General features: G+C 47.7%; 2 protein-coding genes and 2 long non-coding RNA genes across 6 annotated transcripts in view; 2 read left to right on the top strand and 2 right to left on the bottom strand.

Moving 5' to 3' along the window:
* The window catches only part of INTS6 (integrator complex subunit 6), a 76,116-nt gene extending 74,908 nt beyond the window's left edge, over positions 1-1,208 (top strand). For all 3 annotated transcript variants that reach the window (XM_037057580.1, XM_037057581.1, XM_037057583.1), the window contains one exon: positions 1-1,208. This exon is cut by the window's left edge and continues 1,959 nt beyond it. The gene's annotated coding sequence lies outside the window, so the exon portion shown is untranslated.
* Positions 1,209-9,375: 8,167 nt separating this feature from the next.
* LOC118994810 (uncharacterized) lies at positions 9,376-15,007 on the top strand. The gene is made up of 2 exons (XR_005068140.1): positions 9,376-9,717; positions 14,580-15,007. It is a non-coding gene; the product is annotated as an uncharacterized LOC118994810 (long non-coding RNA).
* LOC118994809 (uncharacterized) lies at positions 11,953-21,129 on the bottom strand. Its single transcript, XR_005068139.1, has 2 exons — positions 20,598-21,129; positions 11,953-13,626 (listed from the first exon to the last, which is right to left on the bottom strand). It is a non-coding gene; the product is annotated as an uncharacterized LOC118994809 (long non-coding RNA).
* Positions 21,130-52,236: 31,107 nt separating this feature from the next.
* On the bottom strand, positions 52,237-99,779 carry FAM124A (family with sequence similarity 124 member A). The gene is made up of 4 exons (XM_037057579.1): positions 99,610-99,779; positions 83,656-83,687; positions 73,467-74,200; positions 52,237-55,601 (listed from the first exon to the last, which is right to left on the bottom strand). The coding sequence occupies exons 1-4, from the start codon at positions 99,675-99,677 to the stop codon at positions 54,792-54,794; spliced, it is 1,644 nt and encodes a 547-aa protein (XP_036913474.1). The 5' UTR covers positions 99,678-99,779; the 3' UTR covers positions 52,237-54,791.
* Between the last annotated feature and the right edge of the window lie 43,586 nt (positions 99,780-143,365).

Here is a 143,365-nt window from a genome sequence, read left to right as displayed (position 1 = left end):
GACCTTTAATCCATTTTGGGGACAAGCCCTAGAGGGGCTTGGGAAGAAGCAGTTTGTTCAGTCTCCTCTTGTCCCCAATCTCTGCCACCATGCTCTGCACCCTCATCCTGAAACCTAGTCGCAAGGTTGGAAACCCATTGAAACTCAAGCTTAATATTCCATCTCTGTTGAGAAGCTGAGCATAGTAGTTCAATTAGTACAATACTGTAGAATTCTTGTAAGCAAAGGAGAAGGGAAGGGTATTTGAGGAAAATGACCAGGTCTTTCAGGCCCTTTCGATCACTGGGTGACTAGGCTGGACAAATGGTGTTTTCCAACAGTTAAGCCTTGAGATTAAGATAGTTTTCTTTAACGGCTTCATGGGTCCCATTTGTCAATTGATTGAGTCATTATTTGCCTTTATTAGTAAGATTGATTGACTCAGTGTACTGAAGGCTGAGACGCATTCTTATCTCTTCAATACCGGTCACCAGAAGAGTGCCCACTTCACTCTGTGTGATGTGCCCTGGGAGGGCAAGCACCTCCCAGAAACGTAAACCAACTCACAGGGGCTCTGTTTAGGTGGGCGGCGGGTGGTGGCACTGGCTTTGGGTTAGCCTTGACTTTCATTCTCTGTTTACTGAGGCAGCTCTGCAAATGCCTGTCATTGAAATAGTGGTGTCTCCTTCACTGCTGAAGAGATTGTATAGTCATTTTTATGCAGTTGGGTTCCAAAAAAGAAATTGTTCTCTCTTAACTACCATCGACCTTCATTGGCTATCAGCTTTTGACAATGACCTTGCTGTTCTAATGTAGTGCTGTCTCTGCAGGGAGTAGAAGCTGTCATTTTTTCATCTTTTGTTTTTGACATGTATTCTTTCTAAGGGCTCTCTGACTGTTCTGAGTGATATGTGACATTTTCATCGAATATATATGGGGTTGGGACAATTACTAGCAGGACATTCTGTTGATGGACCTTTTCTCCCCAAATAATCCCAAAATAGATTATTTCTTAGTGAATGGTCATTTTCATCCTTTTTTGTCACAAAAGTGTTCCTTTGATTTCTAGCACAAGTTACAGATACTGCAAATGATTCTCAGATAAAATGATGTTGACAGTATTTCCGTAAAAATTTGTGTAAAGCCTATGCGTAATTTTCATTATTCTAACTTTGGACTTTTTTTCTCTCCATAAATAAAAATAATGCCTGATGTTTAGTTAAAGTAGATCCACTTTTGCTTGATTTTATTAGTCTTGTTCCATCCTATTTCTTTTTTAACACATTGTTGAAACTTGCCAACAACTCTTTACTGAGAATCTCTTTTCCTTCCTGGGCTGATGAATAATTATCAGAGGGGGAGGGGGAACATTAAGAGGAATATTTGAAATACTTTGTTCAATGTTGATGCTAAAGGACTTCTGCTTCTCCTTTTGGTGTGCTAAGGATTTGCTGGTACCATACCATTGGGGGGGAATTAAGATGAGGTGGTAGAGTGGGAATTCAAATGAACAAGCGCTTGATTTTTGTGTAATTTCAGCAAGTTTGAGAGAGATCAGCAGAAAGACTATAGAAATGCAGGTGCGTTCACCAGACAGGGTTGCTGAGAGTTGGAGAACTTCTCCGATACTCTGTTGGCCCAAAGGAGCTATCTTTTACCCTACCGTGACATAGCTCGGCAGCAACTGGCAAAAGTCAAGATTTATCACTTATGTTACTTTTCATGACTTTTCTAAGTTTCCCCAGAAGTAGAAACCTGAATTCCAAAAGTGCACATCAACTGCAAATGAGCCAACGGAGAAGGGGAAACCCCACTGAGGATATTAGTGTCCCTTTTAGTTTTCAAATGTTCCCCTTCCCTGGGATGCACGGCCGGCCCCTGGGAGCTTCGGACGCCGCCTAGGGACCAGCCGGGGCAGTGCTGGTGTTGGGCCGCAGTGGGCGGGGAGCCTTTGTTGCGAGAGAGACCCTGAGAAATAACTTCATGTATCTGAGTTCTATTAAAAAACACCCCAGCAAAAAACAACAACAACAAAAAAATAACACCCCAGCAATACCTGTGTTATGTTCTCAGGGAAAGAAGGGACGGTCAATCTGCTTTAAAAACAAGAATCCGAGACCTTTTTAGCAACAACAGAGCTGCGGGAAAGGCAGATAGAAGAATCTAGACTCACTATTAAAATTGGACATGAAGTCTGTTGTACCCCCTCACTTTTGGTGAATAGAATCCTAATATTGCATTTAGTGTTAATGGAGTGAAATGGGGAATTAAAAAGGTACACTTAGTAAAACTTGTGTCTTATTTTTTGAGTGTTCCATGGAATATTTTACTGAAGGTAGTTTTCAGAATCCCCCTACTCCTTGCTTAGGGGGTTGGCAGTATAAGCCCTTTCCAAAATGGATGTCTCTTTTCTCCCATCATTTTTTCAGAAACTTGGCTCTCTGTTAACATTCGTCTGTTACTGCTCTACCAAGCCTGGACTTGGGGTTTGCAGGGGAAGTTTTAGAAGTGGGAAGGTCGAATTGGCTAAATCTAACAAAGGTAGACACGGCAGCGGTGGACTGCGCGTGCTCCCCTTAGGAGCACACCTGTGGCTGCAGATGCCCTGTGCCTTCCTCAGACACCTGGTCTTGACTTTGCACATGGCTCCAGAAACAGAGAAGCCATCTGGGCCCTAGGAAATAAACACGTGAATTGCTTACTGCATGTTTGATGCATTAGGTTTAGGGATTTGAGTACGTTTTTAAAGAACGTGCTGTACTTTGTCACATTCTTACGTTGCTTGCTGTATCACTAGAGAGAGCTTATTGGAAAATTCTCAAGGTGCAATATTGTAGTTAAACTTCCCAAACCTCCAATTTAATAAATTATCTAAAAACCCCAAATTAATGTTCAGAGCTGTGCTCCATTTTCCAATAGTTATTTTCAAAAGTAATTTCTAGCCCAGATTGACATCTTTTCATTAGGTCACATTTCTAAACCGTGGTAGTGGAAGAATGCATTGAAAGTGCAGATTCTGGGGCCCAGGAATGTGCATTTTCAGTGAGCTTCTGAAATGCTTTCCCTTGAGTGCTGCTTGCGACTGCACTTCAAGGGCCACTTGTAAAGGGCTGGGTGTCAGGTTTGTGCCATAGGCTTTCGAAGGCATAGCTCAGTGTGTCAAAGACGTGTCTGACACTGCAGCACTGCATTCTGTGTGCCGAGGTACATCTGGCTGTGCAAGGGGCTTGCTTCCTGGGCTAGAAGTCTGCAAAGAAAATGAGAGGTCAGGGCTCTGGCAGTTGTGTGCTCACGGTTTCAAAGGTAAGCCCAGCAAATAGGAATGTGGTTGGTGAGTGAGGGGAGTTACCGGATTGTTGTAATTTTACCATGAATCATCTTGAAACAACTCCGCAACTCCATCAATTCCTTGACACAATAGAGAGTGAAAGCTAAGAATCTTTAGAACTAGGGAAACCTTGAGAAATTACTCAGTCCAGTCCTTTCGTTCTAGAGTGAGTTGTCATCCTCTGTGGTCACACACTCATTAAGAGTTGGGCACACACCTTCACACAAACAGTCGTCTTCCAGGAGGTGTTCTAGTCTACTCCAACAGGCTGCTGGAGAGGCCCCTGTGGTGAGAGTCTTACTCATGCTGATATAGGTGTATTTTAAGACGTTTCTTTGTTCATCTGAGGCTCGACTGAAGTCATTTTGCATTTCTGTGCACGTACCAGGAGATGGCATATGAATGGCATGAGAATGAAACCAGCCCACAGTACAGAATCTGCAGCCTTTCATCCACCATATAAACCAGGTGCACACAGGGAATGTGAGTTGGCTGAACTCTGTAAGGAGTGGTTATTTTCTAGCATCGGTGAAGGGGACCAGAGATGGGGCCAGAGAAAGGAAAAATCAGCGGAAACATTCACCAGGCCTCACTTGCGCTAAAACCAGTGGAGAATCTGATCATTTGAGCAGCTGGTCTCTTTCTGCAGTATCTTTTGTACCTCTGGGTAAAAAAGGGTTCTTTGGTGGTCATGAGGTTTTACTAGTAATCTGTGGCTTCGTTGCTGTCTAGTACAGTGTCTGAACATTTTAAATAAATGTTAATTAAATGAGTGGAGATTTATTAGGAAACCCTGGTAAAGGGTTTCATAATAAAATTATAATTACTATAGTAAATAATTTAGTAAACACAGTAAACAGTGAACTATAGGAAAAGTATTGTGTTAGAATCCAGGCGCCTTGGCACAATGCGAGAAATGGGACCGACTGGTATGAGTGAGTCTTCGGTTAGGTGGGCCCAGCTATTCCCATTCATTGAGACTAGCTCTTCTCCGCCACACTGTAGGGGGCGGTCCAGTCGTCGACAGTGAATACTTACTTACACAGCTGTAAGCCCAGACTCAGGCTCCAGTGTCTGCATCTCTTAAATTCTATCTCCGGTAAGAGTTAACATTTCAGAAGAAGAACATTTATGCTCTGAGGAAGAATTCAGGAGTCATCTGTAGGTGTGTGTTTTCCTTCTTCCTCGACCTTGTGTGACGGATGTCTCTGTGCTTTTGTTCAGCAGCTGTTGAAATGGCACGCAGCTAAGGAAAGCAGCCCAGTGGAGGTCAAGCACAGAGGGATTCTCCCGGCTTTGGGCGCCTCCTCTCCTGCAGTGGTAGCAGCTTCTTGGTACCACTGAGGTCATGCAACCTACTTTCCCCAAATTTGCCCCCAAGATTTTTTACAGGTGCTACTCTGTAAAAGGGTTCCCTGGTTTATTAAAAATGGGAAGTGCGAGTTAGGTCCTTTTGTGCGTTTGCTTTCAGTGGTGGACTTCTCCAAGCTGCTAATTCCCTAATGTTCGTAGTGAATCCCAACAGGACTAGGATAGGTAGTGTTTAATCATGGGCCCATCCCCCCATCTCCCTTCTCCAAGTTTACCAGATGGGTGCCCTGGGGAATGCACTTTGGGAAACTGTAGCTCACCGTAAACCCGCTGTCTCCTGTATTACATTTCCTTACCCAAAGCAAAGGGGTAAGTGCCTTCCTCACCCTCCCTCCCGGCATAATCTTCACTCTTCCTCCATAACGTCATCTAGCACGTTTACATGCAGACCCCACTTTTTAGACTGGTAGCTCTCAGGAGTCAGAAGCTGTCTTAGTACTCCTTCCAGGTGCTTCGTACTTTGCTCACCTAGTGTAATGCTGCTCGTGTACAGTAACCGTTGGATGGATGACTGTCGGGCACTTCACATGGCACGACTGTTTCACGTCCCCATACAAACAGCTGCCTCTGTGGTCTTTGGTCTGATTTCACTTGTAAGAAAGCGCCGGCCGTGTCTGTAGACTCAGGGCTCCGGACAGGGTGGGCCTTAGCCAAGTCTCACCCAAGCGATGGTGCCAGTGGCCCTTCTCCTCTGTCAGTGGAGACCACCATTGTTTGTGTGTGGCTGGTCGCACTCCCAAAAGGTGTAAGAGTCTTGCCCTGACGGGTGGCTCAGTGGGCTGGGCGGCCTCCCACTAGCTGAGAAAGGTCGCTGGGTGTGATCCCTCGTCAGGGTGCACGCCTGGGTCGCTGGCCGGGGCTGGGGCTGGGGGCCTGCAAGAGGCAGCCAATCAGTGTTTTCCTCCTCCCTGTCTCTAACAATGAATGAATGAATGAATAAATAAATAAATAAATAAAATATTTAAAAATTTTTATTAAAAGGTTTAAGAGTCTTTATAGCATGACATTATGCAAACACAAGATGGCAAAACATAAATGACGGTGTCTCCACTGGACCTGCAGCTTCTCCTAAAGTAGCGTGAACATGCCCTTCCCTGTGTCTTCTGTGTTTAAATGGCTACCACTTACTGTTGGCGGATTCAGTGGCCTTTTAGGAAGTTATCACCAGAATGTGTGTCTAGTTATTTTTCTCATCTTTTTAACTGTAAGAAGTTGTGAAGATAGAAAGCGCTCGGTGCATAGCATCTGGCCCAGGCTATAGAGTGTCCCGAAAGGAAGCCGACCTGGCCTCTGGGTCCAGGCTGTCCTTAGTCGCTCCGTTCTCCTCCACGCCACTCCTCACACCTTCCTTTCTCAGGGTTTATTGAGATGTAGTTGATGTAACTTGGTGTAAGTTTAAGGTGTGCAATATAATGATGTGATATATGTATATATTATAAAATGATTACCCCAATAAGATTAGTTAAGACATCCATCACCTCACATAGTTAAATTTTCTTGTGTATTAATTTCCTTTAATCCTCACCCAAGGACCTGGGTTTTTAAATTGCTTTTAGAGAGAGAGAGTGGGGAAGGGGAAGAGACACATGGGTGTGAGAGAGACACATTGATTGGTTGTCTCCCGCAGGCATCCCCACTGGGGATCAGACCCACAGCCTTTTGAAGTATGGACAGTGCGCCAACCACCTGAGCCACACCGGCTGGGGCTCTTATGTTGAACTGTTAAGATCTACTCTTTTAGCAGCTTCCAGATATACAGTGTATGGCCACCATGCTGTACATCACATCCCAGAACTCATAACTGGAAATGTGTGCCCTCTGAGCACCTTCCCCCGTTTCCGACCCCCTCCCCCTCCCCCTCCCCCTGGCAAATACCAATCTATTTTCTGTTTCTATGACTTGAGTTTCTTTTCTTTAGATTCCATATGTACATGACGTACAGTATTTGTCTTTTTCTTTCTGACTTACAGCACTCGGTTTTTCCATGTCGCCGTCAATGGCAGCCTTTTGTTCTTTCTTACGGCCAAAGAATATTTCACTGAAATTCAAAGAATATTCAAAGAATATTGAATATTCAATATTCAAATATTCTTTGAATATTTCAAAGAATATACCACAGCGTCTCTATCTGTTCATCTGTCAGTGGGCACTTAGGTGTTTCTCCTGGTCTTGGCTACATGTAAATAATGCTGCTATGAAGATAGGGGATAGACACGTCAAGGTGGTGATTTCATTTCCTCTGGGTAGGTACCCAGAAGTGGAATTGCAGGATCATATGGTAGTTCTATTTTTAATTCTGAAAGACACCTCCACACTGTTTTCCATAGTGGCTGTACCGATTTACGTTCTCATCAACAGGGCACAGGGGTTCCCTTTTCTCCACACCCTCGCCAGCACTTACGCTCTCTCGTCTTTTTGGTAATAAGACATCCTAACAGATGTGAGGTGATGTCTCACTGTTGTTCGGGTTTGCATTTCATTGATGATGAGTGACTTTTTCATATACCTGTTGGCCATTTGAATATCTTTTTTGGAAAAATGTTTATTCAGACTCATTGCTCATTTTGAATTGGGTGATCGTTGTCATTTGCTATTGAGTTGTATAAGATCCTTTGATATATTTTGGATATTAGCCCCTTAACAGATATGCGGGTTGCAAATATTTTCTTCCATTTCATAGGTTGCCTTTTCTTTTTATCAATTACTTCTTTTGCTGTGAAGAAACTTTTAGTTTGATGTAGTCCCACTTACTGATTTTTGCATTTGTTGCTTGTGCTTCTGGTATCATATCCAAAAAAGTCGTTGTCGGTAACATTTTCAAGGGACTTTTTCCTGATATTTTCTTCTGGAATTTTATGGCTTCAGACATTTACATCTTTAATCCACTTTTGAGTTAGCTTTTATGAATAGTGTAGGATAAGGGTCCAGTTTCATTTTATTTGCGTGTAATGTCTAGTTTTCCCAACACCATTTATTGGAGACTATCTTCCCCATTGAGAAGTCTTGGCTCTCTTGTCAAATATTTGTTGACTGTGCATGGATTTATTACAGGGGTCTTTTTTTTTTTTTAAGAAAGATTTTATTTATTTATTTTTAAAGACTTTATTTATTTATTCATTTATTTTTTAGAGAGGGAGAGGGAGCGAAGAAGAAAGAGAGAGAAACATCCATGTGTGTTTGCCTCTCATGCACCCCTGTTGGGGACCTGGCTTGCAACCTAGGCATGTGCCCTGACTGGGAATCAAATTAGCAACTTCTTGGTTCACAGGCCAGTGCTCAGTGCACTGAGCCACACCAGCCAGGGCAATGGGGGTCTTGGTTCTGTACCATTTATCTATATGTCTGTTTTTGTAACAGTACCATACTGTTTTGATTACCATAGCTTTGTAATATAGTTTGAGATCAGGACGTGTAATGCCTTCATCTTTGTTCTTTCTTAGGGTTGCGTTGGTTATTCAGTCTTTTGTGGTTTCATACAAATTTTAGGATTTTTTTTACTATTGTGAAAAATGCTGTTGGAATTTTGATAGGACTTGTATTGAATCTGAGGATTGATTTGGTATAGACAGGTAGTAAGAGTAATTCTTCCAATTCATGAACAGGGTATCCTTTTATTTATTTGTGTCTTCTTTAATTTCTTTTATCAATGTGTTATAGTTGTCAGTGTAGAAATTTTTTACCTTCTTGGTTAAATCTATTCCTAAGAGTGTTTTTTGATGCAATTTTTAAAAAGATTTTATTTATTTATTTTTAGAGAGAGGGGAAGGGAGGGAGAGAGAGAAACATCAGTGTGTGGTTGCCTCCCATGTGACCCCCAATGGGGACCTGGCCCGAAACCCAGGCATGTGCCCTGACTGGGAATCAAACTGGAGACCCTTTGGTTCGCAGCCCATGCTCAATCCACTGAGCTACATCAGCCAGGGCTGATGCAATTTTTAAATGGGATTGTTTTCTACTTTCTTCCCAGATAGTTCATTGTTATTGTATAGAGGCACATGTATGTAGACATTGTGCCCTGCAGCTTTACTGGATTTGTTGATTAGTTCTAACTAATGATGCATCACCATTACCATATTAGAGAATTAGATTTCAACCACACATTTACCATGAACATTGGTTTTTAGCACGCTCACATGTTTTTATAATGTTAATTCGTGTTTTCAAATTTCAGCTGGAAGAATGTTCTTTAGCATGACTTGTGAGGCCCTTCTCCTGGTGATGAAGTCCCACAGCTCTTATTGGTTCATGAATAGCTTTACCTCTCCTTTCGTTTGGGACAGACAGTTTTGCTGGCTATAGTAGTCTTGGTTGACATTTTTTCCTTTCAAAACTTTGGGTATAACACCTCACTCTCCTATTGTGTTGAAAAACTCACCTATCTCAGGGGGGGTTCTCTATTATGTAATTTGTTTCTTCTCTTCTGCTGCTTTCAAAGTTCTTAAATTCGTCTTTGTCTTTTGACAATTGAGTTATAACGTGTCTTGGCGTGGCCCTTTGTTTGTTCAGCCTGTTTGGGATCCTTGTAGCCTCAGTCGCCCGGAAACCCACTTCTCGTCCCAAACTCGAGAGGTTTTCAGCCGCGATTGCTCTAAATGGACTTTCATTCTCTTTCCCCTTCTCTTCCCCTTCGGGGATTCCCATCGGCGTATAGCGTTTGTTTTTCTGGATGCCCCAACTCCCGTAGAGTCCCTCCACTCTCATGTTCTTTTTGTTCCTTGGGGTAAAAAATTTCAAAGAATTTCTCTGCTACACTAGTGATTCTCTCCTCTGCTTGGTTGGCTCTGCTGTTTACACTCTTTTGAGTTCTTCAGTGGCGGTATTGTATTCTTCAGCTTTAGAATTTCTGGGTTTTTTAAAAAAAAATTTTAAATCTTCACCTGAGGACGTTTTTTCATTGCTTTTAGAGAGAGAAGAAGGGAGAGAGGAAGGGAAAGCGAGACACTTCGATGCGAGACAGAAGCATCGATTGGTTGCCTCCCGTACACACCCGGACTGGGGATCGTATGCACCCGGACCGGGAGATCGAATCTGCAACCTAGGTATGTGCCCTGACTGGGAATCGAACCCACAACCTTTAGGTTACGGGATGATGGTCCAGCCAACTGAGCCATACAGGCCAGGGCTGTTTTTCTTTTTTTCAGATGGTTTCTATTTCTTTCAATGATTCATCTTCTTATTTTGTTTATGTATTTTCCTAGTTTTGTTTAGTTTCTTTGTGTATTCTTATTGTTTATTAATCTACTTCAGGAGAATTATTCTGAATTCTTTGTTAGTCTCTATTTAGTTAGGGTAGTTATTAGAGCTTTATTGCTTTCTTTTGGTGGTATCATTTTCCCGATTCCTCATGATTCTTGGATTCCTTACATTGGTATCTGCATTTAAGTAAGCAGTTTCCCAGGGCTGTGGTTATGCAGGGCCAGGCACTGTGGTCAGTGGTTGTAAGGGCTGCTGGCTTGACTCCGCCCAAATGGGGCTGTCGGTGGGTTTCTTGGCTATCTGGGCTCCCTGGCCAAGTGTCCTGGCTGGCTGGGACTTGAAGCTATGCTCAGTGGTGTGTGTGGCCATGACTCTGCTTCCCTGCCTCAGTGGGGCAGTAGTATGGCTCACTGACGGGGGATCCGAATCAGGCAGATCTGCCAACCGGCCTCTCTGGCTGGACCAGACCCCCGGCTCCACTCTGCAGATGAGCATTGCTGCTGGGTGGAGCCTCTGCTGAGGTTCCCTGCAATCAGGAACATGCTCTGCCAAGATTCGAACCCCCACCCCCTCCATCTCTGTCTGATCCCCAGTGGTCCCTGTGGGGCAAGATCTGAGTGAGCTTGTCAGGAAGCATCCTGCAACTTTGGGTGAGCTGGCTGTCACCCTGGGGCTCACTTCTTTCCTGGAGAGTCCATAGGCCCTGGGGTCCCTGTGGATGTCGGGCTGTGTCATCCTGGAGGAGGGGTGATGTACTCAGAGGTGGCTATTCCTTTTCTCCTTCTAATGGAGTCTTCGATCTCTGCGTTTCAGAGAAGCGCTTTAGCCTCACCCCTGGGTGCTGGGATTTCTGCAGTGGGGACTTGTCTGTGGATAGTTGCTAGTCAGTTTTCTTGGAATGGGGACTGGAGTTGGAAGGGACCTACGTCAGCACGCCGACGACCTGTTGCAGTTCTGAGCAGTCATCAGGGGTGACGTGAATTAACTTCACAGCGCAGCCAGCACCTAGTGCCAATTGGCTCCTTTACGTCATAGTAACAGGAAGCTTGTGCTTCTGATTGAGCAGAGATTGGAAACAAATTACTCCCTTATAAAAGTCATGAATCAAACATTTTTTTAAAGTTTCAAGTTTGTGCACAAAGAGTATTTCTTGGATTAGGGAGTGTGGGTTTGAATCAAGCCTGTGGATTCTATAGGAAGTGGAATTCCTCAAAAAGTGTATCTCTGGATGGTGTCTCTAGTGTAAATAACACTGGAATTACTCTTTAAAGCTTATGAAGTATAGCGTCAAGGATGTTTGGGAAGAAAAACTACCTTCTGGCCTCACTTGGGCCTTGACATGACATTGAGCAAGTTCTTCAGGCAGCAACAAAGGCTTTAATGACATGAAGGAAGGGATAAGGGACTCTTAAATGAGGAGGGAGAACTTGAGTAAAATGACCGGGGGCTTTGGAGCCAAACGGAAAGAAAAAGACCGACGTTCCCCCGTGGCCGCGGAGCTTCCATCAAGAGCACACAACCGGGTGATGACCTCTTGTTCCCTGTAGGGGAGAGGGCAGCGCTTTCTGAGCACCTGCTCTCTGGGGCGCTCTCTGCCGATGTTCTGCTTACGTTGCAGAACTTCACCTGCACGAGTGGCGAGGTGGGTGGTAGCTAGCCCCGCTTGGAATGCTGGAGTGTTTTGCTAGAGAGATTCAGTGGCCATGTCTCCAGAGTTAAGTCAGTAGCCCACTTGGGCACAGAAGCATCTAGTCTCTCAATTACAGTTAAAGAAGGGCCATTGGAAAGCAATATTTTAGTTGGTGAACTTTATCTCTAAAGGGCCAGCTAGTAAGTATTTGAGCCATGCGGTGTCCGTGGCAACTGCTTGATTCTGTCCTTGTAGTAAGAAAGCTGTCATAGATAATCTAGAAAGAAGTGGGAGTAGCTGTGTGTCAGTGAAGCCTTATCTATAACAACAGGTGTCGGGCTCTCATTTGGTGACCTCTACATTAGAGGAACAAAACTGTATGAGAGAAGATGACAAGGCTGGTGTGTTGTATTAGCAAGAAACATACATGCAAACTTCTCATTTGGCATATGGGAACTGATCAATAATTATGTAATAAGCCAGATCCATAAGCCTATATTTCTGCTGATTTAAACGAACACCAGTAGACTTTAACTGCATTATAATAGAAGAGGTCAGGTATCAAAACAGTTCTTTTTAAACTAGGTTGATTATTAGATCCCGCCAGAAGAGCTTAAAAACTTTGAAAAGTCTTTATCAGGAGTGGAGCCGCGTGGTGTGAGTGAGGCTCAGTCCTGCTGAGGACACGAATGGATGGCATTTAAGATGTACTTCTAGAGCATGAAGGCAGAGATGTTTAAGAATTATGAAGAAACAATCACTAAGTCATAGTGAGTAACTGCATAGTTGTGCTGTGGAAGAGAGGGTCGAGAATGGCCCCAAAGATCTGAACTGCAAAAATCTGGAGTCAAACAGTGTTGCCATGCACAGCAGGGACACCGTGGCTGAGCTCCAGGGTCGCAAGAAGATGTTGGGATTGGATTTTGCCCAATATCAAAGATAGAGTACACCAGTTCTTCCTTCGTTCCTCTTTCCTCGCCCTCTGGTCTTCTTCTGCAGGGTCAAATTATGCCCGTGTCACCAGGGAAAACTTCTGGCGTGGTCATTCCACCAAATCCATATTTATCGGACATCCACTGTGTGCCAAGCCTTGTGAGAGGCACTGTGCCCATGCACGTGACTGTCACTCTGCTTATCTCTGCCCATGCAGAGGAAATGAATACAGAGTTGGTGGATTTCAAACCCACCCTAGAATGGAGTCCCCCTCCTGTGTTATATTTGGTAAGTAAGTTGGCCAGTTAGTCTGTCTGGTCACATCGACAGCCCAAGAGTTCTCTTGTAGACCAAATTCCCATAATTCCCGTGACTGCGTAAGAAGGAAGATGCTGAGCAAAGAATCAGAAAACTTCTCTGTGCCACGAGGCTCTGATGTTCAAGAGACTCGCAAGCTCATCAGGGAAGGAGCACGTCAAGGCCAATGGAAACGCTGCTGCGTGTCATTTTCGTACAGATCATTTACTACTTACTATCTAGAGCGGAAGTGAATGGGGCCTTTGGCGTTGGCAACAGTTTCGCTAATGGTCTCCCGAGGGAATTCTGGAACATAAGGCTCTGGCGTTCCACTCTCTCTCAGTAGTTGTTTTAAGTCCCTTCTCAGATATAAGCAAACACAGCTCCTCTTGGTTAGTAACAGCATGTGTGCTATGGGCAAAGGGATTTAATAGGGACTCTGAGAAGGCGAAAACTTTAGGGCAAAGTCACAGCCAAGTGTGTAATTAGAAGACAGGAAGTTGAATGGAGGTGGAAAAGTGTCAAGGTTAGCTCAGTAGAAGAGGACGGAAAAGGTACAGGGAGGGAGGGAGGAGAAACAAAGGGTGACTGTGAAGCTGGTGGGCCAGTGGGAGGTCACAGTGTAGAGCTGTGTCGGGGCTCCCATGTCTCCGGCTGCCTCCTGGTCTGGACGGGCAGAGTCAGGGTACACTGTGCTGTTCTGTGGTTGCTGACCTTGCTCGGAATGTGGTTTCTGACCACAGCACCCAGAGGGTGCGTCAAGAAACGCTGCTCCTCCACAAAGTCTGACCCAAATTGTACCGTTCTAAGGCGCACGCCATCCTAGGGAATGCAGAGCACTTTCTGGATCCTTCTAAATAACGTTGGCTCTGGCTGATCGCCCCCGAAGGCTCTGTAGAAACAAGGAGAACCCCTTAATCAACATATGGTAAAGCTTCCTATGACTTGTAACACAACATCAAAAATCACGGAAGACCTCTTGTTCCCTGAAGTTGCTTTCAAGTTAGCTTTGAGTGGATCCAGAAGATCAGTGACTCCCCGAGAGTTTAAAATATTGTTAAAGTTGAAATGATTTTGGATCCTAAATCTAAAAAACAAAAACAAACCATCAGCTTTCATTTAAAAGTCTCGTTCAGCAAACTTTGCAATGCACCATCTCACCTGCAAACTCCCAGCTGGGACGGCAGGGCCCTTTAGGCACGTTGCAGGCCGTCTCTTTCCCGGCTCCTCCCCACACACCCTGCTCACTGAACAGCCCGGCCCCCAGGACTGCGCCTCGGCGCCTCGGCACCTGCTGTTCCTTCCAGGTGTCCTCCAGCTTCCTTGATTGCTCTTGAATTACTCCCCTTTCCTCCGCCAGGGGTGTCCAACCTTTTGGCATCTCTGGGCCACAGTGGAAGAAGAAGAGTTGTCTTGGGCCACACGTTAAATACATTGTGACATGTAATCACAAAGAAATCTCATAATGTTTTATGTAAATTTACGATTTTGTGTTGGGCTGCATTCACAGCCGCCCTGGGCTGCACTCGGCCCACAGGCTGCGGATTGGGCACCCTTGATGTTACCCTCTCCTCTCCAGCTGTTCTGTGACCTTTGGTTATTAAAGCCCCACTTACACTTTGTTTGTCCTACTCTTTTGATTTATAGAACATTTTGTTTCTTGTTACTATTACTTATGATATCATAAGCTACTTGAGAAGGGAGGCTATCCCTCTCAATTTTTTATTTCATAATTATTCATATTACAAAGTGTTTACCTTGTGCTAGGCACTGAGAAAAATATTTTACGTGGACTATTCAATTTCATGTTCACATAACTATGTTCTTGTTATCCTCACTTTACAGATGAGAAAACCGAGGCTTAAAGAGTTAAAGAAATTGCCTGAGATGACAATGAGTACACAGCGGAACTCAGCTCGCTTCGAGGCTGTCTGAGGGCGGCGCCTGTCTGCTACACATGCTACCTCCCACCCCGTGTGGCGTCTCGCACGGGGTAGGTGCAGAAAAGCTGTTGGCTGGCAATTAACAGGCCGTCTCATTCAATAAGCTTATGATTGATAAGACGTGTATTTGTGGTTGCTGTGTGCGTCGTGCACCTTCGGTGCACAGCGGGGGAGGAAGGCAAGCTGAGCTCTGGTTTGCCCAGTAAGCCCGGAGAGCAGGAAGACGGGCACACCAACTCTGCAAAGCCAAGGTATTTAAAATCTGACTGTCAAAGCATCTTCCGGATGATTGCTAATGTTATTTTTCTTTGAAAATAAAAATATTTAAAATAGCATTGGATGGTCTTTTTCTCTACACCATGCGGGGGAGTAAAAGTGCTGGGCGAGACCATCTACTCGCAAAGGTCTCCATTGCCGCGCAAGCCAACGTGGCCAATACTTAAATGGAAGAACCATTTGGTCATAAATGGCTGTTTTGTATCTTCAGAATAGTTTCCAAAAAAGGCACATGCTTTTCCTAGTCAGTGCTGACATGCCTAAAAAAAATGGTTAGGTCACCTCTTCTGAAAGTTCTTAAATGCTTAAAACGTCTTCTGAAGATTTTCAATGCTAAAACGTAGTGGGTAAGAACGTGAACTTGGGAATCCAGTGTTAGAATTTGAGTCTTGGCTCAGCCTCTTATTGCTCTGCTCTTAGCTTTGTGAAGTGAAATAATGCTTGTGAAGTGCTCAGAACGATGCCTGGCATAGCTCATGAACTTTATTGTTACCCTTGTGGTTTTATTGTTTCTCAATGATATTGAGAAAGAGCCAAGGGATGTTTGAAACCAAGTACAGTGATTATGGTAGATGATAAAAGTGTAATATCATTTTTACTATCTGAAGATAGTAGTAAAAGTGAGGCACAACTATAAAAGATGTATGAGTTTTGCCCTTGTATGGACAGGAAGGCTAGTCCAGGAGAAATACTACGAAATGTCTGGAGTTAAAGAACACCCCCACCCTTTACCAAACCAGACAAGGAACCACAAGGAAACTACAGACCAGTATCCCGAATGAGGAGATACAAAACCCCTCACAAATACTGGTAAATTGAATCTAGCAACATATAAATCATACCATGACCAAATGGGATTCATCCAACAAAGGCAAGGTGCGTTTAACGTATGAAAATCCATCAGTGAAAAGCACTGTACTAATAGTATAAAGGACAGAGGCCACGTGATCATCTCAATAGATGCAGAAAAAGCACGGGACAAAAGCCAACATCCTTTTATAGACACAACAGAACACATTCAACAGATTTGGAAGAGAAGGGAACTCTTTCAATGGGAAAAGGAGCATTTACAAAAAATCCGCAGCTCGCGTAATACTTAGTGGTGAAGAACTGATTCCCCCTACGATCAGGAACAAGACAAGAATGTTCACCACTTCTATTTAACCCTGTCCTGGAGGGTATGCAGGGCCATTATGAAAAGAAAAAATAAAACAAAATGCATTCAGGTTAGAAAGGAAGAAGCAAATCTATCTCCATTAAAGACGACTTGTTCTAGTATGTAGAAAACCCTAAGGAATCCATACACGCACAGGAAAGGCTATGAGAGCAATAAGTGAGCTCACCAATCAAAGCGCTAGAATATGGACTCAGGATGAAACTCATCTGGGTCTTTATACTAGTAATGAACAATCTGAATTCCCACATATAATAACATCAAGAGGAGTATTATACTTGAAATAAATTTAACAAAAGCAGCGAGAAAGTTGTCCACTGGAAACTGAAAATGTCACCGGAACACACCAAAGGAAACGAAAGGCCCTGTGTTCGTGGGCTGGGCACTTCACGGCCTTAGAAAGCGACGTTGCCAAATCCATGTGCAGGTTCCACACAGTCCTTACCGAGATCCCAGCAGGAAGGGAGTCCATCCTAAAGTTTACACAGAAATGCAGGGACTCAGAACAGTCGAAACGATCTTGAAAAAGACCAGAGGGGAAGGACTCACACTTCCTGATTTCTAAATATGCCAAAAAGGTACAGTAACCAAGGCTGCGTGGTGCTGGCCAAAGTATAAATCTTTATGCCTACAGAATAGAATTTAGAGTCCAAAAATAAACCTGTATATTTATGGTCAGTTGATTTTGACAAGGGTACCCCCAAAAAAAATTCAATGGGATTTATTGATAATGGCCCTGAGACTAATGGATAGCCATAGGCAAAGAATGAACTTGGACCTTTACCTCATACCATATATAAAAATTAACTCAAAATGGATCAAAGGCCTAATAATAAGAGCCAAAACTTTCAGAAAAAAAATACAGATTTTTGTGATCTTGGTTAAGCAATGATTTCTTAAATACTACATTTTAAAAACACAAGAAAAAAGAAAGAATAGGTTAGTCAAACTTCATCAAAATTAAAAACTATTATGCTTTAAAAGACACCGTCAAGCCCTGGCTGGTGTGGCTTGGTTTGTTGGAGAACTGTCCTGTGAACTGAAGGATCGTGGGTTTGATTCTCAATCTGGGCACATGCCTAGGCTGCTGGTTTGGTACCCAGTTGTGGCAAGTTTAAGAAACAGCTGATCAATGTTTCTCTCCCTCTCTCTCTGTCCCTAACCCCCCCCCCCCAAACATCAATGAGCATGTTCTCCGTTGAGGATGAAAAAAAAAGACACCATCAAGAAAGTGAAAAGACAGTCTACAAAGTGGGAGAAAATATTTACAAATTACATATCTGGTAAGGGACTAGTACCCAGGATACATTAAGAACTACTGCAACTCAACAATAAAAAGACAAATGACCCATTTAAAAATGGACAGAGGATTGAAATAAATATTTCTCCGAAAAGGGCACATAAATGGCCAACAAGTACGTGAACGGATCCTTGACATCATCAGTCAGTAGGAAAATGTGAATGACAGTCACAGTGAGATACCAGACCACACCAACTAGGGTGACTACGATAAAAAGGACTGGGGGGGCGGCGCTTTCTCTTCCTCCTGCTGTTGTCACACACAGTTCCGAGGTTGATGGGCTGCAGTGGCCCCCTCCCCCTCACTTCTCCAGGAGGAAGCCCAAGCACAGAGGAATGCATCACTGGAGGGCAGAGTCCGTGAATGCCTCCTAACCAATGTAACTAAAGTAACCATCCAGTTCCTGAGGGTAAGTGTTATGATATCCCTACTTTCTCTTTTTTAAAAATACATTTTATTAATTATGCCATTACAGCTGTCCTATTTCCCCCTTCACTCCCCTGCACCCTGCACACCCCCTCCCCTGACATTCCCCCCCTTTAGTTCATGTCCATGTGTCACAAGTTCTTTAGCTTCTACATTTCCCACACTACTCTTGCCCTCCCCCTGTCTATTTTCTTCCCACCGGCTACACTACTTATTCTCTGATATCCCTGCTTTGTAATTCATAATTAGGGCAGGTAGTCTTTGTCTTCTTCCTACCTGCCTTCTCTCCACAAAGGACTTTAAAACACTGTGGTGAAATAAATACATCATAAATGTTACCTTTTTCACCATTGCAAGAGTGTCATTCAGTGGCTTTACATGCACTTGCCTCATTGCCCAACCCTGTTCACTTCAGAACTTTGTACCAGGGCAAACCAAAACTCTACCGTCGAAGCTGGAGAGGGACTTTTAAAAAAGGCAGTGACAAGTGTTGACATGGATATGGAAAAAGAGGAACTCTCAGAGGCAGAAATCTAAAATAGTGCAGCTCCTTAGAGAACTGCCTAGCAGTTCTTCCAAATGGAAAATGTAGAGTTAACACTTGCCCCTGTAATTCTATTCCTAGGTCTATACCCAAGATGACTGAAAATATATATCCATAAAAAATGTGCACATGGATTCCTGTAGGGACCGAAAAGTGGAAATGAGCCAAAGGTGTCTTGGCACCTAGTTGTCTGTAAACTGATGGAAGAATAAACAAAGTGTAGTTCGTCCACACGATGGAATGCTCTATAAAAGAATGAAGTGCCGATATAAGCTACAGTAAGGATGAACCTGGAAAACGCTGTTAAGTGAAAGAAGCCAGACACAAAAGGCCACGTCATGTATGATCCCATGGACGAGATGACCAGAACAGACAAATCCAGAGAGACAGAAAGTAAATGAGTCGTTGCCTAGGGCTGCGGGGGAGGGGCTGTGAGGGGCCGCTATTGGGCGAGGAGCTTCCTTTCCAGGTGATGAATGTTTCCCGGAGTTAGATAGTGGTGATGGCTGCACAACATTGAGAACACGCTGAAACCCTCTGAATTGTAGATTTTAAAAAGAATAAATTTTATGGCATGTGAGTTATACCTCAATTTTGAAAAAAGAGACCTCCCTTGGTAAAGCACAAACCCTGTACCATAATGACCGGCAGCAACTTGCAGAAAAGCTGAAACTCACTCTGGATCTGAGATCTGGTGGATTTTAAAAACACATATATCACTGCTAATATTAGAAAAAAACGCCCATGCTTAGCTTCCTACTACACTGATAACTAAGTGTTTTCTTTATTCAAGAAACAATGATATATTTAACATTATTAGTCTTTCTTATAGGGCAGTACTTCATTATGGATATAAATGACTCCTGTTAACGCTAGTGTTGGTTTTCTTTATTATTATTTTAGTATGCTGATGTCTCTAATGAAGACTGACAGTCTTTATATATTTTATTTCATTTTTTAAATAAACAAAAGATTACTTAGGAAGCTACACACCGTAATTCATTGCGAATTTACTATTGCCTTGCTTGGTAATGTTTAACCCAGTCACACCTAATTGCCACAGAATTTTTGCATGGCTGCCCACGGTGTGCAGAAGCTCTTGCTTTTGCAAGATGAAAAATTGCAGGCTGACTGTAGATTTTCGAGCAGGTCATACTGAATGGTGAATACATGATTTGTGGAACGAGAGGTGAATTCTTGCCCAGAGCTGACTTGGGTCTATCATGGTCCAAATGTTTGTATCCAAGTCTGGACCTGAAGTAGTTTTAATTGTTCTGTACTTACTTCCTAAAGGATTTAACTTTGATCCTTCTTGGACAGCAGCCATGGTAATCCCAGGGAAATGGGAAAAAAAAAAGTTACCGGAATGCGGCCAAGCGCTAACCCACACTTGTGTGTGTGACTAGGGTCTCTGCCTTCCCCTCCCTTCCCAGACCTCCGGGGCTACTCACCCTCATTCCCGAAGCCTGGAGGGTCTGCGACAGCCCAGAGGCCTCCGCTGCCCCAGGACAAAGTCTGCTAACGGTGCCTTCAGCAAGAAAAGACTGAGGCAAATGTCTGCCCCGGGTTGCATTTTCTCCTACTTTAAAAAAAAATCCAATGCAAAGATTTGTATTTTATTTTTGTGTGTAGCCATTTAATTTTTTAAATTGAATCTTAATGTATTTTTTTCTGTTACCATTTAGTCCCCATATAACATCCCCAGCAATCCTACACTGTTGTCCAGGTCCGTGAGTCCTTTTGCCTTTTTGCTGGATCGCTCCGCCCCCTAGTCCCCTCCCACTAGCTGTCATGCGCTCTCCATCTATAAGTCTGTCTCTTTTTCTCTCACTTTTAACATTGAAAGCTTCCTTCTCCACTGAGCTTTTCTCAAACAGAACAGAAGAATCACCGTGGCTTCTGCTGCACACCAGCGAGACCGGGTGAAATGTCCATCTTCGGGTCGTGATTCGGGGCCCAATTGTTGGGTTTGGAGAGACAGGCTGTAACTTCGACTTAAGTTCTCCTTCTGCCTCGGCTGTGCCAGATGCCACTTTAAGATCCTGACCCTTCCCTTCCCAGGTGTCTCTTGGGGTGTTTTTGTCCCGGTGCCTGGACTAATTTTTACTTCCTCCAGGGACTACCGCCAAGGCCTAGGGCACAGAGGAGAGGGGAGAAGGCTCCCATCCCCACCCTCCCGAACACCCAGCCCGTAGCTTACCGTCAGCCAGAGCCCGCGGGACGGTTGGGGAAAGAACACGCACTTGAGAGAGTGGACAGTTTCCACCTTCGTGGAGGGCAGCTGGATTTCTGTTTATTTACTGCTTCGACAGGAGATTTCTTCCCTCCCGCCCCCCCTAATCAATGGCAGATTCTCCTTCACTGCATCGTCCACAATGCGGTTTCTCTTCTCCCCTGGGCATCTGGAGCGGACGCGAGGCGTCGCCTGCTGCTGAGTCAGAGCACAGGGGAGTAGCCCAGGGATCCTGCTGCTGACGCCAGCGGTCTGGGCTTTGCCCGCAGGCAAGTGTCCTTCCCGGGCAGCTGGCTCCCTGCCTCCTTCGCCCCTCCTGCCTCCTCGGTGCAGCCGTCCACAAAGCTGCCCGGGGCGGTGTGTGACCTGCGCCCTCTTCCTGCACCAGCCTGCCCCGGCCGGTTCTCCCAGGACCCCTGTTGGAATGCGCCTCTGACTTGCCTTGGGATCCACCCACTCTGACACCCTTCAGGTCCCAGAGGCCGGGCCAGGAGGCAGCAGCAGCAGCCTCCCAACTTGCCAGGCTGAAGTTCTCTGTAGGGACCCCCGCCCCCAGGCACAGGGCACAGCTGTGGATTTCACCGGTCTGTAAAACTTTCACTGCCAGAGCGGCTTTGTAGAACCTTCCACTGTAAAAAACAGACTCAAGATATACGATGTAATTATGGCCTGACTCCAGTGCTTGCCTTTTATTTTAGTGAGAAGAGAAATGAATGGGTGAAAAATGGTCATCAGATTGTCCTTTGCTGAGAGGTCCTGTGTACTTACAGAGTCAGGTTTCTGTGAAAGCTTGGCTGTGAGCAGGGTGAATCCAGTCATTTCAGTGACCTTAGCTGTTTTGTTTTGTTTTGTTTTGTTTTTCCCTCAGCAGGACACATTGAAGTAGCAGAATAAGTTGGCTTGAGGCAGTTTTTCGCCACCCGAGCCCAGCCTGTCTGCCCACTGGCTCGCAGGGAGAGTTTTCCCAGGCGCTGGGAAAGCGCATGTCCCCAGAATGAGCAGTAGGGAAGGCGGACGCCTTCCCAGACTCTGCCAAAGGCTCGTGGTCTACGTTTGGGGCCCCACTCAATCCCATCAGCACCCCTGGGGATTAAGTGCTGTTAGGATCCCCACGTATGGGTGAGGGAGCTGGGCTCAGCCAAGTCATTGAACTTGCTCGGTGTCACTGGAATGAAGGAGGTGGCGCTACCCTGCCCCCTGCCTGCCTGCTGGTAAAGGGGGACAGGCGGGCTGACAGCACTCTGCTCTCAGTTTGGAAGAGCCTTTTCCTCCCGGAATGAACGCAGCACAAAGCCCCACGGAGCATGAAGCCTTCCGTGACAGCACTAAGCCTCCCGTGACACCTTATTGCCGTGCATTTCCCAGGCCTTCGTCAGTGACGGGGCACAAGGGACCGATGTGAGTGATGGCCAAGTACTCTTCCCCCACTGCCTTGAAAGAGACCCCTGTCACCACTGGCTTCATTCCTCCTGGCCTCCAGCTCCTAGAAAGCCACCTTCCTTGCTGGGCAGTGGTGAGGTGACAATACTGGAGAGCTGATCAGGGGGAAGGCGGAGGAAGGAAAACTGTGGGCTGCAGGAGACCAAGAACGCCCTGAAGCAGGTGTGGAGGGTTTGAGTGGAGGGTCCCGGGGTGGGCGCGGAACGAGAGGGAAGTGACAGAAGAAGAAACGACGTTTTCCTGGGTCTTGCCGCAGACCGGCCTTGTGCCTGGTTTGCAAGGCCAGCGAGGCGAGCGCCTTCCTCTTCAGTGGGTTTGCTGGACTGAAGCTTTCTGAGTGTAGCCCTGCGTCTGATGGGTCCTGGCTTTGTAAGTTAGTGCGCACACAGTTCTCATGTTTGTGAATGCGGATGTTTTCCCTGCCTGCCAATTAAGGGAGGGCTAAGGTTAGAATGACTTCGAAAGGGTTTGGTTGGTCTGAGAGGGGAAGAAGCTGCCTCTGGGGAAAGCGAGGGGAGGCGAGTGCTTATGTAATTATGCAGCTGTTCAGTGGCTTAGCTCGGGGCTAAGGAACTGTGGAAAGAACACAGGCTTTGGAGTCAGAGCATCTGAAACCTGCCTCGCCGCTTGCCCACTGGGTGAGCGGAGTCTTGCCAAATCACGGACCTCTTGTCCCGTTTGTAAAAGGGGGATTATTAATGGAGGTCTAACAATTGTTCGTGGTTTCCGCGAGGATCGAATGACGTCATGGCTGTGAAAGTGAACTCCACACACATCATCACACACAGAACTCTCTCCCAGGGGCCAGGCCACCCCGCCGCTGCGGGGGCCTCTGTTTCTAGCCACGCTGAAACCCTCTGAATTGTATATTTTAAAAAGAATAAATTTTATGGCATGTGAGTTATACCTCAATTTTGAAAAAAGAGACCTCCCTTGGTAAAGCACAAACCATGTACCATAATGACCGGCAGCAACTTGCAGAAAAGCTGAAACTCACTCTGGATCTGAGATCTGGTGGATTTTAAAAACATATATCACTGCTAATATTAGAAAAAAATACCCATGCTTAGCTTCCTACTACACTGAAAACTAAGTGTAGTAGGAAACTGGAGTGCTTGCTTTATTGATTTATCTGGACAGGCCATGGAAATCCCTAGAAATGAGAGCACCGGGCAATTGTGAGGTTCATGTGGTGAAGACAAAGACACCCTCTGGGGATCTATGCCTGGTGTCTGTTCTGAGTCTCCCGCGGTGCCGGTCTGACCAGCAGGTGGGAATCCTGGCCGAGTCCCTGGTTGTCACATATCAGCTGGATGCACAGTATAGAGACGGTGCACACGCGTCCCACAGCAAACTTGGTAGACCTTGCTGTGGTTCGACGGGAGCAATGCCCCAAGCCCCTGGAATATGCTTTAGTGGTGCTTTTTGTATGTGTCTTATTGGTCAGCACTGACTTTGAAAAGAAAGCTGGGCCTAGGGCAGGTGGTGGGCACAGGCGGGTTGTTTGAGGTGGCACACACAGGACCCCCTGAGCTATCTTGGCGTGAACCAATGATAGGGGAGCCCTATTAACCACAACTCTGTAAGCGGCACATTCCTGTTCATCATAATTAGCTGTGACTCCATACGATAATACAGGTGTTTGAGAGAAAGGGAAAACCAAGTGGGATTATGTTCCGTGGAGTCCGACTGTCAGGCTTGCTTGATGGTGGTAATTCCTGAGTGGGCTCAGTGGGAACCCTGCTCACGTTTGGTGAACCAGGTGCTGCGATTGTACTGGCCCCGGAGCGCTGACTGTGCCGGGTCCCCTTTCTCTGCAGGACAGCGCCACCTGCATTTCTTCCTTTTCTCTTCCATATTTCTTTTTCTTTTTTTTTTTTTTAACTTTTTTTTATCTTTAGAGGGGAAGGAGAGAGGGAGAAAAACATCAATGTATGGTTGCCTTTCGCGCATCCCCTGCTGGGAACTGGCCTGCAGGGAACTGGCCTGCAACCTAGACATGTGCCCTGACTGGGAATCGAACCGCGATCCTATGGTTTGCAGGCCTGTGCTCAATCCACTGAGCTACACCAGCCAGGGCTCCATATTTCTATTTGGTCTTCATAGCCCTGTTCAGGTGCTGTCTTCTGGGGGCCTCCCTGATCTGCTGGTGGAATAAACTGTCCTCCCCCCACCCTCCAGCGCCAACTGGTTCCACATAATCACACAGCATCAGAGTTTATTTCCACCTGCATCGGTCCTGGGAGCCCCGGGAGCCCCGGCTGCCAGTGCTCAGTTTTCCTGGCAGATCTGGGTGCTGGTTCCTGGCACATCACCAGCCACAGGGCACTGGATGAAGTGCACCGCCCGCACCTACCTCGGCGAGGGAGTGACTTCCTGGGCATCCTTTTCCGTAACGTGCTTGCTGAAGAAAATTCAGCTCTCAGTGACTTGCGTTTGCTTTCGGTTACCCCCAGAGAGAAAACACACTGACCTGTGTTCCAGCAGGATGCTGAGAATCGTTTGGGCAGAAGACTGTGTGCGGGTGGAGGGGAAGGGAAGCACAGCTGGTGGCCATGACCTTGACGTCTTGCGTCCTAACCTATACACGGAAGATTCTTGCTCAAAGGAAGTTCTCACCAAGACTGTGTTGGTGTTAGTTCTTGTACTTTCCCGAAACTATTAACTTACGCAGCTGTAACTCCCATCATTTTTTACTGACAACATATTCTAAGATGGAGAAGCGAAAATGATGCGGACTGGTGTCTGCGTTCGCCTGGAGTTGGGGGTTAATACTGAGGCCAGGCGTACCCAGGGGCGCTGAGTGGGGCCAGGTGGGTGCGCCTGCCCCTGCCGGTAGACCTGTTCTAAAACACGTAGTCACAGACATCTGCGGGGAGAGATGCCACTGGCCAGAGGCCGCGGATTTTGGAGAAGAGTCTGGTCCAGAGTGTGGGCTCTGGTCTTGGGGGCAGGCAGCCTGGGTGGGGGCCTCAGCTCCGCACTCACTAGATGTGGGAGCCTGGGCGAGTTGCTTAAACCTGAGTCTGCTTGCTCATCTCTAAATTAGGGATGAGGATTTGATTACCCACCGCAGGAGGGTCGCTGTGATGGTGAACCGAGCTCAGAGTTGTGAGGCACTTCACATAGGGCCTGGCACCGTGGGATGCACCGCGAAAGGGCTTGTGAAATGAGATTGGTGCATTACTGTGGGACCCGAAGTTCAAAGGGAACCTTAAAAATCATCAAGGGTAACCAGGACCCAAAGTGGTTACATCTGCCAGACGGTCACCCTCCTTTGGCGCCCACCGCGGGTAGCTGGAGGCTCCCATTCGTGCGTGGGCGGCCTGAAGGTGAGAGCAGGGAGGACAGGGACCAGGGGCACGCGCCGCCTCTCACCAGGGACGGTGTAACCCAGGGCCTCTGCCGGTCACCGGGCAGTGTGCCCGCGGGCTCTACATTGCAGGATCTCCAGAGGGGCGGACACTCCCACGGGAGAAATGACCACGTTAGTTCAGTGTGTCGGCGGCCACGCTCTGTAAGAGGTGGAGTGTAGACTCAGTCCTCACCTAGTCCGGCCCGCGTGGAGGGCGCTGCGCCCTGAGTGGGGCGGGTGTGCAGCGGGAAGGGCGCACACGGGCGGGCCGTAGGGAGGCAAGGAGGGCTCCTGCCGCTCGGGGGCAGAGAGGCAGGGTGAGGCGGCAGCCTGTCTGTCCCACCAAAAACGGGGATGTCCGGACGCTGGGCTGAGGGTGGCTGGTGGGAGGTGTCCACTGAGCAGCCGCGGTTACCAGCTCCCAGTCCCGTGTCCCCGCCCCCGCTGCCCCAGCTGCGTTACTGCGTTCTGCCAGGTCTGCATCGGGAGCGCTCGCTGCGAAGCACCCCTGTGGGTTGCAAGGCCTGGATTTTCGGCCGGCTTCGTTCCCTTCCTAGATGTGTAACGTGCGCCAGGCCCCGGGTAGACCAGGAGCAAACCAGGATGTTAGAAAAGAAGTACATCCTCCTCATTTCCCTCGGTTCTTAGCCAGCTCATCGCTGTGCCGAGTCTGTCTGTAGTAGTAATAATGACACTCATGATAAACCGTATACTGTGTTAGAGAGCACTTTGCATTCTCTCGGTTCATCATTACGGCTGTCTCACCCGCTGGCCGGTACTATGTTTCAGATACAGAGATGAGGAGGTAAAGGGAGCTTAGTCAATCATTTGAGGGAAGCAGGCGAGGAGTGGAATGGGCTCCTCATTCAAGCCCTGGCGTTCTGTGAGCGATATGTAAAATACTGAGAATGTAAATGCACCTTCAAATGCTGATACACAAGGCAATCATACCTAGAATATAAGAACTGCCATGATGTAAGTGATTTTTATACAAAAAGCCATTTTCACAGAATTATGCAGTCATTACTCTGACTACAGAGCTGTTCCCCCGCCCCCCTTTCCCAGGGAAGAGAGAGCCTAGCTGGAAATTAGCATGAAGAAGAGAAAGGCAAAGTGAAGGGCAGGTTCAATGACTAAGCCACACATGGAGCCTGCCAGTGTTTTCGCCAAGGTGTCTAGCTCTGGTAGGAGGCGGCACAGGTGTGAGTGAGGCCCAGTCCAAACTCACTTTCTATGAGAAATTTGCAACGAAGGCCACTGGGCTCAATGGTGTTTAGTTCACATCAAGTCCCAAGGTGACGAAACACCCTCTTTCTGCCAACTCTTCCTTCCTGCAGCCAAGTGCAAGGGCAGTGCGGTTGGGGTATAGTGTGCGCCCACGCGGGTGTCCTTCTGCGTGTGTGTGTTTGGAAGAAGCACACCCCATCCCAGAGTCGTCTGTGAAATGACCAAGTCCCAGCACTCTACTTGCAGCTCCTATGGGCTCCCTGCGGGACACTCAGCCCTCAGACCCTTCCTGCCCCTGGGCTCCCCCGGACCACACCCCTGCCAAGGTTCACCACGGACAAACAGCTCACTCATGAGTTGCTCATGAATCGGACTCTTGCATTTCCTTGCTTCTGTTCTCGTGGGCCTGCAGCAGTGATGTGCTCCCTTTTCATTTAAAAACTGGAGCAGAATCTGCTTTGAATCACAGGACAGCGCAGAGAGGAAGCTGGCAGGTGACGCCACTTGATCCTAATCCCTGGAGCCTGAGGTCTTGCAGAGAGCCAGGAGAAGGGCCCAGCTGGGCCAGCGAAGCACAGATTTCCCGGGAGAGAGCCAGCCACACCCCAAGAGCCCCCGTAGGGTGTGACCTGGTTGTGCCAGCAAGGAACTCTCCTCTAGCTCTTTGTGACTTTGAGGCATTCCACTGATAACTTTGTCCTTGGGGCTGTTGCTGGGTACCAGGTACCTAATGCTTCTCCACTCCTCCTGTGAAGAAGACAATACATAGGTCTTGGGGCACTTGAAGCTTTGAGCAAATGAAATTCTGCAAAAGAGAAGGAAAACAATGCAACATACAGCACAGTCAGTGTGAGACAAGGCGACTTGCCTTAGTTATTAATAAAAGTGAATGCACTTGTTTATTTACTTGTCATGTGACCACTGGTAACGGTCTTGCTCTTCTCAGATTAACAGTTAATAAACCCAATGACTCAGTTTGAGAAAGAGATCATGCCATCAATGAGTAAATGTACATTTGGGGGAAGTTTGTTCTTGTGACCAACTCAGAATTACGTATATTTCTATTATTTCTATCAAGGTTCCAGGCATTCTATTAAGTTCAAAATACACAATTGACTAGATATTGTTAGAGATCAAAGAAAAGAAGACACCGCTCTGAAGTGCAGGCAATTCTTAGCGATGATCTCTCAGGCACTTGTTGGTGTTACTGTTTGAGAATGAATGAGACTGGTGTTCACCTCACTGCTCCCCATTCCCCTGTGATCGGTGGTGACTCACTGTGAGGCGGAGTTTCACTGCTGACATTCAAGCCTACGCTAGTGTCCAGGTCTTAGGACGGTTACAGCTCTGTAGTTATTTCACATAAAAATCTCGCCAAATCTTTAATTTAGATAGAACTGCGTTATTACATGCCTTGGACTCAGTCTGATGGGGGAATGTATGCATAACTTATTCTATAGCAACCAGAGAGGGCATCCCTCCCACGCATCCATCCATTCCTCCATCCAACCATCCATCCATCCATCCATCCGTCCATCCATCTATCCAATATCTCTTGTGTCTCTCAGGTTCCAAGACACTGTGCTAGGTCCTGGGGATGTGGCCCTAAACCCGCAACCTGGGCTCAGCTCTAATAGGAGTAACAGTCTTGTCCACTGAGTACAGACTTGTGATGGTGAGGCGGATGGTTTGAGAAGGAAGAGCTGACCATGAGGAAGACTGCAGTAACTTGCAAGAACTGTCTCCCAAAGCCATGAATTCCCCGTAGCTGCAAGTATTGAGCAGACCCTGACTCACTGTTTGCCAGGGGGGGGTGGGGGGGCTGGGGAGCTGCTTTGTGAAAAAGGTTTTCCGAATTGGGAAAGAGCTGGCGATGGGACTGCTGTGGACATTCCTCCCTCACTCTAAGAAGGTACTGTTCTCAACTGCTTTTCAAAATCATTATCAGGAAAAAAAATGCTAGGGAAGCTTAATATACGAAAGTTATTTCCTATGTAGATTAAACATTTCAGTGGGTGAACGGATGAAAGCCGAACTGCAGCTGATTCTTGCATGTGTTTGGCTGTGACCCTGAATAAGATGCCCACTTGAACAGATAGATGATCACACTTGTTTCTCCCGTGCGGGGCGATTGGTTATATTGTCAAGAGAAGCTCCCTTCTTGGAGATATTTATTCGTAGTTCTCACCACAAAAAAAATGAACATAATCGTGTATGTGCTATGTTCCAGGTACTCTGTTATGCTCATAAACTCTGGAATTGCAGGACCCACCTGCACCTCCCCACGCCCTGACTTCTTACCAGCACTCAGAACTTCTCAGCTCTCTTATTCTTCCAGCGTAATGGGTGCAAACGTGTACTGCATTGTGCTCCTTTGCACTGGGGCGATGACCCATGGTGACAAGCTGTAGGCTGGCCATTTTCGTGTGTTTTCTCTTCTGAAATTACCTATTCGTAACCTATACCCATTGTTCTGAATTTTGCTTTTTTCTTATTGATCTTCAGCTGCTATGTAGTAACATACATTTTTTGCTGATTTTACATATTGCCAATGTCTTCTCTTTTTCTAGTATCTATGAACTAGCTCCCTGATCTTTTGGTGAAAAGCAGTCCTCAACTTTAGTGTATTTACAAGCAGGGCACTGTGGCGGCCAGCAGGAGTAATGCTTGCCTCTTGACTTGGAGTGGCTGAGAAGGACCGGGGGTTTGTGGTGAGGACACACACACCGGGAAGAGGGGAAGTGACACGTAACCAAGGACATGGACCCATACGGCGCACTTGGCTCTGACTTCCTGTCCCCCGGCCAGCCAGCAGACGGCTACTGGAGTGGCTGCCACAGCCTGGCCAGCTGCGAGGGGCTGGACCCTGGTAGCCAGGTTTAGACCGTGAGACACAGGAACCTGGCTCAGGTGCTCAGCCGGGGGTGAACATGAGGCCGGCACTGGCCTATTGGTTTCCCTCTCTTGGGGTTCAGACCTGGAGACTCGAGGTCTGGGGTGGGTGTGGAGCCAGTTGAGGGCAGTGCACCCCCAGTTATCCAAATCTCCTTAGAATTCCCTGAGATTAGCCCTCCCCCCAAATCCTTTTCCTTCATAAAGTGGGTTTTGGTTATTTATAACCAAAATAATGTTAGCTAATACTCACTGACTAAAGTAACTGTACAAAGCGAGCATCATGTACTTGTCAAAGGTAATTTCAGGTACCTTGGAGATAGACCTGCCTAAAAGTTGAATGAGACACATTTTATCTGAATTCCTGGTCTTCTAAAATTCATAAGATCGCCTGCCTGCTAACCTCAGCTTGGACATGGGGATAGCTTTCCTCAGGGGCTAGGCTGCTACGGGATGGGAGGGGAGGTAAGGCCCCTCTGCTGTCCACCTGCTCTGTCTGCGGTTGGTTGTCCAGGCTTTGCGCACCAGGGGGTTGGGGGGCTGGTTGTTCCCAGGGTGAGACGGGAGCCTGCCCAGCTCCTGGGAGGGTGGGTGGAGGAGATCTGGGGGGAAGAAGCCAGGAGGGGCCTGATCCTCACCAGGGGACCATCCCTCTTTGAGGATAACCCAGGCTCTGCCAGGACCTGAACTTGAACGTGCTGTAAGCTCAGGCCCAGGGCAAAGATCCACACATTTTCTGAATGCATTTTAGAAATACTCACTGGTCAGATGGCACTGGAAACCTCTACCACAGACCTCCACAGGGGCTGGAGCAGTATGCATTCTGGGCACATTATAAATTTAATCAATTTACCCTACGCTATTTCAATTGCTTTCACCCCCATATGAATGAGGTCCACATGATTTCCAATCTGTTTCTATGGTTTCCTTTCTCTGTTCAGATACGTTAATTAGTCTGTCGGTTCATTATAAATGTTGGTGCCTTTCCTCCCTATGAATTTGAGTCCATATTAATTTAGTTTTGATTCAACAGTGTTTAAAAATAGGGCAAAATTATTTTGATTAGCATCCAAGAAGGCCTGTGGGTATTTAAGGAGCTTGTCAGAGGACAAGCTCGTTTCCACTGCTCCCCTCTTTCCTGGGGTGCAGACGTGGCTGTGAACCCTGTTCCGCCCTGCAGCCAGGCGATCCAGCCTCGATTTCCTCTCTGACACTCAGCTTCCTTTAAAATTCTTGGCTCTTAGGCACACCCTGAAATCATCCAGATTCTCCTTAGTGGAGGCCTAGGCAAATGTATCTTCATGAAGACAAAGATTAGTTATGTCTTTTTAATGTAGTTGTTGGAAAACATGAAAACCCTGGACTCTCTCATTCCAAGACACCGGGGACCATCATTGAGTATTGCTCCAAAGAGCTGGTGTCTGCAATCCGAGCGCCCCCGGCACAACAGTGCTGAGCCCGGGCTCCCAATGGTGAGTCTGTTGGGGGTCTCCCTTAGCAGAGGGCCAGAGTGTCTCTGGTCCCCTGCCTGATGTTCCTCCGGGACAGAAGAGCTCAAACACGGCCACACTTTTGCATCAGCTGGAGGAACTTGTACAGGTTCAGATACCCAGGTCCCATTCCGGGCCAGTCAAGTCAGAATCTCTGGGGACAGCTTCCAGATACTGGTATTGTTTAGTGCCTAGGGGGCAGGTGGGTTAGAGGGACACCAACAGCTTGAAGACCTGGCGAAAAGGGGTGTCATGGGTAGAATTGTGTCCGTCCCAAAAAGCATATGTTGCAGTTCTAACCCTTGGCACCTTGTTATTTAGAAATAGAATCTTTGCAAATGTAGTCAAATAGTGTGGCCAAATAGTGTAATCCAATAGGCCGGCATCCTTTAACAGGGAGGAAATTTAGGGACCGCACGCACAGGGAGAAGGCTGCGTGAGGATGAAGGCAGACACTGGGGTGATGTTGCTAGAATCCAGAGAAGGCCAAGCACGGCAGGCAAACCATGGGCAGTGGGGAGGGCGTCGGGGGACGGCATCATCTGAGGGCACAGCTGTGCTGGAGAAGGCCCATCCTGTGCGTCGTGGCCCCTCTGGCCATCGTTTCCGGCACTCCTGGCTCACCCTGCTGCTGATCTTCTGTTTGCCTCTGGAATTAGGGCTTTGCTTACCCTCGGAGGTTATGCTCTGAGTCTGTCTATGCCCCTGCTCTGGCTCTTGACTCCAGAGACCTTTTGGGCCGGCCTGACCTATCCAGGTACCCGTTCTCTGTTCCTGCAGCCCCAGGACTTCTGCCTGGTTCCCCACATGTTAAAGGCTGAATAGGCCCCCCCCCCCCCAAATGCTCTGGGCTCTCCCTCTGGCACCAGAGGCAGAGACTTGGGCCTGGTATTTGGGTATGGGACATCCTCAAATCCTCCTCGTTGCTGTTGCCTGCTGCCCCCTGGCTGAAAGCCCATTTCGGCTGGTTTCATAGAGCTGAACAGAACAACATTCTTCCCTGTGAAACAAGCATTTCTAGAGACTGGTACGCAGGCATGTGCGCCGGCTTGCTTCTTTCAGGTAAGACTCCTCATGAAATCTATGTGGATGATGTGCTGGGTGAAGCATAAGCCATTTCTGTGCAGGGCTATTCGCTAGGAATGGCCAGAATCACATGACAGAAATAAGCTAGTCTGTAATCTGTCAGAGCATCCAGGTAGACAGTAGAAAACTCCTTTTGCCATCTTAATATTTATTTCAGAAATTTAGGATAGAAGACTGATAGGCCCTGAATTTTTCACTTCACTGGGTTTTTTAAATTTTTATTTATTGATTTGAGACTGAGAGAGAGAGAGAGAGAGAGAGACCTCAATTTATTGTTCCACTTACTTATGCATTTATTTGTTGATTCTTGTATGTGCCCTGATCAGGAATCAAACCTGCAACCTTGGCACATGGGGACAATGCTCTAACCAACTGAGCTACGTGCGTGGCCAGGGCCACTTGCCTGTTTGTGCATTTAGCTCTTACCTCCTGCCTCCCCAACACTCCTTCAGCTGCAGAAACTGAGGCCAGGCTCCTGTGACCTCGTTCCTCCCCAGCTCTCCAGCCGATGCTGGCCAGGGCAGTCAACATGGGAAGACTCTCCCTGAGTGGGCGAGGCCTGGAGCCTGCCAGTGTAGCTGGCGTGAGCCCTCATTCCTGAAAGCTCAGGGGCTTTCCCTAGGGGTAATGGGGTGTGGAGTTAAGGGTAGGGACCTTGGACTTGGCCTAGACAAGATTGCTGGTCTCTGCTTCTCGGCCATGGGATCTTGGGTTGTTTCTGAACTCCTCCAGCCTCTGATCCCTCACCTGTAACACAAGGGTAATGCAGAACGACCCCTAAGGTTGTTGCAAGGCTACACAAAGATGCTACACAAAGTACTTGGCAAAGAATGAGTCCTGGACCAACAGCAGCTACTGTCACCCTTCACAGTCTGCCTCTCACTGCTCTGTGAAGTGTGCCTGCGACTACTGGTCCAGGCGCCTCTGAGACAGGCCCCTCCCTGGTCTGTGTGATGACTCCCTCCCTTGTATCTGCCTGGGACCCTCCCTGAACTCAGCCAGAGATGACCATGTTACCTCCACCTTAGGTATGGCCCCTGGCCGGGCTGGACCCACTTTTCTCGTCCAACAGGTCAGCTTCCAGGCCTCAGCAGGCCATGTGAGGCAGCAGCCTGCCTCGGGACAGCGGCACAGAAGGAACGTCAGGACTTCAGAGAGCAGCAGATGACATGTTTGTGGTTACTTTATTCGTGGAGTCATCATAGACGTTCATCTTTTCATTTTCTGTAGAAAATAAAGAGAAGGTATTACATGACAGAAACCTGAAAATGAATGTCAATCTATGAGGGTCTCTTGGTGCTGTTATAGGCAAAACACTGAGTTGCAAAATGAGGTGAGACTTTCAATAAACCCTTTGATGAATGTGTGTGTGTGTGGCAGTGACACCTGGCCCAGTAGACACCTTCCGAGAATGCCCAATGCGTCGGTATTACAGAAGCTCAGCCTGGCTCCCCTCGGGTGCCCTCCCGCACCGGTCTGGTTATGCCGCGTTCACCAACTGCTTCCAGCCAACTGGGAGCACCTTGGGACCTGGTCTTGGATTCCCAAGGTAGAGCTGGGTTTCTGGCACATAGCAGGTGCTCAGTACACACTGGACACATATAAGAACAAAGTCGCACCGTGTTAACTGGCTGTGAGCTCTCCCCTTGCTGCTGCTGCAGGCATGGCCAGGCTTGATCTCCTCTTTTTAAAAAGGCATGTCTGCAAGGTGCTGGGTACTAGTCAGACACTTTTTACGTAGACTGTCCAGTTTCCTTCTCCCGGGACCCCGGTGAGGAAAGTTCTCTTACCCGCCTTTGGCGAAGGAGGCCCCTGAGACTCAAAGATTAAAGTCTTTGCTCAGGTCACCCATTGAGCCAGAGACAATGTTGGGAGTCAGTTCTGGTCTTGGATCAGTTACTTGGCTTTTCTATTTTTATTTAACTCTTGAAGCTTTTAACCACATCCGTCTCAACTATATGATGGTCATTGTTTTGAAGACAGGAAGCGAGTGGAATATTCCTTTGAAATTCACAGTGCCAGGAGTAACTGGTAGATAATTGTTCATTGATCCCCATAAAAGGCCTTGATACCAGACAGCTGACCAGCCTTATGACCAGCCTTCCTCTCTGAGAAACTTCAGATCCCTGGGGTTGGCCCCAGGAAAACAGGGATGAGAACAAGTATTATGTTGGAGGATGGGACGGGGCATCAGGTTCGTAACCCTGGAAACCTGCTGGGCCAGTAGCAGCGAGCCTGAGTCAAGTTTGTGGTTAAGGTTCTTCCATTTTTAACCTCTGTGGCCTGTGTGTGTACACACTGAGAGGCAGTCAGCAGGGATTAAAGGAGCCCCAGGTCACCCCCAACTCTTCCTATTTGGTTGTCGAGCAGAACGGAGCAGCCAGGTACCAGAGATCAGCTGGTCTGGGTTACCTGCCCACGCAGATTCGCTGGCCCAAGGTGGGGGCGGCTGGGTGTCCGTCAGCTGAGTGGGGCTAACTGTAGGTCAAGGCAACAGAAAGCTCTGTGTGAAGTAGGGGTCGAGAGAGAATGTTGTTCTACGCTGTTGCATTGTGTGAGCGAATGAGGGTGCCCAGGCTCCCGTCACAAAGCACACGGGCTGGGTGGTGTCAACAACAGGCATTCCTTTTTCTCCCAGCTCTTGAGGCCAGAAGTTCATGGCCAAGGTAGGGGCAGGTTGACTTCTTCCTAGGCCTCTCTCCTTGTTTTGCAGGTGACTGTCTTCTTCCCGTGTCTTCAAATTGCTCTTCCTCAGCCTGTATCTCTGTCCCACTCCACTCTTCCCATAAGAACACCGGTGAGGTTGGGTCAGGGCCTGCCCTGGTGACCTCATTTCCACTGGGTTGCTGCCTTAAAGACTCTGTCTCCAAATCCAGCCACACTCTGAGGTTCTGGGGGTCAGGGCATGAGCATGTGCGTTGTGGGGAGACACAGCATGGAACAGCGGGATCCTCCACGCAGTTACCAGAAATGGCTGATCACAGATGCTCCTCCCTGCCCCCCTGCAGTCTCCACGATGCCCAGCATTGTCAAAGGAGCTTGTTTCAAGTCAGGGCCATAGGACAGAGGCCCCTCAATAAACTTTGGTGGGGGGCGGGGGAGGGAGTTGAATCAAAGTTATGCCCTTAGACTTAATAAGTGGGACGGTTCTTGCCCTGTGAATCAGAAAGCTTTTGAGAGTGAGCAAGAGAGCTATTCATAATTATATGAGGCCAATGCATACACACTGGGGTTGCCTGGCAAACTTACTAATAAATCATGTTACCACACTTTTCTGCTCCCCAGATCCTACACTGCGTTATGTGGGTGCACCCCTTTCTCTCAGGCGATGGCTTCCTGGCCCCGCCAGGGAGTGAGGCACAGGACCTGGGGAAATGGCCGCGACAGGAGTCTTTCCGTAGAGCAAGTTGTCTTCACAGGCCTTCGGGGCTCGTAAAATCCGTGGGGTTCTGGCCCCGCCCAGGGGGTGTGGCTTGACTGGCCTGGGGCGGGGCCAGGGCGCCCCTGCGAGTGAAAACAATCCCTCTGATGACTCGAAGGTGAGGTTGGTCTTGAGAAGTGGAGGCAGAGCTCAGGCTCCTCAAACCTCGCACTCATGGGGCAGCAGGTCCCCACTCAGCAGTGTGGGCGCTGCTCCCGGGGAGGATGGCCGGCCCCTCTGAGTGCCCGGCCTCCAGCTCTGCCCAGAGCTAGACTCCCGTTTGGCCTTCTACTTCTGGGGGACCCTGCGTTTGCAAGGTATGGGGACTTGCGCAGACGGGAACGAGATTTTCCTTCCAATTTTGCATGGTGTGTGTGTATGTGTTTTCTCTAATGGCCGGAGTCCCCCAGTGAGCAGCTCATTCCCCGCCAAGATGCGGTCCGATGCTAATATATCAAAACCTCATCTCAACCCCCGATGCGCAGCGAGTCAGACCCAGGCCCATTCTGCACAGGCGCGCCCACGCAGGTCTTTTCCTTTCCCACGCTTGTGCCCAGGCCCCCGAGGCCTCGTGTCTTGCGTTCATTACCAAGATGAAGTGATGAGCACCCAGAAGTTCTGAGCACTTCTCCGGGCCCAGTGGGGTCTTTTTCTGCTGCATCTCCGTGGCCTTCTGAGGTTTACAACTTCCAGCCTCTGCCTTCTGGACCCTCACCTGGAAATTCTGTAGCAACTCCGCCAGAAGCTGTAAGTTACACTCCTGCAGAAATTGTGTCCCATCCGTCATTATGTCCCCAGCATCTAATACGTACCTGGTGTAGTCGCCCGCTAGTGAAAAACTGGAGAAACGAATGCTCTTCTCCCCAAGCACAGTTTCCTCTCGCATGGCTGTTTGGAGTAAGAGACAGTTTCTGTTTTACCCGTAATGGCGCTTTGTGGCACCAAACTTCAGTCCAGCGAGGGGCATGTGTGGTTCTCGGAAAACCCCGGCAATGGCAGGTTAGACACCTGTAACCATTACAGTTTTTGGTTGACTTTGCCATTGGTGCTCAACTCTGGCCATAGGAGGCGAGGAGGGTTGGTAACTGTAAATGTTGGGGTTCGCACTCAAGTGAGCGGAGGCGTGGTCTCTGGGGTTCTGCAGCCCGCAGAGGAGGTGGAGTGGGATTGCGGCACCTGGCGCGTTGCTGGATGGTTCGCTCCGGGAGCACCGCGTAGAAAGCCGGGGAGTGGTTGCTTAGCTTCTGGCTGTGTGTATGGGGCCACCTGATGTCTCAGAACCGTGGCTGTTGAAATGGGTTCTAGGGCCAGGTGCCTCGGCATCACCCGGAACCGCATTGGAAACGTAATTCCCAGCTCCATCCAGACCTAGTGATGCGGACACCCTGGGGGTGGCCCCTGGCAATCTGCATTTTAACAACCCCCCCAGGCGATTCTGTAGCAGGCTCCAGTTGCAGGCTGCGGGACACAGGGCACATTCTGGGCACCTGGAGGAAGTCACACTGCAGCTGTCTGCCCCCTCCTCTACCTGTACTGTGTCTCAGCTGGGTTATCATCACACCCCAGTCCATCCATGTGACCCCTGTTTATCGCGCCTCTGCTATGGCTGGGTGTTATTCTGGGCCCCAGAGATGCAAATGTGGGCACATGGGACAAGGTCCCTGTCCTCTTGGAACTCACAGCCTGTTGGGGAGGGCAGGCATTATTTCCAAATGATGGCCTGATACATCATAAACAGTGGAGCCTGCTGTGCAGGAAAAGAATAGCTTGTGGAGGGAGACTTGGCCTAGTTCGAGAGGACCGCCTTCTGCAAGCACAAGTTTGTAGGTGAGGGAAGTCTTGGGAGAAGAGAGAGATTCTTAGGTGGGAAGGGCCTGTATTAAGGCTGCGCAGTGAGTGACAGCATGGTGTAGTGAAGGTGCCGACAGAGGCAGAGTGGTGGGGGCGGGGTGTGGGACACTGGACGGGGCGGGGGGCAGCTGTAGTGGCAGCTGTGGTGTGTGAATGCACGCACACACATGCCCTGCTTACAGTACCTATGCAGTAGTATACAGAGTAGCTACAGCACCAGGTGTATTTAAATGTGTGGAGGTACTGTATATACATATATAAAATATAGATGATACATAACACGTGGTAGTATATATGGTGGCTGTGGTAGTTAGTCCACTGGGTGTCAGTGGCCACCTTCCTCTCAGATCAGCCCCTGTCATCATGTCCTACGCATGATTTCCCATCGCTGCTAATTCCACAGTCTTGGAGCTGCCTTGGAGCTTTTCATTGACCAAGTTCACCTCACTTTGCTGTAATGACAGCCCCCAGGGAAAGCGCAGACTGGGTAAGTGCAGGGTACTGGTGTGTCAGCACCCTGGAGATTCGCGGCTGTGAGCGGCAGCTGCGAGCAGCTGGTTCAGCCTCCCCCTCCTGTTCTTTACACCAGCAAAGACAGAGACCAACCAACCTGCCTTACCCAGGAAAGTTAGCTGGGGTCAGTGCTCCGAAAACCAAAAGGTGCCAGACAAGAATGAAAAGTTTATGGTTCTCAAAAGCTGAAACTGAAAACCAGAACTCATATTTGTCCATGAAGCCCTTCAGAGCTCAAATGTCTCGCAGAAATTGCTATTTACAATGGTCTCCCTAGAGAAGGGCACTTCATCATGAGGTTAAGTGTGTGGATCTATCCCTCATCTAATATTTTCCAGTCAAACTTCAATTTAATGGCAAGCCTTTCTTGAGCTCCTTCCAGGAATAAGGGGCAACGTGAAATTTCTAAGGAGTTCCGTCAGGAAGTCACGGAGTGGCAAAGGGGAAGTCACAGGCCCCCAGCAGCCCCAGAAAGGAGGGGAGGCCCTGGGGCAGCTGCATGAGACAGGCCGAGAGCGTGCAGGAGGGGGGGTTCATTCTGATGAGTGCGGGCAGGGGACGTGCAGGGCGCATCGTTTTCCCAGGAGAGAACAGGGACCTGGGTCTCTGCGGGCCTTATTTCTTCCCTGGCTTTCTTCCAGTTGCCCTTTGGACTGAGAGATCTGGGAGGGGAGGGGAGGTGGGCCCACCCAGAGGAGATCCTTCGCCTCCGTACTGGAGAGAAACTGTAATGTAGGCGAGGAGAACAGAACCGGGTGGGGCGAAGCGGCCTGAAGATGTGGAGAGGGGAAGGAGCTGGGGAAGAGATGCGGCAGGCGCCACCGAGGTTGGGCGGCCCTGAGACAGTCACTGCGCAGTGCAAGGCACGTGGGTGGAGCTCTGTTCGAAACCTGTGGTTTAGACATTGTTTAAAGTAACCCATTGATCAACATGGTGACTGGAGTGAGTTATCACCTCTTTTTTCTTCTTCACACATTGGTAATTTTATTTTGCTGGAGGAACAAGCAGTTCAGCGGTATTTTTATAGGTGTACTCGTGAAGCATTTTGGCTTATTTTCTAAATATTGGAGATTTTTAATGGCTTTGGATTTCGTTGTCTTCATCCTTTTTTTCATGTTACTTTTAGGCATACCGACACTTTTCAGAGCCAGCAGGTGGAAGAAGGCAGCACAGTAGTCTGGGAATTCGGGGTGCTGGGCACCTGCCGGGCTCACACCCTTCCTGCAGACGAGACTGCAAAGGGTGGCTCCACGCAAAGATTCTGTCACTGGGGGAGTTAAGTCTTCTGAGTAATTCTCGCTTTTAGGGTATGAAGTGAGCGGCGCACTGGAGCCCAGGGCCTGTGGGGAGAGCGGCAGCCTTTGAGGGTAATGGGGGTGGGATGGGAGAAGATTTGGGTGAAGAGCCTGTTTTTGTCTTCCACGCCCCGAAGAGACGAAGGGTAGCAAGGCAGGGGTGGGGTGTTTAGAGACCCAGGCTTCATTCCCAACGCTTTCACCGGTTCAATCTCCTCCCCTGGTGTGGATGGCGGGGGGTCCTTAGTACCAAAATAGGAGTCACTCCGAGCTGCTGCTTCTAACCTTCCCACGAGGCACTGGCAGATTCAAATTTTAAGTTGATCATGCATTCAAGTTTTCTGGGGTCTGAAGCTTACATAATTTGGGGGTTTTCTTTATAAAAGGGACAGAAAACATTGAGAGCATTAGGTACTGAGAACGAGAAAAGAAATCACAACAGGCTACAGATCGCCCAATAGCACAAATATCTGAGAAATCGAACGCGTCACGTCTACGGCAACCCAGGGAACAGCTGCCTCTGAAAGAGCTAGACCTGGCTGGGTGTGTCCCTGGGAGGGGGTGGGTGTAGGTGCCTCCTGTGCTGCCACCTTGGACTTGAACCTCTGACTTCTTTTTGTTTAGAATAGTATTGGTTGTCTTAGTCTTCTTCATGGGAACAACCTTATAATCTGAAAATAATTATAATTTTATCTTCTCCAATTACTATACCTCCAATATTTCCCACTAGTTGATCACATTAGCTGGTACCCCTGAACCATAATTAAATAATGGAGGTGGTAGCTCTTGTGGTCTTGTTTCTGACCTTCATAAGAGTGCACCTAGTATTTCCTCATTAAGCTGGCTCTTGGACTGAGAGATAGTGAGTGAATTGTTTTATCAACTTAAAGAAGTACCCGTCTCTTTCTTTAATTAAGATTTTATATCAGGACAGAGCATTGGTGAATTGCACAGACTGCTTGTGTATCAGATTGAGTGAGCATTTGATTAAGGTGCGTTTCAAAGTGAATGTCTATTCACCAGTTCTGGCATGTCAAATCTTCCAAGTGTGTAAAACTTACGATGCATGCACTTCGTGTAACTAGAGAACCAAAAGAATCCCTTCGAGCATGACTTGCTGTGCCCCGCCTGCCTCTCTCACCACGCCTGTGGCAAGAACTACGCACGTCGCTCCAAGGATTGTCATCACAGGAGAGGACGGGGAAGAAATGGCAGAATAATGGCGTGTGGGTTCCCTGTTGCCACTGTGATAAATAACCACAAATTTAGCGGCTTGATAAAGGCACCTACTTATTATCGTTACAGTTCTGTAATTCAGAAGTCTGAAAGGGGTGTCCCCGGGCTAAACCCGAGGTGCTGGCTGGGCTTCGTTCCTTTCTGGGATCTCTAGGGGGAAAGCTGTTCTCTTGCCTTTTATAGCTTCTAGATACATCCCCATTTTTGGACGTATAGCCCCTTCATCTTCCAAGTCAGCAAGATGGCCTATCTATGAGCCTCTTTTGTCATCAAATCTCTTTTTCTGCCTTTTTTGGTTCACTTGTAAGGACTATTGTGACTGCATCGGGCCCACCCCAGTGAGATCAGTGGATGTATAGCCTTCATTCCATCTGTGACCTCGGTTCCATGATACATGTGACATAAGGTAGTCAGCGGGTTGGGGGATTAGGGCACAATTGGGGGCCAACCTCCTGCCTACCACAGGTGTCACACATTTAGGGGAGTCTGTGGGATCTGCGTGGAGGGGACCAACCCCGAGGGAACTGTGGGAGGAGCAGCGGAGGTGGTCCGCACCAGGTGGCGGTGGATCCTGGTGCGCTGTGGACACCAGGGGGCCATGGGGTCATGAGGCCTGCGCTGGCCCCAAGATGCAAACCTATCTGGCCTTCCATACATGGCTACTCCTTTTCTAATGGCCAGGACACCGGTCAGGGCTCCTAAACAGAGGACAGGATCCTTAACAGCTAGGGCGGACCCAGGCGGAGGTGCTGGAGAAAAATCCCCAGCATTGATATTGGTGACGGTCATTCCTACGGCCCTAACAGCAACATCAGGCTAAATCCTGACTTCCCGGTAATTCGTCTCAGATGGAGGCAGAACACAACAGCGCGTCCAACCATTGCACTAGGGCGAGGCTTGGAACTGCTGGCACAAGCTCTACCTATGATTTGAAGGCCAAATCAGGCTGGGAAAGGGGTTTAGAAATCTCTGGGTATGGTGTGAGAAGGTCTGAGTTGGACAAAATTCAAACCTGTAAAAGTCGAGGGCCTGGCAGGGGATCAGCAACCCCAGTTGGAAGACCAAGGAAGCCAGACGCTCTGGTCGGCAATCTGGCCGCGTGTAGTTAGGCCCCATAAAGGGGCAAGCTGGCTTCCGTTGGCCCCCCAGGGCAGCCATCTTTGTGGAGTCCTTGCAAACAGAGTGTGCCACGGTGAACTTGAGTTTGGAGGCCAAGTGCTGTCACAGCAAACTCTAAGGGATGGCTTGGAGTCTTGGTTACACCTGCACTCAATTGCATTCTGCATTACTTGTCGTGAATGGACGACTGGCTGGCGTGATCTGTTTTGCTACTGGAGATATTTATTGCAATTGTTTTTGTGCAAAAGACTGTCTGTAATAGTGCTTGGAACCTACACTATTTTTCATCTAAATATCTCTGTCACTTCTGAGACAGCCTGGTGACAGTGTGCTTTACATGATTTATCATGAGTTTTCTAGACCTTTTTTTTTCTCTTCTCTTTTCTTTTGTTTCCAGCTTTGGTGGTGGCAGAGGTGGCCCCTGCGCTGTACAGGGAAAGAAACAATAATAGCAGTTGTCAAACCTGATTATCTTGGATCATTCAGTTTGTCCGTTCCATCTTCAAGAGTTGACACGATGCTGGACGCTTTGTTCATTGTTCTTGTAAACTTTGGGGTAAATGTAACACCTTATTAAACAAAGAAGCAAGGAAAGCCTTACATTTTCTTTCATTTGTCAGGCACAGAAATGAACACATCATAGCTCCTTCGGGTAGTTTTAAGAGTCTTATTTCTCAAAATGGCAAAAGATTGTGGTTTTCATCAGGGTCTCAGAATCCTCGCTGTGTGGGTGTGGCTTCTGCTGCTGCGTCTGTCTGTCCCTTCTTTGCATGGAGCCTCTGATGGGCAGGTCTGAGTGCCGAGGCCCTGTGCTGGGCACACTACCTTTCTTATAATATCTCACAGAGGCCTTTCCGGGGGAGGAACTTCCTCGGTGCGCAGGGGAGCCTTGATGTGCATCAACATGGAGGTGATGTGTGTGCCTGCACGCTGCAGCATTTGCGTGATGACGTGTCACGTAGAAAACACTGGTGCAAATGCATCCTCGCAAGGAGAGGAAGCCACTGAATGCTCCTGCTCCGTTGGGTATAAATATGTATCAGAGTGGAGCGCAGCAGCTCCGGGGTTGCTTCCTCTGTTAAATCAGATTCTTTTAGGGGCGTCCAACCTGTAGTCCACGGGCCTCCTGCAGCCCAGGATGGCTGTGAATGTGGCCCGACACAAAACTGTAAATTTACTTAAAATGTTATGAGATTTTTTTGTGTGTAATTACGCGCTGCAATGTATCTAATGTGTGGCCCAAGACAACTCTTCTTCTTCCAGTGTGGCCTGGAAACACCAAAGTTTGGACGCCCCTGCTGCTTAAAACTTGGACTTGGCACTTCACGGAGGCCCACTGACGTGGGCTGGGAAGGAGGCATCATTCTGCTGTTACAAGTAACTCATAAGCTCTTTCGAAGTTTTTCCTTGATGTGTTCTGATTTTGTTTGCTAGTTGTTTTTAAAGTCACCGAGGTAGAAGAAGTGAGCCGTGGAAGACATGGGCTCAGGACACAAGTTACAGAGGCAAAATAAGGGCCCTTGGAGCTCAGGGGAGCGAGAAGCAAGGGAAGCGTGCCTGGGGGTGGGGCGCTGGGGGCGGGGGGCACATTGTGCCCCCCAGAGAAGGCTGCTGTTTGTGATTTCTTGCAGCTGGGAAAAGAGCCCTTAACGTGCTAGCTCTTCAGCAAGTTGTCATTGCCCTGCCTGGATTTCCTGCCCAAATTTCTCATCCTTTAAATGTCTTTTAAAGCTTCAGGGGGATGGCCACTGACCTCGATGCCAGTGAGGGCTGGGTGAGTCAGACCCCCGTGGGGGGATGTGTCTGCTGCCATAGTGCCTCGGACCCCGCAGCCCCCACTTCTGAATTCAGTTACGTTTGCGGAATTTGGCTTTGCTGAATTTAAGTTGTGCCTGCTGCTGGCATTTTTTTAAAAAATGTCATCATGGTATGAGAGAGATTCAGGTGGCATCAGATGTTAGGTGGGACTGATCACAGTGTCCCTCCCTCCTGTTGCTGTCTGTGGGCTCTGACCCCTCCTCCACATTCAGGGGCTGATTCAGTCTGAATGCTGTTCCATTTGTGATGATAGTGATGACTCAGTGACACAAGAATTATTTCGAATATATACCTTTCAGAGTCTTACATCGCTTGTTCATACTTTTAAAAGAATTGGCTAATTTTAAGGAACTTGATGCCCAATCTCAAGAAACACCTTAACTATACGCCTTTGGATAGTCTGAAGATGAGATGTTCGCTGGCACAGATTTTGTTGTGTTCCTTTGAGTAAAAGAGCGACGAGTGTTAGCCCAGCTCCTTGTGGAGAGCACACTGTGCATCAGTGAAAGCTCTGTATGCGGGGGTAGGGCTTAAGGTGGCTAGTCACTGTCACCCGTCCCTGCTTTCATTCTCTCCTTCTCCACTCCAGGCTCCATGTGGCTGTGAGAGAGAAAGGCCAGTCTGATGCTCAGTCTCTTAAATTAAATCTTCTTTTGGCTCCCCAGACCCCTAAAATCCCATAATGTTAGTGTATTAGGATTTTTTTTTTTTGCCTGAAAACAATAGAATTCCTAGCTAAAAAAAAATGTCAAGTTTCAGGTTTTGGTCTTCTGTCATAATCAGGAATCTGGAGGGAGGTGCTTAGCATCTCAGAGGTGTCAGGACTCTGGCTTTGCTTCAGTTCGCTTGGCTCTTCCTCATAGTTATAAAATGGCTGCTGTGGCTCCGAGTTTCACATCCTCTCACCTACCCAAGGGCAGGAAGGGAAAAGGATCTCTCCTTTTTCTCTTTAGCAGGAGGAAAATCTTTCTCAGAACCTCCCAGTGGACTTCCCTCAGGTCACTCTGGCCAGACCACATCACGTGCCCTAGCGCAAGTTGGCTGGGAAAGTTAGTCTGTGGGAGAAAAGCTACTTGCGATCTGCAAGGGGAGCGGGTGGGCAGGTAGGTGTGTGCCCCAAGAGCCTCATATACTTCCCTTGAGCAAAAAACACCCATGAGTGCAAAACGAAACAAATTTCTTGTAACCATAACCCCTACTCCAAACATTTCTTCTGAATGTTATTGTTTGATTTATTGGTCAGAACACAGCTGACCAAAACAACATATAGTACAACTTTTGATAAATTATGAAATAAAGCAAAGTTGATTTTTATTGGCAATGTGCTTCTTAATGCTATTAAAACATATACAGCGGCCCTGGCTGGTATGCTCAGTGGATTGAGTGCGGGCCTGCGAACCACATGATCGCGGTTCAATTCCCAGTCAGGGCACATGCCTGGGTTGCAGGCCAGTTCCTGGTTCCCGGCAGGGGACACATGAGAGGCAACCATGCATTGATATTTCTCTCCCTCTCTCCTTCCCTTCCCCTCTAAAGATAAATAAATAAAATCTAAAAAAAATAATAAATAAAAAAAACACATACAGGGAAAAACAGTATTTATTGCTGGAACGGAATAGGCTTTAGCTCCAGCTGCATGCTAATTATTTGCTTGTAAATTTAGGGGCTGATTGACCTTGCTCCCATCAAACAAGTTGGTGGAAGTGAAAGACATTTTATAGCTGCAAGATCAATCAGTTTTTTGGACCCGTCTGAGTTGTGTGGTCAACTACACATGGTGATCTACACTGAAAATCAGTGAGGGTTGGCGTGGGTGAGGGGCACGCCGTTCGTTCTCTTGTAAAATCCGGAGAAGGGCAGAAGGGAAAGGGGTCCTCGTCACACCTTGTCAACGAGCATGCTCAGCAGATCACTGGTAGGAAGAAGGTGAGGAAGGCTGAGAGCTGAAAACGCATTCCCTCTGTGCTTGGGTGCTTCTTAGAAAGCTTTTGGAGACCCCTCCCCCTCAGCGATACCTGTTTCCCAATTCAAACACTACAGAAGGACCCCTGAAAACCTTTTGTTCTCCATAAAGAATGTTACAGATGTCATTCACACTGTGCATGTCCCCTGTTGCGTGCTTTGTCTTTTCAAAGTTGTGACTATGGCCGACCAAGAAAAAGAAGCTCCAAGTACTTAATGTTCTGGGTTCTGCGAGCTGCTCACTCCCTGGCAAGCCAGCTGCCACTGGGCTTGCTGAGAACATGCAGTAAAGGAGGCCGAAGGAAGGGAGCGAGAGGCCACCCGTCCAGGAAGATTGGAGTGGGGTTGGGGCGGGTGCATGGAGAGGGCGACGTCTGCTCTTCCATGTGTTTGCTCCCCAGCTCCAGCCTGTGTAGAAGGTGGGAAGCATCCTGGCGGGGGCTGCTGGTACCTCCTTCAGGTCCCCGCTCAAGGACATCTAGAAATGTTGTCTGCCCCGGCGCTTGGGCCCAGGAGGCTGAACTAAAGGGGCTTGTCAGTTTGCCGGGCTGCAGAGTGGGGCAAAGGGCTCGCCTGACGGCGTGAAGTCACCAGCTTGGGACATCCAGGCCATGGGGTCATGGACTGGTGGGGGAGCTGCCTGGGGACTTGTTCTCTGCTGGCAGGGCTTGGGGACTGTGAGTTAGATGGGTGATGATGACCAGTGAGAAGGGGAGAGTGACCTCATTGCTGCCACCTTGTAATTGCCAAGCTTGTGATGGTTCCTCGGTCCTCTTACCTTCCTCCCTGACCCAACTCCCAAAGAGCAAGCCCAGGAAAGGGGAGAGGAGTACGGGCCACAGCCCACTCGGAGCAGTGCTGCTGTGGTGTGACTCCGTGACATCACTGTAGTAGCTTGAAATACACCTGGTGGGAGGTTTTACACTCCATGCATCAGCAAAAGTTACATGTCAGTGCTTCCCCCTTCCCTTCTAAGTCGAGATGGGTGTTTGGGTGTCTGACCCCACCAGCGCACCCCAACTCCGAGTCCCCGGGGCCAGGAGCCTCGTGTGTGGGGCGGGGAACAGTGTGAGTCAAACAGGAGACTGAGCTCAAAGAGTGGACAACACTTAGGCTGAGTAACCACAATGAGACCAGGTTAGTGGCAGACAGTGACCGAAAAGCTATGAAATGGCACGAAGAGACCCTCAGGGGAGCCCACCCCCAGTGGAGGAGTGGAATTTGACAAAGCATAATGGCGTATTAGAAGAATAATCTGTCTCCTATCTATATTTCATAAACTGAATCTCTTTGATCAAACTGCATACTCCACCGGACTGACAGAGATGGAAAAGGGCCCATTTCAATCAAGAGCCGCTGAACACACTGCAGGGTTGGGGTCCTACAGCGTTGTTCCCCCATGATCCCGTTGGCCTCGAGCCCTTTTCTCCCCTTGGATTTAGCCACTGTGGTCTCTCGACCACAGAGCAGAGCTGACGGGGTTCGAGGCCTTGCCTGGTCTTCAGAAGTGACAGGAGCCCTCCGCCCTGCCTGGCCTGGAGAGGAGGCTCAGCTCCTGGTGCAGACCGAGCTCAGCCCTCTGGGGTGGGGGTGGGCAGGTAGGGGAGGTTGGATCCCTGCCTCGGCCGAACTGGTGCTGGTTCTGGTTCTGGTTCTGGGAGCAGATTCTGCAGAAGTGACCAGTTCACCCTCCCTCTATCGCTTAGGCCATTTCCAAGATGAGCAGCTGTGTGGAGAATTAGTTCTCCTTCGGAACAGAATCCTTCAAAGAGACCAATTGTTTTGATAATAGGACTTCCACAGGAACATGGAGAAAAAACCTCCCATAAAGGCAAGTGGGTTCTCTGCTCAGAATGTGCGTCTTTTGCCCAGCAGGTACCGAATTGCAGACGGTGTTTTCGCATCCACAACTGGTAGTTTAGTGAGGAAGGTGAAACTCCAGTTCTCTCCCCACCATGAAAACTGGCAACACACTTCTCTGCTCTTTGAGATTCGCTGAGGTGGGAAACGTATTTTAAGCAAAGTAAAAGATTCAAGATTTGGATGGAAATTAAATCAAGAAAAAAAAAACCCACTACATTGTTTCTAGGCTAAAAATATTTTAAGAACAAAGCCTTGCCCATAAACTGCCAATTCCAGTGATTTCAGAAACATGGAGAAGCTGGCTCTCTTCTTTGTGGACTGGTTGGGTGGGGCTGAGCTGGGCTGAAACAGTAGTGTAACCGAAATGGGATATCCTTTCTCACGTAACAAAATGTCTGATGTGGGCAGTCCAGTGCTGGTACAGTGACTCTATGCAGCCACTCTGCACCCCAGTGCTTTTGCAAGGAGCACCTCTGCTTGGAGCTGAAGGATGGCTACTCTCCTCCAGGCACTGCCCCCGAGTTGCAGGCAGGAAGAAGGGCAACAGGCAAAGTAGAAAAGTGATGGGTCACAGTCCAGGATTCCTGCTTCATGCTATTTGTCCAACAAGTCAAAAACAGGTGTCCACCCACACAAAGACCTCAACACCGATTTTGGTGGCAGGTTTGTGCATAATTGCCAACTGGAAACAACCGAGATGTCCCTCAGGAGGTGGGGCACCCAACTGAAAGCTCGGTGCTTAGTAAACCTGAGGCAAAGGCTGGGTTGGACCCAGAACAGAAATGTGACCAGGTGGAGAGACCCCGGGGAGTGGTCACTTGTGGTGGGTCACAACCACGACCCTGCTGCCAGGTGTCCAGGAGCGCCCGTCTGCACAGGTGCAGCCAGTTCACTGCATCCAGCAAGGACAAAGCGGACAGGGGATCAAGCACTCCTGGAAAGCCCGGGGCTGGGCTGGGGAGTGGGAAAGCCTGGGGCAGGGCAGAGGACACTGACCAGAGGAGCACAGGGGTCACTACAGTTCTGCAGAGCCAGCTCAGGTGATGAACACAGGCCTGGGCTGCCACCGAGCTGGCTGTACGGCCAAGGAGAACACAAAGCCCCTGGCGTGGGGTGATTCACACTGGCATTGGGCCCAGGAGGCTCATTCTGCAGGAAGTGGAACAAAACTCTTGGAGGGGAGATAGGACGGCCTGTCTCCTGGCTGCACCAATCAGTGTCCTCTGTTGTGTGCCAGGTTGCATTTTCAGTTGTTGGAGCAGTTCCAAGGGCAGAGGACTGGCAGTAAATCCACTGTACTTGTTCGTCTCTTGTAGCCTCTTACCTCAGTGGAGTGAGACATGAGCTCTGTGATGAGCAGGGAGCCTGAAGGGATAACAAGGAGGCTGGCCCCGGCTGAACAGCGGGCAAGGTTCGCTGCTGAGAGTAGTGCCAACCACGGCAGTGTAGGGGGCATTTGCAAAGCTGAGACAGGTCGGGACAGCTGAAACTTTTAAGGGTGGACGAACGTTGTCCAATGGCTATGGAGGGTGATGCGAACGGGGGTTACTCGGCTCAGTGTGTGTCTGACAGCTGAGCAACTCCACCTGGTGAGGGGCAACAGAAGAGGGGAAGAGGTACAGCTGCTACAGAGACAGCCTGGGCTCCAGGTGCGGCAGGCGGATCAGGAAGCCAGAGGAGAGGGTGCAGGGCAGAGCGAAGGTGGAGCAGGTAGCCTAGGTTTGAGAGGTGTAGGAGGGGGAGTGGTTAGGGAAGGGCCGCTCAGAGCTGGAGAGTTGGGAGGAGCAGCACTGAGTGGTCAGAGGCACCCAGGTCTGGCTTTGCTGCTGGTACCTTGATGCGGAGGAAGGAGAAAGGTTGGGGAGACCAAGGGTGGGATGATGGAAAGAGGATGTCCTGTTGGGTGGGATTCTGTCCAGACAGAGGGCTGAGAGGTGGTGGGAGAACAGCTCATTGAGAAGAGCACTGTGAAGCCAAACCGCGTCTGGGCTCCCCTGCCCACCGAGCACTGGGCGGAGCACAGGGCCACGCCTGAGCCAGAGGCCAGAATGAGAGCCAGCAGCCTTGATGACCCACCGGCTCCGGCGCAGGCAGTAGGGGAACGTTTGCACAGATTATAGATAATTTAACTTTTGTAATGACCCTTGAATGTTGTCCACATTTTACACATGATAAAACGGAGCTCAGAGAAGCGAAATAACTTACCCTAACTTCACATAGCAAGTGGTGGAGTCAGAATTGGAAGCCAGGTCTGTTAGCTGCCAAAATCTGAGACGCCACCTGTAACTGGAGCCGAGGTTAGTTCCAGCGGGTCCATCCGGGAGATTATAAAATCTACACGTGAGTGGTAAACAGCAGGGATGGTTATAGGTTAGTTCCATGAGGGAGAGATTGTGTCTCTCCCATTGGATCCTAGGCCCTCTGCCCACTGCCTGACACATAGTGGGACTCAGAATGTGCTTGTTGAATGAATGATAAAAAGCAAGTCTACTTAGAACAGGTGTGGGGGCCCAGATTCCTAGCAATTATTCCAGAATGTCAGTGAAAAGTGGGAGGAGCTTCACAGTGTCTAAGCCTCTGAACTGGGGGCTGTTGGAGAGCTGGAGTGGTCACCTGCAACTGCGGATGCAGAGGGCGGCGCCAGCAGGAGTGGCCTCTCTGTAGGAGCCTCTAGTTTCCTGGGGGGATGACGGCCTCCCCACCTGTATTCCAGGTGCCAGACTCTGCAGATCTGGCCTCCTACCGAGACCGGAGGAGCCCTCTCTGCAGGCTTTCTGATGAGGGCCAATTTCCCTCCCCCAACAGTGCTGCAGGGCACATCTAGGGAGGCTCCGCTGAAGCACGAGGCTGTGTCCACCCCTCCAGGTCTTGTACATTATCTTCCCATCGAGAAAGCTACCAACGTGGACTAAAGTAGGAAAAATCCTTAAGGAAAACCCCCTACTACGAAAGTGATTGTAGAAACCTGTGCTAAGAAAAACTTGGTTTCCAAGGAGGAAGGGCATGGAGCCAACCTCAATGAGCTGTCGCTAGATTCTCTACTCACAAATGTAAAGGACCGAGCTTTGGCTCCTAGGAAATTCATCCATAGCAGTTACCTTTTCCCTTTGCGCTTGGCATGTTTATAACCTTTTTTCTTAGCCCCGATTTTCTATTTCAACTTGCATTTTTCTCTTGTCATTGCAATTTTAGTTGCCTCAAAACCTTGCAGAAATAATTAGCGGCAGAATAATAAAGGGAAGTCTTCCGTTTCATCCAGGTGGAGTCTTCTTCAATGAAAAAGGGCAGCCGCAGGCCCTTCAGAGCGTGGCGGCCACCAGGTGGCGCCAAAGCTTTCCCATCGCCATCCCACATTCTGAGCGGCTGCCGTCCAAAACGCACTGGGGACTGGGCCAAGCCGAACTAAGGGGTAGGTCTAGCCACGTCGTTCAGAAGACCAGTGTTTCAACTGGGGTGGGGAGGTTATGGAGGGTGTCCCAGGGGTCTGGGGAAGGGGCCTCTTCAGCTTCACCAAGTGTTCTTTCTGCTGACTTCTGTCTGAAATGAGTATGTTGCTCCTAACAGACGCCACATAACCCAGCAATATTATCACCCTTTTGAAATAGAAAACTGTTAGAAAGACCCAACTGTGCTGACATCCCCATTCATTTTTGCCTCCGTTCTTCCCTCGGATAAGTTATGTCATTTAAAGTCGTTTGTATTTAGGCCTCTGTGCCCAAGGTTAGAAAAAGCTGTCAGCAGAAGCCGTCAGTAATGATATGAACTCTTTCCACTCAGGTTCTTGACCTCCTGTGAATCCATTTGTCATAATCGTGACAAAAGGTGTTTCCTTGCGGGATCCATCTTTATTCAGACTGATTTCTCTTGTTATTTTCTCAAGCCTCGGCAGTGTCTGTCAACTGGATGAACAGAGGATTAGAAAAAGATCCCTACAGACCAGAAGGAGGCATTTATGTCCCAGTCAGGCCCCCGGAGCAATGGTCTTGGGCAGAGAGGCCCTAGCGGCCTATTCAGCTATTCTTCTCCACCCCCCTCGGGCCACTACGGCCCCGAAATTCAGTCCTGGGATCTCTGCCAGAACCGGTCATTGATACTGTCCTGTGGGCTTGGGAGGAAGAGACTCTTAAGTTAATTTGCCTTTAAGAATCTCTTCCAGGCACTGGTTCGATTCCCAGTCAGGGCACATGCCTGGGTTTCGGGCCAGGTGCCCGGTTGGGGGCCTGTGAGAAGTAACTGATCCAAGTATCTCTTGCACACTGATGTTTCTCTCCCTCTCTTCCCCTCACTCTAAAAACAAATAAATAAAACCTTAAAAAACCAAAAGGAATCTCTTCCAGGAATTGCCAGTCTACTCAGGCACCTCTTAGCTGAGGAATGGGAGAATCCCGTCATGTACAGAAAGCCCGGCAGGGTGATGGAGAGATACCTGCATTTCTCCCGATTTCATTGTGGCTGGGACATCAGCTCCGAACTCAGATGTCTTCCTGCCACCAGTAAACATTTTTTCCCACTTGGAATGTCCTAGACAGTCCAGTCCAACAGGGTCCCGTGTGGCTGTCCTCTGTCACTGGGCCCCTGGGCTCAAGAAGCATGCAGCGCCACAGCCCATTGGTGCAGCCACACACCAGCCCTCCCAGCATCACAAAAGCCTCTTTGGTGGCCCCAGTGTACTGCCATGGGTGACCCAGGATTTGCAGGTCAGCTAAGGACTGCCCTGAAAAATGTTTGATCTTTAAAGAAGATACTAGGTGGTGTTCAGGCCACCTAGTATTTAGCCGTGGTGAAGCTGTGGGCAGTGATGTTTCGGGACCTTTTGTGGAAAAGAAGCAAATAAGGGGTGAGCTGTGAACTAGGCAAAGGCTCTTGCTAGCAGGGCCCTCTGGGGCATGTGCAAGGCCACGGAGAGGAGACTGGGTTCCAATAAATGATAAAAAATCAGGGCTCAAATCTAGATGTCCTGTGTTGAAGAGCCTAATCCAGGAGAGAGATAATTTGAGTCAACCTCCATGTTTTTAAATTGAACAAATTTATTGAGCACCTACACTATGCCAGCATCAGGCCCACCCAACACTGATGACTCAAGAGTCAGACCCACCCATGGGTGTCAGGAACCTCCCTGGACGAGGGAGAGGCTGGTGCATGACCAGAAATGGAAGGAATGTCTCCGTCCCGCGGTTCCTTCTCTGCACAGTGGCTGCAGTTTCCGACCGTGGCACCGGAGGGCAGGGCAGGGGCCCAGCTGTGGTCTGTGCTGGGCTTCCCTTCCCTTCTCTCGTTTGGGGCACCTTGCATTTTCTGCTTTTGCTGGGTGCTGCTGAAGTCCGTCGGGGTCAGCTGAGGATGGGGCACTGAAAAGGGGTGGGACCAGGGAGCAATTCTAGGTGGGCTCTGGGGCGGACTGTACGGCAATTCTAGGGGTCCATGCCAGGACACTGAACTAAGCGTGCTGATTAGGAATGAGGATGGGAGGGGCCACCCCTTGGTGGCTGGTCCATTCATTTCTGCCTCATGGATTTCTGCTGCTCCCATGCTTGCTCCCCACTCCTGTGCCCTGGAGGCAGAGTCAACACCTTCACCCTATTTCTCCCCTCCTCTCTAATGTGAGCCCGTTGCTTTTTCTCATCAGTCACTGATGGTGAGTCCCGTTTCTGGGCAGCAGGTGGGCAGCTAGTGGCCCTCTAGGAGTCCTCTAGGCAGAAGGAAGCCCCTCCCTGAGGGTCTGGAGTCACTGGCATGACCTGAGGGGCCCATCTCCGTCTTGGCCTTACGCACCATGGGGGCAGGGGCTGCAGACCTGTATTTTCTGGCGAGGACTGTGGCTGGAGCTTAAACCAGCCTCGGTCTAGCACGAGCATTGGCACACTGCAAGTCTTGAGCGAAATCGGGCCCTCCTCCTGCTCTTGTGAATAAAGTTTTATTGGAACTCAGCCCCTCCCGCTCTTTCACGTATTGTCTGCGGCTGCTTTCACCCGATCACAGCAGTGTTGAGCAGTCAGGAAAGAGACCATTGGGGTGGCAAAGCTTATGTTATAATTATAATCTAGCCCTTTCCAGGAAAAGTTTGCTCACCCCTGGTCTAGAATTACAAGAGACCATGCTTCTATTTACTTAAACTGGAGTGGAATACCGTAATTCGGAATAGGGTGTTTGGGGCAAGATCTAAGGCTTTCATTGACAGGACTGGCGGAGACTGAGGCTTCTGTGCGAGTCCAAGGCTTGGAAACAGCTGCCTGGAGGGCCCTGTGGGGAGGGTTCCGAGGCTGTGCCTGGGCTGGGTGGGCACTTCCTGAGGGGCGCAGATGGGCTCTGAATGATACGGCCAAGGAGCACCAAGGAGCGCCAAGGAGCGCCAAGGAGCACAGGGTCTGAAATGAGCAAAGCAAATAGATGCTCTTCCCCAGAGGTAACAGCCACCGGGACGGCTCAGTATCACCCCCCAAAGGCTGCCCTTGGCGTTGCTGAGGGTGGGACTGTAACCACACCCTGCTGGAGTGGGAGGGGAGAGGCGAGGCTGGACCATCACTCACACTGTGACTGAGGCAGATAATGGGCAGGAAGGCCAGCACCCAGGTGGTGTGCGTGCAGGGAGCACCTCGTGTGCGTCGTCCCGTTCACAGAAGGGACATTTATTGCAACCAAAAATGCTGGTTAAAATGTTACACAGTCTTGAAAAGTGAAATAGGCAGGGTGGCGAGGCCTGTTTACCGGCGAAAGCAGTAGCTTCTGTCACTTACGTAGATGAAACGTACACGGCCCTTAGATCGCAGATTTTAAAATTGAAGAACCCGAAGACCACCTGCCCACACTGTCTAAATCCCGCACCATTCTGGAATTTCAGTGAATGACGACTCCTCAGCGAGCTCGGTAAATGCAGGTGGTGGAAGGATCTTCTGTGGCCCCGCACTCGTTATTGTGCTTGTGTTGCGGGAAGGTGAACGCACATCCAGTTTCGGGGACTCACGACGTCATTTAAAGGCACCAAGAGTGCTTGGTACTCACGCTAAATGCTCATACAGTACACGAGCCACGTCACTGTAAGTCCCGATTGGCAGATGTTGCCAGGCATCCAAGTGAGGGATGACCGGAGACTGATGGGTGTTCCCGGCTGCCTTAGCAAGCTGCCCCCTTTCGCTGAAACACGCTACCTGGAAATTCTCAGGGGTCGCTGTGTGCTGCTCATGCGAGTCTGTCTGGAAACTCCATTGCGCGCTGTACAATAGGGTACCGCGCGTTCATTCCTCATACAGTCAGTATCTTTCCCACATTCGACATTTTGGCCTCACGACATGAAAAACTGCGGAATCCGCTCTGGCTGACTAGGTTTTCTTTTCATTGCAAATAATTGTGTGAAGCACGTGAATTGGATAAACGCACCAAACCATCTCTCAAATGGCACTGCGTATTCTAAAAATACATTTTACGACTTAAGCTCGAGAATTTATTTGCATAAAAGTGCCAGCAGCTTCCCACCCAGTGCCCAGAATGTGGGGCACGGCAAAGGTGCTAAGGATCCGATGAACCGGGTGATTAGGCTCCAGACAGACCCGGGGAAGCCGAGCTGTGTGTCTGAGAAAGAACCAGAGTAGAGGGTGTTCAGATGTAGAATTCCTCTGTGTCGCTGTCCCCGGGTCCAGCCAGTGCTGGAGGCGGAACGACGTCCCTGCCAGTCCGCTGGGTGTCGGGAGGGCCTCCAGGGAGCTCGGAGGCTGACTCTGTGAGTGAGGCCGCACCAGAAGCTGGGGGAGCAGCGACCCCTGTCGCCAGGGAGCGCGAAGGCCCTTTGGCGAAGAGAGGGAGGGAAGCCCAGGGCGTCTCCGTGGTCACCCCACTCCCAGTGGGTGGCGGTCCTGCTCGGGCATCTTTGTGCCCGGAGCAGTGGCCGCCTCCCTCGGAGGGGAGGGGCGTTTCCCGGGCTCCGCAGAACCTACTGGGCGCAGAGTAGGCAGAGACCACGGACAGGTCCGAGGAGGAAAGCTGCAGGCCTGTGTCCACATCCGTCTCCTGGGACCCCTCTAAGTCGTCGATGGAGAGGAGGTGGCCGTGTCTCCACTCTGGCACCCAGGGCCCTGAGGCACCTGTGCCTGCCCGACACCGCGGGACATCTGAGAGGGCTGGGGAGGGGTCCTCTGTGGGCAAACAGAACAAGGACTTGCTCCTGGGGAACAGGGACTTTTCGGGCGCGCTGGGGGCGCTGCAGGCTCGACGGGCCAATTCCTGCTGGTGTGGCGCGGGCAGAACCGGCTGGAGGGGCCCCAGGCCGGGGCTGTCCGGGAGGGGCTGCCGGCCGCTGCCAGGCGGGTGGCTCGGTGTGGAGGGGCTCGGGGCGGGCGCGCAGGGCGGCTTCAGCTCGGAGGAGAGGCGGGCTCCGCTGGGCGTAGGGCACCTCCTGTGCGTCCTCGGCGCCTGTAGGGGCAAGAGGGCACATCCCGCTCGTCACCTGGGAACCTGGAAACTTCCAGCAATGGTGTGGCAATACATTCACTCTCCAAACTCTAAAGCAAAGACAGAGGCAGCAGAGCCTCGGGTGATACCAGGGAGGGCCTAGGGGGAGACGCAGCGCCGTGTCACAATGGTGAATGACTCTCCAAGTCCACACAGGAGAGTGGCTCGACTGAGAGCCACAGGAGTGAGGGCCCGCTGAGAGGAGGTAAGAATTACCCTTAAATGCAAAGAAAAAAAAAAAACACCTTGGAAGTTCTTTCCCTCCAACCACAGCCCCACTGTTGGGAAAGTTACAGGGAGAGGGTGGGGGAGCACCGCGGACGGACGGCACGTGACAGTCTCGATGGGACTGACGGGGCCTGGACTCCAGTGCCCTGTGATCCATCACAGGCCCCCCACAGCGCTGCCCCAGGGCTCGGGCTCAGGGTGGTAAATCTTCAGTGAGTGAGGGGCCCTCAGGAGATCAGCGTTTATTTACTTGCTCCTAGGAAGCCTTTCAGAGGCCGTGTCCCTGAAAGCAAAATGTGACTTGGGACTGACCCCTGGGATGCCCCAGCGGGCGCGGACTGGCAGCTGCACCCGGAACGCCTCACCCCTGTCTCATCCCTCCCCACCCTCCCCGCCGCTCAGCAGGGGCCTCTTTCTGTTGCTTGAAGCTGGGGCCCTCGGTTGCGCGGGCGTCTGCTTCTCTCAGATTCTTCCTCTGGTCTGGCTAGAAGTCCAAGCCCGAAGGGCAACCTGACATTGCAAAGCTTGGGTTCAGTACCGTTTGGGGAGAGTGGGTCTGGCTGTCTTTGGAATAGGATCACTGGTTTGATTTATGGATCCCGGGTACAAGAGAAGCGTTCTGACTGCGGTCTCCCACAAGCAAGCTGCAGACACGCCATGTTCCCATAGCCACTTGGGACATTTTGTTCAATGCCATGCACATGTATGGAGTTCAATGCCATGCACCTGTTACAGAGAAAGGTGAGGAAACCTCAGTCTGTGAGCACATGAAACTTAGGTTTCATGGAAAGGAGAGAAGAAAAAAGACATCACTCAGACCTTAGAACGTGATGAAGGCACAATGACAGGGTTACACAGGCAGGGACCACTGGCACCCAGAGGGAGTGGACAGGACCCTCCAGTGGAGGGCCCCCCGGGTGAGCCTTCCAGATGGGCAGCTGTCCTCCCTGGTGGCATGGTGGAGAGAGAGGCCATCGCGGAGGCTAAGGGGTGAGCAGGGGACTTGCAGGGGCAGCAAGCAGTGGGGCTGCACTGGAGAGGTCAGGCGTGCAAAGCTGGGATGAAAAGGCAGGTTGGGAATGGGGTCCAGTGCTGGAGAGATCCACGTCCTCCTTCTCCTTCTGCCTGGGGCCCTAGCCAGTCTTAGTTAGCTTTCTTCTACATGACCCTTCCTTTCATTGGTTTCTAAGATCTTTATTTGCCTAATTCTAGGTATCTCTTAATCCTGTAAACAGACTGGCTCATTCTTTCAGCCAACATTAACGGCTGGTCTTTTTCACAGAGCTTCTCAAACTGGCCTGTTTAAGCTTTGAATGGGCTATTAAAGGCGTGCTGAGACGGTAATGAACTAGCAGCCTCTTGCACCATATAAATATTGTCATTATAATTTTCTGTGTGCTCCTTGATGCAAAAAAGGTCCAGAGGGCGACACACATATCATTTTAAATCAGAAATGGTCTTAGCCCCCCAATTGACACTACAGCGTGTAAGTGCAGTAAAGGGGGCCACGACGATCACGTGGGCAGCAACGGGTGGGGCGAGCTGGGGCACAAGGGAGGGGCGGTTGATGGTACTGAGGAGCCAGGCAGCCCCGGGCAAGGGTAGAGAAGGTCTGTGTTGGGCCCTGCTGGTGCTCTCTAGCTCCACCCTGAGGCAGAAAGACAACTTGCACAGGCCAAGGATTGGCCCTTTCTTTTCTTGGTGGCTGCTTCCAACCTCTCCTATCTGCTCGTCTGACTTGACCAGAAACACTAACCAGATGCTGCAAATGACTGATGGTAGATGTTGCGGGAAACCCTTCTCCAGGGGACCTTTCCAGTGGGAAACGACACCCTGTGCCCTCCTTCTGGGAAGCCTCCCTGCTCCCCTGGCTTCTGGCTGTCCGGGGCTGCCCTCAGAGCTTGTCCAAGTGTTGGCAGCAATGGGCCTTGGAGTGGCCTCCTTTCTTTCTCCTTGAAGCAGTGCAGGCCAGCTGACTTGCTGGAATCCAGTAGTTCCCTTCTTTGCTATTTATGGAACTTTTTCTAAGGAACAGAGAGCATTACATAAATAAATCTGCCTAAGGCAACCAGCCAGGGAGATCTGGTTACGTCCCAGCACCCCCTTCCCCCTGCCAAATAAACCCTGAAATGAAGTAAGAGGCCCATGGACTTCTCATGCAACGTCGAGTGCAGGCAGTTCGCAGCTGGGGAGGTTAAGGGGCCTGAGCCAAAGCATCTTTTTCATGAAGCCGGTGTCAACAGGCTCATTCCCTGGCGCGTGGATAGAATCCCTTAGTGAAGGTGACTCTGCCCCTGTCCCAGCAGCCTTGGCGGGGTACCACAGGTCATTCAGGGTGTCTCGAGGTCATTCACGATCAGTTCTCTTTCACCTTCATGCCTTGTCTTTTGGAGGACGGTCCTTTCTTCTTGTTCTGTCCTTGACAGAAACCACCAGTGTGGCTTTGTCTGCAGTGTGCAGAGCCAGAGATGGGCTCCACACCAAGGGGCAGCCTTGAGTAACCTGGGCAGTGGGCTCACCTGAGAAACCAGATTTCTGCTTTAAAGACAAACATCGCATTTGGCTTGTCCTCTCACTGTCTTCTGAGTAGTTTTCCCAGATTTACAAAGACTATCACCTGCAGGCAAAGCCTACATTGTCTTCACAAATATTTCTAAAGATTTTAATTTAAAAATACTTAAACTATAGTAGACGTGTGACAATGTATTAGTTTCAGGTGTACATCATTTGATATTTGTATGTATTTTAAAATGATCACCACTAGTTAACCCCTCACCATACATAAATTATTTTCTTATGAGAATTTTTAATCTGCCTTGCAACTTTAATACTCAGTGCAGCATTATTGATTATAGTCACCATTATGTGCATGACATGCCCAGGACTTACTATTTTATAACGGGAAGTTGGTGTGTTTTGACCACCTTCACCCTCCACCCCCGGCAACCACCAATCTGTTCTCTGTATCTATGAGTTAGGGGCTTTATTTATTTTCTTAATTCCACATATAAGTGAGCAGATACTGTATCTGCCTTATTTCACTTGGCATAATGCCCTCAAGCTCCACCCATGTTGTCGCAAATGGCAGGGTTTCCCTCTTTTTTATGGATAAATAAAATACCACCGTATAGATGTCCCGCCTTTTCTGTACCCCTCACCCATCGATGAACTCTCTTCGCTTGCTTCCACGTCTTGGCTGTTGTAAATAACGCTGAAATGAACACGAAAGGTGCAAGTATGTTTTTGAGTTAGTGTTTTTTGTCCCTTTTGGATAAAAATCCTGAAGTGGACTTTTTGGTTCATACAGTAGTTCCATTTGTAATTTTTACACAAACTTCCACACTGTTTTCCACAGCAGCTGTGCCAGTTTGCATCCCCACCAACAGGCACATGGGTTAGTTTTCTCCACATCCCTGACAACACGCGCTACTTCCTGTTCTCTAGTAACCAATCTAGTAGGTGTGAGGTGTCTCCCACCGTGGTCCAGGTGTGCCTATCCCTGCTGATTAATGATTGAGCACGATCTCATGTACCTGTTGGTCACGTCAATGTCTTCTGTGGAAAAATGTCTATTCGGGTTCTTTGCTCATTTTTGGTCTTTGGGTGTGTTCTAATTCTCCAAAACTTTTGTTGTAGTCAAACTTGGTTGTGGGAGAAGGCACAGTGTTTCCACCTATGCCTCCATCTTGGCGGAAGTCCCTCTTTGCTCATTTTTAAATCACTTTTTTGGCTACTGAGTGATATGAATTCTTTACATATTTGGGATATTAACCTCCTTAGATATATGATTTGCAAATATTGTCTCCCATTTGATAGGTGACTTTCTCATTGTTGATGGTTACCTGTGCTATGCAGAAGGTGTTTAGTCTGATGTAGGCCCCCTGTTCTTCCATCTGTTGCTGTGCTTTTGGTGTCAAATCCAAAAATAACCACCACCAGAAATTGATCTCAGGGAACTTACCACCTGTGTTTTCTTCTAGACATTTTATTGTTTCAGGTCTTACGTTCAAGTCTTTAATACGTTTTGAGTTAATTTATGTCTGTGGAGGAAGATAGTGGGCCAGCTGTTTTGTATGTGGCCGCCCATTTTCCCAAAACCTTTATTGAAGAGGCTCCTTCAATGGTTTTGCCTTTTTTGTTGTAAATTAACTGACCATATATGCATGGGTTTATTTCTGGGCTTTCTGTTTTATTGATGGATGTGTCTGTTTTTATGCCAATACCACACTGTTTTGATTACTACAGCTTTGTACTATAGTTTGAAATCAGGAGGCATGGTACTTCCAACTTTGTTCTTTCTCAATATTGCTTTGGCTGTTTGGGGTCTTTGATGGTTCTGTATGAATCTTAGAGTCATTTATTCTATTTCTCTGAAAAATGTCAGTGGGATTTTGATAGAAACTGCACTAAATCTGTAGATTGCTTGGGATTGTGTGGACATTTTTACAACATTTATTCTTCCAATCCATGAGAATGGAATACCTTTCCATTCACTTGTGTCTTCTTCAATTTCTTTCATCAAAGGCTTGTATTTTTCAGTATACATACAAGCATTTCAATTTGGTTAAATTTATTCCTAGGAATTTTTTATTCTTTTGATGCAATTATAAATGGATTATCTTTCTTGTTTTTTGAATAGTTTTTTTTAAGGGTGTAGAAACATAACAGATTTTTATATGTTGATTTTACAAATCTGCAACACTGCTGAATTTGTTCGTTGTAATAATTTTTTAATGTGAAGTAGAATTTTCATTATATATCATGTTACCTGCAAATAGTAATGCTATACCTCTATACCTCTTTTCAACTGGATGCCTTTTATTTCTTTTTCTTGCCTAATGGCTCTGGCTGGGATTTGTTGAGTAAAAGTGGTGAGAGCTGAAATCCTTGTCTTTTTTCTGATCTTAGAGGAAGAGCTTTCAGTTTCTCACTGTGGAGTATGAGTGAGCTGTGGGGTTGTCACGTGTGGGCTTTAGATGTTAACATACTTTCCCTCTACGTCCAGGATCTGAGAGGGTTTTTCTTTTTATTATAAATGCATGTTGAACCCTGTCAAAGTGTGTTTTGCCTCTATTGAGATGACTGTGTAGTTTTCATCCTTTATTTTGATGATGCAGTATATAACACTGATTGACTTGTGAATGTTGAACCATCCATATATCTCGGGAATAAAGCCCACTTGATCAGGGTGAATTATTGAATTCTTACTGCTGTTATTCTGGTGAAGATTTTTATATCTGTGTTAATCTGGAATATTGACTCGACATTTTCTTTCCTTGTGGTGTCCTTGTCTGGTTCTGGCAACAGGGTAGTGCTGGAGGGTAGAATGAGCGTGGAGGTGGTGCGCCCCCTGTTCTATTTTTTGGTAGAGTTGGAGAAAGATTAGCATCAGTTCTTCCTTAAACGTTTGGTAGAATTCACCAGGGAGGTCATCTGGTTCCAGACTTTTGTTTGTTGGGAGGTTTTGATTCCTGATTCAATTTCCTCACGAGTAAACGGTCTGTGTAGAGTTTCTATTTCTGCATGATTCAGTCTTGGTGGGTTGGAGGTTTGTAGGAGCTTGTCCATTTCTTCTAGGTTTCCAGTTCGTTGGCATGTTCTCTTATATCCACTGCATCTTTGTGACAACCATTTTAACATCTCCTCTTTCATTTCTGGTTTTGTTTGAGTCCTCTCTTTTTCTTGCTAGGGCCACCTAAAGCGTTGTCAATTTTGTTTACGTTTCAAAGAATCTGCTCTTACCTTCACTGATCTTTTTTTATTATCTTTTATTGGGTCTCCCCTGAATTTATTTCTTCTCTAATCTTGATCTTTCTGTTGAATTTTGGTTCATTGGTTCTTCTTTCCCTAGTTTCTTGGGGGTGTAAAGTTAGGGCTAGGTTGTTTAGCTGAGATCTTTCTTGTTTCCTGAAGTAGGCATTTATTGCCACGAACTCCTCTCTCAGAACCAGTTTCGCTGTATCCTATAAACTGTCAGGCCACGTTCCTATTTTCGTTAGTCTCAAGGAGGGTAGTGTGTTTTAAAGTTTCTCTTTTGATTTCTTTTCTGACCCCACTGATTGACTGTTGGGGTAGCGTGTTGTTTAATCTCTGTATACCTGTGAATTTCTCAGTTTTCTTCTTGTAACTGAAGTCTGGTTTCATACTACTGTGGTTGGGAAAGATGCTTGATCTGATTTCAATCTTCATAAATTTATCAGGACCTGTTTTGTGGCCTTAAATATGGTAATCATATCATACTGCATACTCTCTGCACTTCAGGGGACAACTGCACCGGGCCGCCTGCACTGTGTCCCTGCCATCTGAGCTTCCCCCTATACAGGNTGAAATCCTTGTCTTTTTTCTGATCTTAGAGGAAGAGCTTTCAGTTTCTCACTGTGGAGTATGAGTGAGCTGTGGGGTTGTCACGTGTGGGCTTTAGATGTTAACATACTTTCCCTCTACGTCCAGGATCTGAGAGGGTTTTTCTTTTTATTATAAATGCATGTTGAACCCTGTCAAAGTGTGTTTTGCCTCTATTGAGATGACTGTGTAGTTTTCATCCTTTATTTTGATGATGCAGTATATAACACTGATTGACTTGTGAATGTTGAACCATCCATATATCTCGGGAATAAAGCCCACTTGATCAGGGTGAATTATTGAATTCTTACTGCTGTTATGCTGTTGAAGATTTTTATATCTGTGTTAATCTGGAATATTGACTCGACATTTTCTTTCCTTGTGGTGTCCTTGTCTGGTTCTGGCAACAGGGTAATCCTGGAGGGTAGAATGAGTATGGATGTGGTGTGCCCCCTGTTCTATTTTTTGGTAGAGTTGGAGAAAGATTAGCATCAGTTCTTCCTTAAACGTTTGGTAGAATTCACCAGGGAGGTCATCTGGTTCCAGACTTTTGTTTGTTGGGAGGTTTTGATTCCTGATTCAATTTCCTCACGAGTAAACGGTCTGTGTAGAGTTTCTATTTCTGCATGATTCAGTCTTGGTGGGTTGGAGGTTTGTAGGAGCTTGTCCATTTCTTCTAGGTTTCCAGTTCGTTGGCATGTTCTCTTATATCCATTGCATCTTTGTGACAACCATTTTAACATCTCCTCTTTCATTTCTGGTTTTATTTGAGTCCTCTCCTTTTCTTGCTAGGGCCACCTAAAGCGTTGTCAATTTTGTTTATGTTTCGAAGGATCTGCTCTTACCTTCACTGATCTTTTTTTATTATCTTTTATTGGGTCTCCCCTGAATTTATTTCTTCTCTAATCTTGATCTTTCTGTTGAATTTTGGTTCATTGGTTCTTCTTTCCCTAGTTTCTTGGGGGTGTAAAGTTAGGGCTAGGTTGTTTAGCTGAGATCTTTCTTGTTTCTTGAAGTAGGCATTTATTGCCACGAACTCCTCTCTCAGAACCAGTTTCGCTGTATCCCATAAACTGTCAGGTCATGTTCCTATTTTTGTTAGTCTCAAGGAGGGTAGTGTGTTTTAAAGTTTCTCTTTTGATTTCTTTTCTGACCCCACTGATTGACTGTTGGGGTAGTGTGTTGTTTAATCTCTGTATACCTGTGAATTTCTCAGTTTTCTTCTTGTAACTGAAGTCTGGTTTCATACTACTGTAGTTGGGAAAGATGCTTGATCTGATTTCAATCTTCGTAAATTTATCAGGACCTGTTTTGTGGCCTCATATATGGTAATCATATCATACTGCATACTCTCTGCACTTCAGGGGACAACTGCACTGTGCCGCCTGCACTGTGTCCCTCCCATTTGAGCTGCCCCCTATACAGGAACCTCCTAGGCTGGAAAATGAATCAATGGGCTGAAGTCCCAACTGGGACTATGCAGCTACATCCTCACTTGAATCTTCAGTGACCAGTTAGGTTACTGCTTTTTGGACAGTGCTTTTGTGAAGCTTTGGAGTCCTCATCTGCAGGACAGTAGACCAGTCAGGGACTTGGGACAGGCTCTCCTCTCCGTGTAAGCCAGCTTCCCCTCTGTCTCACTGAAGCACACTTTTCAGTTTCCACGGGAGACTGCATTTTCCCGGCTGGAGCTGCGACGGTGCCTGGAGCTGCGACATCCTCTGAGCTCTGACTCCGCAGCTGGAGCTGTCTCTGCACCGGAGGGGAGCTGTCTCATAGCCATGCTCTTCCGCGTGCAGCCAGGCTGTACCACGAGTGGGCTGTTCCACAGCCGGCCTGCTCCACAGCCACGCTGTTTCCCAGCTCCGCTGTCGGCCCCGAATGCAGTCCGTCTCCCCCTCCACCACATCGCAGACTGGGGACTCCTGCTGGTGTCAAATAGATGAGGAGGACCTTCGGTTGACAGTGGCATGCTTAGATTCCTGTCTGCTTGTCTTTGTGTATATGGGTTTTTGCTTTGGGGGACCGTGAGGCTTACAAAAATAACTGGCATTTTAAACAGTCTATTTTAAGCTGCTAAAATGTTTGAACACATTATAAAGCTCTACATGTTTACTCTCCCCCATGTCTTTTGGCTTTGAGGTCACAATGTACATCTTTTCACCTTGTGTATCTACCAACAAACTTATAGCTAGAATTATTTTTACTATTTTTATCTTTTAACTTGCATTCGGACATTATAAGTGATTGACCTCTCCCCTTTATGACATTCTGTTATTCTGAGTTTTACTACATATTTACCTTTACCAGTGAGACTTTTCTTTCATGGATGAGTCCTGCATTTCCCCCGAATGTTTATGTCCAGCATGACTTATGACACGCCCTGCCATTGACTGTAAAACACAGGGGTAGGTGGAGGTCTTGTTTATATGAACGAAGGATGGTCAGGAGTTGGTTAAGTATCACTGACTTAAGGATTTTGAAGAAAGAAAAGTTCAAAGAACGTATTTTAGAAGCAGCTGACAAATAATTAGCAATAACTTAAATAAGAATGCCATTTTTGAAATTAGAATGAAAAGGAATGAGGAAAGCCTTTGTAAACAGGGAAACATTTTTTAAAAACCCACAATATCCTCATTTAGGGAGTCTCAGAAGGAGAAAAGAAAGGGAGAAAGGGGCAGAAATATAATTTTTAAAAATGGCTGAAAAAGTCCCAAATCTGGGGAGAGATATGGCCATCCAGGTACAGGGAGATAAAAAAAACCCCAAACAGGTTCAACTCAAAGAGATCTTCACTGACACACATCATCATCAATCTCTCAAAAATCAAAACCACAAAGAGAATCTTGAGAGCAGCAAGAGAGAAAAGAGTCATCACATACAAAAGAACCAGATGAGGCGGTGAGCAGACTGCCGAGCAGACACCTCGCAGGCCAGCAGAGGGAGGGGGTGATGCACTCAGTGTGCTCAGGGAGAAACCCCCCTCCAACAATACCTCACCCAGCAAAGCTGCCCTTCAGTGACGAAGGAGAGGTATGCACTCAAACAAAAGCTGAGGGCATTGATCACCACTAGGCCTGCCCTACAAGGCACGCTAAAGGGAGTTCTTTAAGCTAAAACAAAAAGTTGCTGACTAGCAGCACGAAAATCTATTAAAATATAAATATATACCCAAAATATATACCCATATATTTACATGGGTAAAGGTGAATGGATGGTCAAATTTAAAATACTCTAATACTGTAGTGGTGGGGTGTAAATCTCTTTAAAATCTTGCATGTAGGTCAAGAGACAGGAATGTGGAAAATAGTAGCTATAATAATATGTTAATGAACATAATATAAAAGATGTAATTTGGGGTATAACATAAATTGTGGGGAGAAACAAGTGAATGAGTACAACTTTCTTATGCATTTAGTTACAACTATAAGACATAAAAGCCTGTTGGTAAGCACTGAGCAAAAACCTATAATAGCTTCACAAATAATAAAGAAAAAAAATCATAGCAAACCACTACCAAAAAAATCAACTCCAAAGAAAGTTAGCAAAAAATAAGAAACTAAAGAAGAAACCATCAGAAAGCAATGAACGAAATGGTGATAGTAAGACCTCAGCTATTCATAATTATGTTACATGTAAATAGACTAGATTCTTCAATGAAAAGAACACAGACTGGCTGAATGGATAAAACATGTTACCTACAAAAGGACTCACTTAATCGTTAGGGACACTCACAGGCCGGTAATGTGAAGGGGGGTAAAAGATGTTTACAGCGTGTGGAAAGTGAAGTGAGTGGGGGTGTTCCATCAGACAGAACAGGTGCTGGGTCAGACTGTAGCAAGAGACAGAGAGGATCATTATCTACTAATAAAGAGGTCAGTTCTTTGGGAGACTATTATTGTAAATGTCTATGCACCCAACATTGATTGGAGCACCTAAAATATTAAACAATTATTAACAGATCTGAAGGAAATAGGCGGCGATGCAATTATAGTAGGGGGCTCGAATATGCTATTTTCAACAGTGCGCAGATCATCCAGAAAGAAAATCAATAAGGAAATAGGTTTCAATGACACTTCAGACCAAGTCGCCCTAACAGACACATGCTGGGCGTTCCCTCCAATGGCAGCAGATACGTGTTCTTCTCAGATGCACCCAGAACACTCTGCAGGACAGATCACGTAAGAGGTCGCAGAACACGTCTCAGCCAACCTCAGGAGGCTAAAATCATACCAAGTGTCTATTCCAACCACAACAGTATAAAAGCTGGAATCAGTAACAGGAGGACACCTTGAACGTTCACAGATATGTGAAGATTAAATAAGACACTCATGAAAAAGCAATGGGTCAAAGTCAAAGGGCTATCAAAAATATCTTGAAAGAAATGAAAATAAAAGCACAACATATAAAAATCTATGGGGTATAGTATAAGCAGTTCTAGGAATAAACATCTCAAGTAAATGATCTCAATTTATATTTCAATGAACTAGAAAAAGGAAAAATTAAGTCCAAATTTAGAGGGAAGAAAATAACAATGATCAGAGCAGAAATAAATGAAATAGAGACTAGAAAAAAGATCAATAAAACTAAGAGCTGTTTTTTTGAAAAGATCAACAAAACTGACAAACCTTTAGCCAGATTCACCGAGTGAGAACTCAAATAAAATCAGAAAGGAAAGATTATCTTTCATGAATGAAAGATGTATCTCTGTGTGAGCACAGAGGTACAAAGAATATGAGACTATTATGAACAATTATATGCCAATAAACTGGATAGCATAGGAAAAAGACAAATTTTTAGAACCATAACCTACCAAGACCAAATCATGAAGAAATTAAAAATCAAACCGGACCAGTAATGAGGGAGGAGATTAAATAACTAATCAAGTGCCCCCTCCCCCCAAAAGCCCAGGATCAGATCATTTACTTTGGTGAACTGTACTAAACATTTAAAGAAGAATTAACGCCAAAGCCTTTCCCAACTCTTCCCTCAGTTGTGTAGGGAGCAGAGGGGATGTGTCCTCTCCAAGATCAACTACGGACCTGACGTGCCTCCAGCTCTCTCGAGTGGAGGGAGGCGTGAGTGGAGTTCTGGTTCTGCTGGCTGGGCCACCCGGCTTGCCCCGAAGAGGGAAACTTCCCAGCTGGTGCTTCTCTGAACTTCAAGTGTGAGGTCCTTAGCACCTTCTGGTTTTTCAAAACGTACTCCTACCGTTAATTCAGGGGTAAGTGGCACTCGTCTCTACTGTCTGACATAAATAAAGTGGATTATCAAAAGGCTTTGATAATCTGATGGGCCAGCTTCCCCCATCAGAAAAGGAGCCACCAATGAGGAGCCTATGATGAGGCAACGCCAAGGGGGCAGGTCCACTAAACATCCTCCAAACCCTCTGGTGGACTTGGCCGACGTGACATCACTGCCGGTTAGCACGGTGCTCCCCGCTGCCCGCCGCTTCAGCCCCACACCTTCCGCAGGATCAGTGAGTGCGTGCGTTTGCCACAACAGACACTGGCCGGGTCCTCCAGACAAGGCTGCCATAAAACCCAGCTGCAAGGAGCAGTCACCAGAGCAGAATTCACTGTATAAAGCAGGCCAGTGTTTTGTGAGATCCTGGTTGCACCTAAGAATCCACCTGGGAAGCTTGGAGACAACGGCCCACTCCAGAGCAACGGAAACAGTTTCAGGGTCAGTCCCAGGCAGAAAGCCTCCCAGGCAAGGGCAGGCAGAACAGGGAGGGCTGTTTCAGGCCAACTTCTGGATTTCCTCTTACCCTAGGCTTCGTTTCTCTGGTGCCTGGGGCACGGACCTATTTTTAGTGCTACTAAAAATGGTATTCTGAACGACTAGGTAGTGTAAGTTTTCATGGCTAGCTATGCTTCAGATGGGTGCAGCCACTGAGGAAAGCAGTATGGAGGTACCCCCGGCCCCCGCCCCCCAAATTAAAAATGTCACTGCCTTATGACCCAGAGATCTCACTTCTGGGAATATATCCTAAGCATCCTGGAACACCAATCAGAAAGAGTACGTTCACCCCTGTGTTCACTGCAGTGCTATTTACAACAGCCAAGTTTTGGAAGCAGCCCTTGTCCATCAGTAGATGAGTGGATAGAACGGCTATAGTGTATTTATACAATGGAATACTACTTGGCTATAAAAAAAAAAAGGAAATTTTACCCTTTGTGGCAGCATAGATGGACCCGGAGAACATTCTGCTAAGTGAAATAAGCCAGCCCAAGAAAGACAAATACCATATGATTTCATTCATGTGTGGAATCTAATGAACAAATTGAATTAACAAGCAAAATAGAGAGAGACTCACAGATAGAGGGCAGGCTGACAGCTCTGGGGGGGCTTTAGGGGGGCTTGAGGGATTAAGCAAAAATGAAAAAAAAGAGAAAGAACTCACTGACACACACAACAGTGTGGTGATGGCGGGGCAGGGGGAGGGGAGCACGAGGGGTCCACATGGCAGTGGGAAAAAATACAACAATAAAAATAAAGTAAATTTGACCCAGAGAAAAAAAGAAAAAAATACGATAAAAAACTTCTTACCCTCTGTGACGTAAATACTCTTGCAATCCCTTAGACCCCAGAATCTGTGATTCTGAAGAAGCTGTGAAAACTGACTCAGACAGCTGAGCCTGGTCCGGTCTGCACTGAGCAGACCAGTGGGAGAGGCCGGGCTAGCACATGGAGTGAGTGAGTGCTCTTTTCTCCGAGTCTGACTCTGACCCCCACTGTGTTAATTAGATTAGCATGCACTCCCCCCCGCCTTGCTCCATACAGTTATTTTGGCCAAAGTACACCGAAGTTGTGCTCTCCATTAACCTTTGTCTGGAAAATGATATGGATACTGGAAATTCTGAAGAATGAGTTTCCACCGCCACATTCCTCTCTCAGCAGTCTTTTACTTTTTTTCTTATCTGCAAATCTATTTTAATACTAAAACTTGCTTTTCAGCCTTGAATTCTCATCTGTTTTCACTGCCGCTATGGCCTCCATAAGGATCCCCGTACAGCGCTGTCTGCCTACTGGTAAAACAGAGAACTACTGAATGTATTTGTGACCTTGTGCCAGGAACGCGGCTGCCTCTATCAGGAGAGATCAACCCGCTGCCCCGCAGAACAAAGACCCAGGCTGAACAAAGCCTCTGCCCAGCCCTCCTCCGGGCGCAGGGACGTCATCGTCACTGTAGACGCCAAGGACCAAAGATGTGTCTAATCTTCTCCATGAATCTGCCTCGCTGGGGAAGAATGCTAGCTGTTGAGGTTGTTCTTGTCGTCACAATGCCTCTACTTAGCAGAGAATTTAGGGCAGCACCTCAAAGTTTTGTGGGTTAATAAGAAGCATGCCAGGAATATGTCAAGAACTCACTGGCGTTGCTCCTTATATCCTCAGGTGCTCTCCGGGCCAGAACTGTGTGTGGCCTTTCTTGGGTGGTTGAAAAGAAAGCAAAAATATTTGAAAAACTCCTGTCTTTGAAGTGTTTACTAGTCAAGATATGGATGCATCCTTGGCTGGTGTAGCTCAGTGGACGGAGCACCGGCCAGCAAACCAAAGGGTTGCTGGTTTGATTCCCAGTCAGGGCACATGCCTGGGTTGTGGGCCAAGTCCCTGGTAGGGGGCCCATGAGAGGCAACCACACATTGATGTTTCTCTCCCTCTCTTTCTCCCATGCGTCCCCTCTGTCTAAAAATAAAGTAAGTAAAATCTTTAAAAAAAAGACATAGATCCAGAAACGGAAGGACCTAAAGATGGGACAACTTGATAGATGTACAATGAATATGTCAGTAAATAAGCATCTTCACTGAAGATAAGGTTGGAGATGGTGTATACGTTATACAGGAGGAACCATTTCAGGCTTGGGTTTTCGGATGGGGCAACAATTAGACGTGTAGTTGGTTGGCCATTTGCCTGAAGATTACAAACCACTCTGACCTGCTGTGGCCCTAGGGCCGAAGGACCGAGATGGGCACAGGGTCACTGCTTGAGGCTGGGTTCGCCCTGGACGTGCAGAAGACCACTGAGGATGTGGACCAGATCCCCATTTTTGCGGGACCTGGGGGAGCCCTGGGTAAAGAGGCCCTGTCTCAGAATGCCACCAGCGAGAGTGGCCCCCTGGACTGCCTCACGGGGCCTGGACTCACCGGGGCCTGTAGCCGGGCCCTTGGGCCTGCCACTGTCTTACAGACCACGTGTCACTCACACTTGGACAAGTTCTGGATGGGGTTAAACGAACCTTCCGTTAGTCACTCAGTTACAATTCCAGAATACCAACGTGAGTTTTCTGACCTGCTTTTGTGCACAGAAAAATAGCCAAAAGCTACACTTGAAAAATTAATATCCACTTAATTAAAGTTACCAATGTCAAGCCCATTTCTTTCTTAAATTTACTAAGTTCGACACTCAAATCTCATTACTAACAAATGTAGCAAAATGTTAGCAATGAACAGTTTTAAAGGGTTTTTTCAGCTTGATTAACTAATTTCCTTTAATATCTTAAACTACTGATTTTTTTAAAGTTAATTCAGTTGTCTGATAAACAAAACTTTTAAGCACTTAAATAACTTTCATAAATATAATCAATTAAACATGGCAAATACTGAATCCTCTTGAATGTTTTGATGTTAAAAATTTTCTAAAGCTTACCCTTATATTCCTTAACTTAAAACGGTGAATATCAGTCAATTCTAAACTACATTTTAAATTGGAAGCATACATTGAGCTCTTGTTTTAACAGACCAAATTCCTTGAAACACAACAAATTCAATTCAATTCTGTTCTAGTCTATTCTATTTTACTTTTTAATTTTTATTGTATTTTTCCATTACCATTTATCCCCCCCGAGATGTTTGTGTTTTCAGACATGGGTTTTTTTCCCCCCCAATCAAACAATGAACACTGGGCTCCTCTTTCTGCTTCGGCTTCCAGGAAGCTCAGTACTTCACCCCCAATTCCTTTCTGTCTCCCCCTTTCTACATGCTTCCTGATCTCTAAGTCAGGACAAGTATCCTGAAATATATATTCATTTAAAATGGTTTTAGAAGGCAGTATATAATTTAAAAAATGCCAAATCAGAAAATATTGAAGAAATAAACACAAAACTAAATAGCCTTATATAATATTCTCAACATGTCAACTCGAGAGAGGCTGTTGACTTGCTTCCTTCCCTAAGCAGATGAGTGGTATTTGTAGACTCCGGCAGAATGTCTGTCTTAACCAGGGTCCCCCCTACTTACAAGTCATTGGGCTGAAGCCCATTTAGAAAAGTTTCCCTGGCCACAAGAGAGGCCCGCTGGGAGACACCATGGCGATGTTGTTCATCACAGTCACTTCAGCCAGGGGCTACACAATGCCCTCGGATTTAGGGGGGTAAGCTCCCTGCTTCAGGGCTTCAGGGAGATCCAGGGGGTGGGATGGGGGGCAAAGAGGCCTGGGACCATTCAGGTCCTTTCTGCTTGGAGCAGCACTAGCAAATCCAGCCATTTTCTTCCTCCGAGAGACAGTGCCTGCGGAGAGCGTGGTCTCTGCCTGAACTGCCGGCAGGTGGAGTCCCCCTGGGCCTCCCGGGGGCCGGGCGGCACGGCGGCACACGAGCCCACTGCTATCAGCGGCAAGTGGGCAGAGCTCCCTGTGCGACAGGCCTGGGGTGTGCCCAGGCTCCGCCTCCCACTGCTGCCCGACCCTCTCCTTGGCCGAGGCCCTTCACACCTTCCCTGCCTTTTCAGGGTCTACCGTTTCCCCTCCTGACCCTTGGTCCGAACAGCAGAGAGAGGGGTGGCAGCCAGGGGTCGTCCAGAGAGTAGGGTGAGGGCCCCTGCCTCGGGCCTGAGACTTGCTGGTGACAACTGACCACAGCAGGGACCACAGCAGGGGCCACAGAGGGGCCAGGAGCCCCCTCTACTCCCCCATGCGGGGGGCGGTTCCAGATGAGAGGCCAGCTGGCATCTGCACCGTGGGGCTGTTTCTTAAGGAGCAGGTGTTTGCTGAGAGCCTGCTGTGAGCGGGCACGGTGACAGGTGCTACATGTGAACTGGGCTGTCACACAAGTGCCCTTCCAGGCCTCCTTGGGAAGCATGCGATTTCTTCGAGATGACACAAGTCCAAACTAGCGGAACCTAGACCCTCGGGGAGGCCAAGCTGTGCCTGAGTATGAAGGAGACAGAGTCCCTCTGTACAATGTTCCGGGGGGTTCCGGGCCTCACTCTCTCTGCCTGAAGCTGAAAATCAGGTGAAAAGTTCCTTTAAGTCAAAGTAACCTTTGACCTTCCATTTGGGAGGGGAAAGGCTGGTAGTGGGAAAGAGAAAACCAATCAAAAGGTCTGAAACCCACTTAGCAAATTTTCTTTTGTACATTGTTGGGGATAAATGAGGAAGAAGTAGTGAAAAAAATTAAGAAAATTATCATGTCCATCTTATATGACAAAAGCACTGGAAGAAAATGTACCAATGTGCTCTGGTGGGGGTAGTAGAGTGATTTTTTAAAACAATTCTAATTTCCAAAAATTTGGCGGTAGTTTGGTTTTCTCTCTCTTATAAAAATATTAACAGGGGAAGAAAATTCACTGGAAATTTCCTTAAAGTGAGTTCACTGATCTTTTCCTAAGCTTAATGAAACCAGAAGGTCCAAAGCCATCACCTCCTCCTTAAAACGTTTATGAGGAAGTCGTTTATCAAGTGATCACTGAATTGTAACAACTCACTGCCCCACCGTGGAAGGGTCGAAGGTCAAGCGGCACCAGGGTGAAGGAGAAAACAGAGCTCTTCTCTACTGAGCGGAATATTTCCCACAATGTTCATAGATGGGTTTTCTTGAAGTTTCTTTGTTGTGGCGGGGACACATTGGTAAAACTCCCTAAGCGTGAGGGATACGTTCAGGAATCTTTCACAGTGAGCGCCCCCGGGGTATAAGCGCCTCTGTCATCTCCAGGAGCCACGAGCATCTAGCGCGGCGCTGAAACAGGTGGGCGAAGAGGCGGGGAGTGGGGGTGGGGGAGAGGCAGCCACTAGCCAGAGGCCCGTGGCCGCGACTGTACAGTGAAAAGAACAGACGGAAAACACCTTCCTCTGAGGTTTGGGTGTCCTACAGACACCTTGACCCAGCCTGAGGCCATGGGCCCCTTCTTTTTCTGACCTTGGGGCTCCGTGCGTAACAGGTACTCACACGGGGTTCTAGCAGAGCCAACCCAATTTTTCCCTTCCCCCCAAAAAGACAGGGAGACAGACCCAGACGGACCCCTCCCGCCCACAGGGTACCTGCAGAAGGATCCTGTTCCCGTCGTGGTCCTCGGTCTGCCAGCGGCCCTCGCTGATGGGGCTGCAGGGGTTGGGCAGCAGGGGCACCAGCTCGCCCAGGTCCCGGACGCGGAACTCCAGCACGGCGCAGTCGGTGGGGGCCGGGCTCTGATCACAGGGCAGCCTCTTGAGCGAGAACTGGATGTCCACGTCCAGGTTGGAGAAGATGGGGAAGATGCAGAAGTCCTTCTTCCGCTGGCTGGGGCTGCGCCTGAGGATCAGCTCGTAGAACTTGAGGCTGTCGGCGTAGTGGTCGTGGCGGCAGTAGACGGTGAAGCGCACGATCTCCCGGCCGTAGTGCACGGGCCGGACGGCCCACAGCGGCGTCCCGGGCGCCAGCGTGAAGAAGTCCTGGCTGCCCGGCAGGTAGGGCAGGAGCCTGCCGGGCACGCGCTCCGTGTGGTGGTGGCGCCAGGGCGGCCGCCGCAGCGCGCGGTGCAGCCGCAGGATGTGCTCTTCTCCGAAGTCCTCCTGCAGGAACAGGAGCACGGCCAGCGCGGGCTGCGTCCCCCGTGGGGCCCGCCGCCGTCGCCGGGCCGCCTTGCGTTCGGAGACCCGGAACAGCTGCAGGTCGGGGTGGATCCAGGCCAAGACCTTGTCGATGGCCTCCTGCAGGGGCCGGGATTCCCCAGGGTCTGCGATTATGTGGATGCTCACCAGGAAAGGGTCCTGCGCCTCCTCCACGGAAAGCTCACCTGGGGGCACAAAGAGAAAAACAAAAAGAACCCAGATGGTGACTTTGTCATTCAGGTGTCCCTTGATGACATGCAAAGGCTCCGCAGGAAGAGAAGCTAAGTTCTAACTGAACTGACTCCATGATCATCCTGATTTTCCGATGCCAACCAAATCCATGAGCAAAAGCTCCGGCGGCAGGACCCTAGTAGCAGCCACGGGCAGAAGAACCGTCACAGTGAATGGTTCCCACGCTGGGCCGGGTTAGGCAAACTCAGCTCTTTCACTTCAGGGGGTCGAATGTGTTTTCTGTCAGGTGGTAGAGAGTCAAGTTTCCATTGATCCACAAGGGGTAACAGGTCCAACGGAGGAGATGCTGCAGCCTTGCACGAATGCCACTCAGTATTCCCCAAAGTAACTGCCGCACCTCACCCCACGAATGTTCCCAGTGTTACTGTACTCCTTCTGTATGCTTGTTTCATCGGTTTATGTTTTCATCTAGCAACTATTTATGCAATCCTTTGTTCATGCCCTGTGCTAGGCACACACTCTGATTGATGGATCAAACCCCAACTATCCAGGCCTCCTGCCAACAGTGTCCTGGTCCCCTTGTTCCTTGCACACACAAGGAAGGACAGTTTGGGGACAAGCACAGGGTCCACGTTTCTGGGCTTACTGGGGCCCTGGCTGGGGGCAGGGGTCTCAAGGTGGCACTGTTGCTGCCTGTGTACTGCCACTTTCTGGCCTCTCCTCCGGCCATGTCCACCCAGAAGCCCACGCAGCCTGAATGGGCCAGTGAACCTCCCTGCGTCCTTTGGCAGGGCATTTGAAAGCTTCAATTCCAAGTGAGAAGTCGACCGTTTAACAGGGCAACACTTTTCAGTGGGGTGAACAGTTTGCTGGCCACACCAGCATATTTATAATTCATAAATATTCAGCATATTTTTGTCAAATAACCTGATAAAAGTCTTGCTCTTTGAAAAGATGTGCTCTGTTTGCATTTATATAAGTTTTATGACTTCTCCAAGGGCAGTCAAGAAATCTCTTTATTCACTCATTTATTTATCTTATTTTCTTCTCATGGATGAATGAGATGTGTGATGAAGTTTTGCTGTGCTCTGTTAAACTCCACAAAAATTATATAAGTATAATGCTTTGCTTAGACGCATATTTACTGGGCATCTACTTGGCCGCAAATACACTGCCCCCCCTGCTAGGAATACACACAGTCATATTCTTACTGGGCCATGGTCAAGGCCAATGTTTTATGAAATCACAGTATAAAAATTATTTGTAAGACACTGAAGTTATATTTCAACACCCTCCTTTAATACTGTGAGTTACTTTTCGAATCAGCTATTTTATTGATAGAACTTGAATGGCATTCTTTCTTTTTTCACTTATAACAATATTATTTCACTTATTACATTTTTTCCATTGCCATTTATCACCTCGTACCCTCTGCCACTTCCACAAACCTCCCGCTCCCCTCAGCAATCACCACGTTGCTGTCCGGGTCCATGAGTTCTTTCTCTTTTTTCTATCTTGCTCAGTCCTTCCAGCCCCCACAATCCCCCGCCACCCCCACCCCCGCAAGACCTGTCAGCCTGCGATCTATGAGTCTGTCTCTATTTTGCTTGTTAGTTCAGTGTGTTCATTATATTCTGCATATGAGTGAAATGATATGCTACTTGTCTTTCTCTGACTGGCTTATTTCACTTAGTATAATGTCCTCCAGGTCCATCAAGGCTGTCTCAAAGGGTAAAATTTTCTTTTTTACTGCCAAGGATTATTTCATCGTATAAATGCACCATAGCCGTTTTATCCACTTATTTACTAACAGGCACTTGGGCTGCTTCCAAATCTTGGCTGTTGTATATAGTGTAATGAACACAGGGGTGCAAATATTCTTGTGAATTAATGTCTTAGTTTTTTTCAGATAAATTCCTACCAGTGGAATCCCTGGGTCATAAGGCAATTCCATTTTTAATTTTTTTGAGATAGCTCCATACAGCTTTGCACAGCGGCTACACCAATCTGCATTCCCACCCACAGTGCACAAGGGGTCTCCTGTCTCCACATCCTCGCCAGCACTTGTTTGTTGACTTGTTGATGATAACCATTCTGACAGGTGTGAGATGATGTCTCACTGTGGTTATGATTTTCATTTCTCTGATGATTAGTGATGTTGAGCATCTTTTTGTGTGTCTGTTGGCCATCTGTGTATCCTCTGGAGAAGTGTCCTTTCGGGTCCTTTGCCCATTTCTTAATTAGATTGTTTGCTTATTTTGGTGTGGAGTTTTAAAATTTCTTTATAAATCCTGGATATTAATCCTTCTAAGTTGCAACAGCAAATATGTTCTCCCACTCAGTAGGTTGTCTTATCGTTTCATTGATGGTTTTCTTCGCTGTGCAAAAGCTTTGTAGTTCGATGTGGTCCCATTTGCTCATTTTTTCTTTTGTTTTCCTTGCTGGAGGAGATACATCAGAATATAAATGATCAGATTTATATTGTCAGAAATGCCAGATTTTATTGCCTATAGTACTTCTAGGATTTTTATGGTTTCAAGTCTACCATTTAAGACTGAGGTCGGTTTGAGTGCTGACCTCAGACACTCAAAGACACGTGGAACGAAACACCCAGCGAAGCCCGGTCTGCTTCAGATGACCCACAGCACATGGGAAGTAATGAATGACCACCGTTTTAAGCTGATGTTTGGGGGTGGCCGTTGCACCACTGTAGCATAGATGCAGGCAGAGTCTCTGGGCGCACGTAAGAGGCACGGATTTGGGAGCTATTTAGGAAGCACACCTGACAGCCACGTGGCCTGGGGGTGAGAGCAGAAAAAGCAGGAGAGGAGTATACCTTGATATTTCCAGCTTGAGCAACTGGTCTGACATTGATGCCTAACTGAGCTAATAAATATTGGAAGAAGGGCAAGTCTGCAGGGAAAGACAAGAAGTTCCACTTTGGCTACAGGTGTCTGAATGACTTCTAGGAGACAAGTCCTATTGGTCATGGGACCTGCATGTTGCTTAGGCGATGGGCTGAATTTAAAGGTGGGCCAGTTACCTCTGGGCCATATTCCCCCCTTTATGCAGCTGTCTTATAAACGTGCACCCCCATATTCATCTGAACCAGGGGAAATTCATCATGATGGCTTAAAAGGCAACCGGAATTCATGAATTATTCTGTCTCTTTTCTTTGCTTGCTCTTTCTGCTCACCTGGCCACTTGCTGTTTCACTGGACATTATTCACATCACTAGCAGCAGAAGTGCAGGAGAAACAAAAGCAGTGAAATGCCAACCGCTGAAATCTTCCGTCAGTCAGGAGCTCCAATAAAGGAAGGAGAAAATAGCGTAATCATCTAAAATGCATACTTCACTTTTCCACGGTGCCCTGGTCTCCCAACAGTGGAGGTGTGTGACTTTGCCGAATGTGCATGGTGGATGCTCGTGAGAGAGGAAAGGGGGCAGAAAGGCCTTGCACGATTTCAGGGTGAGATTTACTCAAGAAGATTTACAGATGGTTCCTGTGAAGTGGGTGGTGGGAGAGCCCATGTCGCAGAGGCAGTGTCTGGGAGAGGGGACGGTCTGAGCTCGCAGGCAATCCTGCTGGGGTCCTGCCCCACACTCAGGTGCGCACGTGGCCACGTACCTGCAGGGACACTGTTTGCTAACAGTGTGCGGCGTGCACTGGGGGCGGGCTGGCGCTTCCTTGGTGTTCTATGTGTATGAACTGGCTCAGTCCCTCAGTGTCACCCTAGAAGGGGGGGGGGAGGGTGCTATTATTGTCTCCATTTTGGAGAGCAGGAAATCGAGGGGTAAAGCGGTGAAGCAACCTGTCCCTGTCACCCAGCATCTGACTTTGTGAGTGCAGTCACACCACTGTGTGTGCTCACGCTGTCTGCTGGGTTGGTGTCACAGCAGAATAAGCAGCTGTCACTCTCCAGCCATCTCTGACCACACTGCTCCTATCCCCCCTCTCTCCATGGCTCGCCTGCCTCCTTCTAACTGGCCGGCTTCTTGGCCACCAGCCTATAGCTCCATGTCTCGGACGCCCATATACACGTCCTTCTCCTGGTCCTGGGTCTCTGAGGAAGGTAACCCAGAAACCACGCCCCCGGTGGCACATGCCCAGGTCTTTGCGCCTGAGCACCGCCTGCAGGGACGGTTAAACAAGCCAGCATGCAGGTGGGTGCAGCGGTGAAATGAAGGTGCTGGGGCACCACAGAGAGAGCCTGCAGGCAGTGGGGACGGCCTGGGTGCAAGGAGCCTCTGAGCCTCCGAGACAGCGCTCCAAGGGTGCTCAGCTTTGGGTCACTTCTGTCAGCCGCACAAAAGTTTCCCAGGGAGCAGTAACAAAGGCCACACTGAGCCTGCATGGCTGAGTGAATGTTCACAGCTTTGCTAAAGGGCAAGATGCCCAGCCTCGGAGCAGGGGGTGGGGAGACAGGCCTGAGCACCGGCTCAGCACCAGCTTGCCAGCCCGGGCAGCTCTGGGTGCAGCCAGCTGGCCCGACTCCAGAGCTCCCTCTCCGGGCACTGCAAGAATCGGGGAGATGTCCGCGGCCCAACTGCTACCCCGAAAACGGGAGGGAGGGTGAGTGGTGGCAGTAGTTGCCCTAGCCACGGCCAGCACGTGCCCACTGCACATGACCCTGAAATAAACAGGCTCCAAGGGCTGCAGGAGGCACCGCCGCACCGTCGTTGAGCACTAGGGTTACACCCGTCCCAGAGGAAAAAGTCTGCCTCTGTGGAGCTGGACAGAAAACCAAGTATTTGAGGAGGAGAGAAACTGTGAATAATTAATTGTCAGGAAAAGCCTCCTGCCTCCCTGGAGCAGCAGAGCCGCTTCGGCGGGGGGCCGCCTCTGCCTTTATCGTCTCTGTTACACGTCTTCCCAAAGGCCCCCGCGCAGCACCTGCTCTGGGCGGGTGAGACACAGAGCAAACATGAACCGTCCTGGACAGACCTCCTTGGGGCTGGTGTGGGAGGGGAGCTGTCCCCACGCCACTGAAAGCATTTTCGATCGGTTTGCGCTTTCCAAGAGGCCAAGGAGAAGTCTTTCCCATGGGATTATAGAGAACTAGGTTTTTCCTTTCGTAACGCAAACCAGAAACAGCTTTAAGGACTGCACACAGTCAGGCCTTTTCTGAGGCAGAAATGGCACTTTCGACCTATTTGTTACATTTTTTCCTAATGTTTCATCACTCCTATATCTCCCTATTTTTTGTCTCATGTTGAACAGAAAATAACTCAGACAACCACCATGTATTAAGCTCTTGTTACCTGCCAGACACTGTCTGAAAAGCGTCTTGTCTCATCTCTAAAACAACACTGATAAAGGTGCTCTCTCCACTCTGCAGGTGAAATGTGAACTGACTGCTCAAAGGCACCGCGGGGTCTCCCGTCTCACCAGGGAACTCTCTTGCCTCTCAAGTCCACCCTTCTTGGAGTCATCCTGTTGGTTTCCTGGCCCAAACCTCAGGCTGCTCGTTTGGGCTGTGACTGTGGGACGTAGCTGCTTCAGGCCACGTGGGTGGGAGCTTCTGCTGGGAGTGGACTAACCATCAGGCTTGGGCAGTTCCTGGTAATCCCTAACCCACGCGGACATCCTAAGCTTGAGACTGGAGGAATGGACAAAGGTCCTTCTGCCCGATGCCGTCCTGATGCTGGACCACCTCAATGCTGCCTGCACCCGGGAGCTTCACGCCAGCCTGCCTACACCACCACCTTCAACTGCCCAGTGCCTGCTAGACTGGCCCTCCTCCAAGAACCAGCAAACCAGTGTGCCCCCCAAAGTGCCCCCTTCCCAGAGGCCAGTATATCGATTTGAGGGTCCAAACGTCTTATTCCAAAGGAGAGATCTCACCAAGGTCGGGATTTAACAAACTTCCATACCTTGTTCCAGAATTCATTCAGGTGCAATCGTTTATTTGGTCAAGGAATGTTTATTGTGCACCTATTACGTGCTGGGCACTGGAGGACACAGTGATGAATGACAGAATCTCTGACTTCCTAAAACTTACAGTGGAGTGGGGGAGGGAGACAACAAACAACTATATGAAATGAAGTCAGGTAGCTGAACTGCACTGAACAAACCCATGTTCAGTGTGGGTGGGATAAGAGGTTTCCGAGGCAACAGCTGTAATCATTTACCACCAACTGAATCAATTCCCAAGTAGCAGTCAGAGCCATTAGGTACCGCAGGGGGAGAGGGTGGTTGCTCAAGATGGACTTTTGGGCAGGGAGAGCTGCAGGGCCCAAACGAGGAGGGCAACTAGAGAGTGGTCTCACATGGAGGGAACTTCTCCGTTCTCTGACCACCTCCTGCTGGCATCATTTTGGGGATACGGATTCTCAAGAAATGTTACACCACCCTAAAAATTCCACTTGAAAGCTCCCCACATCTTCTGGGAGTAGTTCTTCAAGTTGGGTTACAACCTTTGTTTGAAAGTAAATGGTCAGTCATACGTGATACACAATTCCATGATCCACGAGGCGGAAGAAAAGACGCCCAACCATGGGACGCCTGGCTACACGTGTGCCTCCCCAGCCCCGCACCATGTCCAGGTTTTCCCAGGTGGGGGGAGCTAAAATGCAGCAACGGCCCCTCACCACCGTGTCTCTACTGCCACCGGCTTACGGGCAGCTCACAGTCCAGAAGCTCAAGGTTGAGGGTGAACAGCCCTCGCTTGGAGATTAATGCCTCGGGCCCCTGGGCAGGGTGCACATCCTCCGGACTCTATTCGGGGACAGAGAAAAAAGGCTCGGGCTCCTCAGTTCTGGACTCCTTCCCTCTCTCTGTGAGGAGGATTTTCTAAGATGTGCATGGCTTAGTATCCCAGAGCTTCTGGAAAAGTCCGTGGAGACTACCCAGCCTCATTCTATAGAGAAAAAGGGACGCCCCGGGAAGCTGCCTGGTGTGTGTGAGAATGTCTGCTCATTCAGGACGGAGCCAGGACTGGGACCCAGAACCAGGACCCAGCACACCAAACCCTGCACCACTGCGCTAGTACTTTGTCCCAGCGATGACGTTGCTTCTCGTCCCATCAGGGGCAGGTGGCACGCAGAAGCAGCCCCCTGCATTCTGAGGGAAAAGACGATGACAAGGAGAGGCTGGGGTTCTCGGGGGAGGCTTTCCTGACCGTTTTGGCAAGGAAGAGAATCAACTGTAGATTCTCAGACTCTAACCCTCCATCTCCCGGAGGAAACCTTTACATCCCTGTGAACTCAGGAACAAATGGGCAAAAGAGCATCGCCTGGATGTTCAAGAAGAACCACTCACACACACAGAAAAACCCATCTCTTCCCAGTGAGTGGTTGCAGCCGACGCTCGCATCCCAGGCCAGAACCAGGGACCATTCAGAAACCAGCCACTGAGGGGGAGGCAGGCTGACTGAGGGCAGTGGAATGACAATGAGATGCAGGGGCCGCTCCCAGGATGGACACGTGGGAGCTGGAGGATCACCCTCTGGCCCCTGCTGCTCACTTGGAGGGCACAGGCACCGAGTCGGCTGTGAGGGCAGAGCGGCCCTGGCCTTGAACCCTTCAGGCTGGACACGGAACACATGGGCTTTCTCCCCACGCAGTCCTCAGGGAGATTCCATTAGTTGTGGAGAAATGCTGTGTTTTGAATCTACCGGGAAGATACTTTTTATTACTACCATGCTGTTGAACTAATGTTTTAAAGGATAGATTTAAGATTCTAGACTTAAGAAAAAATTTTTTTCTTATCAGAAAAAAATTTTCTTTCACTGACTGCTTATGTATGGGTCTGGCCGGGATTTATGTTCCTGGCTGGGAGAAAACACAGGCCAGGCAACGACATACTGGACAATGGACAGCGACAGCTAGGGACCCACCTGTATCCACTCATCCTTTGTTCCTTCCCAGAACGAGGATGTGATGCCTATGCTAGAGGCATCCCTTTTGTGACCCAGAGGCAACCCTGGGGATGGAAGCCAAAAGTCAAGGACAACTGAAGGAGTCTTTATACCACACCTGCACTGCCTCCCTGGATTTTTTTTTTAATGTTAGAGAAAACGAGCCCCTGCTTGTTCAAGTCTTTATTTTTTCCTCTATTATCTGTAACCAAGAGGGCCCAGCACTGAAGAGTCAGGCAGAAATCACCAAATACTTAAAGAGAAAAGAAAGAGCAATAAAAGGCTATTGATCCCAGTGGCTTGAAGAGAAATTCCAGTTCAGAGACTGCAATTAAAATAACGGAGAGGAAAACACCCCAAACCAAATTACCTGTTTTCCTGACAAGAGAGGTGTTTTGTTGTGACTCAGAGGACTGATAGGAGAGTTACCAATTGAGCAAAGCCTTCTGGTTAGTGTTGCATAGAAATTGCTCTTTAAAAAAATATAGCCTCTGGGCAAAACTGGGTGGAACAAAAATGGCGATACAGAGAGAGTTCAAGAGAGCATTCGCTGATTTCAGGAATGCAGAAGCTTCAGGGAGTGAATGAAAAACACTGGAGCATTATTCTCATTAGCTACTAATGGTTCCTAATAACTAAGGGGCAATACTGAGGCTGCAGCTGGCTGAAATAACCAGAAATTGCTCCTTGTAGTTATGCTCATAACTAAATACGACTTGACACTAAACTACAATTTCAGATATATGGCTTTTGTGTGCAGTCTCTTATTGCAAAGAAAAGCTAAGCCAGAACATCAGCAAAGAGAATAACGCAATGAAGTGTCTTTCCAACTGAGAACTATTTAGAATTATGGGTTTAACAGGATAGTGAGAGAGTAAATACTGAATTGTTTTATTCTGATTTAAAAAATCAGGGCTTTACCATAAGACTTTTTTGTTGTTATTTTAAAATGTATTTAATCGGGTGAATAACTTTGGTCATTTATAATGATCTTAATTGCTATAAATTGTTCCTAGAGAGAAGGTCAAATTTCCCATAATAGATCCACACCTTTAATTTAATCTTTAATACAGAGGCACCTTTTTCTATGCTCAGGGTATGTTTATGAACATTTTTAACCACATATAATCAATTTTAACCATGTATAATCATAACCTATGATATCTGGGGAAATTTGCCCAAGACATGAGTTGGGGCCACTTCATGGGTCCAATTAATGTGCTCTGAGCTCTTAGCCTCAGGCAGCAGGCATTTGATAAATGTTTGCTGAATGAATGGGTTAGCCCCGATTCTTTACAGAAGGTGTTTTAGAGCATTTGTGCTAAGATAGCCCGAGTGGGTTCCTCCAGGCTGGATTCCCACAGGGAAAGCAGGGGCTGAGCTCGTCCCACCATCAAGGTGCAATCAAAGCCTCCAGGAAGAGCTTTCCGGAGCTGGACCACTGTCTCACATTCTTTAGGGAGGACACCATCGGGGAGTCTTACTATTAAAGCGCGGGTCTCAGAGACGGCCTCCTCTACGTGCACAGATGGGACTGGCCCCTGGGGGCTGTGAAGACAGCGGGGAAGGACATTTAAACCGTACTTACTGCTCGTGGAGGACATGTGGCTGTAGTCGGACCTGAAACACAAAACCTTCGCATTAGTAGGATTAAACATTTTTTTCTTTATCCAAACAGTTTCTGCAAGGTAGAATTTTAAAGTCAGTGGTGAGTGGCATTTAACTGGTAAAGAAATGACATGGATTAAAAACTACAGTGTTAAGCATGGCTTGTGTAAAATGAAGTTATGTCTGAATCGGAACGCAGAACTTCAAAGGCACTTTCGAAATCAGGAGTCCTTTGGGTTCCGATCAAGGTGGTGGAGCAGGTTGACGTGCACACATCTCTTCCTACCACCACATTGAAATTACAACCCAATTAAAGAACAACTTAGATAACCACCTGAAGAAGAGCTGAACAGAAAACCTAAAACTAAAGATACAAAGAAGTCACATAAAGACAGAAGGAGGGATAAAGACGCAAAAGGGGCCGGCCCTGTGACACCCACGTGTGGTGGCCGAGAATCCAAGGGGATATCTCAGCTTAGAGATCCCCCCTTAGGAGCAAGGAGTCTGAGCTCCACACCAGGTCCCTAGCCTGGAACCCCCCTGCCAGGAGAGTAGCTCCCATAACATCTGGCTGTGAAACTCAGCAGGGATTCCATCCCTGTGGGTGAGTAGGAGCGCTGCCGGAAACCCAGGCATCCTCTTAAAGGGCCAACGCACAAGTTCACTCATTTTCAGGGCACTCACCTTGGGCTCCGTGAAGGGATAGCAGCCTGGGGAGTCCCGGAGACATACAGGGAGACACTGAGTTCTGGGTGTAGGGTGAGGTGCTGAGGGATGACCGAGACTGTCCCTGTGTTGAGCCCTCCCTGCACGCAGCCTGATCTGAATCTACATGAGCCAGGTGACCTCCGCTAGCTCCACCCTGATGACTCCCCGAGACGTGGCCTGTCCAGTTTGCACGTGGCCCCAGGCTCTCTCAGTGCCAACTAGCCTGGGCTTGCACGCAATCTTTCTTAGAAAACTCTCAAGGAATTCCATCAAGCTCCAAGTGCGCCAGGAACATTCAGGGAAAACTGAGTTGTGTGGCTTCAGGGCAAGGGCTGGTGGCATGACGTCCACCGTCCCTGTGTGGAGCCCACACCCCGCATGACCAAGTCTGAACCTACATCAGCCTGGTAAACTCCCCTAGTTCCACATAGATGACTCCTCGAGATCCCACACCAACCACCTGGGGCTACAGGCTGCGAGGGGGAGGCATCAGACCTTGGTGTACCATGAGTGCTTCCACCAAATCTGAACCTGTATTAGCCTGGCGAATGCCTCCCTCTCCACCCTGCTGACTCCCCGAGACCTTGCCTCACCCAACTTGCATACTGCCTGGAGCTCTTTCAGCAACTGGGCCTTATAGGCATCTGGAAAGTGGAGGCAGGTCTTGGGGTGCATTGAGTCTTTGGATCACCTGACCCTGGCCCAGAACTGGTGGTAGCCAGCCTCAGATCTGGTGGCCCCTGCCACATGAACCCAGGCCCAGGACAAGCAGAGACCAATTGTGGATCACATCATAGCTCATAACAGGTGGCCCTGATGCATCACAGGCAGCATCTGGCATTGGCTTGTGCCAGAGTCCCTCCCAAGAGGCCCCAGAACCAGGTAGCCAGCTGCACAAAACAACAGAGTACCACCCAATTAGCTTCCCAAGCAACACAACCAAAGAGAGGTGTCAGCAGGCACCAGACTGTTCCATGGAGTCATCCTCTACACAGCAGCTCGTACACTGTGGTCATGGCCAGTCCTCACAGCCAGCCAGCAGCTGAGGGCCAAACCCACCCACTAACACATCACCAGCAATCAAGTCTCAACTACAAGAGGAAGGAACCCACAACCCACATAAGCAACACTCCAAGGGCACCTGGCTCAGGTGATGGGGAAGACTGGTCCCCATAGGACCAGCATCACTGGTCCCCATGGAACACCTACTACATAAGGTCACCCTGCCAAGAGGGGAGACATAGCAGAGCTCCTGACACATAGAAACAATCACAGAGAAGCAGCCAAAACGAGGAAACAAAGAAACATGTGCCAAAGGAAAGACCTGGGTAAAACTTCAGGAAAAGAACGAAACAAAATGGAGACAAGCAATCTACCAGACACAGAGTTCAAACCACTGATTATAAGGGTGCTTAAAAAACCTAGGGGAAGAATTCATGAACTCAGAACTTCAAAAAAAGAAACGTAGTAAGCCTAAAAAAGGGAAATAGAAACTAGAAAAAATGAAGAATGCAATAACTGAAATGGAGAATACACTAGAAAAAACCAACAGCACATTACATGAAACAGAGGATCAAATCAGCAATTAGGAACACCCAGTTATAACAGCAAAAAAAAGAATTTTTAAAAATAAGAATAGTTTAAGGGGCTTCTGGGACAGCATCAACTGTACCAACATTCGCATCATAAGGGTATCAAAAGGAAAAGAGAGAGCAAGAAATTGAGAACCTATTTTCTTTAAAAAAACATATGAGTGAAAGTTTCTTTAACCTGGCCAAAAAAAAAAAAAAAAAAGAGCAGAAGTCCAAAAGTGCAGAGAATCCCAAACAAGATGAACACCAAGAGGTCCATACAAAGATGCATCATTATGAAAACACTGAAGGTTAGAAACAGAGAGAATCTTAAAAGAAGCAAGAGAAAGACAGTTAGTCACCTAGAAGAAATCTCCCGTAGACTTGCTGATTCCTCAACAGAAACATTTCAGGCCAGAAGGGATTGGCATGAAATATTCAAAGGGATGAAAAGCAAGGACCTCCAATCAAGACTACTCTATCTGGCCCTGGCTGGTGTAGCTCAGTGGATTGAGCACGGGCCTGTGAAGCAAAGGATCACGGTTCAATTCCCAGTCAGGGCACATGCCTAGGTTGCAGGCCAGTTCCCAGTGGGGGACACATGAGAGGCAATCACACACTGATATTTCTCTCCCTCTCTCTGAAAATAAATAAATAAAATATTTTTAAAAAGACTGCTCTATCTGGCAAGGCTATTGTTTAAAACTGAAGAGGAGAGAAAGAGCTTCCCAGACAGGAAAAAGCTACAGGAGCTCGTTGCCATCAAATACTCCTTGTTCCAGTATTACAAGAAATGTTAAAGGGACTCCTTTAAGAAGAAGAAGAAGAAGAAAAAAGGAAAAGCGTACTTATACAGAATGAATATAATGTAGAATATAATACTTATATCAGAAAAAACAGACTTTAAGACAAAGGCTATAACAAGAGGCAAAGAAGAACATCACATAATGATGAAAGGATCACTTCAACAAGAGGATACAACCCTTGTAAATATTTACACACCCAATGGAGGAGCACTTAAATGTATGAAGGGAATACTGACAAACATAAAGGGAGAGACTGATGGTAACAGAATCATAGAAGAAGACTTTGACAGCCATTGACATCAACGGATAGGTCTTCCAGACATAAAATCAAAAAGGAAACAGTGGCTTTAAGTGACACGCTAGACCAGACAGATTTAATTAATATTTTCAGACCATTTCACCTGAAAGCCACGGAGCACACATTCTTTTACACGGAACATTTTAAGTGTACCTGGGGCATTTTCCAGGATAGACCACATATTAGGTCACAAAACGAGTCTCCATAAATATAAGAAGTCTGAAATAATATCAAGCATCTTCTCTGACCACAGTGTTATGAAACTAAAAATCAATTATAAGAAAAAAACCAAAAAACACACAAACACATGGAGACTAAGTGACATGTTACTGAACAAAAATGGGCTAACAATGACATCAAGGAAGAAAACAAAAGCTATCTTGAAACAAATGAAAATGGAAACAAAATGACCCCAAATTTATGAGAAGCAGATAAAGTAGTCCCAAGAGGGAAATTCATAGCAGTACAGGCCTACCTCAAGAACCAAAATAAAATAAAGTCTCAAATAATTTCACCTTACACCTAAAGAAACTAGAAAAGAGTAACAACAAACAAAGCTCAAAGGGAGTCAAAGAAAGAAAATAATAAAGTTCAGGGCAGAAATGAACAAAATATAGTCCAAAAAAAAAAAAACCCAGCAGAAAAGATCAATAAAGCCNAAGTCTCAAATAATTTCACCTTACACCTAAAGAAACTAGAAAAGAGTAACAACAAACAAAGCTCAAAGGGAGTCAAAGAAAGAAAATAATAAAGTTCAGGGCAGAAATGAACAAAATATAGTCCAAAAAAAAAAAAAACCCAGCAGAAAAGATCAATAAAGCCAAGAGCTGGTTTTTTAAAAAGATAAACAAGATTGATAAACCTTTAACCAGACTCATCAAGATAAAAAGAGAGAAGATCCAAATAAATACATTCAGAAATTTAAGAGAAGAAATAACAACTGACACCAGAGAAATACAAAGGATTGAAAGAAAACACTACAAACAATTATATGCCAACAAATTGGACAATCTGGAAGAAATGGATAAATTCCTAGAAACATACATTTTTCCAAGACTGAATCTAGAAAAATCAGAATCTCTGAACAGATCAATTACTACCAATGATATCAAATCATGATTTAAAAAAAATTCCCAATAAATAAAAGTTCTAGACCGGATGGCTTGACTGATTAATTTTACCAAACATTCAAAGAAGAACTAACACCTCTTATTTTCAAACTATTCAGAAAAAAATTGGGAGGAGGGAAAGCTCCCAAGATCGTTACAGGAGGCCAGCATTACTCTGATTCCAAAACCAGATGAAGGTGTTACAAAGGAAGAAAATTATAGGCCAATATACCTGATAAACATAGATGCAAAAATCCACAACAGAATATTAGCAAACTAAATTCAGCAATACATGAAATAGATCATACAACATCATCAAGTGGGATTTATTCCTGAGATGCAAGGTTGGTTCAATATCAGCAAATCAATTACCATGAATAACCACATAAACCAAATGAAGGGTAAAAGTCACATGAACATATCAATAGATGCAGACAAAGCATTTGATAAAATCCAGCACCCATTATGATAAAAACTCTCAGCAAAGTGGAATAGAGGGAGCACACCTCAGCATAATAAAGGCCATATATGCAAATCCACAGCTCACATCATTCTCAACAGGGAAAAGCTGAAATCGTTTTAAGATCAGGAAGAAGATAAGAATGCCCACTTTCACCACTTTTATTCAATGCAGTATTTGAAGTCCTAGCCACAGCAATCAGATTAAAGTCATCCAAGAACTAAAAAGTCATTCAAATTGGGACGGAGGAAGCAAAACGTATTATTTGCAGATGACATGATACTGTACATAGAGAACCCTAAAAATTCTACCAAAAATAGAATAAATGAATTCAGTAAAATAGGATACAAAATAAATACCCAGAAATCAGCTGCATATTCATATGCCAATAATGAAGTCTTAGAAAGGAAACAAAGAAAACAATCCCATTTACAATTGCATCCCTCCCCAAAATTCCTAGAAATAAATTTAACCAAGGAGGTAAAAGACCTGTAGCCAGAAAATTATGTCACTGAAAAAAAGAAATTGAAGAAGATAGAAATAAGTGGAAGCATATACCATGTTCATAGGTAGGAAGAATTATCATGGCTAATATACCCATATTACCTAAAGCAATCTATAGATTCAGTGCATTCCCTATCAAAATACCAATGGCATTTTTCACAGAACTAGAACATATAATTCTAAAATTTACATGGAAACACAAAAGACCCCCATTACCCACAGCAATCAAACAGCATGATACTGGCATAAAAACAAACACATACATCAGTGGATCAGAATAGCGTGTCTAGAAATAAACCCATGCCTGTATGTCAGTTAATATATAACAAGGGAGGCAATAACATACAAAGGGGCAAAGACAATCTATTCAATAAATGGTGTTGGAAAACTGGACAGATACACGCAAAAAAAAAAGAGAAATTACAACACCTTCTGATACTATATACAGAAATAAACTCAAAATTGATTAAAGATTTAAATGTAAGACTCAAAACCATGAAACTCCTAGAAGAAGTGTGACTCTGACATTTCTCTTACCCATGTTTTTTTCTGATATATCCTAAGGTAAGGGAAACAAAGTAAATAAATGAGACTAAGTCAGACTAAAAAGTTTTTGTATAGCAAAGAAAACCATCAACAAAACAAAAAAGCAGCTATTGAAAAGAGGATATTCACCTATGATACATTCAATAAGAGGTCAATATCCAAAATTTATAAAGAACTCATACAACTCAACATCGAAAAAAATACAATTAAAAAATGGGCAAAGGACCCAAACAGACACATATCTATAGAGGATATACAGATAGCCAATAGACATATGAAAACATGCTCTACTAATCATCAGAGCAATGCAAATTAAAACCACAATGACATGTCACCTCACACCTGTCAGAATGGCCGTCATCAATAAGTCAATAAACATGTGCTGGCAAGGATGAGGAGAAAAAGGAACCCTTGTGCACTGTTGGTGAGAGTGCAGCCTGGTGCAGTCACTGGAAAACAGTATGGCCGTTTCTCAAAAAATTAAAACCAGAGCTGCCTTTGACCCAGCGATTCCACTTCTGGATACGTGTTCCAAGAAACCAAAAACACTGATTTGAAAAGATGTGTGCATGCCTACGTACGCTGCAGTGCTCTCTGCCACAGCCGATATACGGACGCAGCCCGGGTGCTCATCAACACTGGAAAAAAGAAGACGCAGGCATACACACGGTGGAACATTACTTGGCCACAAAAAGTAAGAAATCTTACGGTTTGCAGCCACACGGATGGACCTAGAGGGTATTATGTTAAGTGAAATAAGTCACACTGATAAAGTACTACATGAATTTATTTGCATGTGGAATCTAAAGAACAAAAGGAGTGAACAAACAGAACAGAAGCAGACTCACAGACACAGAGGACAAACTGAGGGTTGCCACATCAGAGGTGGGTGGGTGGGGCGCTGAGTGAAAAAGGGGAAAAGATTCAGAAGTACGATTCAGCAGTTACAAGGCAGCCACAGGGATGTAAAGTACAGTACAGGGACTAGAGTCGGTAATACTGTAATACTCATGTATGGTGCCAGGTGGGCACTTGTAAATTATACAAATGTCGAACCACTATGCTATACACCTGAAACGAATATAACATTGAATGTCAGCTGTAATCAGAGAAAAAAAGAAAGAGAGAAATCAGAGGCCCTTCATATGGGCTCTGTGACTATCCCAGACTGGAAATCCTAGGGGTCCTGGACCATCTAAATTTTCTGGCAAAGTTTTGAATGGACACTTATGTGCCTGGGGAGAAGTTTCAAAGTTTTCGAGATTCTCAAAAAGGTCATCACTCCCCAGAAGTTTAAATGGGTGCAAACGATCACCCTTCGAATGTGATCGTCACATCATGAACCAATGTTTCTCTGCGTAGGAGTGGTGGGCCCTTGGGGGCACGAGCCGGAACCCTGGCCGTGAGGGCTTCCACTGTCAAGGTCTGGGAGGCCATCAGGAAATGCAAAGGCACATGCTGTGTGACTGAGTCCAGTTCCATCTAAGAACAAGTCCTGCTGGACAGCCGAGTAACAGGATGTAGGCCGTGATTGGGAGAGGGAAAAGGCGGGATTAGGGCCTGGGTGCAATTAGCCATCAGTTTCTATGCTAAGAAATCAGCTGCTGGCATTCAGCCTCCGTGCGAATGGGCACCTGGCCAAGGATCTGCTAAGCTGTTGCCCTACTTGTGAGGCTGCTAAGCCTCCCCTCCCTGGCAACATTTTTGGTATGGAAGCTATTCGTCTTCTCCCCGCACAGTGTCTCAAAGTTGTTCCCAGTTGAAAATTAATCTCTCAGGCACATAGGGATTTAATCTGCAAAGGTGGCAGTTAGGGGACATAGTCAGGAGTCAATTATGTTTAATTTTATAGATAGGCCCTCTTTTTGTTTACTAGTCTCATAGTGCCTTTCTTGAATCATCCAATTTTCACTCCACTGAGTTTCTTAGCATATTAGAAAAGCACATTTCTTTTCAAAAACATAAAACACATGCCTCTTACTAGTTTAAATAACCGACGTCTCTTACATGAAATGATGAACTGACTTATCAGTAGAGGAAGAAAATCGAAGAAAAACAGCATGTAGTTTTCTCTTTTCCAGTGAAACACTTCAGTAACCGTAGAATCACTGAATTGTAAACTGGAACAAGAACAAGATGTGACCCTTGCCTGTCCCTTCCTATGTTACCCGCTGGAGTCTCTTAAATCTAACCCAGTGTTTTTATGTTACTGATTAGGAAACGGAAATGACTACTTGTAAGGAGAACAGGAGGTCAGGGATAATTAGGCCTTGCACTCTGTGTGCAGGGCGGTGGTGAAGAAGAAATGAGAAGAAATGAGAGGAACTGGCGGGGCCCAGCGACTGCTGGCCGAGGGAAATGAAAGGATGAAGAGTTGAGCACGGAGAACATTCCGAAGCCCAGGGTCTCTAACTCCAGCGTTGGTGTGCCGCACGCTTTCTGGAATCGGGCAGGACGTAAACAAGCTTTAGGACAACACTTAGAAGCATGACACTATATTAATGCCCTGATACACAGCACACATCCAGTGTAGGGGAGGCAACCGCAAAACAACTCCAGTGCCATACGATCATCTTAAGACGGCCAGACTTTAAAGACATTTCATGACAATTCCAATAAAATGTTCAACGAGAATATGCGATAGGGCTATTGACCTTACTATTAAAGATTTGCTGGTATTTCCAGCTAGGAAATTTTCCAAATACTCCTGAGGCAGATGGGTTTCGCATATGCATACATTTTGAAGTTCTGTATACAGATGGAAATGTACTTATAAGGAAATGTACATTTGTGACACATTTCCACAGTAGTATTTTAAAGAGCAACAGTAGTATTTTAGGACAGGTGCTATCGGGGAACTAACGCTCCTGCCGGCAATCGCTCCTATTTATTGTGGCTAAAGGTCCTGCCCGGGTCAGGCCTGTCACTGCCCCCCCCCCTCCAATTCCCTTCCCACGGCAGCAGCCAAACTCTGCCAAGCACAAAGCTCTCTCCATCTCTCTCTGGATGGAGTTCAAGCTTGATACTACACAGCCTGAACCCCTCTTCCCATCACCGATGGTCCCTGTCCCGCTCTGCAGTCTCCTCCACGGCCCCGTCCTCCAACCCTGTCCACCATCAAAGCAGAAATCAACGCGGAGTCACCTCCATGCTCTCCTCGCTCTCCAGCCTCTGCTCCCGCTTACCAACTTGTTTACAGCTGCCGCAGTGGTGGAGATACAGTTTGAAACTCCTCTTGTCACTAGACCAGGGGTGTCACGCTCATGTTCACCGGGGGCCACATCAGCCTCGAGGTTGTTTTCAAAGGGCCGAAGTAATTTTAGGACTGTATACATGTAACTACTCCTTAACTGTTAAGGAGTTGAAATGACAGTGGGCCCTTGGAAGGCAACCTCGAGGCTGATGTGGCCCCTGGTGAAAGTGAGTTTGACACTCCTGTGACTAGACACCTGTCATAATGGGTTGCTGCCTGGTTCCTGTCATTAACATTTTAGAGGAAGGGATTTACTGTAATTTATTCAACCATTTCCCTTTTGATGGCTATATGATTGTCCCTGACTGTTCCCCTTTGCAAAGCACGTGGTGATGAGATATTTATCAACACAGCTTGATACTTACTTTCTTTTCCTTAGAAAAATTATCACGAGGGGGAGCAGGGGCTGGGACGAGGTATGCACCCTTTTATAGCTCTCAAAATACAGTCCAAATAACCCAAAACATTTATTTACTGGAAGCACTGCCAGTAAAAAACTGTAAAGCTTAGAACAACTTTGTGGGTACACATAAGTCCAGTCTCGGGCAGGGGACATCCTCTGCAGCTTTTTTAGTGGAGGAGGGAGCAACAATGAGGTACCCATCTTGGGAACCTCTTTATGGTCTCATATCCCAAGAATTTACCCAGCTGGCTCTGCATAAGACCTTCAACTCTGCCGGAATAAAGCAAGAAAGGCCATTCATGAATTTTAGGATGAAAATATCACGGACATGCAGTATGGATGCGCAGAATAATACATGGATTATATATTTTCCCCCACCTGACACACGCGGTGGCCAGATTTCCAAAGAGTGCATTTATTCAGTATCTGTGCCAATGATGAACAGAAGGTTAAGCGCAGGCAATCGACTGCATTTTCATTATAATCGTACATATAGGGACCACCCAATCTGTAAAAAGACCTGCACTTTAGAGAGTTGAACCACTGGCAGCAGCCCTGTGTATATAGCGAATACCTTCCTAAATTCTGTATTCCAGGAAAATCTTGGCATAAGAATTGATTTTGGCATTTTCAGTTAAATTGATCTCGGCGTTCCCGTGAAACATCAGCTCGATGCATCGCGGACTTCGCCTGTTAACTCAGTACCTTGAACTAGACGCCACAGTAACTTAGACCCCACTAGCTCTGCCTTGAACACACGGGTAACGAGGTGCCCCAACAGACCAGCTCGTCTTCCATACAAGATTTCTCCCTTTACCTTCTTTAAACCCATCCCGTTTTAAAAGGTCTTCCCCCTACTGTTTCCCATCCACTTCCTGTTTATAAACCTAGACTTGCGAATTGTTTGTTACCTCTTAAATCACGGCGACGCGGCAGTTGGAGGTCACACAAAGATAAAGGGCACGGTATGCCGTGGGGGTGAAAAAAGGAGCCACGAGCCAAACCTGACACACTCAGTGGAGGCCCGTGTGGCAGCCTGACAGACGCAGAGACCAAAAGTAATCACACAGGATGGGCTGAAGATAAAAGTTCCTAAGTCATGGAGGGGAGACACATTCTGGGCCTGTAGCTCCCTTGACAAAGGTCGATCTTTACCTCTGAAACTGCCTGTTGTCTCCGTGCATCTAAGATGACACGCCTTCAAAAGGTCAGAGTCATTTTCTTTTCCAGGCCCCAGAAGGCATGGCTGCCAGCGCGAGGCCACACTGTCACCTTGTTCCCTGCATTCTGCCTCCGTGTGCTGTGACTGTCCCCTGTCCTGCACCCACCAATGAAGAGCAGCATGTGCTTCTCCATTTTGCTCCTGGTCCAGCCCCAGAGGTTCCCCCCCGCTTCGATTTTCCCAGCCCCTTAATCTACCCCCAGTGGGTTTCACGTGCCCTCCTTACGTCTCCTCCTTGGGTTCTAGTGGATAAACTCAGCTGCAGAACCGCCCTCCTCCAGAGCGTTTCTTCAGTCTGTTGAGCGTTTGCTTCCTGGCAGTTGTCTATCAGTTGGGCTCACTGATACACTATTACAAGGCTTCTCTTAGGCTGGACGTTCTTTTGCTGACAGACCCTATCTTTTCAGAAGCTCGGGCACAGCTGACTCTGCAGTGGAAGTCCATTCATGCCAGATCAGACTTTTGAATGAACGTGATCCATCAAGTCGCATTTGAAAGAGTGGCTTACCGGCCAAATATTAATACAGAGAATTGTCTTCATTCTATGTCTTTCATTTGGGTTTACAACATTGCCTGTCCCTCTCTTAAGAGATGCTGTTTTTTTAAAGATTTTTTACCACTGCTGGTAGCTGACTTGCCAGTTTTTTTCGGATCAGAATGGCGGCAGGGGAGGAGCTAGACCAAAGAGGAGTGTCAGTCTAGCCTGGGGAAAGAAGGGGTTGGTTGGAAGGTGGACCCGCCAGGAACATGCGGCAATCTGGGAAGTTAACGAGGCGCACCCGAAAGTATGTAAACCCAGCAGAAGGAAGGGATGCTCTCCGGCCCGCCTGGAGAATGCACGGGCCAATGATGGTGCCAGCCCCACACACAGGTTCTATGAGACAGCCTGAAGCCAGACAGCAGCCACGAATAAGCTAAGCTGTGTGGATGATTGCTCAGCAGTTGCCCACACGTCCCAAGGATGGTACTTTAAATGGGAACAGGAACTCTCACTGAAGAAAGTTGGAGTTTTGTCTGGGTTTTGCAGAGGAGATGGGCTTTGAGACAAGAGCCTGCCATTCTCTCAGACCACGCACTATTCAAATAAAAACCCTTTTCCTTTCTCACCAGCCTCTGCCCCTAGAGTTTGCCTTTGGGTGGTGGCAGGCAGCCCAACCCCACTTTGGTTCAGTAATGGGCTTACTGAACTGCTCTGCTTGGGTAAGCTGTCCCGAGTCAAATATACCAGGAAGTCCCTGGTTTCCTCTTTGACCAGCGCACTGATACCTGCCCTGTGCATCCGGTCAGAACTTCTCCATTACGACCAATCAGGATGCGCAATGTTGACCGACAGGGTCTGCATGATTTGGATACCTCACTTACCCCCCCCCAAAAAAGGACCTAATTGGGAATAGGCAGGAACTTGAACTGTGAAAGGCAGCCCCCCCCCATTCTTCATTAGAGTCTAAAACTAATTTTGGTTCACACTAGAAATACCCCTCTCCCCCAAGCCTTGGTGATTCCAAACACCTACCGCCTCTCTCGGCCCGCCTGCGCCCCAGTGCTGGAAAGCTGCTGCAGGGAGGTACACAGCAAGGTGACCGGGGCCACCATACATGCGTAGCCACGCACCTCAACTGGGTTCTCACCCAGTACTGCCCAACAACTATGTCAGGTCCCCATTCTCCTGGGGAAGGAGGGCTCATTTTTATCAAATGGAAACCCATATTTCCTTCTCTCCTGCTCCTTGCAAGAGGGGAGAAGTCCCCCCTCTTATCCAAAGCCAGTTTTTCAGATCAGAATGGCGGCCTGAAGTCTACCTGCCACCACCTCTTCAGGCAGCTGACGTTATAGACCATCAGGATATCTTTATCCTTCCCTGTTTACAGATCCTTTCTGTGCTTATTTACTGCCCAATATTGCCTGTGTTTAGGAAATCCTTCCCTTACGCCACTCTCCAAATCATGCAGACCTGGTCGGTCAACATTACGCATCCTGACTGGTCATAAGGAGAAGTGCTGATTGGACGCACAGGGCAGGTATCAGTGCGCCGGCCATAGAGGAAACCAGGGACTTCCCGGTAACATTCGACTCGGGCAGCTTACCGAGCGGAGCAGTCCAGGAAGCCCGCCTCCACTTCTCCACTGCCAAATACTCCCTTCCCTTCCCTTCCTTGTCTCCATTTAAGAAGACCACCCTTCACGTTTCTCATCTTGGCTTCTTGGCTGCACAGTTGGTCTCTGCTTCCTTTCTTCCCCTGGCTCCTGGGATACCACGCTGTTCCTTTTTAAAAATTTTTTTATTCCATGCATACTTTTTCTCAGGTTCCTTTAAAGTCTCAACCTCCTTTCCCTGACACTTACAGGTTCAAGGCCGGCCTTCAGTAGTACCTGCTTCATAGAGCTGCTGAGGGATTAAATGAGTTCACGAAATACGTGAAGGCTCAGAACAGTGCCCGGAACACAGGAAATGCTAGGCTGGCTGCCTCTAGCTAGCGCACCCTACTCCCATGCCTTCCGTGGCTGTGTTCAGGCTGACCGTTCCCTGACGCAGTGTCATCGTGCTGACCTTCGCTTTGAGCTCTGTCGCCACCCCTCCTTGGACATCTGTCAATACCTTGAATGCAGCAGGCTGGAAACGAAACTTCTCCCAGGCTGCCCAAACTTGGTTTAAAGGGGACCACAGGCTACTTTGAGACTCTGATGAAAAATCCGTCTCTTCCCATAAAAACTCACAAGTGACATAGTGTTGCAAACAATTGGAAGCAATTCATGGATCCCCAATTCCGTGTCCCTGCCTTAGAGAATGTTATTGCTTGAGCTGAGTCTTAAAGGAGAGTAGAGTTTCACCAGGTGGACAGGCAGGCAAGGCCGAGAAGGGCATGGCTGGCAAAGAGGTCAGCTTGACAAAGGCAAGCCCCTGGAAACCCCTGCTGGTGCGGCTCAGTGCAGGGCGCAGGGGCAGACCTGGCAAGAAACAAGGCCGGGGGGCGGGGGGGAGGAACGCCATAACATCAGGGCTTGTACACCACGCCAAGATCCTTGCCTTTTATAGATGACAGAGCCACTAAAAGTTTGAACAGGAGAGACATGGGTGATCAGATTTGTGCTTTAAAAATACTGATAGCCAACATGGATTGAGTGCTTTCTCTGGCTTTGTATACACAATCTCAGCAGGCGAGCTCTATGAAAGCTAGAGAGGGTGAGAGAGGGCAAGCTCTGGATAAGCAGGAAAGCTGTGAGGGGCTTTTTGATAACTAAACTCCAAGGGGTGTGGGACTATGTGGCAGATACCTGACCAATAAGCCTCCACAGAAACTATTTTATTTAAGTGCAGGCCCCTTCACCTGTATCTTTAATTTAAGGCTGCTACGGAGGCTGTAAGAATTCTTTAAACAATTCTGTCCGGCTCCAACTGCACACTTTTGTGGTAGGCAGAGAACAGACGCTCCAGTATCAGTATGTTCAGCAAGCCCCTCCTGGAGTCCTGGCCCCTGAATGCTCTTTGGGACCCTGGGGTGACGGCAAGTGTGTGGCCAGGTGGGGGGTGGGAGGGGGCCGTCTCTGATTCCTCCACATCCACTTCTCCTAGAGAGGGAGGCCTTGGGGGAAAATATTTGGTTTAGGTAAGCTTTGCAAATTAGGAAAAAAAAAGACTAGTCAGTGCTTCATGTAACTCGGCGGAAACTGAGCTGGTTAGTTTTGTTGCTTTCTTCTATTCCTGGTCTATCTACCCAAAGGCAGGAGGAGGAAAAAGCCAAGGACGTTCGATTCAAGTTGATAAAGGCCACATATGCAAAGTGTGGGGGGAAAGCCAGGGGGTTCAGCATTTTTGGAATCAGGTACCCCTCTGGAACGCCACTGGGTTCTCTAGGGCACCACAGACGAGGCTCACAGGTTTGGGTAACACCGAAAGGCCACTGTACGCAAACGCTTGGGGCACAATGCCCAGATTTGGGCTAGCAAGGGCAGTGGCACTACCAGGAAGGGTAGGGTGGGGCTGGGAGGCGGGGCTGAGCAGAGAGCCAATTTTGCGGTCATGTCTGAGCCCTGGGTCCATTCCGGGGCCGGCCTCTCTTCCCGCCCTCACCCCGTTTGCCGGTCCCGAGAGTAATCGAAACCCACCCCCCTTCCCGGATCAAGGCTTTCTGTGCAGGCAGCCCCAGCCGCCCCCAGGGTTACTCCGGATGGGAAAAGACGCCCACCCTTCCCTCCGGGGTCAGGACCCGCATCCTGGACACATCCTGGACGCGGCGGCGCTGACTCTGCACCGGGAACTTCTCGGAGATAGCAGCTGGGTGGGAGCCTCCACAATGACTTTCACCTCCTAAAAGCCCATCGGGCAGCTGGTTTTGTCGGGAGAGGGCTGGCTAGTCTGAGTCGTTGACCGGAAAAGGGCATTTCTTTAAATATGTCTTCATTCCACCTGGAACCGTTTGCCGTGGGCCCAGGTGGGGCAGGTACACAGAGGGGTGAGGAAGTTCGGCGGAGAGGAGGGAAAGTCTCAGCAAACTCAGTGAAGCCTTAAAATGAGAAAGGCCAACTTAGCCGACTTCTGAGAGACTTTTAGGTGCCGGCGGTCCTACCCTCTTTTCCTCACCCCGGATCCCCGCTCCGGTCTCCAGGGGGCTCCGGAGCCACCGGCACAAAGTCCTCATGGGAGGGCGAAACAGGTGCAAGAGCGTCTCTCTAACAATGACCTCAGGGGGACGCTGCAGTTGTCCGGGGCGCCACACCGTCTTAGCAATAACCGAGGCCCCAAGGGGACTGCTGGGGGGCTGCGTGCATACTGGGGGGTGGTCTCTGGACCTTGAGTCCTTCCACTCCCCTGCCCCGGGTGGGCCCGTCCGGCCCGGGGCAGCCGTGCACCGCGCGACTCTGCACTCAGAGCCTGCCTGGGAGGGGGCGGGCTCACCGCAGCGCCTCCGGCTTCCTCCGGGGGCCAGGGCGACTGGCTGCCCCAGCCGCCCCATTCAGCCGCTGCGGCTCCGCCGCGGGGTCCAGGACCCTCCAGGCCAGAGAGGAACCGCCGCGCAACTCGGAGAGCGCCTCCCGCCCACGCCCGGTCCGGCTTACCCTCCGGTCTCGGCGCCCGAGTCCACACAGTCATCCTCCTCCTCGCCGCCGCCCGCCTTGCGCTCCATGGCGCGCTCGGACCCCGGGCGCCGGCGCGACCCGGGACGCGCTCCCTCTGGGCCGCCCAGCCGAGGGCAGCGGGAGCTGGCGGGCGTCCCCGCCAGCGTCTCCGGGTCTTGGCTCCGGCAAACAACTCCCGCGCCGTCCGCAGTCCCTGCACCGCGCCCTCTCCTGGCCACGCGTGGCCAGGCACTGACGGCCTCTCTTACCCCGCCCCGCCCCGCCCCGCCCCTCGCCCCTCGGCGTGTGTGCGCGGGGTGCGAGCGTGTGTGTGCGCTGTGGGTGCCTGTGCAAGAGGGCGTGGGTGTGCGCGAGAGGGTGTGTGCACGGCGTGGGAGCATGCGTGCGTAGATGCGCGAGCAGTGTGAGTTCGCGTGTTGCGCGCCTGTGTGTGGTGTGTGTGCATGAGCGGGAGAGGTGTGTGAGGTCGCGTGCGCCCGTGTTAGTGGTGTGATGTGGGTGGGCGGGAGAAGTATGTATTTGTAGGTACACACGTCTGTGTGTATGGCTTGGGCTCCTGTGCCCTTCTGTGCTTTGTAACCGCGTGTGGTGTGTGTGAGTGTGTGTGTTTGCGTGTGTGCGCATGGGAACGCCCTTCTCCCCGGGGTCCACAGCCTGTCAATCGGAGTCTCAGGAATTGCCCCGAGATTTCCAAGCCTGGAGGTTCCTGAGTCTTGTTCCGGAGCCCTGCCAGGCGAGCAGCACGGAGAAATAGCCGACTGCCTTGTGAAAGCAAGGAGGGATCTCACTTCTGGAGCTTTAGCACACCCAGGTGTTTTTAAAGTTTCCTCAGAACTGCCAACACCGAATTCATTATCAGCTTTCTTAGCACGGAGCTGAGTGGCTTCCCACCATCCAATTTGCCAATTTATAATCCATGTCATGCATTCTTCTGCTATTTTTTTTAAACAAAATGTCTGTAAAAGTAATTTAAAGATCATTGGCTATGCCTCCAGCCAGGAGCTGAAGCAGAGGGGATAGTAGCTGTTTTTCCAGTACCAAGGTCAAGGCCTCAGGGTGAGTTAGTGGTCCCTGGTAGAGGCCCGAGCTGCCCTTACATGAGACTGGGGGAGGGCAGCTTGAGGGCAGGAAGGATGAGACCAATTTGGATTTAATTCTGACAGCCCTGTCCAAGCCATTGGAAGGCACTCGTTTCTACTTTCTTCTGTTTCAAGGCAAGTTATTTAACTCCTTTGAAGCTTAAGTTACTTATCTGTAAGATGGGACGATTTGTATGTGTCCCGAATCCTGCCATGAATGTAACAAGTTTATGTAGGTAAAATACTTAGCATCAGTCCTGACAGGGCCAAGCTCTAGGCCCAGGCAGCCACCATGAAATCCCAGCCTCAACGTGCAGAGCCATGTCACTCTGGGTGACAAGTGATACGGTGAAGAGGCATATGTTTTCTTTCCTCTCCTTTCCCTTTATTTCTTCCTTCCCACTTACCTACCTAAATGCCACTCCCTTCTGACTTTTAAATTGCCCCAAAGAGAAACCAATTAGCAAAAGAATAGAGATGCAAATGCAGCCTCATCATGAAGAAAAAACCCCCCAAACCCTACACATGTAAATATGCCAGCCCCAAATATCTTAACCGAATTTCCCTACCAAGCATAGAATTCCTTTTACACAAAAGAGAAATGGGTATATTCCACTCAGTTTGTGCTTGTTAGCTGAAAGGATCCTGCCAGTCCTTCAAGGGAGAGTCCCCCTCCCCAACTGCAATGCACTGATTTCTAAAAGAACACTCGCAGATGAGGCAAAAGAAACTTTGTGAGTTAATGAAGATTTCAGATGTATCAATTCATGCAGTAGCTATTTAGCCAGACAGAAGGGTCAGTCTTGAATACGCAAATGACGGAATGAGTGGGGGAGCCAGGGGGCCCTTCAATGCCATGGAGCTCACGCCATCTGCCTGGGGGCTGTCGTACCCCTAGGAAGACGGATTGAAGAAAAAGGTCAGAGATAAAAAGAGTAAAATCCACATGGCCCTCAGAAAAAGGATTGTGGAACATGAGAGTTTACTTAAATTATTTCAGTTTCTTTTAAACATCCTGAAAAAGGTCAGACCAGCCAGAAAGCCTGGGCCACGTCTCAAAATGATGCATTGATTCGGGTCCCCTGGACCACAGGGACACAGGTGATATTTATCATTGGCGGCATGTCCAAGGGCAACTGAGCAATGCACTCATTATCCAGAAGAAAAGTGCGAAGGGTGATCAGCGTGACTCTGAGCAGGCATGTCTCGGACCAGTCACTGGGCCTGAGGGGCCTCACTGTTTGTGTTGCTTTTTTTCGGAAATGCAGCTGTCTGTCTCCAGGGAACCAGCCCAGAGGTGTCATAGTGACCACTGGAGGGTCTCTGGTTGATGCCTGGCACGGTTTCCAGGGTCTATTGCCAGCTATTTAGCATCTATGACATTAACCGGGGGGGGGGGGGGGAAATGACCCTTCCCTAAAAGATGGGAGCAGAGAAGTATCACTATCTGCCCAGGGTGCCCTGCCTACTGTCCCAGAGGTGTCCCCTCAGAGTCTGAGAACAGCATGAGAGGGACAGTGAGCCATGGTGGGAAGGCAAGGAGGGTCCAGGAACCGTGAAACCGACTTCTGGGCCTGGCTCCGTCGTGTCCTAGGGAGAAGCGGTGGACCATCAGCTGTGTTCAAAGCTCTTAGTGCCTGTCCCGTTGGGGTGGAAGCTTTACATACGCACTCTCTTTAAATCCTTAAAACAAAACAAAACAAAACAACCCCCAAAACAAAAACCAAAACCCTTGAGGTCCCCATTGTCCTTAAAATGGAGTGGTTGATATTAACCTTATGAGTACTTCAAGCTGTCCAGAAACTTTGAAGCATAGGAATATCAGACGTCAGTGAATTTTTTAACCACTTTTTCTCAGAAAGATCTGAACCGCACTAATTTTATCTCAGCCACTATGCTGTTTTCAGTCTTTGTTGATGTCATCTCGCGTGTTGGTATTAGAAAACAAGGCCCCTCATTCACTTATTTATGGAGTGCTCAGCGTGCCAGGCAGTGGCTGGGTGCCAGGGACACACTGGGGCACACACTGAGGTCAGAGGTGGTGGCTGGCCAAAGGGAGCTTTTGAGGTCAGTTTGTCATGTTCTGGGCCCTTAGGCAGGCCTGGCCTTCCCACCAAGACTGACCTTCCTCAGAGCGCTCCTCAAGGCCCAGCAGCCCCCCACAGGTGCACAGTGCCATCAGCCACTAGGGGGCGCCTAGAATATCAAAGCCCTTTCCTGGAGGGGGGGAAAATCTCCAGATAATCTGACAGTGAATCCAGAGCATGAAAAAGGTTAGAATAAAAAAAGCCAAAGCAACTGGGAGAGGACCCAAGGGTTTGAACAACCAAAGAGAAGCAGCTTTAAGATAAGAACTTCCAGGGTTAGAGACTGAGAAACAAATAAAAATAAAAATACCCTAAGTACGGGATCTTCCTGGGTTTGAGTTCAAAGTTAGAGGGAAGGGAGGCCGCTGCCCCTGCCCGGGTTCACACCTTCATGGCCATCGGCTGTAAGGCCAGCCTGCTGTAAAGAGGTCCCTTAAATGGAGCAGTACTTTAGGCATCCAGCAGTAATTAGAAGCTACGTTGGCTCGGGAAGTTTTGTTCATTTATTTTTATTTAATGCTTTGTTTAAAAAAATGTTTTCTACAAAGAAAAATCCAGGTTAAAGAGAGACGTGACCAAAAAAAAAAAAAAAAGAAAGAAAGAAAGAAAAGAAACACAGAAACCTCTTTCTTCCAAGTCTCCAGAAGAGTTTGTCTGATGTGAAAAATAAATATTGTGATCATGACGAGAAAAATTATCAACTATTGACAAATCTACTTACACAAAGAAAGCCACTAGCCTCACATGCAAGCAGAAGGGGACCAGATGGCAGGGGGAACATGAAACTAAAGATAAACTGCTGAGTTGGAAAATAATCTCATTAAAATATAAATGACTGGGCTTCGATAAGGGAGAGCAGAGACAGTGGTCCAGCCCTGGAGCCTGTCCAAGAACTCTCAGCCTGCCGTTTATGGCTGAGCTCTGGAGACCAAGAACAGACGTGCCCACGGTCAGCTACCTCTCCGGCTGCGGGGGGCGGGGGTGGGAGAAAGGTGAGACGGGCTGGGAAAGCCCTGTGGAAATTTCAGAATGCAGTGAAACCCCACACCCAGGACACACTGCCCTCTAGGCCGCTGGAGGATACCCGTGCCATCTGGGAATCGCTGTTCGGTCACCTGCCTATCGTCCTGTTACTCATCTAGACTTGGAAAGGCTGGGCCCTCTGTCCCCTGCTCACGCTCACACTTTCCGTCCTAGTGCCCAGCCTTCTGCAGCTAGCTGTCTGTATGAGTCTGCTCGGGCCGCTGTAACACACATCACAGACCAGGGGGCTCATTCATCTCCTAGACAGCTCGGGAGGCTGAAGTCCAAGATCGAGGCGTCGGCAGGTGCGGTTGCTCCTCAGGCCGCTCTCCTTGTCTCTGCTTGGTGTGCACACATCCCGGTGTGTTTCCAGATTTCCCCTTTTTATGAGGACACCGATAATACTGGATTAGGACCCCCCCTAATGCCCCCTTTTATCTAAATTGCCTCCTGCAAGAACTTCCCTTCAACTAGAGTTACATTCTGAGGTACTGGGGGTCAGGGATTCACTATATCAATTTGAGGCACACAAATGAGCCACCACACTGCCTTGGGACATCTCACACAGGAGACTCTGGTCCTGTCCGCTTTGTCTCCCTGCAGCTTCCTCTATGATCTTTATCGACTCGAGTCCTCCAAGTCTGCTCCTAAGCTCTCTCCTTGCTCTTCTTTGCACCCTCTCATTTGGCCCACCATTCAGTTGGTGCTCAATGGCCCCCAAAGAGAATCCGGCTCTGTCACCTTCCGCATGTCAATCTTGCTGTCTCCTCGGCAGCTTTGCTGGGGTGTCTCAAAGGCACGTCCAAGGGAAGTTATGCCCGCTGAACGCAGGATCGCCATTCTCACTCTGCCGTGATTCCCCCCGTGAGTGAGACCATCATTTGTCTCAGCATCAAGCCAGAGATTAGACGCCATCCTCAAAAGCTCTCTCTGCCCCAGCCATTCGTGCATCGGTTCAGCAACTGGCCCTGTCATTTCCGCTCGCTAGGGGGCCCTGAAGTACTTCTCTTGCCTCCTACTCCACAGTCATCGCTTGGTCCATTCTTTCCTCTCCTCTAGGCCAGCTGGTCACACGAGTCTTTCGAACGGCTCCCCACACCCACTCCTGCCCTCGTCTTCAGTCCCCACACCATCGCCAGAGTGCCCTCCCTGCGAGGCAAGTCTGCCCTTGGCATCCCCTCGGCAGCCACCACGACTGCCATAGCTTCTGTTGCTCTTAGGGTGGAGACCAGGGTCACACCAAGTCATGTGTCATGGCAGCCCCTGCCTGTCCTTCTGCTCCGTCTGCGCTCCAATCGCACTAGCCTTCTTCCGTCCCTCCAGCGGCCAGCTGGGCTCTCTCCGGCGCAGGCCTGGGCTTCTGCCGCCTCCTCTCTCTGGAACGCACTTCCTGGCTCATCGTCCCCTGGTTGACTGCTCCTTGGTTCTCAGGTTGCCTCGCAATCACCATTGCCTCCTTGACTAGATGCGCCCCTTTTTTACGCATCCGGAGGACCTTAGCGAAGTGGGCATTTTATACTCTTGTGCTTCTGTGACCATTTCTTCCTTCCGCCTCTGAATGATAAGCCTCGTGAAGCCCAGAGGGGGCGCTGTTCGCTGTAGCACCCGACTGACACAGAGCTTCGTACTCGGTGTCACTGCGACAGGTGCTCCTGTGCCTAAGTCGACGCCGAGCCCAGCACGCAGTGGGTCTTCTTTGGGTGTTTCCGAAAGGGTGTCAGAGCACACGGGCTGTGAGCGATCGGAAGACTTTTCTAACCCCTGGGAGGAAACTAGAAAAAGCCTCAAAGGTGTTTTTCTTTCTTTTTCAAACTTACAATGTAATGAATGCGTTCTTTTCGGGCTAGAGGGTATTGTAACAGAGCAGACACAGTTCAAATAATTGTCTCACTCCACTGGGAAATCTACTTACTGGAAGAGGCATGGAAAAGGGGCCATGGGGTGACCGTGGTACATCCCCTCAACCCCTCAGGGACTGACCCAGGTGACCCCTGCGCTCTCCCGGGCACCAGTAATTTCGCGCGGAACACCGCGTACCCTGCACTGGCTGGGCTTTAACGCTCTCACTTCTCCAGAGCAGTTTCCAGAGTTCAGAGCGCCACATCTGTGCCCCCTCCGGGGAACGGATCATTTTCTTCCCAGTCTGTCTCTGACTAGCAGCGTGGCAGTGGGATGATGGTCTCCACCGCCCCAGGGCTCTCCCGGGGTGGAGGGTGCTGAGCACTGAGACTTTTTTTTTTGCTGTTGTTGGAGGCTGTAGAATCTTCTCTTCCCAAGGGGACAGCAGCTGCCTTTTAAACACAGCAATTCCTTAGTCCCTCGGCGTCACTGTTTTTCTTCTGCAGGGCAGTGAGTGGATTCCGGGAGCTCCACAGGTCTCTCTCCCTCCTGCCCAGTGATGACGCCATGATCCTATTAATGTCTGACAGAAGGACAAGTCTCAGTGTGCGGTGCCATATCAGCCCTGAGTGTTCTCCTGGGGACGGAATTGAATAGAAAACGGAATAGGTAGTGATGGGAATCTGGCTGTGCGCTTTGCAACAGTAACTAAGCGGCACAGCTTGGTCACCTAGGAAACCAGCTCAGCCTGATCGGAGGATGTCACAGGGCTTCTGCTACTGACTCAAAATGTATCTGCATTTGGCTGCAGGGCAGGAGCACGTGGGACGTTTGTGAGTCTGGGCACACTGACAAGCGGTGTGCTCAGTGATGGAGGAGGCCAGGGATGCATAAACCAGAAAGATCGAGGTGCTGAGGCTGGCTCTGTGTTACAGAAGGTGGAAGGCGGGTCGGTGAGCGTCTGGAGCTTTAGGCTGTTTTGCGTGTGATCCTAAGTATCAGAATGATTCAAGGAAACAATAAAGACGGCAGAACATCTGCCCATGCAGTCGACATTGGTGCCAAACAGTAAGATATTTGAAAACATTCAAACGTCTGGCATTGCAATAACAGACTTTTTGGATAACGAATTATGTGGGGTTTTTTTCAAATCTTTATTATGGTGCCGCATAAGTCATCTTTGAAAAGTTTATTATGTGTAACTACGATTCACACTGCATTTTAAAATATAACCTTTGGCTATCCAAAGAGCTGTTTTCTTTTTAAATAAACATTTTCCAATTCTATCATGGAATTTTCCCAAGAGAAAGATTGCAGACCCTTGAACTTGATTGCTGGCAGCCACGCCCTTCCCTAGGCATCGCCCCTGCTGGGTGTCCCCCCACCTCTCGGGGGGGCTGCTCCTTCTCAGACCCGTTTGCCAGGTCTCACAGGTCAGTCCGATTTCTTGTGGTGGCGTCTCCGCCTTCCACCAGTTCTGCCCCCCGCCCCTGACTCATTCTCTGCTCATTTCCTTGGAGATTCTAGGCATGCTCACGACTGTCGTTATGCTGGGGACTTCTGAATGTGTGTCTTTGAACATTCCTCCCGGCTTTGCTTCAGCAGGAGTCTAGCCCCCTACATGGCGTGTCACTGGGACTTTCTCAGAAAGGGGTCAAATTCCAAAAGTCCAAAACAGCGGTGATGATGTTCCTCCCCAAACACGCTGCTTCTCCTTCCTGTTTCCTAGTAAACGATCCTACCGTCTACCATCAACCAGAGTCATCTTTGATCTCTCTATCTGTCCCACCTCTCACAACCAGTCACCCAACTGTCCCCTTGTCTCCATCTCCAAGATCACCCCCTCCTCAGTCAAGGCCAACATCACTGCTGACCTGCATGACTGTGCTCACCTCCTGACACCCCGGCATCCACTCCTGCCTTCTGACAATCTATTCTCTACCCCGGGCAGAGCAATTTTGTTGAGGTGCAAACCAGGTTATGTTATTTCTCTGCTCAAAGCCCTTCTGTGGTCTCCTAACACCTCCAAGAGCAGCAGGAAGAATGGGCTCGCAGGACAAGACTCTGCACTGTTGTAGAAACGGTGAACTTGAAGTGCCGTTGGGACACCCCGTTAGGGCCCCCTGGGCAGTGGGACACTGGTGGTAATAGGAGATGTAAACAGAGTAGCCGCTGCCATGCCTAAGAGCCAGTGGAGACGTTATGGAGAGAAACGAGATTTCTCAGGGCTCAGAGAGCGGTAACCAGGCCAGGTGCGGCCTCAGCATTCTCGAGACTTAGAGGATGGGGAGGTCTGATTGCTGAAGTGGGCGGTGCTTCGAGGGCGGTTTTGATCATTGATGGTCAATCCTGTCAGTTCATTACTTTAGAGAGAATTGTAACTACTGATTTCTCCCAAAGAATGTGTTGAGTTCACGGCTCAATACATTTTTTTTCCCTAAAGACAAATTAACGTAAGACCCATTATAATCAGGAGGCTGCTTGGCGAACACGGTGTCTAAGCTCAGGATGTGAGATGGTCGGTTCTTACCGAATCGTTGGTCTCGAATTTTCTCAGACATGTTTCTAGGCTCTGCTGACCCTGTGTCTTAAAGTTCTCTGGGTGCTGAGTGTGAAGTTGGGATAAAAACAATGAAGCAGTTTTTGCTTACATATGAGAATTTTTTTCTACAAATGATTTTTGCTCCCTTATAAAGACAAAACAAAAAAAAATCAGCAAACAACCTCTCCCAACAGGAAGGAAGGAAGGAAGGAAGGAAGAAAAAAAGAAAGAAGTAAAAAGTAAAAATAACCCCACGAGGCTATGGAAATGGTCAGCATTTAGTCAGAACTATTTAGCTCAAAATGTATCATAATTCTAAAGGTAACTTAGTATTCTCAACAGGAACCAGCTGGAAGAATGTTCTACTTTATTAAACTTTTGCCCTAAGGAACATAAAACAGCCATTTGATTCCTCTCCTGTCCATGAGTCTTAGGGGGAAAAAAAAAAAGAAAACCCTGCAGGGAGATGAGCTCTGTATTTCTGATGCCATTGTTTTCGGGGTGGGGAGGGGGGAAGGAATCAGTGAGAGGCCATCTCTGCTCTAAGGAGCCGAAATTGGAAGGGGCAAGATGAGGGTCCTGAGCTCAGAACCACGGGGAGATGTGGTCTCCCTGCTGCCCACCCCGTCCCGTGCCCTTCCCTCGGCTCTGCCCATTAGGATGACAGGGAGAATTTAACGAAGAGCCAGCCATTCTTCTACACCCTGGACGTGTATTGGGTGCTTCATCTCCAGGAGGCAGCGGCTCCATTTCTCTCCTGTAGACAAGAACACCGAGGCCCAAGGAGGCAGGTGACTTGCCAGAGGCACAGAGCCAGTAAGCGGCTGTGCTGGGATTTGAACTCAGGTGGCTTCATTCCTGAATTCACAGTCCCAAGACCCCTCTTCCTTTTGATCTCCTTGGGAGCAAGAAAGAGAGAGCCCCAGGGTGGCGATTCCTGGTCCCAGAGAGCCAATAACATCTGCAGGCCACCAGTGGCAAGAAGAGACATCTGCCTAGAGCCCTGAGGATCCGGTGGGGAAGGGGCTGAGGGGGGTGCTGGGGTGTCGGCCTTTTCTTTTTTCTTTTCATTTTTTTAAAGTTTCATTGGTGACTACCCCAGTTGTCCCAGCTTTTTCTCCCTCTGCCCACCTCCACCCAGCCCCACCCAGCCCCACCCTCCCCCCTTCCCCAGTCAATCCTCCCAGTCTTGTCCTTGGGGCCCCGCATAAATGTTCTTTGGCTAATCCCTTCACCCCCTTTCCTCCAGTCCCCGCCCCTCTCCCATCCACCAGCTGTCAGTCGGCTCCAGGTTGCCATGCTTCTGTTTCTATTTTGTTCGTCAGTTTATTTTGTTAATTAGATTGCCCATATAAGTGAGATCATATGGTATTTGTCTTTCACTGACTGGCTTATTTCACTTAGCAGAATGCTCTCCAGGTCCAAATATTCATTACCGAACACAAAGAGAAGGTTGCATTAAGAAATCGAGTACTCTGCTGAAAGATGTTTGCTAAAATCCTGCTTGGTACAAATTAAGCTTAAGAGTGTTCACACATTTTGCCTGAGGTTTTACACGATGAAAAGCAGGTTGAGGACTAAAAGTGGTGTGTTCTGGACACATTTTCCTTGTAGATCTTAGAGACTTTTAGATTACATGTCATGTCATGGACTGTACATGCACACACATTTCTCCATGTGAGAGAATACAACTACTGGACACAGTGGGGGGGAAAGCTCATCTTTTTTTCAAAAATATCATTATAAAATAATGCCATCTGCGGTTTTGGCATTGTGGCAAGTGTAGTTTCCTGGCAGCTCCTTTAAAAACTTCATTACATATGAGCATATATCGAAGGACACCGTTGAAATGGGTGTGCAAGTCACTGCTAAAGAAACTTAATGCTAAATCTGCATTAACCCCACACCAAACGCTAAGTTCGGGTCTCTCTGCTCAGTCTACATAACCTGAACTTGAGTGTGGAACTCAAACATCAGAGTGCATAGCACTACTTCCCTTGCTGGCTGTCATGTTCATCCAAATCTTACCCTTCAAGCTCAAGTGAACCAGAAAGCCAAGTACAACTGTGATTCTCAGGCCACAACAAGCAGTAACAAATACGAACTCATTAGTTGGCTCTATGTCTGGCCCAAGGCTTAAACCTGAGACTCCACCAGCCCCAACTTTCTCTGTCTACGAACCGTCTGGTGTCTGGAACTAACCTGAATTGTAACTTCCGCTCCAGCTTACTCTCTGACTCGAAGCTAACCGGGCATCTAAGTCTTCACCTCTGACAGGCCGCTAAACTGATCAGATTTGAAGAAGATAGTAGCAAGTACCTTTTTATCATTTCTGAAGTCACAAATGTTCATTGCGTCCTGAGAAGAGTTGCATTTTGGGATTATGTCATGTACTGAAAAAGAGCTGGCAAAAAATCCCACTTGGTAGGAATTAAGCTTAAGCATGTACAGAGAAAGAAATGACCGAAGCTTGGTTAAATCAAATCGAGGATTTAGTGGAAACACCAGCTGACAAAATCAGTAAGTCGTGAACTTGAACGGACCTTAGGAGCCTGTTGCCGGGCTTGCTTTGGCACCTGACGGGCGGTTCAGTGACTTCTGAACGTTGATAGTGCTTTGCCTGGGCCTGACTCTCTGCACGGTTCCCGGGCCGACAGTGGAGGAACGAAAGTGATGCTCTCGCACCACCTAGTGGTAGGCCCATGTACACCACCTACCGTGCGCAGATGGGCTCCGAGAGGGCCAGGACATCCCCTGGATAAACTCATGCACTTGGACGCAACCGAAGTGCAACAAATCCACTGCGACAGACAGCAAAGCTGAGCTATTCCAAGACTTTTCCTGCTTCAGACTCCCGTGCCTTGAGGGTGCTGATGGGGGAAGAAGTGGAGAGAAGACCTGGCTCGCTGGGCAATGATTCGTGAGGTTGGACGCTAATTGCATGTTAAGGGCAGACAGTGAGCGAGGGGAGCGACGAGACTGGAGGAACCAGTTCGGGAAGCTCTGCTGCTGTTCCGTTTTGGGGGAGGAGATGACAGTGAGGGACTCTGGGGAGAAGGACTCTAGGTTTTTAGGGAGCTTTGCCATTTAGTCTTCATTTGATTTGCAACAGGTCACACCCTCCCTCTAATAAAATCTCATTAAATCTTATTAAGATCTAATAAGCTAGGTCTTAAATCAGTAGCAAGAAGGCCACACTGTCCTTACCTTGCACACAGAGTCATGACACCTCATAGTGTTATTGTAATATTTGGGGCAGCTGGGCGGGTTAAAGGTCAGAGGGGAGAGACTCGTTTGAGGAACGGAGGGAGGCCATTGATGCCATCGGCCAATGTCTATGAGGTCCCCGGTGTATGCCAGGCACCTTCCACCTGTGTGCTGGCTTCTCAAGGCTACTCAGAGAGGGTCTCTCCTGGGGGGACCCCAAATTTGTACCTAACACCTGGGGGTGGTCCCAGTGGAAGCCGAGTGAAGAGCAGGGCAGGGACAGTTGAGGACTTCTCTCTTTTACACCACACAGGGGAGTAGGCGCTTTTCATGTAAATGATGACAAGAGGAACGGTGGTGTGGATGATGGCGGCAGTGACGATGGTGGTGATAATGTTGACCGGGGAGGCTAATTTTTGTGGAGAACTCGCCACATGCCAGGGCTTATTTCTCGTGTTTTTATATGTGAACTTACTTAATCTTGCCATCTCTGTAAGGGAAGAACAATTACTGTCCTCACACACGAGGAAACTGAGGCACAGAAAAGTAGTCAAGAGGCCAAAGGCACGCTACTGAAAAATGACAAAGTGTGGATTTGAACTTAGAGTTGGATCAGGGGTGCGTGCTCCTAACCACTCATCCATTTAAGAAAGAGGCAGGAAGACAAAGAGGGAGCATGATCGGGAGAAAGACAATAGGGAGTGGGGGGAGGAGGAAAAGGGCGATTGAAGCTGAGTAGAGATGTGTACCCCAGAAAATGCACGCCCCTTTACAGAAACGATCCGATCTGAAGGGAACTTCTCTGGTTTCCTTTTGGCAAACAAGTGTCTATAGAACAATGCCCCCAAGACTTCCTACTTACAATGGCTCCTTTTTGCCCCGGATTCTTCATAATGTGTTACGATGTTGTCAAGATGGGGGAACACCGACCCTTAAGCCTGGAACTGCAGGCTCCCGGGGTCTCACCAGGATCACAGAGCTGGTGGGTTTCCCATCGCTTCCCGGTTGGTGAGTTCGAGTCCAGCAGATGGGAGAATGGGAATGGGAACAGAGGCTGGTGAGGCAGAGAGAGAGGCTTTGTGTTCATCGAGTCTCTTGGCAAATTTTGATGCTTTATAGCCAAAAGAGTATTTTTGATGAACAAGTAATCCTGTTTATAGAATGAGGTTGAGTAAAATTTCCTTTATTTTTAACTTTCTTGTATTTCTATTATAACTTTGGTTTGGTCTCTGATAAAGTAATAGGCCTATAGCACATTGAAAATAAGAGGTATAGAAATGGGAAAAAACCCCACATTCAGTTAATATTTGTTTAGCCAATGTGGTAGCAACAATGGCTTGACTGCCTTTTGGAATTAGCTGATTTTAGAAGTAACTAGTTATACTCATAATAAAGTTATAGTCTGAAAATGTTATTTATGTATGTATACATATATTGATATATAAATGTATGTTTATAAATATGTATACATACATATATTATATATATGTATATATATATACACACAGCCATACAATCCGAGGAGTTAATTCCACTCCTAGGAATTTACCTAAGAGAAATGAAAGTTCTATGCAATGACTTACACATGGATATTTATAGCCAAATACTAAAAACTACCCAACTCTCCCTCAGGAGACGAATGGACCATCACACTCGGGCGTGTCTCTATAGTGGAACACCACTCATCAGTAAAGAGTTACACAATTCTGATGCGTGTAACAACATGGAGGAATTTCACAATCACTGTGCTGAGTGAGGGAGTCAGGCCAGAGTCCATCCTATCTGATTTCAGTTTTATAAAATTCTAGAAGAAGGCAGACGGATCTATCGATATTGGCAGAGAGCATAACAGTCATTACCTGGAGCTGGGAGGGAAGGAGAACATGGGAGATTTCCAAGGATAAAGTTTTGAGACTCACGAAATATTCGTTATCTTGGCGATAGTTCTGTGTGTGCCCATGCTGAAACTCCTGGAATTGCACAGTTTGTTAAATGTGTGCAGTTTATGCCACATCAGTTGTTATACAATGAGCAAGGATAAGGCAAAAGGTAGAGGAAGATATTTGGGGGCCTTTTCTGGTGCTCCTGAAATTTTGTCAAGGGGACTGTTACCTATGCTGCCTCTGTCCAGGCTTGGCCCTAGTTTGGTGTAGAAGAATACCGTATTTTTAGGACTACAAAATGCTGAACCATAAGATGCACCTATGTTTTAGAGGCGGAAAATAGGAAAAAAATTTGTGAAGCAAAAAATATGGTAAAATATTCAATAACATGAATGGCATAGCTGCCACCCCCCACCCCGCCTCCACAGTGGGCCAGGTAAGCTACATTTGGACTATAAGACACGCCCCCCTTTTCCTCCCAAATTTGGTGGGGGAAAGTGGGTCTTATAGTCTGAAAAATATGGTAGCTAATCTTAATCCAGATTTCCTGTTTGAGAGGCTTCTGGACATACAACGTATTTATTTCAGAAAGACCAACTGTTTCCCCGTTACCTTGTTGTAGACGGTCCTCCGGGATCCACCGCAGTGACCATGGGGCCAAGCTCCTTGTTCCAGATGCCGGAAAATCAGGTGTGAGGCTGCTTAGAAAGCTTTTATTTTTAATCTTATTTCTTTCCAAAATGAAGTATATATCCTGTGTTGATGCTTCGGAGCATGGAGAATGAACACAGATGGTAAATCAAATTTAGGGAGGAGGGATGTTCTATATAACTCCTAAATGCCAACTTCCAAACACTAGACGGCTCCCCTAATGTGTTTTAGATTGGAGTTAAAAATAGGGTTCCTCATCAGAACTCTGGAGGAAGATGACAATCATTTTTCAAGCGACGGGTGCGTCCAGATGGGCTCTAGCTGATGATGAAATGGAAAATGCAGTGCAGACAGAGCGAAACTCTTTAGAGATGAGAACTTTCGGCTGTGTTTATTCTCATCAAAGGCTAGTTTGTACATGCTGTGTAGAGCCCAGTGTCTCGGTTGCTCTAGAAGGATTTTAGGAATACGTTTTTAAAAAACAAACATATTATTTCAAGAAAGAAACAGTAAATTTTTTTAGTTATCATTTTTAAAAAAACATGCATTTGCCCTGGCTGATGTGGCCCAGTGGGTTGAGTGCTGACCTGAGAACCAAAGGGTCACCAGTTCAATTCCCAGTCAGGGCACATACCCGAGTTGCAGGCCAGGTCCCCAGTAGGGGGGGCATGAGAGGCAACCACACATTGATGTTTCTCTCCCTCTCTTTCTACCTCCCTTCCCTTCTCTCTAAAAATAATTAAATAAATCATTAAAAAATAGAAAACATGTATTTGACAGTTGGTGTTGAGGGTTGCAGAATATGCTGTCCCGAAATATGACTGAAGGAGTTGAGGACACGCCTCTCCAAAATATGCCACTTTGTACAGGGATTATTTGGAACCATTGGCAGTTGAAAAACAGCACATGGAGAAAGAGGCTTTCTCTGAGCACCCCTAAGACAGACCCTCCGGAAGTGACTCAGCTGTCCTTGATCCCCTCCCAGGGAGTTTCATCAGTCAGGGAAGATGGACTCTTGTCGAGGAGGAAGAGACTGGGAGTTGACCCACACCCAGACGTCTTCACAAACTACTGCACCTCCCACGTGTTCTCGTAAGAACCCAGCCATCTTTTTTAAAAATTACTTTCTGTCCTTTATGAAAACCTAGTTACCCCCTTCCCTTTACCTGTTTATATGGTGTTTAACCCTGACTCTTAAGTCACCTTGAGGAGGTACCATAACTTGCCGTGTATAACGGGCACCCACGTTTCTGTGTGCACTGTACACAGGATTGTTATGCCCATGGTATGTAGTCCTCATACCCATGTGTATTGTGCATCCTTATTTTCCCTAAAAAATCTGGGCAAAAAAGTGCACATTGTACTAGGCAAATTATGGTACTCATCTTCCTCCTATGTATACATGAGGTATATATGTTAATAAACTTCAGTTTGTTTTTCTCTAGTCTGTCTTGTATTACTGGGATCTCAGATAATCACTCAGGACAGGAAAAAATTATTTTTCCTTCCTTATGGTGTGATGATACTATTAATACCAGTAAAATAGCCAGTCTTAACCCTGCTGAGACCCGGAGGGTGTTTCAGAACTGGAATCACGGGGCTGGATTTTGGGGGGTGGGTCCGACACACACATTGGCTGAAGGATTGGAGAAATGGATGAAGAGGAAAAACACAGGCCTTGGAATTCATTGTTCTCAAATATTGCTGGGTGTGTGTATCTACTTCATTTCTCATCTATAAAATGGACGTTCAATAAATGTTAGTTTGCCTATTCCCGCTAATGAGCAGACTTTATTTTCTTTGTGTGTAGGTAGGAGAAAAACCCACACCTATATTTGCAGGTTACCTTTCAGTTTGCAAAACATTTTCACGTTTACTAGTGATCTGTAAGGTTTTTAATGAAAGAACACAGTTTTTCTTGAAATGAAATACGGCATAGACACACGATGCAATAAAATAAAGAGTGGATCTGTTCTGGGTGGGATTACGGCTGCCCAGTACCCCATCCGGGCCTGCCACTTCTCGTCCTCGGTGTGGTCCCTTTTCTAGAGAACATTGTGCTGTGCATTGTATCGCTTGATCAAATATAGGACTCGGATGGATATTCACATGATAGGGAATATTAGAAGCCAAACCACTGTGTCTCTGCTAAGATCACACATTTCTTTCTTTAGGGGCTTTATTCTAGGAGGCAATATGGTTGGATTGCAAAGAGATATTTTTTTTTCCAGCCGATCTGTGAGTTCACTGGGGAGACTGCTTCCCTAGCTCCATTTTTCTATCTTTTAAATGTTTGTATAAATTAATAGCGACCTCTCTTTCATTTGCAACCGTTCCAGGAAAAGAATTCAAGTTCACAGGCTAAATCATTATGCAAAGCCAGAGAGAAATAATGAACCTAATTTGAAAAATGGATATGGGTAGAAAAAATTTCTTCTTTTATCTTAGACAAGCCTACATTCTTCTTGATGTCCATTTTTATTAAAAAAATGGGGCTTAGTGGCTAATGATGGAGTTATTCCAGTTTTTCGGACTGGGAAAAAGAAATTGCTGGTGAAATGGCCCCCAGGGGCTTCTTCCAAACCAAATGAGGCCTTGACTTCCAGTGAGGGCTGATCTTTGGGACATTCTTCCTGGAAAAGGGTCTCAGCTCAAGCTCCTTCCCAGCTTTACGCTCCTCAGGGACGGGTGGACTGTGCGCAAACTTAGGGTCTTTGAGGCCACACGGAGCCTGAAGCTTGTAACGCGATGAGATGTAGGTCCTTCAGAGTATGGACCTTTGGTGCTTTGGCTTCTGACATTTGCTGCCATGAACTAGAAGGTTCCATTTGGGATGGCAGCCCTGGGTGTTAGGTTAGGGTGTTAGGTTTGCCCTGGGCACCGGATCTCACCGGGGGAGGGACTACAGAAAAACCTTGTTTTCAAGGATCTGATTAGGCAGCAGGAGAATGAGTCAGTCATTTGGGCCTCTAGCTCTTGCCCCTGTTGCCTGGTTCCAGTCATCAAGGAAAGGGAGGGAAGAAGCAGCACAGAGCAGTCCATTTGGGTGGCCGGCTCTAGCAGAAGGCTCGGCACGAGAGGGAGGTGGCGACCCTTCCGCGTTACAACTTCCGGGTCAGGTGGTGATTTCAAGTACCTGTTTTTTCCCTAAATGTAGGTCAGGCTCCTGGAGGAAGAGAGATGGTCAGAATATTCCTCTAGGATAATGAATCCCGCACTTCTGGGTTTTTATGACTGAGAGGAAAATTATGGACAGACGGGCAATAAAAAACAAACAATAATATAATAAGGAAAAGTATTTGGCAAGTTTTTAAAATGATAAAAGTCTATGAAAAAAGCGAAAGGTAGAGCAGAGGGAGGGGGTGTGGCACATTTAGGGAGAAGATAGTTAAGCTCATGGAAAAAGTGAGTTTTGGGCAATTCTGGAAAGAGTGGAGTCACCCCTCAGGACGACTGGGGCAGGAGTGGTCCAGACAGAGGGAACAGTTAGTACAAAGGCCCTGCGCTGAGCGCACTGGGTGCTGTTTCAGGAACAGTGATGGGCTTGTTTGGTTAGGGCCACATGAGTGAGGGGGAAAGGCAGGGGGGTGAGGTCACAAGGATGATGAAAGGTCAAGTATAAGACCATTGTAAGTGAGGACTTGTGCTCTTCCCCTGACTCAGACGGGAACCCCTGGGATGTGCTCAGCAGCCACGTGAAAGCAGCTCCCGGGGGCCCCAAGCCCCCTCTCCTCCAAGTCCCATCCTGTTAACACTGATGGCGCGAGCAGAAGACACCGGTGCCGGCTCTGCTGTGTACTGATTGTGTGGCTCCAGTCACGACGGGTCGCTTCTCTGACACACAGTTTCCACATTTGCAAAATGAAACGTTCTCAGATTGATTCTCTTTTCTCTGTAAGAGCTTTGACCAAAAAGTTCCTTTTGTTATAGTCCTTTCTCCTTCGGGAATGGGCTTCGTTCTACAGACACCTGTGTTGCAGCGTGATTTCTGGACCTGAGCTCATTCGTGTGCAGTTGCGGTGAGGCAGGCCTGACCTCCCCAAGGAAGATCGGTTTCCGTGACTTTTTGGGAAACTCAGCACATTTTCTGAGTTCATTTGCCTATAACGTGGATGGTGAAGGCGAACCACGGGTACGATACAGACAGAGCTGGAGATGATGTGAATCGGCCTCCACCCTCTAGGGTAAACACTTGGGAGGCGGGGCTGGGTCATCCTTATCTGTGTATTTGGAGAGTCACCCAGCTCCGCAAAGCAGCCGTCTGTGTACTCAGACGATGCTGGTTGAAGTGAGTGAGTTATGTGTGTTCCCATTTTGGGTAATTACATTTTATTTTTTCAAAGACCAGTTAGTCTAGAAAAGTCCAACAGTGTTTTTGCTCGAGTCTCCTACTTTTGTAGCTTGATGGAAGTCACAATAAACTCTGGGCAGTTCCTGCTGTTTTTCTGTTTCACTCCCTGTGTCTAAAGGGAGTAAGGATTTGACTCACGATAAGAAGCTTCCCAAGAAACTCATGAATAATGCAGAGTGTCAGTCTGTAACTCGCAGGAAGGAAAGTATCAGACAGGCAAGTCTCAAAGTCTTCCGTGTGCACAGCCCCCTTTGGAGGGCACTGCTCTGCTCACACTTATCAGGTAAAGGGAGGCCCCTGGGCCTGACACAATCCCACCTGTAGAATGGCAGTTTGATCCACGGACTCCATACTATACGCAGTCTTCCCCTTCCCCCACTGCCAGCCCGACTAACGAGTTTCTCTATTTTAAACATTTGGATTTAAAGCAGAGAGAAAATTTGCTTCAACTCAAAGATCATCACGAAAAAAAAAAAAAGGTGGGAGAATCATATGAGGGGCTGTGTTCAAGTTGAAGCGCAAGTAGAAATGAGTCCGCAGGAGTCGAGTGGCAGAGAAAGGTGATACAGAGCAAATGGAAAGAAGCAGCCAGTGGCCAGAGGGAAAAGAAACAGACGTGTGCGGAGTTATGTGGGACCGAGCAGAGCTCTAGGAATCAGAGCCTGTGTGATGACTGGCTGCCCGATGGCAGAGCTGTGCGTTATGCCCGCTATACACACCAGCGTGCACTTGGCAGAACCTCAACGTCAAATCTTGGGCAAGTCGCTGATACTTGTGGTAATGAGATTAATGTTGTATCTGTTCTTCTCCCTCTCTCTCCCATCAATCCTAGTGGAATACTTAATACATGTTGACTTTTAAACTTTATTATTATTATCATTATTATTATTATTACTACTACTACTACGACTTTCCCTAAGTAGCTTCTCTCTCATTTTCAGCAACTCTTCCATTCCCTTGACCCTCTGCCACCGTCTTCCATTCCGACAGACAGCCTCCCCTCCACCGGTGAGACAAGACCAGCAGCGCTCCATTCCTGAATCTTGCCGTGTATTTCCCTCCTTCCTTCGGTCCCTGAGATGCTGTCTTTTTCTGTTGAAGGCCAGTGCCATCTACCTGTGCTTTTGGTCCTGTGCTTTCCTATTTCCTCTGTGTTCCTCTGTGTAGCATCACCTTTCTTGTATGTTGAACTTCAGTCTCTCTGCTGCATCCTTCTCCTCAATCTGTGAGCACATCGATAGGAAGCCCTAGTCCCCCATGCTGTCTGCTAGCTTACAAAGATAGTGTGTTCACATCATTCAGGTAGATACCCAGAAGAGAGGTTGCTGGGATAGAGGGTAACTCTATTCTTAATTTTTTGAGGACATTAAGGCTGTACCACAGTGGCTGTACCAGTCTGCACTCCCACCAGCAGTGAATGAGGGCTCCTTTCTCTCCACAGTCCCTCCAACTCTTGTGATTACTTGTCTTGTTGAGAGCAGCCCTTGTAACAGGTGTGAGGTGGTATCTCATTATGGTTTTGATTTGCAATTCCCTAATAGCTAGGGAAATAGGAGCATTGTTTCATGTATCTGTTGGCCATTTGTATGTCTTCTTGAGAAAACTGTCTATTTAAGTCCTCTGCCCACTTTTTAACTGGATTGTTTATTTGTTTGGTGTTGTGTTGTAGGAGTGTTTTGGATATTAACCCTTTGTCGAAGCTGTTGTTTGCAAATATCTTCTCCCATTTGGTTGGTTGGTTTTTTTTGTTGGAAACAGCCAAAGCATTCTTCGATAGGTGGTTGGATAGAGAAGAAGTAGGGCATATGTACAACGGAATACTGCTCAGCCATAAGAAAAGATGAAATGTTGTCATTTGCAACAACAGGAATGGATCTTGAAAATACCCTAATATTCTGCTGAGTGAAATAGGTTAAGACACAAAAAGTCAGGAGCTACCTGATTTCACTCATATGTGGGATATAAAACTGAAAGCAAATGAACAAACAAGACAAAAAAAAAAACAAAGAAAATCCTCTGGTCACCAGAGGGTTGGGGGACAGCAAGGGCAGATACATGGGGACAGAAAAATGGGGTCAAATAAATGGGGACAGAAAAAGGTTTGACTTTGGGTGCTGGGCACACAATGCAATATACACATGATGCACCATAGAATTGTATACTTGAAACCTATATAATTCCATTGACCATTGTCGCTCCAATCAGTTTCATTTTTTAAAAAGTGAGAAAAAAGATAATGTTGATGTATTTCCCACCTGCCCCTCAGACTTACTGCAATTCAGCTTCTGCCCTTCAACTGACCACCGAGACTGCATTCGCCAAGGCTGACAAACCGCAGTCTGGCTGCAATAATCAAGTGGACGTCTTTGGTTTTGAAATCAGATGGCCCTGTCTCATTGGGTACTTTTGGCCGCTCAATCCTTAAAGTATACACATGCTTGGCTTTGGGTGTTATTCTTTTTTTGTTCACTTGTTTTCCTTTGGTATCTCCATGTCTTTTTTGGTCTTCATGGAATTAGCATTCTTTTCCATTGTCCTTTTAAATATTAAAATCATCTCTCTATGGGTCTATATTTTCACTACATTGTGAGCAATTTCAAAATAGAGGTGGTGTCTTTTATAGCTTTGTATTCCTGGTAACTGTTTTAAGTTTCTTCTTTTCTTATTTTTTTTTGAATTATCCTTTGTTACAGTGCTAGATAAACACATTGTCAGATAACCTTTGGCTGTTAGTAAAGACAGTGTCTAACACAAGCAAGAGATTTATTTTTCTCTTATAACAAAAAGCCGGAGCCAAGCTCCAAAATCTCCACCAGAACCAGGGTCCCTCTTTCTTCTCCGATATTCTTATATGCCCTTCATTCTTGTTGAAAGATGGCTGCCACTCTTACCTTCAGGTATATGTCTTCATTCCAAGAAGGAAGAAGGGCTGTGGGTTGAAGCACAAGGAGGCAAACCCTTCTCCTAGTGAGGCTGTACCTTTGTATCCTGGAAGCCCTCAGGGATTTCAGCCCGTGTCTCATTGGCTCAGCTGGCGTAGGCAGCCTGGTAACTTCGAGAAAAGTGGGAGCCCAACTATCTGAGCAGGGCCTCTGTGCGGAACATCACTGGGGTTCCCCTAGGAAGGGGGAAGGGTGGATGAGTCTGGGAAAGGCGATTAACAGTGTCCTCTTGTTATAATTTCTTGTTAACGACCCTACATTTCTATTGCTTCTACATTGCTTCACGGTGAGCAAGTCACAAGCGATCACTTCCATTTATCTTACTTGCTTCCATTTCAGATGGTTTTAGTTCTGGTCAGAGAGTAGGGCATGTGCTGGTCTCCTCGGGAGCGTGCTTAGCGCGGGCCCGCGAGGTGTCCTCACCTGTGTCAGGGTGCCTCCCACACAGTTCAAGCTCTGACCTTGTCCCCAGACAAGGGAGAGGAGGTCTCATTTGAGGCTTTGCTTTTCCCAGGGTAGCCCCTTCCTCCCGCTCTTGGCAATGTTTCCCATCCCTTGACCACCTGCCCCTTTTTGATCTCGTAGATCAACTCATCTTCTTTCTTGAGAAAATGTCGGCTATTAGGACTCTATTCCTGCAACTTGTCTGGTTTTGATAGTGTAACTTCCATATATTTAGAGGCCATATGGGGTGGGCAAAAGGAAGTTTGCAGTTGTGAGTGTGTGAAACACAGAGTTTATTCTTGTATTATTATTTGTTCTTAGAGTATGTATTTTTCCATAAGAACAACTGTAAATCTACATTTGCCCACCCTTGTGTAGGAAGTTAAATATATCTATTTTAATATTATAAAACCCAGTAATTTCTAATGTACACATATCACATATACCACAATATTTAATTCGTGTGGTGATGGAACCATGTTAGTAAGTTATGTAATCTTTCTAGTTTGTTATACTGGGTTCCTTTGAAATGCTATTCTCCGTATGATGTGTAAGAGGCAGAGGCCTGTATAAATCACTGTTTCTGTGGGGTAAGAGGGAAGGGTGGGCGGGTGCTGGAGGCGCAAGTCTGGACATTCAGACAACGGGAAACACACACCCCATGGAACACACAGTGGGGGAGACGAGTGGCCGAATTCTCAGAGCACGGTGAAGGGCTTGTGGGAAATGTTCGAGCTGCCTCCTGAAGAAGCATCAGGTCCACCAGGTGGGGCTGTAATATGCCTTTGGTTCTGAGACTGAACACTCCCCGAGAATTGCCTGAGACAGGGTTATGCCTTAATAAGCAACTGAGCATTATCATTGTTTAATATCCTTTAATACCCTATGGTGATGTGTATAGAAAGTGGCCAATGTGCTGACCGCTGAGGCATCCCAGTTGTTGAATTAAATCAGTTCAACTAGTTCTGAATGAAATCCTTTTGTGGGCCTTTTTTTTAAAGCAAAGACCTAACTGATACAGAAATGGTTGCTTATTCCTACAGTGCTCTTCCGCCTTTGAAGTTACTGACTCAGTTTAAAATGTGAATTGCTATAAATTTATGCTATAAATTATGCTACAAGTTATGAGATTTATCATAATTGCAGTATACTCAGCCCTTCCTGGCCAGTTTGATAGGTTCCGCTATCAGTGTTGGTATTTGAGAGTTTTGTTTGTTTGTTTGTTTTCAGAGCAGGAATGTGGGTTCTACCAAGAAAACATTTCCTGCTGGTTTTCTGAGGTTTAGATTTGGAAACCTGAGGCTCTTCTTGGCCTCTTTTTTTTCCCCCTGTGACTCATACCTTCTGTCCAACCTGGACAGAATGCCAGCTTGGGAAGATAGACCTGAAGTTTGATGTAAAGGGCAAGTAGATCAAAATCACAGACTTGAGATTGAGACCTGGGTGAGATGGATGATGTCATCCAGGAGAAGGGTCCCGCGTTAGGACCGGGGACCACAGCTTAACGTCCCAGGGCAGCTACTCACGCAATCCCAGCAACACCACCAATGAAGGCAAGCACTGACTCTCACCAAATGTTCCTACACGTCACCTGTTTTTTCCTCCGTTGACCACCTGGGCCCGGCCTGGACCACCTGCCGTTGGTGAGGACAATTCTCCAGGGAAGGTAGCAGCCGACACTCCCAGGTACCAAGAAGGGCAGCCGCTCGGCTCTGCATGTGCTAACATGTGAGTGACGCCTTCTAGGGTTGGGTACAATGCAACTCTGTTTACACTCATCTTTCAAAATAGGAAATGTGTTCTAAATTGTAGCAATTAGTGAACTTTTATTTCCAGTATTCGAATTCTAGAGAAACTCTAAGTACATAAACAGCTTAAATTGGCCTTGGTGGATGAGTTACCCTTTTTACACATTTGCGTCTAAAACATTAAAAGATTATGATACACAAGCTTGTTTTAGAACTCAGGTGTTTTTGTCATGTCTGGTGCCATGGCCGACAATGGGAATGATTCCTGAGGAGACAGAAAGATGTAAGAACCTATCCCCTGCGCCTTTGGAGGGGGGCTGCTGGTGAGAGACCAGCCAGGAGGGTAAAAACCAGGTTCCAGGAGGCAGGACAGAAACTGGCAGCCCTTAAGGGCTGGGAGGCGCTGGGAGAAATGCCTTCCAGGGCTCTCTCTGGGCCACGTCCACCATCAGAGCAGGCAGATGTCATGAAGCAACCCGGTTTACAAGTGAGGACGTGACTTGCCCCAGGCCACAGGGCAGTGACCATGGACGGCCATTCAGCATTGCTGAGACCGTTTTGGAAGATAAGAGATCCCTCACAGGAAACAAGACACCCAGGAGCCAAGGGCCCTCAGAGATCTGCCAAGAAGGCAGACGACCTCAGGGAAGTCTGCTGGGGTCGTGAGAGGGAAGGGAACTGCCTTTCTGGAAAACACTCACTCTGCCCCAGACTCTGACGCCTGTGGAGCGCAGCGGGGGTGGGGGGGGGAGCGAGGAAGGACCAGGTTCTGGTGTCTGACCGCCGGAGCGCAGTGCACAGCCCAATTCTGTCCTTATTCCAGCCAGCAGCGCCCAACAGGGTATCGACAGCAATCTGAACCTCAGGCCTCGGTTTCTCAGCTTTAAAATGGAAACAGTTGTCCCTACTCCATGGAGCATTTCGAAGGATTCACTGAGGCGACCTGCACAACGTGCTTACTGTGCAGGTCGAAGAAATGCACTTCCCGAAGTTGCAGAGCCGCTGGGAGAGGCGCAGCAGGAATCCTGATGGAGGCCTCTGATTGTGGTACCCACCCGCTGGATAGAGATGGACCCAAGATGAGACCAGGATGGAGGGCTGGGCTGGGTCTCTGCAATTGTCCCCACCCCCTGCCCCCCTTCCCTGCCCTTTACCCCTCCCACTGTTTTTCTCCCACCCTGGACTCTGGTTCTTGACCTGGCCAGGTGGGCTCTACCCTCAGAGTATTGGCACTCCCTGGGAGGCAAATGGGGATTCCTCTGCCCCAGCTCAGCTCCCTGCCTTACACCCTTCAAGTACTTGCTGAAATTTCACTTTTACCTTGAGGGCTCTTTGCCACCACCTGCCCACCAAGGGAATCGTTACAGAACACAGAATGGTAGTCCACCCATTGCTCACAGAGCCAAAGGTGAGACACGGAGAATCACAGTGGAGAAAGCATGGCTACTTTGTTTATTTATTTGAGGGAAGGGAAGAGAGGGAGAGAAACACAGATGTGAGAGAGAAATATCGGCCAGTTGCGTTTCCCAAATGTCCTGAGAACCCCCAACCTAGGCACGTGCCCTGCCCTAGGCACTGAGCNTGGTTCTTGACCTGGCCAGGTGGGCTCTACCCTCGGAGTATTGGCACTCCCTGGGAGGCAAATGGGGATTCCTCTGCCCCAGCTCAGCTCCCTGCCTTACACCCTTCAAGTACTTGCTGAAATTTCACTTTTACCTTGAGGGCTCTTTGCCACCACCTGCCCACCAAGGGAATCGTTACAGAACACAGAATGGCAGTCCACCCATTGCTCACAGAGCCAAAGGTGAGACACGGAGAATCACAGTGGAGAAAGCATGGCTACTTTGTTTATTTATTTGAGAGAAGGGAACAGAGGGAGAGAAACACAGATGTGAGAGAGAAATATCGGCCAGTTGCCTTTCCCAAATGTCCTGAGAACCCCCAACCTAGGCACGTGCCCTGCTCTAGGCACTGAGCCCTGTGACCGCTCGCTTTGCGGGACTCTGTTCCAGCAGCTGAGCCACAGCAGTCTGGGTTGTTCCAGCATCCATGGCAACACCCAGGTCAATGGGACGCTGATGCTCAGAAGCCTGAACTCTCTGATGCTCTGGAGGTTACAGATTACATGGGGCAAAATCACCAGACACTGAGGCCGTGCTAGGGCCTGACTGGCCAGAAGTGAGTGAGTGGTCGTAAATCCTCTCTTCAGGTCTTGAGGACAGTTCTGAGGTCTTTTCCAGTGTCCCTCTGTCCAGTCTCATGGGACAGCAGCCACAGGGTTGTTTTGCCTTAGGGCTCAGGAACTGAAACATAACTTAGACCAACAGGTTACCTTGAGCCTGCCACAGATGCAGAACAGGTGACCACATTAGGCGGGTCCCATCCACTGCCTTCCTGGGCCTTGGGGGTTGCTGATTATCAGGGGAAAGGCTGGGTCTCTTGGCAGTACGTATGTACAGAGAGAGAGAGGGAGGTGATTTCTAAAGCTAGGATTTAAAACTCAATTTAATCAGCCCTGGCTGGTGTAGCTCAGTGGATTGAGCACGGGCCTGTGAACCACAGGATCGCGGTTCGATTCCCAGTCAGGGCACATGCCTGGGTTGCGGGCTGGTTCCCAATGGGGGACTCACGAGAGGCAACCATACATTGATGTCTCTCTCCTTCTCTCCTTCCCTTCCCCTCTGAAGATTAATAAATAAAATCTTAAAAAAAACCCCTCAATTTAATCAAAGTCATACGGACCTGTGCTTTCAGAACTTCCAATATACTTTTTTTTTTCTTTTCAAAAGCTCCAACAGAGCGAGGATTCTCGTCTGTTCTTCCCTCTCCATTGATTGTATCTCCAGTGCCTAGAATGGTGCCTGAGACTTGGTGACCAGTCAATAAATACCTGACGACTAAATGTTGAATGCCTGAGTAAAGGGGGGAGGGCTGAAGGCAGGTGAGAGAAGGACGGACCCTAAAACTAGAAGGATTTTTGATTGCTGAGTTTTGAGCCTGAAGGTGTGAGGATAATATGAAGCTCAGTTACTTAAATTGCAGTGCAAGGTCAGAATTGACCATAGGCAAGCTCGAATTTCTGCTTAGTTGCGTAATGTTGAATTACAACTTCTTCCAACCGCACAAGAGTCAGGTCTAGCCCCAGGTTTCAAACACGGGCCTGTGTCTTTTCATTTGCCCGATCAGTCAGCAGATATTTATTGACAGTAGCCTCCAGGCCCAGGACTGGGTATTGAGTCTCAGGGATCTGAAGACGAATAAAATACTGTCCCAGCCTTCATGGATCCCACAAGCTATGGTGGGAAATAGGGCATTACAGGCCATTATTTAAAAAAATGAATAAAGTTAAGGGAGATGCCAACTTGCACAAGGTTTGGGGGTGTCCTCAGCCCATCGGCTGAGGGAGGCAGGTAGGTGGACGAGGCAGGCACAACTTGGTGCTCTGAGGAAGCCAAAACTTGGGCTGTCTTTCACACAGATCTCCTTTAAATATTTGCCCGACTGCGTTTCAGTGAAGCCCCCCGTCGAAACAGATGTTGTCTTAATGACGTTGTGCCAGGTTGACACACTGATGCGCTTCCCTTGACGGAAATGAAGGAAAATATTCCACGTCTCTTCTGTAGTTTTTTAAAAAAAGTTTCATCCCAGTACCTTTTGCAACTTTCTAAATACAACAACCCTTTTCCAGTAGATAAAAGCCTTTAAACTTCAGATAATAAAACGAATGCCTTGTTTCCAGCGGATAGCACGGCGCCACACAGTATTTTGTCTTAGCTGCTCAGTTGGCTGCAACTGCACGCGTGTGCCTGAAATACCACCCAGGCAGGCGGGGGATGAGCGAGAAGAGTTCACTTTAATTCTCCTTCAGAAACGCTGTTTACTTCGATGGGAGTGGAACCAAAGCACCGTTCCCCAGTTGGCACACAACCAAGTTGACGGGCACCCTTTCTGCTTTCTTCTGGGGTTGTTTTGGTTAGTCGTATGGATTGGTAACAACCTTAGTTACAATCCTTCCGTATTAGTGAAGTCACACAGTATTTGTTTTTTTGTGACTGGCTTATTGCACTTAGCGCGATGTTCTCAAGTTTCTTCCACGTTGTAGCATATGATTTCTTTCCTCTGTAAGGCCCTATTGTACGTATGTGGCAGATTCTATGTATCTATCCATCTGTCGGTAGACACTTGTGTTACTTACATGGCACTGCTATTGTGAGAACTGCTGCTATGAACATCGGTGCGCAAATGTCTCTTTGAGACCCTGCTTTCGATCGATGCCTCTGGGTGTACACTCAAAAGTGGAATTGCTGGATCATATAGTAATCCTATTTTTGACTTTTTTTGAGAAACTGCCTTCCTATTTTCCATAGTGTTTACATCATTTTACATTCCTCACTGCAGAGGGGTTTCAATGTCTCCTCATCTCCAACATTTATTTTCTATTTCTTTTTTTAGTAATAGTTTTAAAATTTGTGCCAGTTTTGGAAATCACGCTGATAAAAATTATTCATGTGAGCTACAGAATTCTAAAATGAGTGTGAGTGTTTATATAAACTTATTTTAGAAACATAAATGTAAAGTATATATTTATATAGATATAAATATGTGGATAAATAATGGGATGGGTGTTAAGACAAACCTGGCGTGGGCGGCCAGAGTAAGCACATTTTCAATATTATCAACTGAGGTGTGCTGAGTTCTTGTTGTATGTCAAATAAACCCTTGTTACATAGTAATCATAACAAATTAAATGATGACAAGAAATCCCATGTTTACGTAAAGGAGATTAAATCAATTCTGAGTTATATTAAGTAAAAAGCAAATGTCTTCAGTATGCTCTATACTTACTCCTGTCTCCTGCCCCCTTTTAAATCTTCATTTCCTGATAGTAGCCATTGCTCAAAACTTTGCTCTATCTTTTTATTTTATTGATTTATTTATGTTTTTTAAGATTTTATTTATTTATCTTTAGAGGGGAAGGGAAGGAGAGAGGGAGAGAAATATCTATGTGTGGTTGCCTCTCCTGCATCCCCCAGTGGGAACTGGCCTGAAACCCAGGCATGTGCCCTGACTGGGAATTGAACCATGATCCTTTGCTTTGCAGGCCCGCACTCAATCCACTGAGCTATACCAGCCAGGGGCTGCTCTATCTTTTTAGATGTCTTCTATGTGCATATCTATATCTACATTCCTTTTTCTGCAGTGAGATTTTATGATACATACTCTTCATGAAGAATTGTATTTGTTTACTTGAAATATTTTCCCCAGCTTCACTGACATATAGTTGATACACAACAGTGTACAAGTTGGAATCGTACACTGTAATGATTTGGTACATGAACATATTGTGAAATGATTACCACGTAAGGTGGGTTAACACATCCATCACCTCACATGGCTACTATTCTGTGTGTGCATGTGTGTGTGTGAACATTTAAGACCTACTTGGTTTGTAAACGTCAAGTACACAAATACAGTGCCGTCAGCCATAGACACCAAGCTTCACGTCACATCCCCAGAATGTACTCACTTCGTGGCTGGCTGTTTGTGCCTTTGACGAACATCTCGCTGTCCCTCCACCCTCGAGCCCTGGCAACTGCCACCCCACTCTTCATTTCTCATGGTTTGTCTTTTTTCAGATTTCATGTATAAGTAAGATCGTTAAATACTTGTCATTTTCTGTCTGACCTACTCATTAAGGACTTTAAAATGTGGGAAAATTACTTCTACAACAATCTGTTTACACCACATCACATGTGGTAGAAGGAGGAAGAGTTAAGAAAATGTTAAGAGTAAATAAGTTTATTTCAGCTCCCTGCAAAAAAAGGGGCTTTAAAATGTGAACGCTTTATTCCAGTGAAGTGATTTTTGATAACTGCAGTAGTTATCTCTGCTGCATTCATCTAGAGATTATTGTTGCAGGTGTGGTTATTCATGCCAGCAGTTGGCTTGATGTGATAGCTTAAATCTCCTACAGGAACCACCCCTGCCTGTGAGCAGGCACAGGTCACGGCTGTTTGCCCTTGCTAATCTGGCGCAACCAAGCAGAATGGTCTCCAAGAGTCATTTCCAGCAGCTTTACATTAAGTGAAATGGTTAGGGAAGGCTCTCTCCTGGCCAAAGGTTCAGTTCTTATTTTAGTGAGTATAATGGTGAAGAGTCTAAGTCTTAATATTACAAATAGATGAGTTCAAGTCCTTGCTCTCTCTAATCTCTTTGGATTACATATTCATGTATTCATTCATTCATTCATTCATTCATTCGTCCCCTCTGTGCCAGACACCCTTTGTGGCCCTGACAACTGAGTAGAAATGCAGGCAGAAAGTAACATCGCGGTCCTCATATGGCTCACATTCTAACAGGGGGAGATTGTCAATAAACAAAATATAAACCCATTTTCCAACCAGAGAACACGATTTGAGAGTTAATTTTCTCTCTTTCATTACGACTTTGATGGTACCCACTGCCTTCCTGGTGCAGCCTAAAGGTGTTATTCCCCGCATATTCTTGATTCATTTCTTGGTTTAGCGGTGGTCCATTGCATTGACCAAACCAGTATCTGCTTTACTTGACTCTGGCAAAAATAGTTATGTTCCAGTTTGGTTTTCTGACATTACTAGAAAAGCGCTCATAAAATACCAGGTTCATGATATATTGTATACCTCTATCATTCTATGAATTCTATGATATCTAGCTGGGTTTTTTAAAAAAATGCATTGCAAGGGAATGTCAAGGACAAGTGCATTTATAGGAAACATTAGTTGAGTCACCCTGATTATTTAAATTGATTTCATTGAAATCCAAACTACTGCAAAGAAAAAACACATGAAAATTCTTTGAAAAGATATAAAGTGTAGTACACACATACAAAACATTGTTAAAAATTGTAGGTTAAGAATCTGACTCTTTCTTGATGTTTGTCTGCGGCAGCTTTTAAGCCTCACCCTCCTCCCCTGCCCCCCCCCCCCCGATTTCCTCCCCCCCCCCGCCTTCCTCTGGCCTATACTGTTGTCTGCGTCCAGGAGTTCTTTCTCCTTGTGTGTATGGATTTAAATTTGGTGGGGTTTTTGACAGTTTCTTCTGTCATGATTCTACATTATGTTTAGTTAGTCAGCTGGTCATAGAATTACCAAAATATACTTCCTAGCCACATTTGCTTGCCTACATAGCTATTTTAACTATCCCGTGGACCCTCTAGACCCTTCTCATGCCTGCATGTGAGACTGACTTCAGGAGGCATATACTAACACAAGGAGTCCTCAAGGCTCCAGATCTTTCCCAACTGCTGGAAAAACTGCTTTTAAAACCCCCGTCTCTCGTATTGCATATATATATATAGCTGTGCAACTTAGTGGCTTCAAGCAATAAACATTTGTTATCTCACACAGTTTCTGTAGGTCAGGAACTCTGGGCAGGGCAGCTGGGTGTTCCTAGCCCAGGGTCACGCGTGAAGATAAAATCAGGCCACTGAGCAGGGCTGCAGGCATCTCGAGACTTGCCTATGGCCAGAGGATCTAAGAGGACTCACCCCATGGCTATTGGTAGGAAGGCGCAGTTCCGCACCATGTGGACTTTTCCACAGGCTGCCTGAGCACCTTCAAGTCCCGGTGGCTGACTTCCTTCCCTCGGGGACAACTGATCCAAGAGCAAGGAAGTTGGAAGCAGTTCTCTTTAATTCTCTTTTGTGACCAAGCCTCAGCGGTCACACACTGCCATTTTGGTGATACCCTGTTGGTTACACAGGTGTTATTTGCGGTGAATGTTGGGAAGTGGGTAACACTGGGGATGTCTTGAAAGTGGAGTCCCACACCACTTTAGCGTAAGATTAGACTGATTTGGATCCAAGACTCTACATGATCCAGCTCTTCCTTACTCCCTAAGCTATCCCTGGGGCTGCTGAATAGTCTAACGGCTAGTTGACCTTGACCTACCAGTCAGACCTAATGAGGTGAGTGGTGGGCTGGATTTCCTGGTTTGCACCTAGCTGTAGGTCATGGATGGTGTGTGGCAGGCCTCTTTTCTAAGAATAGGGTAGAGATGAGGCCCCTGGTGAAGGACATCTTCAGGATTCACTGATTTCAACAGAAGAATCAGAGAAGGGAGACAACAAGAGGATGGGGATGGAGAAGAGAAGCTAACGAGGCCTGCCTGCCTCTTTCTCAGAAGCCCGGGCAACCCAAGTGCCTTTCCCTTTGTATTTGGTGGGTGTCGGAATGGGTCACTGCCAGCAGAAAGTCAGCTCCTGGGAGCCAGCGACTAACATCATTAGGATAAAGAACAAATGGAAACATAATATTTCACGGGAGGATGGAACCTGAAAATAATCATCTTATTTCATGGATGTTAAACCTGAGGCCCAGGGAGGAGAAAGCGGCTTTTCAAGGGCTCTTAGCCCGCAAGGGGCACAGTTGGAATTTGAACTTCTAGCTCCTCAAGTATTTTTCCTTTCATTATATAAGCTCTTCACTTTTCATTAGAATCGCTTGAAAAATGGCTCATCACATTTCTGGCAAATGGAAAGGATTAGGCATACTTCATTACTTCTCACCTTCCTATAATCGCGTTTTTGAAATTTTTACGTTTGACTTAAATTATCTTTACATGGCTTTACCTGAACACATGTAAACATAAAACTAAGATAAAAGTTCTTATATTTAGAGCTTTTGTAAAGCAACTCATTAAAATCAAATTTATGTAGTTAATACAAATAAAATGTTAAAAATTAAGTTGACAGCATGGATTGGATGTGAAGCATGTTGTTATTCCTTGAGTTTAGCCAAAACTCAACTGCTACCCACAGTCTGAATGTGCAAACAAGTTTGCTGGGCCTTTACCCCCATAGGCTGCGTGGCCAATCCATTTTCCCATTGCTCCTCCTTCTATTGAGACTGTGACAAACCTTCCTTTTTGTAGTAGCTCATTTTAGCATTAATTTTTTCCCACTTAGTGATAATACTTTATTCATGGATTAATCTCACTTCTTTATTCACTAGCCTAGATGGCTCTACTTGTCTCCAGTGTAACTCTAAACATAAATGCAAACCTGAGCAATGAAATCTGGAGAGATAATTCGTTATAAGGTGATTACCCCGAGGTTATGTTTATATTAACATGAGCCTTGAAATAAAAACATACTAAAAAAATCAAAGGAACTTGCATTTCACTGAAAATATGTCCACAGACCTTTGGGTGTCCCCAGGCTGGAAATAGAAGAGACATTGCATAATGCATTTGTGTTTCAGTCCTGGTAGCATGGTCTAGGCATGATCTTGTTGTCACGAGTGACTTCGATTTAAAGCGAAACAACCAGGGCCACTCACAGCTGTTTAATTGTCAGCGACAACGTCTTCGTTGCAGAGACAATGAAAGAACACCCAGAGCGCTCAGGTGTCGCATCCCTTTGCCTTTCCTTGCAGGATTTGGAGGAAAGGTAGGCCCTGAGGACTGTGAGGAAGTCAGGGCAGGAGGCCGGCCCTCCTGGACGGCTCCGGCAAGTCACCAGCTCCATTGTCTGTGAGAGGGCACTTAACTTTTTAAAAAAAATTTTTTTTTATTTATTTATTTTTAGAGAGAGGGGAAGGGAAGGAGAAGGAGTGGGAGAGAAAGATCAGTGTGTGGTTGCCTCTCATGCATGCCCCACTGGGGACCTGGCCCGCAACCCAGGCATGTGCCCTGACTGGGAATTGAACTGGTAACCCTTTGCTTCACAGGCCCGTGCTCAATCCACTGAGCTACACCAGCCAGGGCCAATAGGGCGCTTGTTTTGACCTTGCTGGGAAACTGATTATGGAGCAAGGCATGACTAAAACCAGATGCTGTGCGTGACCTGTGCTCCAGGTGCACGGAGCTGCAGTTAATTACAAAAAAATGGTGCCTTTGGACTAATCTAAATATGAGTGTCCTGCCCGAACGATCTCACAACACTTATTCATTGAAGTATATTTTGGGTTTATAAACCTCAGGCTGCTGCAGCCCTATTTTCTGAGGCTGAACAGAAGCCTTCCATGGCCAGGGCCCTGGGTCAAGAACGGAGTTTGTGCCTAAACCTCTGCACGTCGCCCTTCTGTTCGCGGGCGCCCTGCTACTCTGAGCCGGTGGGAGGAAGCAGGAGCCCACTGTTCCCCTGCACGGTAACTGAAACAGAGAGAAAAGAGGCAAATGAGGGCTTTAGGCTGAAATAATTAAGCCCAACACATTTCAGTGGAAAATTTAAAGGTGTGAATATTTGAGAAGTTCGGCTGAACGTTATATAGTCACACCCTCTCTCCACCTGTTGAAATAGTGCTTCTTTCAGGCTTATCTCCAAAGCCACTTTCCCCTGATGACTCTCTGGATTCCCATCAGATGGGGTTTGCCACCCATAGGCTCCATTGTTTTATTATTTCTATTCTTCTACTTTGGCTTGACTCACTTTTGTTATTCTTTCTAACTTCTTGAATCAAATCCTTAGTTAATCCATTTATATTCTTTTTTGTTTAGTAGAGAGGTATTTCAAATACCAATATGTACATGGTATAAGCAAGTGCTGAAACAAATCATTTTCCCAGAGAAATTCTGATTCGTCAAAAGTGTCATTCAAATTTAATTATGCATAATTAAATGCGGACGAAAGATTTGTTTCTCTGTGGTCTCCAGAATGGAAGAATCTGTAAACAGGCAAACTTCTAATGCATACAACCTTAGCTGATAATATGTGTAAAGTGGCAGTTGTTGCTGTAAAAATTAAGAAAAGTTATGTCATTATTTCTTTGTACATAAGAGACTTCTAGCTAACTTGGAGGAGAATTGCTTTTTTTCTTAAAACAGCTTACTGACATATAATTGATGTACAGAAAACCCCTGCATGTTTAATGTATTCAATCTGATGAGTTTGGACATAAGCATATACCTGTGATATCATTGTTGCAATCAAAATAGTAACTATAATCCATCACCTCTAGAGTTTTCTTGTCCCCACTTTTTTGTATGGTAAGAACACTGGATATGAGGTCAATCTTCTCAACACAAAATTTCAAAAAGATTTTATTTATTTATTTTTAGAGAAAGGGAGGGAGAAAGAGAGAGAGAAACATTCATGTATGGTTGCCTCTCTCATGCCCCTACTGGGGACCTGGCTCGAAAGCCAGACATGTGCCCTGACTGGGAATCGAACTGGCAATCCTTTGGTTCACAGGCTGGCACTCAGTTCACTGAGCCACACCAGCCAGAGCTCTCAACATATTTTTAAATGCACAAATCTCTAACTGCAGACACTATATTGTACAGCAGACCTGTGGCACTTATTCGTTTTGCATAACTGAGACTTTGTACCTACTGAACAACTCCCCATTTTCCCCTGTACCCAGGCCCTGGATATCTTTCCCTGTGTCTCTGCTTTTTTGAGTTGGATTATTTCAGATACTGCACATAAGCGGCCTCATACAATATTTGTCCTTCGGAACCTGACTTATGTCCCTTAGCATATGTCTTCCAGATTCATTAGAATCTTTTTTTTTTGTAGGAAAAAGGACTTATGTTGAGTGTCTAGTTCATAGCCATTGACCTGAGGACAGTGTCCTGCAGGGCCTTTTGTTTTGCATTGCTTAGCAAACCAAGGACCTGCAGGAGAGAAGGCAGCAATTTGTACAGAGAAATCTAGGTTTTCCTGGGTGGTGGGGAACTGGGCCCCCTAATGCCGTCTTTCTACGTATCGGTTTGCTAGGGCCGCTGTAACAAAGAACCACAAACTAGGCGTCTTAAACCACAGAAATTGAGTGCCTCACATTTTTGGAGGCCGGAAGTGTGATGTCACATTGTCAGCCGGGGCAGGCTGTCTCCGAAGGCTCTGGGGAAGGAAGGATCTCTTTGGGCCGAGTCTCTTCTGAGGCTCCTGGTTGTCGATGGTCCTTGGTGGGCCTTGGCCTATGGAAGCGTCACCCTGACCTGTGACTTCATCTTCCCATGGCATTCTTCCTGTGTGTGTCTAGGTCCAAATTTCCCCCCTTAGGAAGACATCAGTCCTACTGGATTAGGGGCTCACTCTAGTATGACCTCATCTTAGCGAATGACATATGCGAGCAGGAATCTAGTGCCAGCTAAGGTCACTCTCTTCAGCACTGTGGGTTAGGACTTCACCACATGATTTTGGGGGGACACCAAGTCAAAACACCCAAGGACCCAGAGTTCAGAGAAAAACATTGGCGTAGGCCCGAGTGGCTCTGTTCAAGGCCCGTTTTCAGGACAGGCCCTGGGGAGAGAGGGACTGCAGGTGAGGACCTTGGTAGGACTAATGAGATGAAGGGGATCCAGAGAGAGGAAGAGGAAGAGGCTCTGTGTCCCGAGGGTGTAACACTAACACAGGCTCTGTGAAGGAAACTTGCATCCAGAGCCTAGTGTACCTCGAAAAGCCTCCAACTTGCACAAACGCCCTGGCTCTTTGGGTACTTGGGCTTCTGGGTTGTTCCTGTGGTTGCCGTCAGAGGTGCGCTGTAGCCTGGGGCCAGGTAATGGTACGGGTGTGCAAGGGTACCTAGAACATGGCCTTGTTGTGACTTTGTATTGGTTATTGCTGTGCACAAGCCGCCCCCCAACTTACTTCCCGATTCCCTGGGCAGCCAGTTCGGCCTGGGCTCAACCACAGGTTTCCTCTGCCGGTCTCTACACGACCTCTCTTGCTCGGCTGCGCAGCTGGGTCACCTGGCGCCGAGGCAGCTGGGGCTGTGAGGTCCGATGGCCTCGCTCCCACATCTGGTGGTTGCCTCTGGTCATGTAGGCCACCGGGTCCTGTTTGTCCAGCATCTAGCAGGCACTCCCAGGCTTCTGCACTCAGGGACCGTGGGCCAGAAGCAGCCGGAGAAAACAAACCCCCATGAGCAAGAACTTTGTCAAGAAAATTTCTGCTTGTGTTCCGTTGGCCAAAACATGTCACATGGACAAGGCCGGATTTAAAGGGTGGAGAAATACAGACCCTCCCCTCTTCCTGGGAGGAGACGCAGAGAATTTGGGACCAGTCTTTACATTTTCACCTGAGGTTGTTTCGTGAAATGTGCTGCTGGGGATCGAAGCTTGGACCAGTGCAGGTGTAGTGTTCTCACGAGGGAGGGTAACATCGGGAAAGAGGCTGGGATTGCAGCAGTGAGTACTGAGGACCAAGGCAGTTCACCTGAGACTGTGTCAGGGAGTCCTGGGGACCGCTTCTCCAGGGTCCTTCTGGTCTGCCCATGTGGCTGGGATTCTGTGAGCTACTGATCTCTGACACTTACAGAATCACCAAAACCACCTGCCAGCTTCCGCCGTCTTAGGGGGACTTGCCCTTCCACCCCCCACAATGCCGGCCACTCTGGCTCTCTGCGTAGCTGCAGTTCTGTTCACAGACGGACGCTCAGCGGCTCTGACTGTAGGCTTCGAAGAGAGACACCGATAATGACAGAAGTGGAGGGGTCTGCACAGAGACCATGCCCACCTCCTTGGCTGGGAGAAGGGCAATTTCTTCCCATCTTCCCGGGTTCCCATAGGAGCAAGGGGAAAAAAATCGCAAATTAATATCTCAATAAATTATCCTGCCACGTTTGTTTACCCACCAAATGTTGGAACTGTTTATCTTCCCTTTAAATTACCCCTGAGCGCCGAAGAGCAGAGTATTTTGCCTTCTAAAATTTGTCATCGTGAAATGACTTGTCGCTGCTCCTCCGGAAGTGTCAGGCTTTTGAATGAACGAAATGGAGCACCGCAATGGAACAGCTTTTCTTTGTGTGCTACGTAGAACTCCGTCATTTGGACGGAGTAGAAATAATTATTAGCACACACACAGGTGCCTAGAGAGATACTTAAAACATTAACAAAAAATTCTTTTAACATCCAGAACCTTCAACTGGGTGTTTTGCAAGAAACATATACCAAGGGGTATCCATCCTCTCCCCCTCCTGCTCCCCCTACAAAGTAACAGATAATGTATCCAGAGCTGCTGCCAGACGCAGCTCTTAAAAATCCAGAGGAAACCCAGACTCCCTTCCCTCGGATTCCCAGGCCTCCATGAACAGATGGGCAGACCCTGCGGGGCCTGTGCGGCTTGTCTGCTCAGAGGCAGTAAACCTCTGTCCTCATTCTCCAGCCATAGGGAGTGGAAACGGGTGCAGAAAAGTGAGAGTATTGGGGTGTGCATGAATTTAAATTTGTACGGGCAATAGACCTGCGGTGTTTTTTGAGTTTATCATCACGTCCATTTCTCTGTCCCTTCAGAGGGTGAACTTGTGGGAGTCGGAACAGTGTGTCATTGAGCACAACACCTGGAGGGCATTCAGCGAATGAACCGCCGTTCTGAACGTCACACTGGGCCCTGAGTGGGACTGGGGGATGGGGGCAGTGTCAATAGAGCAGCTGCCCCTAACAGGCCAATGACAGTCTATTGATTGATGTCAAAATCATAGCTGGCCACCCATCATCCTCATCTTCAACTTGTGCCTTCAGCCTCCTGGTCAATGACCTTCCTCCTCCTACCCCCTCCAGTCCCGCTCTGTCTTCTGCCCACCAGCAAGGCCACGTTAAAGTGAGTCCTCTTGAAATATTAGAGCCATCTCTGTGTGTGCTTATGATCCAGTGGAGTGATTAGAACCTGCCAGTTTCTGGCAGCATCTAAGAATGTCAGAAAACCGACTAAGCCAGTGCAATTCTGAAGGAGGGCACAAGGTATCATATCTGAGGGCTCGGTCACTGAAAAAGAGAAAAAGCAAAATAAAAATATTAATATACGCAGGCGTGTGGTCTAACCTGGATCATGGACTCAGTGTTTTGGGGTTTGAGCAGAACATATAGATTGTTTCTTCACATGGACTGTTTTAAAACGACAACTTATATATTGGGCTAGTGTTCTCTTACTCGTTTCTTCACTCCTTTGTTTCAGCCCGGATTTGCTTTCCTTTGCGGAGACACCACTTCCAGGATGTAAGGTTATCTTAGCATTTCCACATCTGCTGAGTCAGGGCTCATATTCACCTTCGGCGCCAGGACTACCTGTCCCCTGGCGTAGAGCAGATGTCCTACTATTTGTTGATGGACACTATAGAAAAGTGAAGAGCAGAATAAATAGCTTGCTCTAGACCCTTGGACCAGAGTACACCAACCTGGATGAAAAGTGATGATCTGACGAACTACCTTGTCTTGTAGGCCCTGGCCCTTCTCCTGCAGGCTGAGTCTGCTTGATTAACCCTCTCTCCCCGCATTTATTTCCGTCTAGTCAGCTCTGTCTCTTGGCAAACCACATCCTCTCAACTGACTCACCCCCTTCCCCACCTTAGCCACACTTAAACACGCTCAAGTCTCTATCTACTTCCTTTACTTTTGCAGCTGTGAACTATTTTTGCTTTCCCTTTAGAGCCAAACTTCTAGAGAGAGATTGCTTTTTTTCTTTGTTTTCCACTGACTTCTCCATTCTCTTCAGCTCACTCCACTCTTTCCATTCTACCAACATGACCTGTGATTTGTTAAATCCCATGGGGATTCTTCATGATCACATGCTCACCAACATGTGTCGCTGTTGATCGCAGCCTCCATGGCAAAAACTCTCTTCCCTAAATTTCCAGGTTACAGCTTTTTCCAGGTTTTGCAGCTGCCTGTTAAGCTGGTCCTTGGTTGTGTTTTTTGCTCACTTATTCTGTTCTGGCTGTGTTGTACATATTATGGTTTTTAAAGACATTCTCTTCTGTGGCTGCAATGGCCTTCTTTTTGTTTTATGGATACAAACTTTATTTAAATCTTTTTATTTTCTTGTTAGAGTTGTCATTTAATATTACATTGGTTTTAGGTGTACGGCGTAGTGGTTAGACATTTGTATAACTTATGAAGAGATTCCCCTGATAAGTAGTAGTACCGACCTGACACCACGTGTGATTATGACAGAATTGCTGACTGTATTCCCTGTGCTGTGCAGTGGTGTTCTAGGTGACATGTTATTCATGACCACAGCATCGACCACTTTTAACATACTTCTGAAATCTAAATTTCCATCTCCAGATCTAGACCTGGATATCCAACCACTTAGAGGTATCTTTTCTTGACGTCTTCCATGCAACTCAAATGCAGTATGTCCAAAACCAAGCTCATAATCCTCTCCTAACATTTATCTTCCTCCAATTTTCACTTTCCTAGAGAGTCCACTGTTGGATGGTCAGTGCTCTTGCTGAGAAACTCGGAGCTGCCCATGCTGCTTCATCTTGTTTGTCCACGTTGCCAGTCCATTGCCAGGTTCATTTTTCTCCTAATCATTTCTCAAATACAGCTACTCTGTCCACATTCACATTTTAAACTATCATAATACTCTGACTCACCTACTGCAATGGGTGCCTAGCTGGTCTCCCACTATCCAATCGCTATTTCACACCGCAGTAGAAGTAACCTAAAAAAAATAAAGATGACCATTTCCTGTGACACCTTCACTTAAATGAAGTCGTGTGTCTATGGTTTCCCATCAGAATCCTGCCACAGTCTAGGTTCTGACTTCCCAATGCTCTTTCCTCCTCATCTGTGAGAGCTACAAAGAAAACCAAAGCAGCTAGAGAGTGATGCAAGCACTCTCTCAGATCAGGTCAGGAAGGGTCCCTCTTGGGCAAGACCATTTCAGCAGAGACTGGACCGTGGCAGGGGACAGAGACATGCAGGTATGAGGGGAAGGAAGCTTCCAGACAGGGGAATCAGCAAGTGCCACGAACATAGATGGAAATGATCTTGGTGGGCTCAGGGGCTAGGGAGGGGCCAGTACAATGGGGGCCCGGTGGGGTGAGGTCACAGGTGGGCTGGGCCCAGGTTACACAGCACTGGTAGACCCCAGAAAGAACCCTGGATTATACACTGAACACAATGGGAGGGTTTTGAGCAGGAGAGGGAAATGCTATGACTGATGTTTGAACAGGGTTCACCCGGTTGCCCTGTAGGGCATAGACCAAAGGCAAGAGGAACACCAGGGATGGGGCTGTTTTGACAGTCGGAGTTGGTGGCTGAGGGCTGCACAGTCACAGCTGTGGCAGTGAGGGCGGTGTGAGTGAAGGGGTACAGGAGCTATTTCAAAACTTGCACAGGATTCACTTGTATTTTTTATTTTGTATTTTGCCATGTATTTTGCATAACTGTATAAAATAAAAAAACATTCTGATCATTGTAACCATGGCAAACAAAAAATGCAAAGAATGAAAATCCAATAGAAAAGTTCTATTTCCTGGAAATGATTTCTGAAGACAAGGTTATTCTTCTCAGTGACCCTATCCGCTCCTTCTCCCACTCACTCATTTGGTTTCTGTGACACTGACCCAGACAAACTTCCACATGTTAATAATACTAACTAACACCTATTTGGTGCTTATTACGTAACATTAGATACTGAATCAACTTAAAACGTGATTTATTATCCTGTTTAATTATCAGAACTCGATGCATTAGTGTTCTTACTATCACCATTTTGCAGACGAGAAATGGAATTTCAGGAGCTTGCCCAAGGCCCCACAGCCAGGAAGTGGCAGAGAAAAGACCGGAACTCACGTCTCCGAAGCATGACCTCTGGGGGCAGCCCACAGTTAAGTCACTGTACCCGTGAGCTCATCCAGCCTTTTTATAAGCCAAGAGCAGGTTTTCAAGTGGATTGATGGTTTTTTTGAAATATTTTTAAATTTTACTTAATTGTTGTTCAAGTACAGTTTTTTGCCTTTTTGGACTGATGTTTCTGTTCATGCCTGCACTCCCAGGAGATTCCATGACACACTGGTGCTCACGGTACAGGTCTTGTTCTTGAATTTTAATGTGTATGTATTTATTAAAATTACTTGTGAGAAGCAGGTCAGTATAGAGTGTTAAAAAATCCAACACACATGCACTTACGTATCTTCTTTTCTTCATCTGATGGTGTGTTGGGGTGCCGGACCCTTCCAAGGGGCAGGTAAGGGAAGCTCCCAGAGATGTACAAAGCACAGAGGACCTCGCGAATAAGCGAGGGTGACCCAGAGCCAACTCGGATTTGGAGATCGCCCAGAGAGTTTTGAAAACATTCTAAGCTTCTGTAATCCAAACGCCGTGGGAATGAGAGCTGGAGCGCTTAACTGCATCTGAGGGTCGGCTAAGCTGCCGTGTCCCCAGAGTGGCCGGCTCTGAGGTCTCTGTATTTACTGTGCAAGTATTTGCAGTGAGAATTGCGAAATAATGATGGGACTAAGAATTTCTAAGTAGCGACGCGGTGGGAAAGCCTGCCAGGCAGCATTCTGCTGGGGAGCTGTCCCTTCCCGCCCAAACCTCTGCGGGGGGAGGGGCTCGCAAGCAGGAAGTGTGGAGAGCAGCGTTGGTGGGAGGGGCGTGGGGAGGAGATACCCAGTGCGCTGAGTCTTGCAAGGACTAGGGAACAAAACCAAGATCAGGCAGCGGAAGCACCCCTCGGGAAGCGCTCTGCATTTACCAAATGGCTCTGACTCTGGGAAACCATTGAATGGGGAAGGTCCTTTCCTATTGAGGTGGGAAAGAAAAAGGCTTCAGAAGAAGCTCCTTTGGGGGATAACACTAGGAGGAAAAAAAAAAGGAAAAGAAAAGATCTGGTTCAGAGCTGGCAAAAACTTTATGAACATAAAACCGAGGAGGGATTGGTGGTTACGACATACTTATTATACCTGCATGTTGTGTGTGTAATGTGTCATGCATGTATAATCTTGGGCACATGAAGAAACACAAAAACGCATGTGTACGTGGACTCTGGACTGAGTCTGCACACAGTGCATTCATTACGCTTCGGCTCTTCTCAGCGGCCCTATTCACTCTTTCATCCATTCACTCCTTTGGTATCCAGGTTGAGCCAGACACTCTGCAGGACACTGGATATATAAAGATCCCATAACACAGTAGCTTCTGCAAAGAAGCTCATAGTCCAATGAAGGAAATAGTCCTTTGAATGCACAATTTTAGAGCTGGGATGGAGACACATCAGGGCGTTATGGAAACACAGATCAGATCTGTTATGGGTTAGATTGTGTCCCACCCCTTTGCCCCCTCCCCCAACTCATATGTGGAATTTCTAACTCCAGAGGCCTCAGACGTGTTTGGAGACAGGGCCTTTAGTGCAGTAACTGAGTTACAGTGAGGTCATTAGGGTGGGCTCTAATCTGCCTAGTGGCCTTGTGCAAAGGGGAGCTTCTGGACACACACATGCACACAGGGACAACGCCCTGTGAAGAGGAAGGTGGAGATTGGGACAACACTTCTACAAGCCAACAGACACCAAAGGTTCCCAGAGAACCACCAGCAGCTAGAAGGGAGGCCCAGAGCAGAGTCTTCCTCCCAGCCTCCACTCAGCTCTGGAGAGGAGGGTCAGAAGGTGTGCTGGAGGAGATGGCAGGGATGCGGTGTGAGAACCGAACAGCAGTGGATAAATGAAGGGGGGAGGGTGTCCAACGATATTCTGGTCACTGGAGGAAGCGCAGACGAAGGTGTTGAGACGAGAGGTGATGAGGGAGTGGAGCAGGGGTGCGATTCGAGAGCAGTGTTGGCCGCAGGAAGTAGGAAGGGAGGGACCCATTAGGACAGGCAAGCACGAGGCTGGGGGTGGGATGCGCCAGCACACATGGGCAGACCAGCTCGCCTCCTGCTTTGGGGGAGGGTGCAAACACCTGCGTCCCAAGTGGAAACCCCCGTGGAGCAACCGTGCTCTTGTGTCACCCTCTGGTTCCCAGTCACAGCTGAGCCCTGGTGGTGAGACCAGTTAGTTTCACAAGACAGGGGCTGCGATGAGGACAGGTCCTCAGTGGGTCCTGAGAGAAGTGCTCCGTGTCGGGGTGGCCCAGGTCCCGTTCTTGGGCAGTGGAAGGGCCAGCGTGGCTCTGCCTGAGATTCCTCTCGTTCCAGGGACAGCAATTCTCTCTCCTTCCCCATGAAGCCAAAGCTCCCAGCTGATGTTAATTATAAGCAATGTTAAAGCACCGTCTAAGGTCAAAGAAATGTC

Source organism: Sturnira hondurensis, unplaced genomic scaffold, assembly GCF_014824575.4.
Source record: "Sturnira hondurensis isolate 20B ecotype Veracruz unplaced genomic scaffold, ASM1482457v3 Scaffold0009719, whole genome shotgun sequence".
Classification (NCBI taxonomy): Eukaryota; Metazoa; Chordata; class Mammalia; order Chiroptera; family Phyllostomidae; genus Sturnira; species Sturnira hondurensis.
The sequence above is the reverse complement of the archived record's forward strand: the minus strand, read 5'-3'. Positions and strand labels throughout refer to the sequence as shown.

What these genes read in the sequence shown, in the direction of transcription:
- FAM124A (XM_037057579.1), bottom strand. Translation starts at nt 99,677, where the DNA reads ATGGAGCGCAAGGCGGGCGGCGGCGAGGAGGAGGATGACTGTGTGGAC. An exon ending in TCGGGCGCCGAGACCGGAGG is followed by an intron (nt 83,688 to 99,609) that starts GTAAGCCGGACC and finishes TTTGTGTTTCAG; the next exon opens with GTCCGACTACAGCCACATGT. An exon ending in CCACATGTCCTCCACGAGCA is followed by an intron (nt 74,201 to 83,655) that starts GTAAGTACGGTT and finishes TTGTGCCCCCAG; the next exon opens with GTGAGCTTTCCGTGGAGGAG.